The sequence below is a fragment of the Castor canadensis genome, chromosome 10 (genome assembly GCF_047511655.1).
Source record: "Castor canadensis chromosome 10, mCasCan1.hap1v2, whole genome shotgun sequence".
NCBI lineage: Eukaryota > Metazoa > Chordata > Mammalia > Rodentia > Castoridae > Castor > Castor canadensis.
The window spans coordinates 43,162,961-43,307,139 of NC_133395.1; the positions used below are offsets into that span (position 1 = coordinate 43,162,961).

At 34.4% G+C, this 144,179-nt stretch overlaps 1 pseudogene; it reads left to right on the forward strand.

Annotated features, from left to right (window-relative positions):
• The first annotated feature begins 28,480 nt into the window (after positions 1 to 28,480).
• On the forward strand, positions 28,481 to 117,911 carry LOC109681118 (thioredoxin-related transmembrane protein 1 pseudogene; annotated as a pseudogene).
• Positions 117,912 to 144,179: the final 26,268 nt, after the last annotated feature.

Consider the following 144,179-nt stretch of genomic DNA (forward strand, 5'->3'; position numbering starts at 1 on the left):
AACAACACTTAAGTAGAAACAAATAATGCATAGAAACAATGCATGGTAGAAACAATGTAGAAATAATGACTAATGCATAGATATGGTATCTAGAGATAATTCCCACTTAAAAATGACAAATATGATTAAAGAAATAACAAACTCTTGATCTTGGTCAGGATATATATTGTGTCACTTGATACCAAGTACCCTATTGAAGACATATTGAAGAGGCGCCCTTTTGCCAAAGATGGTAATTTGAACATTAAAAAGAATAGCTAACATCAATTTAATCTGATTGCATATGAAATAATTTATTTTTACTATGAGCAGTTAACTAGGTCACTAATACAATAATCTTAAAGTTGGCAAAGTAAATAATTAGAAGTTTATCTTATGTTTCCTGAAATAACTTCATTTCAGGATAACAAAACAGCCCTAGTTGATAGGAGAAATTCTTCTCTGCAGAAGTCATTAGCAATTGTGGGAAGAATTCAAAAATCTTAAGTCTGGAAGCTCTAATAAAATGCTAATTCAAGCAAATTTTCCTAAAGTGAAATAATTTTATAAAATATTTATAGAAAACTTCATAATCCAATAATTAGGCTTAACATTAGTAAGAAAAACACAATTATTTGTGATACAATAAAATATAAAATACTGAACATAGCATGACTCCTATGTTTATAAGCAAAATATTTGAGATAAATTTAAATCAAAACTTTAAAAATAACCTTTAGTTCCTTTTCCCAGAAATACCATCAGTAGAATTTCAAATTAAGTAACAGTACAAAGAAACAAGCAATTTAAATGCTGATTCAAACAAATCAATATATGACTGCGTATTTTGTAACCACCGGAGAAATAACATAAATAGATATCAAAAATGTTATGAAATTATTTTTAATTTCATTGTGGTTGAAGATAATATTGTTATTATGTAACAATACTGCCATTTTTCAGACATAAGCATATAAATAAGAATCAATGGCATGATGAAGAGGATTTCTATAAAACATTTCAACAGCAAAATGTTAACAAACACTACAAAAAAGGGTAACACTAAAGCTCCAAATTGATTCTTCTGGTGTTATTCCTTTGGAGGTTCAGTTTACCATAATCTCTCCTTTGTCATTGTAAAATTTCATAGCTAACAAATAAATAAATGCTGATAGATACACAGGTAGATAAACAGCCAAAAGAATGGAAACAGATTGGTGGAGAGATGGAGGGTCACAGTTCAAAATAAACTCTGGAGAACACAAATAGAAAATAAGATTAATGCCAGGAATCCCTAAGCTTATAGTAAACTCAATTAAAAAAAAAAGAGCAACAGTAAAATGTGGACCAAAGCAAAACAAAAATTTATTAATGCAATACAGTTAGCTCCTTATTGGATATCTTATGATGACAGGTAGTATATTTTACAATACATTTGAGAAGTATAAAGCTGATTTATAATTAATTATTGGTTTGATTAATACTCTTATGTAAAGGAAAAATGTTATAGAATGAATGCTGAAGTATCTCCAGACATCCCCAGCAAACCATAGGGAGATATAAATGTAAATGTAAGCAAGAACTCCATTGGAAGTCTAAGGATGAATTCCTAAGCTTAGAAATTCTAAGCTTAGTTCACAGAAATTGGACAGGAGACAGACGAGTAATAGTGTACCTGTGGCCAGATTCATAACAACACCACAAGTTAAATGATATTTCTGAAATTAAATTGGTATGTAAATGCTTCAAAATAGAGTACCAAGATATCACCCTAGTCTGATATATCTACTGATGATCCCATAGTCCATAGAGGTAGGCTACTTGAAGACCATTTTTATCCAGAAGAGAAGTCAAGGGATATTTTTTTATAGCATTTACACACAAGCTATCAATATAAGAAAGAAAAACATACCAAGAATTAGCAATATAATCAAGGTGCCCTTTAACATACTACAGAAGAAACTGGAGAACAATCAGGCTGAGAAAAGGTAAAGGATGATGAAGTCAAGACTATAATAAATGAGATTTAAAAAGAGTTATAGATAATTGGATCCTGCCAGTCCATGAGGAATGGATTTGATTTTTTATTCTTAGGGAAGCATCTCAGATTTACAGTGGATACAATAGCAAAGACAAGTGGTCCTGTATATTAACTCAAGTGCTTCAGAAATACACAGTGATATTCTTTTTTTAATTGATGTGCTGGGGGTTCATTGTGGCACTTACAAAAGTTCTATTCATATATCAAGTATATCATATTTGAATTCATCCCCTCCATCATTCTACTTTATTTCCCTCCCCCCATTCCTGGAATACCTTCAACAGGTATCATTTTTCCAATTACATATATGTGTACACAGTAATTGCATCATATTCACTCTCCTACACTCTTTCCCCAGCTCTCCCCAACACTGGTATTAAACCCCCAGAGTGGACCTTTTCTTCCCTCCTCTTCTCCAATTTTGTAGGAGAAAAAAATTACATTTTTTGTTAAGATAGCTATACAGGGAATTTCCTTGTTACATTTCCATGTATATAGGTATTATAACTCAAATTCATTCATCTCTACTTTTCTTCTTTCTACCCTAATCTCCTTTCTTAAGGTGATTTCAACAGGTTTAAAAATTCTATATTAATTCTTGTATAAAAAGTACATCAACCATATTCACCTTCTTAACTTCCTTCTTTTACCCTCCCTCTCTCACTCTATCCTTAGATTGACCTGTTTTTCTAATATTGCTGTACTGGTATTAGGTCTATATTCTTAAAGAAGTAAGTAGCTGCAGTTATCATATAGTACTGTTTTTAATCATTCTCAATGTCAGCCTCATTTGACAGTGTACTAGAAATGAAAGAACTGGAAGACAACAGAACCATTGAATCAATACCTTCAATTTCATACCAATTCCAGAATGTTTACATATACATCAAAATGAAATCTTTGATCAAGAAAAAGAATGAAGTTAGACAATAGGTTATGCATTTAAAACAATCTACCAATCTTTTAAAAACGTAAGTTAATTAAATCAAACACTTTTGTATTTTTCAAATACAGCATTTATACTTACATTATAAATATATTACATTACAAATGAATTATATTACCGTATACTTAATCTAAGATTTTCAGCTTTCTATTAACATTTTGACCAGAGCGAAAATCTCAATGTGTAACAGAATTTAATTTGGGAGTCCTGGACCTAAAGGTGTAATTTGGATTTTTTTATTGAATTATTAAATATTATTTACTTATAGTCTATAATTAATATAGAAATTTCTTTTACTAGGAAATCTTATTTTTATGATCAAACAATGACTTTCAAGTGATGAAAGAAAATTAAGAGAAAAAAGAAAGTAAGAGGGGAAGGAAGGAACGAAAGAAGGAAGAAAGGCAGAAAGAAGGAATGAAAGCAAACAACAGAAAATACTACAATTAAGGAAATGAAATTAATGACTTTCAAAATTTTAAAAATAGAAAATTTAAGTCTAAAGGAGTAGCCTCAGGTAAGATTAGATAAAATTAAAAGTTACACATATAACATTTCTTCTAATAGTCATAAAATAAATAAAAATAAGGTAATACCTAGCAGAAATAACCAAAATTTTGTCACTGTAAGGCATTTTTTTAATTTGGAAGAAAATCATTCCATTAATGGGTTGAGTAGTATCGTGAAAGTAGATGACAAAAAATCTAAGATTTGAAGCCAGAAGTTGATTCTTCTTCTGAAATGTGAATGGAAATATTAAGATATCAGATGATTCATAACTTGTTCTCTGAAAGGAGTTACATGAGAAGGAGAATGAAGTAATTGTGTATATAAGATAACATATAATTATAAAATAAATTGTTCTGAAGCAGAAGAAAAAAATTATATCTTATACAGCAAACAAGTGTAAAAATGCTTCTAGGAAGAAGAAAATGTTTATTTACAATGTAAAACGAACCTTGTCAGTAACAACATTACCAAAAGATAAGCTGGGCATAAAAAATTATTGGAGATATATACTACTTGCTCTCTTAAATGAACAGTTGTTTTATTGGAATGATACAGGTTAATAGTAAAACTAATGTCAGTAAAAATAGGTAGGATTAGATATGGAAAAAAGTACTTCACTACTTAATATTTGAATTTCGAGAGAATTCTCCAGAAAATGTCACTAATTTTGCTATGTATTGCCTTTACTACCTAAGCTGTCCACAGGGAATTCCACTCCACACTTCCATTCTTCCCTACCCCTCTAACCCCCAATTTTGTTACCATAAGAGGTTAACTAAGCTATCCCTCATACTTCTGGGGGTAATACATAACTCATAATGGTTGGTAAGAGTGGAAATCAGTTGCATTATGATTCTAGAGATATGGTTTGCAGAATAATGATATGCAGAATACAATGAAGCTGGATAAAGTATCTCCAGATGTCAATAGTTGTCATAAACTTTAGCATCTTATCTTAATCAGCTCAAATAGCTATAAAAGATTACTGTATGCTGGCTTAAACAACACATATTTTATACTTACTGTCATTGAAGCCAAGAGTCTGAGATTAGAGTGCGAACATGGTCAGATGCTTGATCAGGGCTCTTTTCTGGGTTATATCTTCCCAGAGCTTTTCCTTATTTGTGCACAAAATGAGAGGGATCTCCTTTATCTCATTTTTTATGAGTTTATTTCCATCTGATGGTTACTAGCCTCCTAACCTCTATACCTATTCATGTTCTGAAAATCATTCCTTCTAATATCATCCTTTTGGGGATTTGAGGCTTCAACAATTGAGCTGAGGAGGGGTGCAAACATTCTTTCAGTAGCATATTTGATGATGTGATATGATTCTTAATCTTCTTTTCATCTGTCTTTCCAAACTCACCGTGTGACAGAGATATTTGTTCTTTGTTCTTTAGGATTCATTATTTCAAAGACTGTTATAATTACACATTTTGCATGTTGACTCGTCATGAAGATCATAAAATACCCAAGTAGTTGATTCAACTTCTAAAAATGGTGGAACCATTACTTTGATTTAAAGGGTGATGTTTTTGTTTATTTTTGGTAGCTCTGCATCATGATATCACCAGATTCCAGAATGACTAAAATATTACCTGTCATCATATGGAAAAATGATCAGAGAGCTCTTCCCTCCTTCCAATCTTTGGGTCTTATCTCAGTCCATTTTAGTTGATATAATAAAATACCATACACAATATGATGGCTTATGAACAATACAAATTAATTTCTCAAATTTATAGAGACTGGGAAACCCAAGAGTTAAGCACTAGCAGATTGGGTACCTGGAGAGGGCATTTTCTGGTCATTCAGAAGCCTTTTCACTGTATCTTCACAGGACAGAGAAATGAGTTAGTTTTCTGGAGATTCTCTGATAAGAACATTTATTACATTCATGAGGAATCCAATATTATCCTCTAATTTTCTACCCAAACATCATATCACGTTAAACTATCATCACCTTGGAGATTAAGATTTCATCATAAGAATTTTAGAGGAACACAAACTCAAGGTTTCAAGTCAATGAGATCTAAAAATGGGAAGAACAATACCCTTTTGGTTTTTAAGAAAATATTCAGTATCCTGAGGAACAGAACCTTTAGCCTTGTAAACGGTAGACCTCTAACATTTCAATAAAATATAAGGCTGTATTTTATTGCTGATGTAGCATAAAACAGAGGTAAATTACATGGTATCAGCTCTTTTCTTTCTTTCCTTCACTGCAAAAAGACTTTGTTTTCTTGAGAAGCACAGTTATATGGTTTAATAAGGATTAACAGCTACAGGGAACATGAATGAAGCTAATAACAGGAACTTGATGGACAATGCTGAATATATTTAGTATATTTAATTTTGCTGCTTCTATCATTTTGGAAATAGACCAGTGTAATCGATCAGTAATCTACCTTTTCTTCTTCCCCTGAAGGAGAAGCAGGAGAGAAAAAAAATCCACAGAGAGGATGTTTATAACTAAGGACATTACAAACGCTCTGTGTCCTTGGGAATAACTAAGTAGATGTTCAAGGAAAAAAGAGGGTGTGGCAATTATTGCAAAACTCCTTTCACATTCTTTCTGGGAATGCCTTCCTATACCACTGAGATGATGAAGTTTGAAAACTACTTTCCTCAACACTTTTGTACCTGTAGTTTTGAATGCAACCTGACCTTTTACCAATTGGGTACACTTACATAAGATAGGGGAAGAAAAAATAACAAAGAGGTTATTTTCCTACTTATTACAATTTTTTTGCTCTTAGGCAAGGGGTTAGCAACATTAAGTTCCAAGAACCACTGTAAAAATGCCCATTTTCTATCTCCCAGTTCAGTCATTAGCAGTGGGAATAATATTGGCTTCTTATTTATACTTTTTCATTGTTTTATAGTTGCTATGGTAAAGAAGATCTTAAAATTTTCTGTTGGCTTATTAGGTAGTATCTTTCTTGATTGGCAATAATGTGTTAGAGAACTAATTCATGGGATCCTTGCCTAAAACTTGGTCATATTTCTTTTTCAGCAATATTGTAAGAACATAATTTTTTATACTGAAATATCCTCTAACTTAAAACATCTAGAATTGATTGTTTTAATTGCTCTCAACTTAGACTGGTAAGATAAATGATATCAAAAGTGAGTTAAAATGTATGACATTGGCTACTTGTCAGTGGCAGAACCAAAAAGCCCTGCTTTTTTGTCAAACTGTGACAACATGTTTGGTGAAACTATAACTTACATTATTCTAAGTGGCTATCCAGGTTACTCAGAGGTAACAGTACCAGTATATGTGAACCTCAAAATGTAACTGTGTATTGGATATTTTTTATTTTGACCAAATTATAAGAGGGAGATTAACTAAGACTTATTATAACAGGTGGCTATGAAGAAGCAGGCTGAGCAAGTGACAAAAGTAAAAAGATTCTTCTTAAGACCCTCAATATAAACATCAGAAAATAGGAGCGGTCCATAGCCAAATGTCAGACATAAAATGTTATCTTCTCAAGAAAGCTTGTAATATTTAGATGCCCTGAAGTTTGCCACCATTAACTTAAAAAGGAAGAAAGGACTCAGGAAAAAGTTACTAATACTCAAGCACAATTCAGTGCTTTGTCTAGACAATACTCTAGCTGTGCTCACTTGCCCACTGAGCTAAATGAAAGAAAATATTCTCAAAACCAAGTTAGCTCTTAGAGTTTTATATTGCCAAAGAAACCACATGTCTGGCCTGGAAAACATGGTAGTTGTTTAATTGCTAAAGCAGAGCCTGGGCTCTAACCCTGCACCAGATGGCCACTGGTTGTGAAAGCTGTGCACTTCAGTACTCCCAACATGCCTGTAGAAGAGACTAAGCAGGAGGAATTTTCCAGTAGGCAAAGCCAGAGGCTACAGAACACAATAGAAAACAAAGCCAACCTAGAAAGCAAAACCAGTTTTTCCACAAATAGCTTGGTCTACTACAAGCCAAGGATATTTGAAAACTCCTGCCCAAGAATACTTTAAAACTCCCATTGACAAGAAAATATTGGGAGTTTCACTTTCTTTCGTTATTATTATGAAAATTTTGACTGAGTCTATCCTGTTCTTAGAACATGACTGGACACTGGCTATAGTGTATAGAGACATTTCCACTTCAGATTAGAAGTCATTGGACACATTAACTCTTCCAAAAAGCTCTACACAGCATTCAGAAATCTTAGACCTAGATGGAGAAGTGAACAAATCAGACTAGAATTGCTTCATTTCAAAGTGGATGAACTTTGAGCAACAACAAATATATTCATGTATCTTTAGGTGGCAAAAACAGAGCCTGGTCACTGTTATGCTATCTGCAATGGTTTCTATTTAGTAAGTGCCCCTGAATTTCTGATTTGCATATGGTGCCCAAGCTAAGCAGACATGCATTCTCCCATTGAACCTGGAGGTGTCAATGATTTGTTTCTTTTGAGGAGAATATAAACGAAAATTAGTTTTTGACGTTAGTATGAAAACTTATGTGGGAGAGATTCATAGTTTTATTCCTATCCTTTATCAAGACTATAATCACTTTGAATTTTAATATTCTAAATTCAAAACATGTTTTAAAATCCTCTTGTCCCTCCACCCCATTTCTAATATTGCACAGGTAAGAAAATGTGTTTGAATCTATAGTGACTGCAGGTATAAGAGAGGGAGATCAAGTGGACAGGACAATCTTGCAAAAATTTTATTTTCTTTTGTCACAAATATGAGGAATTTGAAGAGAAAAAAAAAACATGCCTTTTAGAAAGCATTTCTACAAAAGGTGAAATCTGGATATCTGTCCCTTAAAATAACCATCTACACTTACTTTTAAATCAAAGTGTTTGCCATATATTCATGTTTCATTTACACAGATATAATCCAGATAATGAGTTATATACATGTAGAAAACTCTTTTATATTTCATTCTCTGTTCCTAATAGATGAAGGATGAAGATATTTTTTATGACACAGTTATGTTTGAGGCAATAAATTATGTATCTTTGAAGTCTGACATTTCATGCAAAAACAAATACATTTTCATGTTTTTAAAAATCTTATCTCTGCAAAATTTGGAAACAAGAAGTCATTTTAAATATATTCTTAAGGGTGTTTGGAATTTTAAGCAAATACAATGAAATATTCATATAGTTTTGATGAAAGATAGGATGAAATTATTGGCATATCTCTGTCACTTAGCAAATTCTCATATAAAAGTATCAAGAATCTAAATCTTGTGTAAAAGTCACTTGTACTCATAGCAGAAACTCTGCAAACCATTAACTGTGCTGTGTAAATATATAAAGCTTAAAATAATTTGTGGTAAAAGGCACAGTATTAATAAATTTCCATATCTTAAAACACTCCACACTGGTAAATTTGTGGAGCCATTTTTAAAATTTCAACCTAATGACAGTTTTATCTGCTCCTTGTTTGTTTTCTGCTTTTCTCTCTATCCCCACACTTAGTATATTTACTGTTTTGTTTCTTCACAACTCAGGCTTTATTTATGTAGATAGCCTAATGGATTTATAAGCACCACAATACTGCTGAAAAGTTAAAATGGGAGAGGTACTGTTTATGAAACCAGGCTCATGAGCATTGCAATTGTATTAAATTTACCTTTTCAATAATAATCCAGCAACTCAAAAATATTCTGACTATAGTATTTTTTAATATACTTTGACATACATAGAAAGAGGTATACTTAGAGGACATGAGTCAATAAGTTTTGTTTGCATTGTGGTCATATGTAATTATATATGTGCTTTCACATATATAATTGAGAATGTACCAAGATTTCTGCACAGTAAGGTGAACAGTCAGCAGCACAAAGACACAAGATGCAGAATAAGAGAAAATATTTCCAAACTATTTATCCAACAAGGGTTTAATATCTAGATTATATAAGAAAAACACTTCAAGAGCAAATGAAATAACAATAATAATTCCATTAAAATATGGACGAATATGAATAGACATTTCTCAAATGAAGATATACAAATGACCAAGAGTAGATGAAAAAGTGCTCACCATTACTATTATTACAAAGGATCAGAGAATTGCAAACCAAAACCACAATGAGAAATCATTTCACCCCAGAATGACTATGATCAGAAAGTCAAAACAGGACTTGTTCTGCCCCCGTTTCTCAAATTTTGTAGAAGAATAATTAATAAAAGAAAAAAAATGACATTTTTGCTTGTTTGAGACAAGATGTTGAACTTAAAGTTTGATACACAGGAGACTCTAAAATGAATGTAAATATTAATTGTTAAACAATGAAAGAAGAAAGTAGGTATGATTTTCAATTAGTGTATGCCCTGGATAAAAGTTTCATCAGAGGTATAAATTCTTTTTGATATATTTTTAAACACAGCAGCAGAGTTTTTAAAAACAATACTTACATAAATAAATCATCAAACACATTAAGTAGAATATATGTTGCCTTTTTGTTAATTATGTTTAGAATTTACATTGTTTTATGAAACGAGGTATCTAAACCACTTTGCCATCTGTTGTCCAGACTGTTAGGCTCCATTTACTTGATTTTGGAAGGAATTGCCTGGGGATGAAATAGCAGGTTCCTTTGGGACAGTGTGTCTTAAATTTTATCAAGGTAGTGTCTTTAACAATGAAGAAATGCAAACTTTCACTTCACGTCTACAGCCTGAAGGAGTCATCCCTTAAGCAAGATCTTTTTCGCAGATTTTCTTATTTTTACCTAAAATTTTACATTTTATATTTTCCTATACAATATGTTTATTCAGTTACAAAAATTAATGTATTTTGATGAAATCAATGTTCACCCAAATTTCTTTATGAAATCTTTCAATTTTTAAAAATTAACTAACTTAAATAAAAAGGAAAATCATATTGACAGAGGAGAATAAAGAAAAATCTGTAGACCCTTATAGGTCACTCTGAATTGTGAATTGAACAATTGTTATTTAGACAAAACATTTCTGTTTTTTGTCTCAAATTAGTACTACCTCAGTAATGTTCCACAAAATGCTAATGTGGTCTTCAGTCACAAAAGAAAATATGATTTGCATGATTCTTGCTTCATGTTATTCTTTTGAAATTGTATAATAAAAGAAATAATGTAGACCAAATGCAGCAAAATATAATCTGCATAGCATGTAAACACAGCATAAAATAGTATTTATCCATTGGAAGCAATGAATTGCACAAGTAGGAATAAGAATAGGTCTATAACGTAACTATGTAATGAAAAACAGTTTCTTTCAAAAACTACATTTAAAAGATCATCATACATCTAAAAATGCACATATTCTTTTCCTGTTTGGTTATACAAATTATAAAATCTCTTCTAACTAAACAATTCTTTTGTAGCATCTGTACCCAACTTGGATTCTGCTTCTTCTATTCTTGAAAAGTTGTATTATTCACCTAACACTTAAAATTCATTATTTTTCAATTGTATTGGCTATGATAAAAATGTACATTAAAGTACATTAAAATAGGCTTAAATATATAACAAATTAAAAATGTGAATCCATTTCTCACTCTAAGTTCATGGATATGCTTTTGGATATTGGCGGGCTGTTAATACCTCATGGTCACGCTTCCTTTGCCTCTTCTCTTCCTTAGGAACACGGTTTTCAAATTTTACTGTGCTTCCAAATTACCTGCAGGGTATTTTAAAAGAAAGATTGCTTTTGTTTCTCATGCCCTCCCTATTCAGAACTTCTTATTCACAAATTCAGAGCCTAGGTAGGGGATTTGATTCTAGAATATTACCAGATACTTTTGATGCTTCTGCACACACTGAGAATCCCTGTTTTAGGGTATTGTCCTTGCCTGTATTCTGCTGAGAGAAAACACAACCATTCCACATGTCCAGTCTCAGAGGTGAAAAATACCTCACAAGGCACTTCTGGGAAACAATTATATCTCATGGAAAAGCAGCTCACAAGCTGTTTGATTGTACCTCTGCCCATCAAAACCAGAATATTTCTTCATAAAGAATATCTATTTTAATGCCACTGTACACTGTAAAGGTTATCCTTCTCTTTCGCAAAAGAAACACACAGCCATCTGATGCAGGTGTTCTATACTACAGGCAAAATGATTCTAAATATTGTGAAGATTATTTGGCATAATGTCAGGTTTACCCCAACACTCAGAGACACAAATCCTTCTTTATAGTCTTCTTAGTAGGAAGTCAGATTATAGAAGACAAGTAGAAAATGGAGTACTGAGTAACATCTATCTCACAGACTATACTGTTTCCAGACTCACCTCATTGACATTAGTCATCGTCCTAATCCCTGAGTGTGTAATTAGTACTGTGACACTTACCAGAAGAAGTAGCCCCTATCTTCACTCCCTGACCTGTGGAGGAAGAGCTATTGTATTGGGGAAGGCCGAATGAAATCTGAAACTCTCCCCTTCCTGCACAAGAACATAACTTTTGCAACAGAGACTTTCACACATTTGTTGAAAAACAATTCATGGCACTTCACTCAGCCCTAATAGACACAAAATATCTACTCAACAAGTGATCCTGCATCAAGAACTGCCATTATAAGATATGTTCTGGCAGAGCAAACAAGTTATTCATTCAAAAAGATGTCAATAGTCATAATATGGGAGTGATATATTCTGAATTGAGCTTCAGAAAAGAACATAGATGAGCTTTCATGAGTAGTTACTTCCTATGCAACTATAGTTTTTAACAAAAGAGCAAAAAACTTCCCAACCCACATCTCTGCTTGCACAGGTATCCCTATATTGTCAGTTATAGGAGGAGTCACCTCAATGTTCATTTATGAATGAGCTCAAGTCAAAAATGAATGACATCATCATTACTATCACAATTCATAGTAACTAAGAATGACAGTGGAAAGAAAATATTTCCCAATGGTTACAACTGCTAATAGTGATTGTCCACCTACTTTTCAGTATATCACAGTGGCTTAAAGCAGATAAATACATTTTACATACGTCTGACCAAAGAAAATCATCTGACCAGGGACCTAGAAAGAAATAAAAAAAGATAAGCCAGAGACAAGCTTCCCTGGATAGAGACACATGGATGAATGCATTCAGAAATTGGCACAAAGTGTTAAGATATTTGTATTTCATGCTGATGTCCAACATAATGTACCGTCATGGAAGACACACTTGGATAACCAAGCAGTCCAGTTGATGTTAAACAAACTTATTCATATGCATTTGGGGTCTGGCATGAGAAGCAAACCAACAGAATCACTGTGGCTATGTTATGAGGGTTAATTACAGCAGGCTTGGAATTAGCTTAGTCTGTTATGCTGAAGTTTGTGCATGACAATGACCCCTAGTCAAAGCATGAAATACACTGATTAATAGTACCGCTTTGAAACTATGGGTTCAAAGAATATCTGGGCCATTTGTTCCTGCTCATCAGAATTATTTATTGATAACAATGAGATTGATGACTTACACCTGGTCTCAGTAAAACCCTGGAGGATTCTGCTGTTAAAACTGGTTATGCAGCAACAATTTTGGGGATGGCCAGTAAATAGTAAGTCTCTAGCCAAGATTTCATTTTGATATCAGTAATTACAAGGTGTTCTATGCATATGTTGGTGTTTCCTGATCCAATCATAAAATGCGTTGATCCATAACCCTTATAGAATGCATAACAATGGGAGTCCATACACTATAATAACAGATTCTTGTCATAAACTGGCCTTTGCCTGTTTGCATCTGCTTATTTTAATTCTCTCACTGATATATTTTATATTATTTTCTATAACAAAATAAAAATTTTTAAGTATTTTTATTTTGTGTCCTGTGAGTCTTCTTTAGCAATCAAATCTTTTGTTACAGTACAGAGACAGTAGTAAAGGGTATAAATGACCAGTAACATCTATTCATACTCATTGAGACCAATTTACTACTACTTTGGAATGACTAGTTAGGCACAGAGACCTATTCAGAAGCCCTGATGTTGGGCCATTCCTCAAGCTATACCAGTAAGCCACCTATTTGGTGATAACTATTCTACATTGGGTCCCCACTTTTCTAGAAGAGCTAAAAGAATAAGCAAATATTGATACATATTGCAGACATGGATTTGGCTTTTCTGCCTTTAGAATCTTAATCAACTTTACTACATAGGGATTTTCAGAAGCCTTTATTTTAGGCATGGATTGTGTATCGGTTTTCTTTTGCTGTATTAAAAACAGCATAAATTTAGCAGACTAAGACACCATCCAATTATTATTTCACAATTTCTATAAATGAGAAGTACAGCTGCATGGTATCTGTAATCTTTGTTTTACAAAGGCTCAAATCTAAGGCATGCTGTGCTCTTTCCTGGAGCTTAGTATATTCTCTGTGCTTACATAGTCTTTGGAAGAATTTACTTTCTTGCAATTGTAGGATGGAGGACTTTGCTAGTTGGGGCCACAATCAACTCTTAGAGACATGCCTCTATATAATATGGCAATTTCTATCTTCAAGACCAACAGGAAAGCAACTTCTGAGTCTTTAAATGTATGACTTATTCTATGTCTGATCTCTAGACTCACTTTTTTAAAGGCTCACCTGATTAAGCAAGAAACATCCATACCAAGTGAATGATATTGCCAATTGTAATAACTCCATATTGATTCTTTGGTTAGTGGAATAGAGCTGTCATAGTGAGGAAGACCAAATGAAAATATAAAATGATTTCTTTCCCCACCAAGGGCATACCTTATTCAGTGAAGATTAATATGCCATGAGATATATCTCAGAAGACTTACCGGCGGTCGTAAGAATGCTATAAGAATGCTGAAATATACATGGCATAGAAATAAAGCAGTGAAAATCTTGACCATCGTGTTGGAATTCTGCTTATTACCAGATACCAGATAACATTTTATGAAGCCAGAAGACTCACTTCATAGCAAAATGACCGTGGCCCATAACCATAACCATGGAATCCATTTGTCACTGTTCATAAATAGCCGTCATAGAGAGCTGGAAACACCTTCTAAAAGCATAGACAAAAAACAATATCCTCTGAAAAAGATGGATTTTTATCTTTCATAATATAGGATATCCTTAAATCAGAAACTTCTCTATAGCTCTGTGTCCCCAATAAAAAGAAGAGATGAGTATAGAAAACCAAAGGTAGATGTTGGAATATGTGACCCCAATGATATACAAAGGCAACTTTCTGCTTCTCATTCTGTGGGGTTGGAAACTTATTTTCTCATGGAATTACTTTGCCACCTTGTGAATTTGTTTTGAATTCTTTAGATGCTTTTCCAAATCTGAATGCTTTATGCACCAGAGGTTGGTATCTTTCTACTCCAAACTGAAATAAATGTTCTCCTGCTATCCTACAGAACTGTCATCTTATGATTTTCTGTCAGTTTTACTGGGGATACATAATGTATTCTGGATTCTCTATTTTTTTGTTTCTTTGCTCTAGAATCTCCTTTGATGAAATACATTTTATAGAACAATCTAAGATATATGTAAAGGGTGAAGTTTGGAATGTCTATAGTTGATAAGTAGTTAAATATTAATACCACTTTGAAAATCCATTCCATAAGAAATTTAAAGCAATATTTTATTATGTTTTAATAACCATGGCTGCTGATGAGAAGTTTGATGTCAGACTATGTCTCATTCCATCCCCTTTTTTTAACCATGAAAAACATACAAGCCATATTCCTTGCTTTGAAACTGTGGTTTTAACAATTATAACACTGACATGTTTTGTATAACATGAAAACCAATTACCTGAAAATGAACATTTAAATGAGTCTATCATTTTGTCTTTATAACATTAACCAGATTATACATTTGTCTGATTATCTAAGGTTAACCACTATCTTCTCAATAATTGGTTAGAATTTATCAGGTGTTTTCCTCTATCATAGAAAAACAAAGTTAGAAAATTTATACTTATTGCTTAACCACTTTGTGCTTTGCTATGACAGCACTGGACAGAAAGAAAAATGATACATTTGTCTCAAATGTGAAATGCCTGTGAAGAGGACACAAAATTATTTATTTGTCCATTGTCATTCAAAGGCTAGTTCTTGAGTAAATAAAACTATTTTTCCCCAAGATTTAAGATTTCAGTAAAAAAAACTCATGTTCATATAGAATGACAAGAAGCATTCATGAGAGCCTGTGTGAAATGTACAAGTTTGGTTTTCCATTGTCTGTTATAAACAATGCTAGTTGCATTTACATGATAATGTTAAGCCTATATCAGATTTTAACATTAGGGAGCTTACAGAGAGATTGACCTTGAACAATTTATATTAGAGAAACTACTATATAGCTATAACACAGACCAGATGGGGTGTGATAATTTTCTACTTTGTAGTCAAAGACTGTGAAAAAGGTTCTAGCACTCGAGAATGATTACATCCATATTTACTTTGCATCTGCTATGCATGTTTAAAAGTAATTCACCAATTTTTTGAAGCTTTAAGATTTTCTAAATTGGTATACACAATTTGACCTACTGTACTTTAAGCAATCATATCGTTAAAGTAACTAGCTTAGCTAATTAAAACAAAGAATTAAACTGGAATAGAGAAATATAAGTTTTAATCTGTCATTAACATTATGTGTAAATTGAAAACGTCTAAACACAAACCAGTAGATGCTCAAAATATTTTTTTTCTTTATTTGCTGCTATGGACCAAATGTTTGTTTCCCTCTTCCAAATTCATATGTTGAAGCTTAATCCCAAATGTGATACTATTAGGAGATGGGGCCTTTGGAGGAAACTGAGACCTTGGGAATAGATCCCCCATTGTGGGACCTATGTTCTTTTAAAAGGACAAGGTGAGTCTAAAAGGATGTCTCTTTACAATAGGATACAGTCAGAGGCAACCATCTATAAACTAGGAAAAGGTTTTCACAAAGAAAGAGCCTTATGATGCTGACATCTTGATCTCAGACTTTCAGCCTTCAGAAACGTGAGAAGTAAATGTTTGATGCTTAAACAACTCAGTCTATGGTGTTCTTTTATAGAAACCCTAACTGAATATGACATTTATTTTAAATTAATAAATAATGCATGTGGTTTTCTTACAATAGTTATACCTAACTGTATTTTTTTAACCTAATTTCCTAAATTGTTGACTGGATTAGCAAGTTGATTTTTAAAGTACTTTTTATATCACAAATTATTCCCTGCATTTTTGAAATATAAAATTTTAAGAAATAGAGAATGAAATAGCACAGACTCATCTGAGATGAAAAAAGGGAAAATCAGCTTAGACTGGACCTGCTATTAGTCAGACTGGGAGGACAAACCATCTGCAAAGTTAAGAGAAAACACATTTTTCCCAAAGTCCTACAACAATTGTAATGCTCCCTTGGCAGTGATTGCTGCTTTTTTACCAGTGATATCCTGCTTGGCTATTCTGAGTACTCAGTAGAATACCCAATTTAGACTGTCCTTATGTTACACCAGCACCCCATCCCTAGTAAATCTCTATTTCTCTGAATCTCTCCCAAGAAATACTCTGCTTCACTAGACTTCAGGATTCCTCAAAATTAACCCAAACCTTAAGAAATCTTTCCAGAGTGTACTCATCCACTCTGGAAAACAATATGGAGACTTCTTAAAAAACTAAACATAGGTCTGCCACATGATCCAGCAATCCCACTCCTAGGGATATACCCAAAGGAACGCAACTCAGGTTAGTACAAAGGGACCTGCGCAGCCATGTTTATTGCAGCACTATTCAAAATAGCCAAGTTATGGAAACAGCCAAGATGCCCCACTGCTGGCAAATGGATTAAGAAAATGTGGTATCTATACACAATGGAATTTTACTCAGCCATAAAGAAAAATGAAATCTTATTACTCACAAGTAAATGGATAGAACTGGTGAACATCATCCTGAGCGAGGTTCGCCAGGCTTAGAATGCCAAAAATCATATGTTTTCCCTCATACATTGACTTTAGACCTAAAACAATTGCAGTAATATTATTGGACATGGGTAACACGCTAAGGGGAGAACACGTACAAGAGGAATAGTGAAAGGTAGGAAACCCAAAACTTGAAAGTGTTTGATGTACCCACTGTAGAGGAGTTAATATAGTAACCTTAAAATGACAAAGGTCAATATTGGAAGGTGTCCAGCAAATAGTGAAGAGGTCAGGAAGCGATGAATCAATTTGAGTTGTAATACAATTGTGCATGGAAGCAATGCTAGGAATCTCTCTGTATAGCTATCCTTACCTCAAACTAGCAAAAACACTATGACTTTCTTACTATTGCTTAAGTTTTCTCTTCAACAAAATTGGAAAAGAGGGCAGAGCAGGTTCTGCCTGGAAGCAGGGGCAGGCGGGGAGAAATGACCCCAAAATGTATGCATATATGAATAAATAAAGAAAGAAGAAACTAAAAAAAAACAAAAAAGAAAGAAAAGGTAAGCCATACATTTGCAAAACACTTATTCAATGAATGAAGACATGGAACTTAGTATTGAGAAAATAAACGATCCAATAAAATAGGTAAATTATTTTTAAAAGATTTTTTTTAACCAAAGATATTTTACCATTATTGGGGCAATGGTAAAATCAGTATTTTTTTATTAGACTATAATGGTTCAGAAGTACATCTTGTATTCTTCAGAGTTTCCACGAAAGATATATTTATGTATATGTGTGTGTATATATATATACACACATATGTGTGTGAGTGTATTTTTATATGTGTATGCATGCATAATTTTGCAAGTCAATCAGAAGAAAATACAGTAAAAAAAAAAAAAGAAACTTTTCTAAGTTGGGTGTATTGACACACAACTGTAATCCCACCTCTGAGGAGGATGAATAGGATCACAAATTCAATGTCATCCTATGCTGTATAGTGAGACCCTGTAACAAAAAATAGGAAAAGGAAGGAAGGAAGGAAGGAAGGAAGGAAGGAAGGAAGGAAGGAAGGAAGGAAGGAAGGAAGGAAGGAAGGAAGAAAGTTCCTTTTTTCCTCTTACAGTATACAGTCCAGATTTTTCCTCTGGAAATATGTGCCATACAGTAAGTCAAAAATATGATTTTCCTAGACTACATGCTGTCCTGATTAATTTTGACTGACTAGGCTTTATCAAGAGTGATTCCTTTAAGAAATCATATAGGCAGAAACAGTTTAGTTGACAGAGTGAATTTTGAAAGAGCAAGTGTAAGATAATCACTCTTTAGAAGATTTTGGATTTAAAAATTGATGCTAGGAGAGAGTACATTTTTTACCCCACAATTTTTAAATATAGGCTGATATAAGTTAGATTCAGACAGACTCAAAGGGAGTGGAGCTTAAAAACCAATTTTGGAACAAGATATATTATTTCAGCAAAAAGTAAAATAATCCCCAAGGCACATAAGGCACTTTTATTTTTATATTGCCATGTAACAATAAACTCTGAAATGTAGCAACTTAAAATATAAACTCTTCCTATCTCTCTTGATCCTCTGGGTTGACTTGCTCAGCTGAGTAGTTTTTGCTCAACATTTCTTGGATGGGGCTACAGTCAGCTGGAGGACAGTAAAGAAGACCTGGAACACTAGGGCCCACTTGGTACTGGGATGCAAGCATTATCTATAAAAGTGGTAGAGCCAGGCTATTTGCCATGCAAATACAAACTCTGTTCTTCACATGACTTTTTCAGTTGGGTAGCTGGACCTTTTACATAGCACTTTTAAATAAAATGAATAAATAAATAAGCCAGATTTTCTTTAAGTTCCAATATGAAATTTATAGAAAATCATTTCTGACCTATATTAATACTGAAAACAAACCATATGGCCAACCAAAATTTGAAGCCAAGAGAACTACATAAGAGCAATAATATAGAAAATATGATTTATTGAGGAAGCGTGTCTGAAGACTGGCCACCCACAGTCTTTCCCCAGAGCCCTAATAATTCCCGGACCTCACATATGTCTAGTATACTCACTGTCAAAGCTTCATTTCTTTAGGTCTTCAGTTTTAAATTTCACCATCTGAGTCAAGCCAGTTGTAGATGAGTAACTTTAGGAGTGGTTCTGAAGATTTGTGAAGAGACAAGTTATCTGCATCCTTCAGACATATTCAACCAACATACAACAGTGAGATGCAATCACACTTGCATACAAAAACAGCAGATGTGTGGAAAAATATACAAACTGCTTCTATCAATAGCAATTCTGAATTTAACAAAGTACATATAAAAATGTCCTGTTCAGGAGGTGAGGGATCTTCCTTGATTATTCCATGGTCCTGTGTGTCTTGGCTTCACCCTTTGATTCTGCTTTAATTTTATGTAAGAAATGGTCTGTGTTTAGAGATAGACCACCTAAGACTTATTGGTTCAACACAAGTTCTTTTTTGTTGTTGTTTTATAATCTCTGATAAACTCAATTTGTTAATAAAACTAATTTGGAATGCTTTTATATTCCACATAATATCATGTGACTATTGTTATCTGTGGGTTTTATAAAACCAGGACATACAATACATCTCACTCACATATCCAGCACCATGTCAAGGATAGCTGTATGGCAAAGCTTGTTCCTTCTTTGTAAAATCTTCAAGATTTAGCCTTCCTTTCTTAATTTTCTTTCTATTATTATTTTTATCATGATTTCAGTCGACAAAGTCATGCTCTCTTAATCAGGGAAAGTGGACTTCTGATATTGTGGCAGAGATGTCTTAAAGAGAAGCTGGTAGGATTTTTAAAGCTCAGGTACCAAGCATGTAGAGTATCACATTCTTTATATTTATATTAATATTAACAATATATTTTTAACATGTACAATATGATGTTTCAAGTATGTATATGTATCCTTAAATCCAGCATTTAAACAAAAACATTATCTCATGTATTTATTACTTTGTAGTGAGCACATACTATCTACTACTATTACATTTCTGAAGAATGTAATTTGTGGAATCGGCTTAAATACCCAGAGAAGGATTAATGAATGAGGAAAATGTGCTATGTCTAAGTATATACTATGGCATACTATTACATACCATTAAGTAAATGAAATCATGTCTTTTGGGACAACATGGATGGACATGTAGACATTTTGTTAAGTGAAATAAGCCAAGTATAGCATATTGCATTGGCTAATGGAATGCATAGGTTCAGACTCAATTCAGAGTAGAAAGGGGCAACACAAGGGTATGAGTTCTGAAATATGTAGTATATTTGAAGACTGGTTACCACAAGCTTCAAGTGCTCTCACATCAAAGCTTCAGTCACTAAGACTTTGACCAATAATTAGGCTATCATATAAGTATTTAAGCTCAGTAAGTTTAACAATTTAATGTGTCAACTTTTTTTAACCAGCATTGTTTTTAGTCTCTTGCTAGTTCTTCTTCCAAATTCAGAATCCTGTCTATAATTATATCACCTTTTTTTCTTGCTGTCCTATTATTTTATTGTGTTCTTACAGTTACTATTGTGTTTTTTTAAACTTGTTCTTCAAACCTACGTTTTGGTCCTGGAGCTCAGAGCACTAAGAGTCACCGGGTTAACATGTCCTTGAACAAACTGGTTGGCATCATATTCAAAAAAAAAAAGTGCATATGGCAAGATTGTCTACAATAGGTGATCTAGCTTAATAATGTCTAGATTGTTGGTAGAAATGCATAAACGATTATGAGATTAGTTAATGTGTTTGTATGTGTGTGTGTGTACATGTACATGTATTTTTGTGGAACAGCAAGTCTAAAGATGTGTAAGGTTTTACAAATTTTATCTTAAATTTAAACCTTTACCTTAAATTACTACTGCTAAAATTCTTTTTCTCAGTATAAATTATATATTGTCTTAGCATGCTTTTTTTCAGGCCTCGTGACAGGAATTTGACTATAAGCATGTTTTACATAGGAGGTTCGAGATATTACCCACAGAATACTAGGAAAGAGAGAAAGCAAAAGAAAGGTAGTTAATAAAAGGTGTGTTATCAGGTCAGTTACTATGGGTTACTGTGAAGCAAACATGTTGGAACTGAGGAAGTCAGTGGTAAACAGAATTATCTGCCCGGGAGGATATGAAATGGAAAGAATTTATGTATCAGCTCTTCTCAGTAGGTCTTTAAGGATTGTGTTAGGGGAAGGGTTGTAGTTAATTTTCTGGTGTTTTTAGCCTGCTAAGTGTAAAGGTAGAGCAGCTTTAGTCTCAGTGAGTTTGAGGAAAGCCTGGAGCTCTGAAATGGCAAGGCAGTGGGACATGGCACCAAGAGCTTCTGCTACAGCACCACCACCACATCCAGACTGTAGGTAATCCTTTCCAATTCCTTCCTCTTTAAGAACTTACAGCAATGGACTGTTATTGTCATATAACTGACCCTAGGCTTTTCATGGTTTGGTTCCAGCATTAAAAAAGTAAAAAAGTAAGTAAAGGGATATTTTTATTGGAAATATCCTTAGAGGGTGTCATCATCACCCAGTTATCATTTTATTATTTATTATATTTTTTTATATTTTAAAAATAATATAATATAATAATAAGTTATTATTTTTTTAATATTTTATTTTATCATTTTTATATGTACTTACATGTGTGTACATTATTTTGGCCACCTCTCTCCCGCCCCCTGCCCCTGGACAGAACTGAATCAATAGCCATTACCATAGAGGTATATTTAATTTTTATAAATAGTGTAAATTTATTTATATTTGGTGATTTTTGTCTTCTTCACTAGGCTTTAATTTTGGTTTTATTTTTGAAAGACTGTTTTTCTATCTTAACTAGATAGTATTGAATTGACTTTCATATTTAGAAACCATTTAATTCTTATTTTTAAAAAGGCATTTAAGAACTTTCCATTGTCTTTAGTAAAATGTATCATCTAAATTCTTGTAGCAGACAAATAAAGCATTTCATGATCCGTTCCTTATCTGTATGTTTACTTTCCTCAATAGTGCCATTATAATTTTCCATTATATCTTGTAGAAGCTTTTCCCAATGTGCTGTAATAATATTGTTTAAATTATGATTTACTTATTTCCAGGAGTTGTCATTGCTCAAAGGTCAAATTGTCGGGGAAGCATTTCCTATTTTTTAGGACAGCTTACAATTTTTCTTACTTTTACTCACTTAAAGGAGTATTTTAAACTTTGTTTACATCATCATTACTACTTAATTGGTATCACTATATGTATGAATCATTTACATATTTCGTTGATAAAAATGATTATTTTTGGGAGCAAGGAGCACTCTTCATTGGTAGAAGTAGAACCATGTAGAACTGAAGCTTATTAGTTTAGAAATCACGTAGATATTTATTTTTACATCTGTCAATATGTGTATCCTTGGGCACATTATTTAGTTTTATTAAGCTTGTTTATTCATCTGTTACAGGTAAATTAGTAATCCATATTTTCATAACATTGTGAGAGCTGAATGAGAGAATAAATGTTAAGTATTTAGATTATAGATGTTAAGTATTTAGATTATAGATGTAAGGTATCTAAATGATGGCATTATTAAACTTTAATTGATAAATACAATTGTATGTAATATTTATCAATATTAATAATAGCAGATGCTTCAGTAGTAGTAGAAATAAAGGCAGCAGTTTCATTAAATTCATTGAGGGAATGAAAGATTAATCAATTAATATCAGTAGTAACAACTCATATGACTACCACTATTTGAATCACAGTGGCATATTGACCTTCAAGACAGAGCACACAGTGTCAGGTTTTATAAGTCTCTCTTTTCTGTGATGTGCTTACTAAAGTGACTCTCAAAAAGACTTGACAGCAGAAAGAAAAACAGTAAATTGAGTATGTAAGTGGCATTTGAACTATTTTCTTGTATGTATTGGTTGGATTCCTCCCCCTTCAGCAGTAATCCCATATGTCCAGGTTTCTCTAGTCTGTCACATTCTGTACACAATGCAAAGACAACTAAAGACTGGGAGCCCTTCCACAAGGAACAGGGACAATGTTGGGAGTTTACCCAGGAAGGTGGGGAGCTGATACAGGATCTTGTGCATTATGTTTGTACTCTTTTATTCTCAGTTTAAAGTGGAAGAAAAATAGCTTGATCTGAATCCTAGTTGTCCTCACTTTCTAAATGGGCCTGGACAATTCAAATGTGTATGCTATAATTTATATATTTCCATTATAGCTTTTTATTTGGAAATAACTTTTTTAAAAAGTATGTAGGAAAAAGTAATTAGAATTGTTATCATTATTTAGTTAAGCTACAACATGAGAATTAACTATTTTGTTCAGTTTGTTTAAAAAAGGATAGTCAAGAAATTATTGCACATCTGTGTCTCTGAAATCTTTCTTTGAATCAAAACCATCCCAACCAATTATTTGTGTTTAAAACATCAATAACATTGGAATATATACTGTTTATATTTATTATATCTTATATAAATATCTGTGTTGAGTAAAGTACATTTCTGATACAAAGGATTGACTTAGAAAGAGTATTTTGAGTGAAGTTTTAGAATTAAAATATTAGGAAAAAACTTAATGTTCTGATTGAAACAATGAAATAATAGTGCCATTGAGCTACAAATATGTCAAACGCTCTGTTATTTTGCCTAAGGCTTTTTGTGTTTACACTTTAACATATAAAACAATGTGATTTTAGTTGTGATTTAATGTTTACATGCCAATGTAGGACTGAATTGAGAAACTAACCATAGTTCACAAATACTTCTCATGACATACTATGAGACAGTTTGTTTCATAAGAATCAATTCTTTGAGGACAAAATCTAAATGTTAACATTTGTCTCTTGAAAAGTTGCCTATATGAGAATTGCTTAGTGAAAACAGAATTAAACTGAGGGTTAGGGCTTCAACTTCCAACATTTTCTCTGTTTTCTGGCTACAATTATTGAGCTTTTCCCTTAGACTTTGCAATGCACTCCTGTAAATGACTGTAAAGTTTGGGTTGAAGGTATGCTTGGATGAACATCAGCTTTATTTCCCTTAGTGTAATCCCAGTCTTCAGTACCACCCAGAATCTACTACATAGGCTAAATTCTGCGGCTCAGCAACTAAGTGGTACAAACCACAGGGAGTGCATAATACCAATTTTCCACAGTCTGCACTGCTTAACCATTTGCTTAAAACTGCGATTCAAAGATGTTGATTTTACTCTATAAAGCTCTAAATAGTTTGGGATCTGGCTCCCTCAGAAATCCCTCTCTTCCTCTGCCATATAATGACATTTGGAACCAGGCAGCAGAGTCCTTAAATTTAAAGCATATGGAACTTTATTTAAAATGCAAAGAACATCGCACATGGTCATGGCCACTCTAGGAATCCCTGTGCTACTATGGGCTAACATAGTGTCATTACATTGCTCTTCTGGGCAACTCTTCTAACAACCTGTAATTAAAATGGTTACATCTAGCAATGATATTTTCTGAACCTTCTGGAAACTCTTTCCTGATAATTTAATATTTTCACTTTCATTTTGCATTTTTTATATTCTATATTGTGATTTTTGCAATTTTGACACAAGATACAATTTAAATATATTATTTAAATTCCTCATCCTTAAAATCTTTCTAAAAACAGCTTAATGGAAGGATTTAGCACATGTAAAGAATATTTTAGGACTTTTTTGATAAGTGATTGCAGTTGTGTTTTAAAAAAATGTTATGACTGAAATGTAAAGAGTCATCAAAACATATCACTGAGGGATGAATAAATTGTGGAATCTTTTGATATATGCCAAGAAACTACATACACACATTTATTATTCTTCTATGAATAATGTATTTTAATTGGAATATAATTGTTTGAAGAAAACTCATAAAATTTGGTAGAAAATAATTTACTTTTTGTTACATGTGAATATTACATTTCAATATATTTTTTAACAAGCAACATTAAATTTAAATAATAACTTTTGTGATTCAAATTTAGTAACTGAAATATTCTCAAAGCAAAGATCTATAAACACTCAACCATAAATTACTCAAATTGCATTGATTGTTTTTTATATTTATAATCCAATCTACATATAAGTAAACTATGTCACTGGAATTCCTATTGTTCTCTATTTAATTTACAAACATGTATGATATGTTTTTGACACTTTGAAACTTAATATAATCTTTAGGCATAAAAGGTTTTGGCATTAATTGAAAAGTATTGATGATTAAACTAAAAATCATGTTTGTGAAGCTGATATTAAATTGCATAATTTTAAGATGGTCCATAATATTTGATACCATAAATGATATAATTGGGAAGGTGTTCTACCTCAATTAAGAACATTTGAGAAGTCTTAAGTTTGAGAAAGTAACTGAAGCTGTGCATTTGCTGGTTGTGGATTCACTGTTTCAGCCATTCCCTTAATCTCACCTGGGTAATATGCGCAAGCATTGTCTGAGTTGGTCTCTGGGTGGAAGTGCTGGCCTCAGCCCTGAGTGTAGCAAAGCAAATCCATTTTCTTTCCCATCATTATAGGCAAGGCCCGGTCACCAGAACTGCAGAGACAGCACCCCGGTAGCAAGCAACGGTCTGATCCTCTATTACTTTTGCTTAACCTTCCTCCTCTCCCACTTTTTTTTTTAATAACAGTTTTTAGTGGATTTTATTATGCTATTTTCATACAAGTATATAATGTACTTTGAACAAATCACATCCTTTCATCCTCACAATTTCCTCTCCTTCCTCCCTCTGCTTACCTCCTCCAAAACAGTACTCCTTTTTTAGTCATGTCATATTGTACTTTTTTTTAGGTCTAGATTCCATGAATAAAAACATACAATATTTTCCTTTCTGGGTTTGGTTTATCTTGTTTAACATGATATAATATCCAGTTCCATCAATTTTCCTGGAAATTACATAATTTCATTTTTCTTTGTGGCTGAATAAGATTGTATATATGTACTACATTTTATTTACCCACTTATTGATTCCAAAGCTTGAGTACTCTGCATAATACCAAAATGCCAAAATAAACATAAGTCTGCAGGTATCTTGACTATGATGACTTTTATTTCTTTGGATATATGCTCAGAAGTGGTATAGCAGGATCATATTGTAGTTTTCTTTTTAGTTTTTGCAACCCTCCATACAATTGCTTTAAGTGGAACTTGGAGGGGGTGGGAGGGGTCAAATGGTGGAGGCAATCAAACAAAGGTACAATGTAAGTGTATTAGGAATTGTCACAGTAAATCCCCCTGTATATTGAATATATGCTAATAAAAAATTTTAAAAAGAAAAGATTAAATGATGAAGTAAACCGAACATACATTTCTCAAAAAAGGAAGTATGACTAGACAATAAATTCAAGGATGCTTTATGGCATCCTTGGCCATAAAGGAAACAAATCAAAATGATACTGAGATTCCATCTCAGCCTAGCTAGAATGATAATCATCAAGAAACAAACAAACTCAACTAGCAAAAACGCTTTGTCTTCCATATTATGCTTGTGTATTTTCTTCAACAAAATTAGTGATAAGGGCAAAACAAGACCTGCCTGGAAGTGAGGGGAAGAAGGGAGAAGAAGGTGGGGGAAGAGGATAGGGGGAGAAATGATGCAAACAATTCTCAAACAATGATGCAAATGAATAAATGAATAATTAAAAAAAAAGAAGAAACAAACAGCAACAAATGCCGGTGACAATGCAGGGAAAAAAGCAACCCTCAAATGTTGTTGGTGTAAATTAGTGCAAGTGCTTTGAAAATAAGTATGGAGGTTCTCAAAAAAGCTACAAAGAAAACTGCTAATCCAATTCTACAATGCCATTCTTAATTCTTAATGTTATTCATGACATAAGGTAGACAATCATGCAGTGAATACTTGCTTTTAATGACTTTTGCAAAAGTTGTTGACTATGCTTCTTTGATAATGATAAGGGTAGAACATAAATATTCCAATCATGTCTTCTCTTGAACTCTTTAGGCAGTATTCTCTGCAGTTCTAGAATGCTGTCCCCAGAGGAGAGTGCAGAAGACAACAGTAACAAGTACAATCCCACTACAAAGGATGACCTCTATTGACTTTAATTTATTCCTTTTCTGTCTGTTTTGAGCCTGTGCCAGAGGGCAGATAAATATCCCTTGACTGACAGGATCACAGCCAACAGTGAGACTTCCTGACATGTGTCTAAAATTTGTAAGAAGGGCCAGTAGCAGTGGGGTATATGAAGTTTAGGAATCCTACCATAATTCCTTCAATTCTTTGGTGCTGTACCAGTGAGGTCTGAATGATGAAGAGCTTAAAGCTCACAAAGGGACTTATACTTAACACTCAAGTCAAGACTTGGTGTTTGATTTTCAGTAATCCTGGCTGTTGTCATCATTCTAAATGTAACATATCCAGTACTGGGGCACCCTGCCTCCTTGGAGGGTAGAGAATCAGAGATCACCTAAAAAGGAAAAAAACATGGTATCCCAGCACTACTAGTCTAAGTATCAGTTATTCCACTAAAAAAGCATTAAAACAATGTTATGATCATACTCTGGACCTCAGAACCTGTCAGAGATGACACTTTCCCAGGCTAAATAGAGAAATATACTAAGCATGTTGTGGTCCAAGGTTGACCACCCCTCAGAGGAACAAAAAGACACTCACTATAATGTAAGCCACAAAGCAAGGTTTATTTCCAGCCAGCTGGGGTCCGGGTATCCACCCGAGGCAGTGGGTTTCAACACAGACCCCGAATACAAAATTCAGGCTGCTTTTATATTTTTTAGACATTAGTCACGGTCACACAGCAATTTTTATGGTTCCTGGGGTCACATATTTCTGATATCACCCACATCTTGGTGGTGGGGCAAGATTACTTGAAGATTATTTATCAGGAATTTGGTAAATACCAGGTGTCTTAACTCATTGACTCACATACCGTTTTAGCAAGATTAACCAGAAACATTCCCTGTTCCCAGAAACCGTCCCACCTCCCTTAGTTCTAGTAAGTGGTGGCTTGGGTCATGTTAGCCATGGCCGGTTTCAGGCTGAGTAGGCTGCAAGCCTCAAAGGTACCCTAATATTTGTACCCTAACATTTGTACTCTAACATTCCCCCCTTTAGTTGTTCATAATGAGGAATCATGCTCATCTGGGCGACGAGCGTCAGCATCCTCAGGGCTAGGTAACTGTTCATATTGCTGCCTCAGGACCATTAGTTGGACTATACTAACTCGATCTTTCACGAAGGTCACTAGCTTATTCAGAATACAAGGACCGAAGGTTAAGATAAGCAGTAGTATGACCAGAGGGCCCACCAGGGTAGAGACCAAGGTAGTGAACCAGTGGGACCTATTGAACCAAGCTTCGGACCAGTTTTCTTGGGCTTCCCTTTCTCGTTTCCTTTTTGCCAGTCCTTCCCTCACTTTAGACATAGACTCCCTAACTACCCCTGAATGGTCAGAATAAAAACAACATTCCTCCCCTAAGGCAGCACATATTACCCCCTGCTGAAGGAGCCATAAGTCTAGGCCCTGTCGGTTCTGAAGCACTACCTCAGATAGAGAGGTAAGGGATTTTTCTAAGTGACTAATGGAGGCTTCTATCCTCTCTATATCCTCGTCTATGGCTGTGCGCAGCGAGGACATCCCTTTATGTTGAGTAGCCAGGGAGGCTATGCCAGTTTCTGCCCCAGCCACCCCTAGGCTAAGTAGGGTAGCAATGGTTAATGCAGAAATAGGCTCTCTCTTCTTTCTCTCACCTGTTCCTGTATTCCAATATGAATATAGGCTCTCCTCAGAATGATAGATGATGTGGGGCAGCACAGCCACTAGGATACAGAATTCTTTAGAGACATTAAACACATTAGTTGATAGGCAAGGGGTGAGCCCGGACTGTGAGCATATCCACTATCCATTGCCTTTTGGAATTACCCACTTAATACCATTGCCCCAGGTGGGGTTGTTTTTTACAACGGCACATAGGTCCTTTTTTCCCACTGGCACCTTTCCTAAGCAGGTTCCTTGGCTGCTCACTTGTTGTATGGTCAGACCTCTCTTACGGTCTCCCCAGGAACATAGAGTGGGGTTTTCACTAGTCAAGATATCGTAGGTGACATTTAGCCCTATTGCCTCATAGAATGGGGGTCTCACATCATAGCACATCCAGCAGAAGGTAGTCATATTAGGGTTGGTGTGGTTCAATGTTAGGAATGCAGCATTTACCAAATTCCAGAGGAGGTCTGTGGATCTGTTCATGAGACTGGGCTTCACCAAGGGAGGGCCAGTGCCTAATGGTCCTGGAGTTTTAATACTAGCCTTTGTGTGAGGCTGGGTAGGGACTGGGGTTGTGCAAGGTCAGAGAGGTGGCTCTACATAGGGTGGCTTGAGTACTTTGTTGGGGCCTACCATTTTGGACGGTGGCCCCATGGGCTCAACTTTTAATCTGATTACTACAGTTGAGCCAGAATGTCCACCATATTTATAAAACACAAGTCCCCACACTTTACCTTGTATCCACCCAGGGGTGTCCTCTTTGCCACTGTCAGTGAAGGTGACCTTGATTCTATCTGTATTTGTGGGCTGGCATTTATGGGTGGGTGACGGAATTCTGCACCCCCAGAATACTCCATTTACAAAGGCAAATTTGACTAGGTCCTGTTTTGATATCCCCCACTTCCGTTCACCATCGTTGGATGTGACACGTGCCCATGACTTACAGAAGGAGTATTGTATCCCCCCACAGTCCTTGTTATTTTGTGGCCGGGGCAAGCATAAAAACCATAACGTCGGGCTGACTCTGGGGCAGTAGACTTGTAGGCAGGATTGATGTCTCTGAAGCAGAATTGAAGCTCCAGCCACCCAGTTCCTATGGGGGCAGTGCGAGTAGTCTCGTTAAGGGTGGTATGAGTCTCCCCATCGGTGAGTATCCAGGTTTGCTTATAGGGCTGGTGAGGGTTGGTTTCTGCGAGGCTCCTGCTCTGGGCATTGAGCAAGATCAGAGTGACCAGCCAACCCATCCGTGGCTGCTCCTGAAGACTCTGCATGTTCCTGGGGTCGCAAAAGCTTCAGCTTCAATGGGTTATCTGGGTGCCGCCATGTGGTCCACTCTCTAGCCTCTTTCTGTTCCTGATGATTGGCTTGACGCACGTGGGAGTGATGGACCCAAGGCCCGACGACGTCAACCTTAAGAGCAGTGGGGGTAACCAGAATTACCAGGTAAGGGCCTTTCCATATTTCTTCCAGAGTGCGGGCTCTGTGCCTCTTTACCCATACCCAATCCCCTGGGACGATGCCATGTTCGGGTTCAATGTGTCCTTTGTCTCATACAAGGTGCGCACTATGGGCCAGATTTCATGTTGGACCTCCTGTAGGGCTTTTAAGCTGTCCAAGTAATTTGGGGCCTTACTGGGGTCTTGGTCCGGTAGGGTTCGGACAATAATGGGGGGCGGAGCCCCGTATAGAATTTCAAAAGGTGTCAATCCATGTACATATGGTGAGTTTCAAACCCGGAAGATGGCATAGGGTAGGAGGGCCACCCAGTCTCCGCCAGTCTTGATGGCTAATTTAGATAAGGTCTCCTTCAGGGTTTGATTCATTCTTTCTACCTGCCCTGAGCTCTGGGGGTTTTATTCACAATGCAGTTTCCAATTAGTCCCCACTGCCCGGGCCAGCCCTTGTAGGACATTACTGATGAAAGCTGGACCGTTATCAGAGCCTAGAGTTTCGGGGATGCCATAACTGGGTATGATTTCCTCCAACAAAACATTAGCTACAACCTGAGCAGTCTCTCATTTTGTAGGAAAAGCCTCCACCCAGCCTGAGAAGGTGTCTATCGGAACCAACAAATACTTATACCCATACCTTCCTGGCTTCACCTCAGTGAAATCCACTTCCCAGCTCCATCCTGGTGCCCTCCCCCATACCCGTGTACCTGTATGTAGGAGTCCCCTTTTGCTGGGTTTCATAGCCTGGCACCCAACACATTGGTCCACAATCTTTTGAAGCTGGGCTGTTTGGTGCCGGAACCGGAGGCGGGCCGACTCAAGGAGGGTGAGTAGTTTCTTCTTGCCTAAATGGTTGGCTCAATGTAAATTGGAGAGGCGAAACAGTCCTAACTTTTCAGGAAAGATCAGCTGCCCTTCAATATAACAATACCAGCCTTGCTGATTGGGCTCCGGGCATCAGTGATCTTGAATCCACTGTTTGTCTTCCAGGGTGTACTCAGGTTGCGGTGGCAAGCATGGAAGCTCGGGCACGGGTAAGGTCAGCGCTAGGGTCATGGAGGCCAAAGCAGCATTTCGGGATGCTATGTCCGCATGCCAGTTCCCCGTAGCTTCTGGAGTCTGGGCAGATTGGTGACCAGGAACATGTACTACCACAACAGCTTGGGGCTTCTGCACCACAGTCAGTAGTCTCTGGATCTCCAGGAGATTACGTACCTCCTTTCCTTCCACTGTAATGAAACCCCTTTCCCGGTAGATGGTGCCATGTACATGGATGGTGCCAAAAGCATAATGGCTGTCGGTATAAACAGTCACTTGTTTTCCCTCAGCCTGCTCGAGTGCCTCTGCCAGCGCAATCAGTTCGGCCTTCTGGGCTGAGGTCCCCGGGGGCAGCGGGGCACTCCAAATTATGTTCCCACCTTGGTCCACCACCACTGCACCCGCCTTTTGCACCCCGAGATGAAACTACTCCCATCTGTATACCATACCAGCTCACTGTTGGGTAGGGTTGAGTCCTGGAGATCGGGGTGCACTTGGGTGATTTCAGCTATAATCTCCTGACAGTCATGTAGAGGGGCTTCCAGGTCCAGATTTGGCAGCAAGGTGGCCGGGTTCAGAGAAACCAGGTTGGAGAAGAGGATTCAGGGAGCATCCAGCAAGAGCCCTTGGTAATGAGTCAGTCGGACGTTGGTCATCCATCTACCTGGAGGGTGCGTTAGGACTCCCTCTACTGAATGGGGGGTTACCACCTTCAGATGTTGCCCAAAAGTGAGCTTATCTGCGTCCTTTACCATTAGGGCAACTGCTGCTATGATCCGCAGGCATGGGGGCCAGCCAGCTGCAACTGGGTCTAACCTTTTGGATAAATAAGCAACTGGCTGCTTCCAGGGCCCTAGGCGCTGCATTAGTACCCCTTTTGCTATCCCCCTTCTTTCATCTACAAAGAGGGTGAAGGGCTTTAGAGGGTCTGGCAGTGCCAGGGCCGGGGCTTTCAAGAAGGCGGTCTTGAGCTCTTCAAAGGCCTTTTGTTGATCTGGCCCCCAGGCCCAAGGGGCCTTGTCCTTAGTTGCCTCGAATAAGGGTTTTGCCAGTTCAGCATACCCCAATATCCACAGCTGGCAGTAGCCCGCCGTCCCCAGAAATTCACGGACTTCTCGAGCTGAGGTGTGGACGGGGAGTCTGAGAATAGTTACTTTCATAGCATTTGTTAACCATCTGGTTCCCTCTTTTAGCTCATACCCCAGGTAGGTGACTGTTTGTCTACAAATTTGATCCTTCTTTGCACTGGCCCAATAGCCCAACTTCCCCAGCTCCTGGAGGAGGTCTCCAGTGGCTTGCCAGCACTCAGCTTCAGATGCAGCTGCCAGAAGCAAGTCATCTACATACTGCAAAAGTGTGACGGAAATGTGGCTCCGGCGATATGAGTCCAGATCCTGATTAAGAGCCTCATTGAACAGAGTAGGGGAGTTTTTGAAACCTTGTGGAAGTCTAGTCCATGTTAGCTGTCTGGGAGTTCCCGTATTTTCATCATGCCATTCGAAGGCAAAAATGTGTTGACTATTAGGTGCCAGGGCTATGCTAAAAAAAGCATCTTTCAAGTCCAAAGTGGTATACCAAACATGGGAGGGGGGCAAATGGCTCAGCCAGGTATAGGCGTTGGGAACTGTGGGGTGGATGTCCTCAACCCTCTTGTTTACTTCCCTTAAATCTTGGACTGGCCTATAGTCTTTTCCCTGGGGTTTCTTAACGGGGAGAAGTGGAGTGTTCCAAGCAGAACATCAGGGCCATAATATTCCGGCCTCCAGGAGACGGTTTATGTGAGGGGCAATCCCCCTCCATGCCTTGGAAGACATGGGATACTGATGGACTTGGATGGGCTGAGCCGAAGCCTTGATCTCTACTATTACCGGGGCTCGATGTTCTGCCAGCCCCACACCTGCTATTTCTGCCCAAGCCTGGGGGTAGGTTTGAATCCAATAAGCCATTTCAGGGGACCACTCAATAGGTTTCAGGGGAGGGTCCCACAAGAAGAACAAGCGATGTTCATCCTCAAGAGACATGGTCAAGACTTGGAGGGGCTGTCCTTGTCCATCTGTCACTTTGATGTCACTTTGATACTGTCCGGTTCAAAGTGAATGTGAGCCCTCACCTTAGTTAGCAGATCACATCCCAGAAGGGGGGCAGGGCACTCAGGAATGACCAGAAAGGAATGGGTCACCTGATGTCGGCCCAAATCCACCTGACGTTTGCTAGTCCATTGATATGCCTTGGATCCAGTGGCTCCCTGCACAAGGCTAATTCTCTGGGACAGTGGCTCAGTAGGTTTATTAGGGACTGAATATTGGGCCCCTGTGTCCACCATGCATCTCACGGGCTTCCCCTCCACATATATGGTTACCCAAGTCTCAGGGAGGGGGTCCGAGTCCCGTGCTCTCTAGTCACTGTCCATTCCAGCTAACAGGACTCGGGTGTCATTATTAGGGCTGCTATTTGGTCCTGGGCAACCCTAGAGTTTGGGACATTCTTTCTTCCAGTGTCCACATTCCTCACAATAGGCACATTGTCCCTGGTCTAGCCTGGGTCAATCTCTTCAGGGACGTGTGGGGCTGGTCCATCCAGAACTTGGTCTGGCCAGACCCTGGACTCCTGCTAGCAATATCTTAGCCGTCTCTTTTTGCTGTTTCTTGTTTTCCTTACTCTGGTGTTCCCTGTCCTCCTTCCAAATCCTTTCTTGTAGTTCCTGATTCTCCTTCCTGATTCTATCCTCTCGTTCTTCCGGGGTTTCTTGGGTGTTAAAAACCCTTTCAGCTACTTTCATTAGATCCCGGGTAGTCATCTCCCCAAGCCCTTCTTGCTTATATAGTTTCTTCCTAATATCAGGGGCAGCCTGATTTATGAAGGACATTATCACAGCTGACTGATTCACCTCCGCTAGTGGGTCTAGGGGGGTATACTGTCTGTATGCATCGTAAAGACGCTCAAGGAACGCAGCTGGGCTTTCATTTTCCCCCTGCATTATTGCTTTTACCTTAGCCAAATTGGTAGGGCAGCGGGCTGCCACCCAGAGGCCTGCCATAAGAGTCTGGCAGTAGACCCTGAGATGCTCCCTACCTTCTGCGGTCCCGTAGTCCCAGTCGGGTCTGTTTAAAGGAAAACGATCATCAATCAGGTTTGGCAGGGTGGTCGGTTGCCCATTGTCCCCGGGGACATTCTTTCTGGCTTCAGTGAGAATCCGCTCCCATTCTTCGGTGGTGAATATGGTCCTAAGGAGCTGCTGACAGTCATCCCATGTGGGACTGTGAGTATGCAAAATGGACTTGAACAGATCAGTCAGGCCTCTAGGGTCCTCAGAAAAAGGAGGATTCTGGGCTTTCCAGTTGTACAGGTCACTAATTGAAAAAGGCCAATACTGATAGGTGCATCCCCCATCGGGACCAGCACCACCCAGGGCCCGGTGGAAGTGGAGGAGGGCTCCTCCTCTGGGGTTTCTTCTCGATGCCTACGGGACCTGAGTCCCCTCGCTGGTCCGGAGACCAGGGCAGGGGGTGCAGGCAGGGAGGCTGATGAGTGGGGAGGCTCAGAGGAGCCAGCTGCCTCTGGCTGGAGTAGCGCAGCAGCGGCATATGGTGGGGGATTTACTTCACAGTCTAAGTCTAACAAGGATGGATGGAGAGTTGGGTCATCCTGCAGAATAGGCTTCTTAGGGGAATTAACGGGAGTGGGGGTGTTCCCTGACACGGCCAGTATTGCCGTGGTAGATTTAAAATGTACTCATTTTGATGTAGTGAGAAGCATTCATGTATTTCAAGATGTTTGCAACATCTTTAATGTGCTATTACATATATGAGTTTTCTGTAAAGTCCCCAGACACAGTTAAATCAACAATGGTTTGTTGCCCACATTTCTAGCTGAAGAAAAAAATACATTTCAGTAAATGATTAGTCAAATATTCTATTTCTAATGCAAGTTTACGAAAAACTGAAATTTCTCTGCAAACCCACAAAGCACTTTGCAATTCCATAGTTAAGAACCTCTGTAGTATTAAGCAAGGGCAATCTAGAGATTTTGACAAAAATACATAAAGTTTCTGTTTTGAAACTAAGAGATGAAACTGACCTGGAAAATATCAAAGTATGCTCTTACAATGAAGTATGTTATAAACTTAGTTTATTAAGTCAGTGTGACAGGTATTCAGCCTGAGGAAAGTTCTGATGTTTTTGTGACTATGTAGGTGGAAGGAAGGTTTAAGGTGGAAGGAAGGTTTAAGGTTTATAGTCTAGGGGGCAGACAATGCCATAAGTGTGGTGAGGATTACAATAATAATGAACTATAAAATCAAAACTATGCAAGGAAGAAATTGAGGATACAAGGTTTCATAGCCCAAGAAAAACTGATTGTAAGAATTGATTCAAGCTCCCAAAGATTGTTGCAGTGGAATTTCTAGAATAAGTGAACTCAAAAGTTAAAAAATGGGCAGACTTGGATGGCTGAAGTTGAGATTTAAGAAAGACTTATATTATTTTTAACTTTACTTTTACTAACATTTTCTGGATTCAGATACCCAATACTATTCATGTTTAAATGCCAACTTAATTTTATAAGTGAATCTTTAAATATTAATTTAAATGTTAACACTTTACCTAATAATCATAGTAATTAACCAATGAGTATATGAACTATTTTGCACACAAATAACCGCATTCCCATAAATATTTAAAGAATAAGGGAATACTTAATTGCTTCCAAGTGTAAAATTCACAGGTAACATGTGGGTATATATTATATTTTATGTGCAGACTACATAAAATATACAAAATCTGCATATACTTAAAAAGTATAAGTACAGTTCAAATCAATGAAGTCTTATTTTATGTGTTTAAATATATCTCTTCATTTTTTATCCTTATACTTTATTTTAGATTTCTATGATTACGTTAAATATTTTCATGAAATTTGCCGGATAAAAATGTTTGCATTTTGCTTAAGTTTCAATGTTTATAATAGATCTAAGAGAAAAATGAAGCAGTGAAGGCAGGGTGAAAGAAGGAAGAGAGAGAGAGAGATGAAAAATGTCTCATATTGGTATCAGAATATGGATTTTCAAAGATCCTTGTTCTGGTCATGAATCTTAATTTTTGCAAGGGATGATAATTTAAGTCTGAGTTCTTTTTCCATTTATAATAAAGTCCTATTTGTTTTTATCATGGGAATGTTGAGTCCTACTTTCATATAGATTTTATTTTTTTAAGTTTGGTAAATTTAAAAGAAACAATGTATTTGAATTTTGTGAGGCTAAGAGTGCCCAACCTATTGTTCCATCATCATGAAATATTCACCTAATTTGTTTTTACTACTGGGAATTTGGGTATATTTAATAATCTCCCTCTAAAATAAGTTGAGTCATATGGAAGTTCTATTTCCAGTGATGATTACCACATTATTATCTCTTTTCTGGTATTTATAATAAATATATTCTTTTATAACACATTTTTATAGTTCCTAGTGATTTAGATATTTGAGTTTCTAATAATTTTTCTTTAGTCTTTTTATTGAAATACAAATACATATGCACATATTTCACACATTCATGTATATCTACTTATATTCAATTCAAGAAATAAAAATACATTTTTAATTTCATACATTTTGTTGAAATTAAGAACAAGTTAAACTTAAGTTATCAACCTCCTTTCTGTTATTTCAACTGCATTTTAACCATCTTAGAATGATGGTAAATTATTTCTCAAGGTCATAGCTATTAAACTATTGCCTTTCATATTCTCAAGTTGTTACAAATAAACATTAAATTTCTACTTTTTAATATAAAATTATCAAAATTGAAGCATATGAGTTCCTTCTATCTGATTTTTTTCAGTTATACCCTCAATAATTTCATAAATCTTCACTTCTTAGAATTAAAGTGTCTTAACCTGTGCAAACACATGGAATTAACTGTTCTTGTTTTTCTTTATAGCTTTCCTTTACTTCCTTTTTCCTAAGCAGACAATTATAATTAAGACCCAAGCATTGTATGCACATATGAATAATAAAACAACAAAAATTAAAAAAACCACAGCAGAGCAGAGCAAGAAAAAAAAAGACAGTACCAGTTAATTATTGTTGAAGTATTACTCTTCTATTAATCATATTCATCATAATTATTTTCTTCTATTTTATGCTTTGTTTGTTAACTTTATTATTGTTCTTTGAACAGAAAGTCTTATTCAGTTTTGTTTATTGAGTGGTTGGGATATTTGCATCATGACTTATACATTAAAGCATACAAATATAGTCTAAATTTCTAACTACTGTATAATTTTCTCATTCATAACTCCACTGTTTAGCTTCAGATTCTTCTCTGTCATTTGCTAATGACTTGTGTGCCTGCCTTCTATCTTTTTGATACCACCCACCATACCTGACTTCATCTTGGTAATTTTACCATTCATTCATGTTAAATGTCAGTAAGCCATAGCCTATTGATCCAATCTAACCAATGGCCTGTCTTTATAAAATTTTTACTCAAACAGTCATATTCATTTGTTTATTCATTGCCTATGCCTCTGTTTGTGCTGCTATGGTAGAGTTAAACATTTATGATAATTGTATGTACAGCCTACAAAACTTAAAATATGTATTATCTGACTTATAACAGAAAAAAGTTTCACAGATCATGCTTTAAAGAAATTCCTGAAAACTATTATGAGGATAGAAATTCTCATTAAAAAAAAACCAGCAATAAAAGTTAAGAATGATAACAATGCATGTGAATATTTATAGAAGAAAAAAGCAAGAAAGCTAAGAAGAATATTCAGAGAAACTAAAAATCTAATGACCACTGGATGTCACTTAAAATATCAGTGAGATACCATTTTTCCCCTATTAGATTAATATGTCAGAAAGCTTGATAGTCAATGATACACTTTTTCATGTGATGTTCTTTATACTCTGCTAGTATGACTATAAACTAACAAGATACTCCAGGGAGGGTTGTCTTTAGTGAATAATATTTGTATCCAAATATTCCATGACTTCCCCAAACAATTTCTAGATAATACTAAAAATATTTTACCTTGATAACAATAAGTAAGAAAATAAACACATTTATACTTTTGCTTGTGATTTCTGGTTGTTGAAACCATCCAGCTATCACTTATATTTTAAAGGAGAAAAATATAGAGGGGAAGTATGAAGTTCTCTCCTTTAGGTAGGAGCAAAACATCATGCATAGATTTAGATTGTGAATTTCATAAACATAATTCTGAATGAAAGAGATTGATATCTATAACATAATACCATTTATATGAATTAAAATTTACATATGCAATAATACATATAATACAATAATACATATTGTATGAAATCTTCATTTTAGACATATTAGAATTGTAGGAGCTGGAAGCAAGGAGGAAATATGTTGGATAAAAGGAAAGAAGGAAGGAAGGAAATAAAAGAAATGAAAAGAAATCATACCTGTACTTTTCACTCATAAAGTTTTATTATTTTAGGAGCCAACAATAGCATCCAGACAATTCTTTACAACTGAACTTGATTTTTTCTATGCTCTATAAGTACCAAATTCACATATCCATAATTCTTGATTAACATTAGGTCTTTTCATTAAAGAAGAAAAGACTAAATTATTTTTCTCATTCTCATGAACTTTGCATGAGACTCATGCATTCTCATGAACTATAAATATAGTTTCTTTTTAATATGTTGGGTTTTTCTTGATTTTAATACCTTGAAAGTTTCTAATCTCTCAAAGAATAAATCTCCTGCCACCTCAATGAAAAGGAGTGGAATAATTTAAAAATGTGTTAAAATATAAAACATTTTCTGATGATAATATATCACTCAACACTATTTTAATGTAGTTTAAAGAATTTTCCTAAAATAGATTTACATACATCTCAACATTATATTAGTAAAAAGATTACATTAAAATTGTATTTAATGTGCTCACTTTATTATTTGAAATTTCTGATAACTTAAGCATGCTATAGTGTTAAATAAGCTATAAGTGTGAAAAATAGTGTAGCATTGAAATCATGACCTCTTTGAGTCTTATCTTGATTTTCATTTTCTTTACCCTGAAGTGCTTTAAAATTTCTGAAAATATCCTAAAACATGAGAGATGTGAACTAATATGTGTGATACTCTGAAAAGATAACATTTTCAACAAGTAGGATTCGGTTCAGGCTTCTGAAAGGCACTGTGAACTAAGTGAAACTCAATGAATGTGTTGTACATGATTAAGAGTTAAGCAGAGTCACTAACTAAACTGACTAATGGGCTACAGAGCTCACATACTCCCAAATGCCATCATGATGAAAAGAAGGCATTTACTTATTAATTTTTCTGCATAGCTCTTACTTTGGTAGCAAGAGATTGGATTCATTGCTTTACAGATTTTCAAACTTGGTGCTATTGGTCTGAAGTGTTATTGCCCTCCTTATCATATGAAAATAATGTAATTTGCATGCTCCAGGCATAACTTCAAATACCTATTTTATCTGTTCTTTTTCAATAGTTGCAATTTCATGAAGACTTCAGATTAGTCCACAATGCATAACAGTATTTTTTGTAGAGTATTCATTAAATATTAAATTGTGCAAGGCACCATTAGGCTGGAAACTCAGAGCAACAAATAAATGTAATCATGAAAGCATGAGGGGGACTTATTTATAAAACACACACAAAAAAATCCATGTAACATGTTCTATTTAAAACCATAAAGTCTAACTCTGAGGAATCATGTATTCTGCAGCTCACATGGTTCTTTTTGTTGTTGTTTGTTTTGTTTGGCAGAGGGTCACCTTTTGTACCCCAAACTGGTCTCCTACTCCCCATTTTTTTTGCCTCAGCTTCCCTAGTGCTGGGAGTACAAATATGGGCAATCAAACACAGTTTCACTTGTTTCTTTTACAGCATCTTTCTTTACACCGTGAATTGAATATAGAAACTGATTTTTTGAATACTCTTGTTTTAAGAAACTAAGATATATTACCTCTACAAGTGCAGAAATTATACATGCATATATAGATATACATATACATATGTATTTTTAGATATGTTACTGACAAGAAAGTAATTGCAGAGATGTGCAAATTTACCAGGTCATTGATGAGTTATAGAGGTGAACGAGAAAGACTGTACTATTTTCTTTTTTATAGACAATGCTGGAAGGTGGAAGGCTTTTGAGATTGTTGAGAATATAAATGATACTGTATTCCTAATGAGGTGTTTGGAATACAAAGTAAATGGATGTGAGGTAGGCATTAGCAATTCTCTAGATTTTATGTATATACAAAGAAGATGACCTGGATTATAAAGTTGATAAAACCTATTTGATATAAATGTGCAAAGAGGAAAATAGAGAATTATAGAGAGAAGTTCTGATAGTCAGTGCAGGTGAGCATTAGAAAGGATAATGGCTTGTTGCTAAAAAAGGAAAAAGAAAAATATATCAATAGTATAAAGTTGTAAAGAAAGGACCACATTACCAGCTAAGAAAATTTAAGTTTCCATTAACTATCTATCCCTTCTTAGCTAAGTCACCTTTGTCTCCTGGCTGAACTTCACTGTATTTCAGTTTCCACACAAATAAAATAAAGAAATGTATCATATATACTTACAAGGTTATTGTTAGGATTGAATGATGTACTCACGGAAGACAAAAATTTATAATTCAAAGTAGTTTAGTGATTATGGGGTTAATTTATCTATAATAAAGAAGAATATGATAGAATAAGAAAACTATAGTTATTCATTACACCTCTATATAGTTAGGTGTACATTTAATAATTTGATGAAATAAAGGAATTAGCATAATAACAGATGTAAGATAATTGGCTTAACCTATTGCTCCAAATGTAGCAGAATTTTGACCAAAGTGCTAATTTTTTAATTTTTTCTTATGCTCATAATAATACCATAGTTAACTATAATACAAAGAGACCTGACAGCTAACTTAAGAAGCTTCAGAATCTAAAAGAACATTTGAGAATTTCATTCATCTTTGCAGAAAGAAAAATAGTATTATAATCAATGGTGAAAGAGAAAGACTATTTAAAAAAAGATATATAATATTTAGCAAAAACATATAAGGTAACATGGACATTTATATTAGGATCACTAAATAGATTAAAAAATGTTTTATTTACTACACATTCATGGCTTTTGCAACATCCCTCCAATAGGTTATAGGTGACAAGTAAATGCAAAAAATTTTATCGCTTTGTTTTCTTATTTTTAACTATTTTACAAGCAATATTTATGATTCTATTTTCTGAGCCTAACAAGACCCGACCAGTCATACACCAAGACACTATAAGCCCAACAATGTACTGGGGACATTTTCTGATACTTGTGTGTTTGCATATTCTAGAAATTCTGTTGTTTTAATCAATTATTAATATATAATATTAATTTCCATAATATATTTGAAATGTATTTGGCAATAGTTTTCATTTTAACAACAAATTGCTTACTTGTATTTCTGATATATTTGGACATGGGCACCTAAGTTCATTTGTAAGAAAACAGTGCCTAAGTAGGTATGTCCACTTAGATTATGTTTTAGCTCCATTTTTAAAGATTATTTATTTTCAGCCTCTTATGCTGCAACAAGAGATAGTGACTTGCCTAGAAATTGTAAAGTTCATTCCTTAAAGAGGGATTTCAAAAATGTAATGTAATAGATTTCTAATTTATTTTTCTACAATTAATCAGATAATCCTATTTCTGTCCTTAAAATTATTTTCATATGTGTTTGAAAATTTTAAATAAATCCTATTTCAAGCTTTGGAAATTTAAACAATGAATGTAATAATTATAACCACATCATTAGGATTCAGTTGAGAAGCTATTATTAACCAAAGTTTAAAACTTCAACCTGCATGTACTGTTTTCTCCTAATTGCAAAAACTATGATTTATTTAAGCAAGTGAATGAAATAACAGTACTGAAAGAAACATGTTCAGGGAAGTAATCAGTTTTTCTGCTAATATTTTTGATATCTTTATTGACTAACTTATAGCTTTTATTCTGTTTTCAGTTTTCTGGTACAATGATATATCAATACATATTCCTAAATTTCAATATAAAAATTGTTCAACCTTGATAAAAGTCAGAAATATATTGTATTACTTCTGAAAGTCCTACTTTATCTCTGTTAGATTCAGAAGTCAAGCCATAAGAAAAGCAGATATCTAAACCATGATTTGTTGTTGTAAAATAACCAAATGTTACTTACTATTAGAGCAACAGATAGTTTTAAAAAGTTGAAATATAAAATCCTTAATTTATTACATCTGTATGAATGGTATGAAGTAATGCATTACGCTCCCCAAAACCATGTCCACACATCATGGCAACACAGACTCATTTGGATTATTTATTACTTTTTAAATAGTCAGTGAATATAGTATATTGACATGTTTTATTTCCTAAGCTACTTTGACATTGTGTGTATTTTTTTCATCAATACACAGTAACCAGAAGTTATTTTCTATAAGAAACAATAACAAATGTAATCGACAAATACTGTTTGCTAGTTGAAACAACATTGTATTATTTTCTAATGGTGAATCAGCTAGCATATCACCACTGTTCAAAGTCCACAAATTGGAAAAAGAAAAAAAAACAGCAGAATACATTTGTTAGAATGAAGATTGGATAATTGTCAGGGCATAAGAAAAGCTTAAGTTCAGTTGTTATAAGCTCCAGAATGGTGAAACTATTTAAGTCTGATGCATTCCGGAGAAAGGTCAGTCAGGCAGCAAAAGCCAATTATTTTCCTATAGTTGGGCTCATATTGATTTTTATACCTGAGGTTGTTTAGTAGATGGCCCATGAATATCTATAGAACTTATTTTCATCTGGTACTTACCTGTACCAGAGCAGATGGGGAAACTAATCTGTCAACATAAAGTGTCTATGAGTATTTCCTCAAAGTGAAAAAAATGGAAATAACTTCCTTCCCAACAGAACTCATTAGAAATTAAATCAAGGAAGACTATATAACTATCATAAAATATCTTTGAAAAGAAACCTTTTCTATATAATCTTGGGATAAGATGTTTTGTTTTATGTTGTGTAGAATATTTCTTCTAGGTCATAAAACGTGTTGAAATGTGACATGAAACCTATACAAGACACCAAATGTTGAAACAAGAGAGAATGATATAGCTAGGTCCATAAAAGTTTTGCATTTACATATAAAAGGAAGCAAAAGCTACTGACAAAATGTACTGATATCTAACCTATAACCTGGAAGGACATTTAAACTTATCATTGGCACCAAAATGTTCTACATTGTTAAATCAGAATTTGGACAATAAATACAAAATCATAGGCAACAAAAGCAATAGTCTTGTAAACCATCTATGCTATTCTAATTTCATAGATAATGGAAATAAAAATGTCGATTTCTACAATTGTTTCAGCTAATGGAAGAACAAGTCTAGAAACAGTTCATTCTGTAATTTTTCGGACAAAGGAGTCTCCCTAGGTTTTTATTTGTGTGTGTATACAAATGTCACTCTGTGCATGCAGGAACTCATGAGTTACAGTGTATATCTATATTCCTCTGAGTATGTGTTGTGTGTGTATGTGAAACAGAAACAAATACATTATGAATAAATAAAGGCCTCAATTTTTAATTGCCTAGCTACTGAGGTGAAGCAGAATACTTTTTCATATATTTTTAGTAGATTTCATTTTCTATCTATAATTTAGATGAAAACATTCCTTGTTGGCAACATAAATGATAATTTTTAAATGTGGATCTTTATGCTAATTAACATTAATAGAGATCGTCATGATTACTTTCACCTTAATGGCTCACTGAATTTAGTATCTGTACAGAATTCCCCTTCTAAATTTTCATAAGAATAGATATAACAAAGTCTAGTGGAAAAAATCAAATTTGTACAGAAAATGAACTTAGTTCTCTGCTTATTAAAAAATTTCCTATGTGCTCATATTTGCAATTTGTGGATTTTATTTTAATTTTTATGTGAAATATTTATACATATTGATAAATTTAAAGAAAGTTTTAAAGTTCTCACATTTATTCCAAGCTCTATGAATAAAATATAAACATTTTTTCAATTTTTTTTGGAGAGTTAAAGAAAGGTTGTTGTTAATTCTTCTTTGATCCTATGGTAGAATTTGACAACAAAGTCCTAAGTCCTGGACTTTTTTGCTGGGAGTTAGTTTCTTGTTATTGATCCAACCTACTTACTCATAATAAATCTATTTCTATTTCTTCACAATTTTTTGGTATATTGTATGTTTTTAGGAATGTATTCATTTCTTGTAGGCTATCCAATTTCTTGGCATATGATCCTTTGTATTTCTGTGGTATCAGTTGCAATGTATTCTCTTTCATTTCAGATTTTGTTTGAGATATCTTTCTTTCCTTAGCCTGGCAAAAGGTTAGTCATTATCTTATTTAAAACACAACTCTTTTTTTTAATCTCATTTTGATTTTTTAAATTTTTATCAGCATATCTTCATTGTATGGGGATGATTTCTTTTGACAATTCTGCACAGCCTTACATTGTACGGTAGTCAGGTTACCCCCTCCATATTCTCCCTGCCACATCCTCCCTGCCCCACTTAAAGAAATTGAAAGAGATTATATATAAAGAAAATAGAACAATAAAACCCAACTATTAATTCATTGATATTTCTGTATTATATTTATTTCTACTTTGATTTTTATTACTATTTTTCTCCTGTTGTTTTTTGGACTTAATATGTTTTTTCCTTTTCTTCTGCTTTGTGGCATAGCACTAAGTTGCATATTTAAGATCTTTTTTAATGTAGCCATTTATTGTTAAAAACTTACCTCCTGGAACTGCTTTTATTATATCCAATATGTTGTGGTATGTTATGTTTCCATTTTCTTTTATATCAAGATATTTTCTAATAGCTACAGTCCAATTCTCTGTGTGTGTTTAGACTCTCCTAGTTCTACTCTTTTTGTTGTTTGTCCACAATAATAATAAAGAGACCAGGTTTACAGGGTACATGTCTATAATCACAAATTTGCTTGTGAAAATCAGAAGGAATATGATTCAAGGCCATGCCACACCAAAATTTAGTGAGATCCCATTTCAATCAGACAGTCAAGCATGGTCGGATGCACAGACAGTAGCATCATGAGCCAAGGGCAGATCTGAATTTAAAAAAGAGACTCTATCTGAAAAATAACTAATATTAAAAACAGCTGGGACTATGACTCAAGTGTTAGAGCACCTGCCAGGGACGCATGAGGCCCTGAGGCCCTGAATTCAACTCCAATATCACCAAAAAAATTGAAAGAATAACAGTAGAATATATTGGGAATGCACTATCTTGAGGTAGAGAAATACTGTCAGAGAAAACTCAGGCCCTTCTACTTTTCCTCCTAACAAAAGTAATTTCTTAAATCAGGATAAACTATCTAGGAATGCCTGAGCTGTGTTACTCTAGCCACTCTAAGCAGGATGTCCTTCAAACCTTTGCCAAAATGTAGCCTCTGAAGTATGTAATTCAGGGAGGGATATACACAGTGGGATATGTGTAGTCAAGACTCCATTCCCTCGGCAATCTTTTTGAGCCTTGAAGAACCAAGTCATTAAGTTGCTTGTGGTTAAGTAATAAACCTGCTTTCAATAACTTCTTGCAAGTTTATTTTTAACTCACACAGACAGGGAACCACTGCATGACAGGCTTAAACAGTAGCCCTGGATGAATGGACTTAAGTGTATGGACTCTTTTTTCTGGTGGTTGAAATAGAGATTATCATTGCAAGTCTCCATTTAGGCGTCATCTCTTGGGATTGACAATTAGCGATCTTCTTTGGAAACCTCCTTTGACTTATTTTGTCTTTGCTTTTGTTGATCAGGAGTGCATTATTTAATTTATATAGTATATATGAATTTTCCAATTTTATTCATGTTATTTTTAGTTTCATATTATTGTGTTCAGAAAATTTACTTGTTATGACTTGTTTTGTAAAAGTTAAGCTGTTTTATGGCCTAACATATGATCTACTAAGGAGTATATTCTATGTACAATTATAAAGAATATGTATATTGTTGTGGTTGAATGGAGTGTCCTTGGTGTACTTGTTACTCCCATTTGACCAATACCATTTTTCCAGCACAATATTTCATTACTGGTTTCTTGTCTTGATTCATCCACTGTTTAAAGTATGGCTTTAAATCTTCTAGTATTATTGTATTGTTGCCAATTTCTTCCTTCAATTTGTCTAATGTTTATTTTATATTTTTAGGAGCATCAATGTTGGAATCATATATATTTATCGTTATATCCTCTTGGCGAAGTGACCCTTTCTCATTGCAAAATGACCGTCCTAATCCCATGTGACAATTTTTTTCTTTCAGTGTATTTTCTAATATTAGAGTATCCGGCAGTTCTTTCTTTTGATTTTCATTTTCATTTGTTTGCATTCTGTTTATATAGGTACATAAAGATAAAGCAAGTCTTTTGAAAGTGGTATATAGTTGGACTTTTGTTTTATTCTTTTATCTACTTAGTCACTGTATCTGGGGAGCAGATAGTATAGAAAGTATGATTTTATTTGCTTCATTCTGATAGAATTTCTTATGAAAGAAATTTACTTTTCTTGATGCACTCCCAATGGATGTGAGTTTTCTCTGTCATAAAGGTGAAAGTTTAGGAAAGATTTAATACAATGGTCATGTGCAGCCCAGAAATTATAAGAAGTCTGGGAAATCTGAATCTGAGTCTCTATATGAGCTGAAGGAATGCTCAGGTGGTTAGAATGCCTGCCTAGTGAGTGGGAAGCCCTGAGTCCAAATCCAAGTTGTCTCCTAACTGTAGGGCTGGTAGAGTAGCTTAACTGTTAGAATGCATGGAGAGGAAGCTTGAGGCCCTGCGTTCAAACCACAGTACAGCCACAAAAATATATTAAGCCTGAGTCTATATGACAATTATCTGAGGAATAATCTTAAGGGAAATGACTTATTTCTCTGAGTTTTACAGGACTTTTGTTTTAAATTCTTATCCTCTCTCATTCTTATCTTCTCTCATCCCACCATGTTCATTAGCACAACTAACATGAACATGTTTTGAATATGTGACTATAGTTTTAGAAAGATTCAGATTTGAAATTATGAGGAAAAATTGCCTCTTTTTTATTAACTTCTTCTGCAATTAAGGAGAAAATTTATGTTCAAGCAACTGCTTTTGTGGAAACCAATACAAGACAAATTTTATAGGTAATTTCATCTCATTTAAAATATGTTATGAACAGTTTTCCATAGTTTTGTTAAGTTCTTTTTAGTTGGCACTGTATTCTCTATAAATATGTCTTTCTTCTAAAATATTCCATGTTTACTGTTTTTAAGGAAATTTAATGAATCAATGTACTCAAAGGTAAAATGTCACATTAAAAAAAGTTAAATGCCAATTACTGTACCATATGCATTAATGATGAAAAATTAAAATGATGTGTCTATTATTAACTTGATCCATGGTAATAAAAAAATAAAGCATGAGGTTGAAATTTTATGATTCTAAATTTCCCACGAATATTTTAGAGAGTTAAAGCTCTGTCCAAGGCAATCAGTTATAAAGACATGCTTTTGTACTCTTTGTGTTTTATCTGCTGATTTCATTTGAATGCTGTTACTAGCTGAGGATTTGTGAAGATGGTGATTTCCTTGGTTGGCTTTTGGAGAACATAGCAGTAACAATGTTAAGTGCCAAATGTTATTTTGAAAGACAAAGAAGAAGTGATTGGGAGAATTTTAGGCAAAAGTAAAGGACTATTATTATTAGGATAGAGTGTGGCCAGAGGCTTGCACTTTGATGGATAGAAACCTGTTTCTGAGAAGAACGACTTATCACTATTCTTTCAATGTTCCCCATATACAGGTTTTCCTGTATGTGACTACAGAAGAAAAACCAACCTCATTCATGATTTGTCATATCCCATTCACACTGAACATTACTCTCCATTCACACTGAACATTACAAGTTAAGATGATTAAAATTTAAACTTTATTTTTAGCTATTATGGAGAAAAAGATCTTTAATGATAACCTACTCAAAAAATAAAATATATGGCCATGAAAATGATGAGCATCATAACACATGTCTGGAAAAAATAGTACATAAAATAATGCTGACTTTAATTTAAACAATTAATTTGTAGATAAAATGTTATCTATTTTACTACAGATATCATTAGATATTGCTAATTTTGTTTACTTTTGGTCTTTTTTTTTTTAAATTTTCCTTTGTTTAGCCAATGGTATGTGAATAGAGCACCAAACCAGATTCTTTTATAAGCCACAATTTGAAACCTCATTTCTTCTATATGTTAAGAATTTTGTGACTTTTGAAGCCCTCACAAAAGAATTTTTATACATATGAAGTATTCTGGTTAGATAATAGTTTAGTTTACTGACATGGATGCTTTTAGCTTGATGTTTGAACAGCATAACAAATAACTTCTTAAAATATTACATTACTTCCATTGATAAAGATATATTTCTCTAAACATTGATATTAAATGTCATTTCCAATTTCTATCATTAGATTATTGAATTGATAAAGTTGCTATTTTAATACATGTACTTTTTAAAAACAATCATTTGATCTAAAATAAATTTGCAGTGATCTATTTTTTCAACAAGACTATGTAATTAATAATCACTCATTGCTTAATAAGAGGAATGTGTTCTGAGAAATGTATCCTTAGGAGATTTCATCATAGTTTGAGCATCAAAGCATATTGACATAAACAAACTTGGCTAAGATTTCACTAGGTGATAGAACATCATGGAACCACTGTGATATACATGTATTTTCTTTTTTTCAATTTTCTTTTTTTGTTGTTGTGCTAGGAGTACATTGTGCCGTTTACCAAAGTTCTTACAATGTATCATAGTTGAATTCACCCCCTCTGTCATTCTCCTTTATCCTTCCTCCCCTAATTCCAGAAATAATTTCAACAGGACTCATTTTTTAATTTTTATACATGAGTATATAATATGTCTACCATATTCACCTCCCTACAGCTTTTCCTCATATCCTCCACTTTCCCACTGGTACCAGCCCCCCAGACAGGACCTACTTTATCTTCCTCTTCTCCACTTTTGGAAAAAAGACATTTTTGTTTATTTAAGATAGTGACACAAGAAGTTTCATTGTGATACTTTCATGTATGTATGTATTATAACCCGAATTGGTTAATCCCCTCTATTTTTCTCCTAAACTTTAGTCTCTTTTTTTTCTGCTTATTTCAACAGATTTAAAATTTCCATATTCATTCTTGTATATAAAGTACATCAACCATATTAACCTGCTTAACTTCCATCCTTTACTTTCCCTCTCCCATTGCTGATCTCCCCTTAATATGACCTGTTTTTCATAGCATTACTTGTATTTTTAGTTTGCTTATATTCCACATATGAAAGAAAACATGTGGTCTTTGGCTTTCTGCACCTGCTAACTTCCCTTAAGATGATGTTCTCCAGTTCTGTCCATTACCTGCAAATGATAAACTTTCATTCTTCTCTATGGCTGAATAAAATTCTATTTCATACATTCACCACATTTTCTTAACCCATTCATCACTTGTAGGGCATCTTTGCAGTTTCCATAGTGTAGCTATTGTGAATAATGCTTCAATAAACATTGGAGTATTGGTGTCTTTATTGTAATCTGACTTACATTCCTTCTTGTATATCCCTAGGAATGGTATTGCTAGATCATATGGCAGTTCTGTTTTTAGTTTTTTGAGGAGTCTCCATACTGTTTTCCATAGTGGTTGTACTAAATTACATTCCCACCAGTAGTGTATGAGTGTTCATTTTTCCCCACATCCTTGTCAACACTTGTTGTTTGTGTTCTGTATGATTGCAATATAGAGCTTTTCATTTCACAGGTAACTGGGTATAAGAGAATTGCTTTGTTTCTCTAATCAGGCATCTAACTGCAGAGTATTTGAAGTATTTGTTTCAATCTTATGTTATCATTATGCTCTACATGACAATGTCATGTAATACTCAATAACAGAATATTTGCTAGGAGTATTGCCCACTTACTAGGAGTTCTTCATGCTTTCTAGGAAATTTTAATAATCCCCTTATGAGCTCTGATCCTGGAAGAGGGGAACATAGTTTTAAAGATGATCATTGGTGTGTTGTAAACTAGTAATGATGCTTATTGAGATTATTCTTATAAAGCATCCTAATTTTTAATTTTATTAATATTTTATAGGTGTTTTCAACTAGCATACATTGCAAATTTTCATGGGACATTTGGCTCATTGGAAGTGAACTGAACTTTATAAGGCAATGTGATATTTGGTTAAATTAACAGGGTTCTTTTATTAGATTTATGCATATTAACAAGGGGATTTATGGATTGTATCATTTGAATTTAATTCATTTTATCTTTCACATGTAAATTAAGAATTTAGAAAAAGTTCACCATTTAAAAATAAGAATACAACAAAAGTTGTGAAGAAAATAGAAGAGCAAACAATTTTACTACAAATAAAATCCTTTGACATAGTAAAAGCAAAACATTAATGAACTCATCTGATTATAAACATATAAACACAAATGACCATATGACCATGAAATTATGGGAACTATAGAGTTGCATAAATTGTCATCAATGATTAAGCTTGCCTAACATTTTTTGTACTTTGAGATAACGGCTAATGATGCTAAGGGAGTTACTTAAGTAGTAATATTTTTGAAATATTCAATATAGTAAACCAATGTAAACTTTTTTACAATAATTAATGCAATATGAAACCCAATCTAGAATTTAAAGAAAACTTCAATAAATATTATTTAAAGTTTAGAGTGTTCTTTCTAAGTTTATACTAAGCACGGGTGGGTGGTGTATGTCACTCATATGTTGAGAAGCTTCTTTTGAGATTTTTGTCAAATGAAAAACAAATAATACCCTTTTTTACTTTAAAAAATTATCTAACTAGTAACTGGACAATTAGCATGGTGGGGAAAATAACATTTGCTTTTCAGCAAATATGTACAATACATCTTTAATACTTTGAAAAGTATTTACAAAATTACACAGCAGGGAACATTTTTCATAGTGTTGGATGTGACTCCTAATGTTTGCAAAAAGCCAAACTGTGGTATTTAAAGAGTTCTCCATCAACAAAAAGTATATGAAACAAATGTACTTTGCAAGTGAGTCATTAATTAAAAGATACATAAAGAAAGAAATATTTTGTAAAAATAAACGATTTCTTTAAAAAATCAATATTTGTGGCAGAGTCACACAGGGATAATTACTGAGTGTGTAAAACACAATACATAAATATGACATACATACAGTTCATTTTTACTGTAGTTGCCTTTATTTATAGGAAAGGTGGAGGAGGGTGGGATAAAGAAGAGAAGGACCAGAGAGAGAGAGAGAGAGAAAAAGAGGAAAAAATAGAGAGAAAAACTTTAAAATATGATAGAGTTTCCATTTCAAATATGTTCCCTAGATATCACATGAGAATTTTCAAATGTAAAGATGTGTAACTCATTTTTTCTTTTATAAATGTGCAGTTGAAGAACATCTTTGTTGGCTATAGGGGCTGTCATTTTTATGTTATATTGCAGATTTTTTTTAAAAACTTACATTTTTCCTATAGATTAAGTTTATTTGTTAAAATATATTTAACATTTTATGTTGAAATAATTTTAGAGTAATTTTAGATTTACAAAGATGAAAATATAGCCCAGAGTTTCCCAACACTTTTATCCTAGTCTCTACTAATACATGAAGCTTGTGTTGCACTAGACAAAATTAAGAAGTTAACATTAATTAGTAATACACTTTTAAATAAACTACAGACTTTCTATTTCTTCAGATTTGCATTGTACTTTCTCTTCCCAAAATCAACCCAGAAGTCCATACTAGCATTTGTTATCATATGTCTTATTCTCCCCTACTTTTTGGCAATTTCTCAGTCTCTGCCTGTTTTTCATGATTTTTTTTATTCATCTATTCGCATGTGCGTATATTGCTTGGATCATTTCTCCCCCCACCCCTGTCTCCACACTCTCCCCCTCTCCCTCCTCGCTTCCAGGCAAAACCTGTTCTGTGCTTTTCTCCAGTTCCATTGAAGAGTATACATAAGCAATAATAAGAAAGACATAGCGTTTTTCCTAGTTGAGATAAGGACAGTTATACAGAGAGATTCCTAGCATTGCTTTCATGTACAAATGTGTTACAACCCAAGTTGATTCATCTCTAACTGATGTTTACACTGGTTCCTGATCCCCTTCTCATGTTGACCTCTGTTGCATTAAGGTTTCTGTATTAGCTCCTCTGGAGTGGGGACATCAAATGCTTTCATGTTTTGGGTTTTCATAATATTGAAGTTTAAAAACCTACTGGTCAGATATTTAGTAGAACAGACCTTGATTTGTACTTGATGGATAGTTTTCCATAATTAGATTGGGGTTAAGGATTTTTCAAAAAATACTACAGAGGATGATTGTAAGCCATCATGAAGAACATGACAGTGACAAGATTAACCTTGAATTGGTAACTTAATAGTTATTCTTCCCTATGTTATAATATTACATCAATATTGTGTGAATATACAAATCAATCTGCTATCTACTTAGGAATAAATTGCTATATTTTGTAATATGTTTGATTATGAATATAGAATTCTAATATTTTTCAAGTAATAAGCCCAATTTTGAATTACAATAGAGATATTTAATAATTTAATTTTATAATAAATTATAAAATTAAATTATTACATTACATCATAGTGATTGCAAATCATAATGATACATTGAATTACATTGAGAGAAGTATAGATTTTTAAGAATCCTCAATGCAGTTATAGAGGATATGACTTGTTAAAGTTTAAACTTCTTGCATCTCTCTGTTCTGTATCCATGTTTGATAGCAGCAAATACTGGCAGTACTACTTGTATCTCAAATAGCTGATATTTAATTCTTGTAATAATTTCAAACTCTTAGGATAGCCTAGCCACAGAAACTTGAAAAGCATGGACAAATTTTCATTATTCTGTTCCATTTCTTGTCTTTATGTAAATAAGAGGAATAAATAGTAAACTAGTGAAATATTAACAATTTTACAATGATACTAGGAAAGGAAACAAATGCTGCTTTAGTTATTCACACCTCAGCACTTGAAAAGACAGAAGGGCAAAGCAAATGATAACCTGGAGCAATGGAGCATAGCTGTAATCCCTGCACTAAGTAGACTGAGGAGGAGGATCCAGAGCTTAAGACCAGCCTGGGCTACATAACAAGACTGTCTCAAAACACAAAACAACCACAAGAATTTTTTTAAGCAGTTTTTTTTTCTTCAAAATGTTTCTTGAATATGCTAGTAAGCTATTGTAGGTTACTTTGGTTTTTCTCCTGCTTCTTGCAAGTAGACTGTTTTTTTCTTTTTTAATTGTTGCTATGGGTAGGGGTACATTGTGGCATTTACAAATATTCTTACAATATATCAAATATACCAGACTTGAATATATCCCATCCATCATTCTCCTTTATCCCCACCCTCCCACCATAGTGGAAGAAATAGTTTCAATGGGTATCATTTTCCCGCAGTTTTGGTCTATATTCACCCTCCCATGTCCTTTCCACACTTCCTCCCCACTCCTACTTCTACCAAGCCCCCAAGACAATACTTGCTCAACCCTTCTGTTCTCCAATTTTGCAAATGAAAAAAAAATAACATTTTTGTTTAAGATAGCTACACAGGGAGTTTTCTTGTGACATTTCCATATATATATATGTAATATATATATATATATGTAATATATATAATATATACATAGATGTATATAATAACCCGAATTGGTTCATCTCCTCTATTTTACTCCTTTCTACCTTAACTCCTTTTTATGGTGGCTTCAGCAGGTTTGAAAATTCTATATTCATTCTTGTAGAGAGATTACACGAACCATATTCACCTCTTAACTTCCTTCTTTATAATCCTTCTCTCATATGTGACCTTCCCTTACCATGATCTGTTATGGAAATAACAAAGATGTCCCACTACTGATGAATGGATTCAGAAAATGTAGTATTTACAAACAATGGAATCTTATTCAGCCAAAAAGAATGAGATTTTGTCACTTGCAGGTAAATGGATAGAACTGGACAACATTATCTTAAGGGAAATTAGCCAGGTTCAGAAGTCAAAAGCCACATGCTTTCTCTCCTATGTGGAATATAGACTTAATACAAATACAACAGTTTTATGAAAAATATGTCCCTTGGTTTTTTTTTGTTGTTGTTGTTCTCTTGTTTTGTTTCATTTTGTTGTTTCATTTGTTTTAGTATCAGTTTTCTTTTTCCTTTCTTTATACAAGCCTTGGACATGCAGGCAAGTGTTCTACCATTGAGCTATATCACTTGCCCCAAATTTTTAATTAACAAATGTTATGGTTTGTATATGAAATATTCTTAAAAAATTCTCACATGTTGAAGGCTTGCTACCTAGTTGTTGGTGCTATTGAGACATGTTTGGATCATGAGCATGCTAACTTCATCAGTGACCTAATACACTGAGTACAGATAAAAGGGCCATAAGGAGGTGGGAGGTTATGATCAAATCAGGGTGAGTAACATTTCCATCTTCTCATATATCTCTGTGTAAAGAAAGTTCATACTCTTTTCTTCTTTTGACTTGTTACTTTTCCCCATAAATATTGAAAGTATCTTGATTCTGTTGTTTTGCTGTTATTAAGAACAAGTTGGCTGCTTCTTTATATTATATTTGTCATATTATGAATTCATATAGAAGTTATATATTACTGGATATGAAATCTATTTCTTATGTGAAACATTTAAAATTTCAAAGCCTTTTTCTCCTATTTGTAAGGAATTAGGATACTGCTGTTTTATCTCTTTCATGAATTTCATGAAAGAATTAAATTGAAGACTACAAATGATAATACTTTTTCAGTAGTTAAGTTATATACAAACAAATATGTATGGCAGTCTGAAATAATGGATGAATAAATAAAAGGTTAAATAAATAAAATGACTGGCTGACTGAATGAAGAAGCAAATTTGGTATATGTCATGGACTATTTTCAAAGGCATCCTAAATGCCTGTCACATTAAGATTTCTAGACCTCTTTGGCTGGCCTAGTAGACTGATTCTAACGGATGTCAAAATGGAGACAGAATTTTTGTTCTTTGTAAATTTTCTACACTCCCTTCCATCTTCCAGTGCCTTACATGAAACTGAAACTTTTCAATGGTCCATCTATCTTCCAACATTTCAAATTTAGTAAAAGATGTGATCTTAACACTAACTTTTTTCATTGCCAATAACACTTATTTTTAGGTATTTTTCTCATTTCTCAACATCAACCTAAATTTTGGGTAAGAGCTCTCTGCTTTCAATTTTTAAATCTGTTTTCATTGTTATTAATTCCTCATTTCTCCTTGTATAACATGCTATCTCTGTCGACTAGTTAAGGTGCATTAAAATAGAATCTTATTTCCCGATGCTTCTCTTGTCATAACTTTATGGATCTAAGGATTTCTAGTGTTAGGAAAGTACATATTGATATTTATATCTATCCATATTTTACATCAATTTATATTTCAAAATTACAAAATTTCCAACTTAAAAGAAGTCTATCTTTGTACGTGTATGTGTATAAACATACTTCATGCTCATTTGAAAACCCTAGCATGGGGAATATAGAACTCCTCCTATTTCTGTCTTTGGTTGTTTTGTGTTCTTCATAAAAATGCACTTATTTTCATGTTCAATCACATATTTCTTCAGATAGCTTGTTACTTATATATTCTGCTTCATCTGTTGCAGTAAAAGGAATTTGATGCTTTTACAAATATCCCTTCACTTATTAAGAGCATGAATGACTTGAAAATGGTGTTCTGTTTTTAAAATTGTTTTATTTACCTTTGGAAAGTAAATTACTTACTAATATATTCCACATCTGGCACAGTATCATAGTTGTTACTGTTTTCTGTGAATGAAGGAAATGATTGGTTTTATCATCTTTGAAAGCAGCTTCTCTAGAATGGCTGTCACACCCTAGAGGCAATCTTCGGAGTAAGCATAATGGACCTAAGTATGCTATATTTGTATTTGAAGATTGCTGTGCTTGCGTTCCACAAGTAGCAAATATGCAATGTAGTCAAAATCAAAATGGAAATTGTTGTATTTTATTATTTTAATGTTTGAATAGTCTTTGAAATTTATTTTTCTTGTTAAATTTATTATTAGAATTAATTGACTATCTGTAAATACCACCTACATCATTCTCAATTTTTCTGTCATTTGGTCAAATGCTTTAAACTCCATAAAACATACATACATCTTTTCCTTGTTGATCTCTCTTTGAGCATATATGCATACATATTATTAAATAATCATAGGGAAATTACATCATTTATAATTTGAATTCTAGTAAGAATAGCATTTAGCTTTTGTGGGAGCTTTGTTACAATATAGATATTGAATTCTCATTTTATTGAATATGCCACAAAATAGTTTACTGGTGCAGCTGTTGGCATAGATACATTTGGAGCAGGTTTAGCTTTGAGAATTTCTTTAAACAACTTGGCATAATTAGTTTTCTTAACAATATCTCATTTCTTCAAGGTTCCTAGACACATTTTGTTATAAACCAAACCTTTTCTGGTTAGCTGGGTAGTATTATACACAATTACTACTATATGAAATAAGCTTGCCTTCCTAAAAAAAATACTGCACATTGGATTTATAAAGAAAACTGTATTTTTAATTAAGAAAAAGACAAAGAACATTTTTAGCAAGGCTTTGGACAGAGTGGAAGGCATATACATTGTTATGTGTTTTGTCTTTTTCATTCAGCTTCCTAGCTTTTACAAGATTATATTATCAGGAAAAAGAGACTCAGCAACTGAAACTATTCTCTGAACTTCATCATTTGTAAGCAGTAGAAGCTACTACTATTTATAAAAAATGTATTATTCTTGTTCATGAATGCAGGAAGGACTTGATTTACCAGCATGTGAATTATAAGCATTTGCAATTCTCTTCTCTCCCAAGCCACCTTGATATATTGGCCTAGCATTCTCTTTGTCCCTACCAAAACTCAGAATGTCCCTACCAAAACTCCCTTCCCAAACTCTCATTGTCTCTATGGGAGCAATTAAGAGACAGAAACAAAATAAGAAAAAACAAACAAAGTGAAAGCTTGAAGTTCTGAAACTCTCTGAATTTAGATTAGGGACATTAAGAATGTTTAAAATAAGGTAAAACTTAAGTATTGAACCCGAGCAATGTCTCTCACAATAAGCTAGAATACAGTAATGCTCACCTTATGTTTCTCAAGTGCTGTAATTTGCTCCTTTACACAATGTTTTTCCATAAGGAAGTATACACACAGAATGAAATGTGTACACTTTTTCTGGGTATTTTGTTCTTCTACATGTTTGTGTTCAGACAAAGGTCACCCTTGCCCTCTGTTCTGCTTTGTATAGAAGTGTGAGGTTTTCTGAGCTGCAATGAAAAGCGTAGTATATGCCACAGGACCATCTTTGACCACAGTGCAGCACTCTGGGTCTTAAAGACATAGTTCTGAGGATGCTCATGAAGTTTGCTAAACTATGCTTTGAGTAATAAACTGTCTTGTTTGAGCCAGTAAGTCTTATTGCCTACTTTGAATATTTACAAGGCAGAAGCTCATCAGAAGCCGTACCATTCTGATGAGGCCAGGATTCTGTCCCATCAACAAATACACATGAACATTCTAAGTGGGAGTATTGTTCTATCATTCATAAATTACTAAAAATTATTTTCATCCAATTTGCTCATTTATTTATTAACTTAGTCATTAATTTTCCTTCCCAAAGGCAATTAATATTTGGAGAAACACTACCAAGAAAGCACACTGAGACCCTGGAAATTTTATTTTTGTTTCAATGTTACAAAGAAGAAATTAGGGTGCATGAGGACACTTTGTGCCTGGGAGTCTAGGGAAGTGATTTGTGAAAAGATAATATATTAGTATATGACCAAGGAAAATATATATTTTACATATTTTAATGTTTTGCCTAAGCATATACATGCATCTATAAAAATGTGAAAATAGCTGCCTTTTTTCCTTTCTCTTATCTTTTATTATATGAGACATTATTCCCAGGACAAAAATGTTCATGTATTTACTGCAAGCACATGTCAAATACAAGTAAAATATATCCCAAATGTAAACTGTGTCATAATTCTTTCAAATAACGACATCCAAATCACTGTTTTCTCTCTCCTGTTCAAGTAAAACAACATCCTAACTACTCTTTCCCTCTTTTTCTCATCTCCTACTGTATATTCATCACCCTTGAGGAAGATTGTTCTTTAGAAACAAAAATGTTAATCTAATCTTATTTCACTGCTGCATAAAGCCATCCAATACTTCCCAATGCAATGAAAGTAATATTCCAACTCCTTTGATACAGAGAAGCTATAAACACTCTGTGTTTATGTGTCAAACCATCATATATATCACATGCATTGACTGGTATGTATGTGTATTGTGTGTGTTATGTCAGTCTTGTGGATTATACAATATGCATTCATTTAAAATGTTAAATCGGGCTGGTGGATTTGCTTAAGCAGTAGAGTACCTGAGTGCTTACCTAGCAAGCATGATCCTGAGTTCAAACCCCAGAACGGCCAAAAACAATTAAAAAATAAAATAAAATGTTAAATTATTCTAGCTGCCATTAAGCATGCTTTCAAAATAATATAACAATTTCACTTCAAATGAATTGTGTGAACACTGTATGAGAGAAGCTCTGCATACTTCCCAACATCAGGTATTTTCTTTTGAATTGTTTACTATTCTGGCATGCCTATAAGAATTTACAACATTTTAACAGAAGGTATATAAAAAATATCAGCTGTAATGAAGCATAATCAAATAAATAATATTCAGTATTTATTGTTTACTGAATCAAGTTTAATGGACTCAAACAATTTGCACATAGGAGAAGCCCAAGACCCAACATGCTTTTACAAATGTTTAATTAGACTCAGAGAATCGTGGAAGAATATGTTGAGATTCTCAGTACTTAATGATCAAAGAGTTCAAGCAGCCCTTTTACTCATTGGAAACACGTTTTAACACATTGCACATACTCTCACATACCATCTGTTTAACTATAACTCCTCCTACCACACACAATCTGGAAGACTTCTCTCCTGGTACAGGTATGTTACTCTATACCATTTGCCACCCCTGTGTGTGAGCGCAGTCTTCATCCTGTTATGTTGACTCCATTCTTGTTTGCATTTGCCTGACTTCAGTTCTGTGGATTCTCTCCTCAACTCAAATACTCTGGCTCACACCTTAAACCTCCATTCTTATTCTGCTTAACACCTTTACTCTGCTTTAGACCATGGCACATCTCCCTCCACTTGAGAGCACAGACATCTGTCTGTGTCTTTCATGTTTTATTATGGCTGCATTTTCACCATGCTCAAATACTCACTTCCTTTAACCATGAAATGTGGATGAGAAATAGTATTATCTTTCACCATTCCTTTTCCTTCCTCCTTCTCTCTTCCCTTTTCCTATTGCAACATTCTTTTTCCTTCTTTTGCCTTCCTTTACCTCCCTTTTCTTTCTCATCCCTTTTTGAATAATTAAGAACAAATGCATTAGGGATACACTATCAGGACAAAATAGTCATCTGTGATCTAAAGTGAGGAGAAGAGATACTGTAGCACAGAGCAGGAAAGCAGGTTCCAGTACAGGAAGGGAGGAGTGTGGTGTGTGGAGTATAACTCATCTGTTCATTGAGGAGGATTTCCACACGAGTGTGTTTGGAACTGAAGGCCAACAAAGGGGAATCAAGGCTTATATGACAGAAGTTACATTCAGAAGGGATAGTACAAAGTATGAATAAGGTATATAAAATTTTGAGGGGAGACAACCAGTAAGAAGTGGGAGTATAATAGGGGAGAGTAATGGTGAGATGAATATGATCAAAGTATTTTATTTGCATATATGAAAATTGAATAATGAAACATGTTAAAAAGCCCAAAAAGGGAGGGAAATAAGAAAGAATAATAGGAGGGGTGAATTTGATCAAAATTCTTCTTATACATTTATGGAATTATCACAATGAAAGTCCTTCTTACAATAATATACACTAACAAAAATAATAAAAAAAGTATGGCTAATTATATATAATGAGATAGCTGTGTTTGATCATAATTATCATATCCATCAGTTCATATAATTACCTTTTGTGTGTGGTAAGTGCACTTAAGATATACTCTCAGCAAATTTCAAGTACATAATACATCATAATTACTAACCCTCACTGTGTTGTACATCTGCTCTCCAGAACGTATTTATCCTTTGTAGCTGAAACATGTAACCAACATCTCCACATCCCCAACTTGTTTATAGTTCACATGTAAGAGATACCATGTGGTACTTTCCTTTATGTCTCTGGCTTATTTAATGAACATACCAAGTTCAACCATGTTTTCATAAACTATAGGGTTTCATTCTATTTTAAGACTGATTACTACTCCATGGTATATGTGTACCACATTTTCTTTATCCATTCATGCATCAGTGGATGTGTAGCTTTTTTTCATAGCTTGATTTTTAAGAATAATGTTGCAATGAACATGAGAGTGCAGATACCTCCTTGAGATGCTGATTTAATTTCCTTTATATATATTCACATACATATATGCACATACCTAGTAGTGGTATATATGCACTATATAACAGGTAGTAGGATTTCTGGATCTTTATGGTAGGTCTATTATTCAATTTTTCTAAGGAACCTCAGAAAGTTGACATTATCGTTCTACAAGTTGTGCATTTATAATGTGAAAATTAGAAAGACAAATGGTTCAAAATCTGAAAATTTTTAGTGCTGATATAATGTCACCCTGACCAAAGAGTAAATCACCCTTCCCTTTGTCCACTTTATCAACACAGTATATACCATCTTCCTATTAGTCATTTAATAGCCATCTCAAATATCAGGTAGAATTTGGTGTATGTGGGCCTTCTAATAATTTTGAAAGAAATTATGGCATATTGGTAATTCTTATAAATACAGTTATTAATATTACTTGAAAACTCAATTTTTACTCATGTAACAGTTGTAATAATGACAACTTTGTGATTTTTTTAAACTGGCATGGTCCTCTGCATACTAGTTTCTGATCAAATTTCCATGGGTCCACTTATTGTTTTGCATTTTATTACGTATCTGTATTGGAAAGTCACTTCATTGTAATTACCACATTACATCTAATTTATAATTTCTAACGTTTATAGAGCAGAATGATGTGTTTATTCTTACAATGAACAAATTGCACATACAATGTGATCTTTTACATAATGAAAATTGTTTTCTAGAAATTCCAAGATAACAGGTTTTTCATGCATATGACAAATTAATTTGAAAAAATGACATCTTACTATCTTGCACAGGTTTACCATGACCTTCTGGTTTTAATTAGTCTTCCTTCCTTAACCACCTGAGTAACTAGGACTACAGGCCTTTAACACCATATCACACATCTGAATACTCACAGATCAAACAGAAAACCTTTATCTTCTTGATTCATTATGAACATAGTAAGATGCAAAAAAATTGAGAAAGAAACATGATACACAGATCTTTACATTGAGATGTGACTCTGCAGTTATGATCAAATACAGTGAGGTTTTAAGACACATTGCAATTTTATTTTTGTATTATGAGTTTTTTAAATCAGGATATATTCATTATTTGGAGGCATTAATAGTGACAATTCTGATTTGTCTTATATTGCACCTTTTTTACAATGCCCCCATTGTCTCCCTCTCATTCTCCTAGCCACTCCACTTAAAGCAACTGCAAGAGATTTTTTAGTTCCTTTTCACATAGGTATATGAAGTCAATCAACTATATACCATCACTTTAATCTCTTCCCTTCACCCTTTCCCTTCCCACTAATACCCCCCAGCATCCACTATGCCTTTTTTATGGTGTTGGCTTTCATTATTATTTGAGTTAATATTCACAGTGTCTCAATGTATGCCCACTGTGGATGTGCTTTTGTGTTTCTGATCCTGGCTAATTTCACTTAACATGATGTCCATTAACAATTAACAATTGCATCCATTTACCTTCAAACCTTGTGGTTGAGTAATACTCCACTGTGTAGATATACTATAATTTCATGATCCATTTATCAGTTGCAGGATATCAGAGCTGTTTCCAGAGCTTGGTTATTGTGAATAGTACTGCAATGAACATCAGAGTACAGGTGTCTCTACTGTATCCTGTTTTATGTTCCTTTGGATAGATGTCCAGGAATGGTACCACTGTATCATATAGCAGTTCTATCTATAGTTTTTTGAGGAGTCTCCATACTGTTTTCCATAGTGGTTGCACTAATTTGTATTTCTAGCAGCAGTGTATTCCTGTTTCATCACGTCTTCACCAGCATTTGTTTTTGTTATTATCTTTGATTATGGCCATTCTAACTGGGTTGAGATGAAACTAAGTGTTTTGATTTGCATCTCTTTTATAACCTGGGAAGTTGAACAACTCTTCATGTATTTACTGGCCATTTGTACCTCTTCCATTCAGAATTCCCTGTTTAATTCATGTGCCCATTTCTTCACTGGGGTGTTAATTCTCTGGGGACTGCGTTTTTTGAGTTCTCTGTAGATTCTGGATATTAGTCCCTTAATGGACAAGTAGCTGGCAAAGATTTTCTACCATTCTGGGGGCTGTCTCTTGAGTCTGGTGACTTTCCTTTGTGGTGCAGAAGCTATTTAGTTTGATGTAGTCCCATTTGCTCATTGTTTCTCTTAGATACTGAACATTTTGAGTTCTGTTTAAGATGTTGTTCCCTATACTTATCTGTTCCAATATATTTCCTACTGCTTCTTGTAGTTGTTTCAAAGTTTTAGGCCTTATATTAAGGTCTTTGATATACTTTGAGTTGGTTTTGGTACAAGGTAAAAGACAGGGATCTAGTGTCAGTCTTCTGCATGTGGATATCCAGTTTTCCCAACAGCATTTTTTGAAGAGAGTGTCTTTTCCTCATCATATGTTTTGGGCTCTTTTTTCAAAGATTAGTTGGATGTAGATCTGTGGATTCATGCTTGGATCTTTTATTCTGATCCATTGGTCTTCCTGTCTATTTCTGTGCTAATACCATGCTGTTTTTATTGTTATGGCTCTGTATTATAGTTTGAAGTCAGGTGTTGTGATGCCTCCAGCATTGGATATTTTGCTCAGAATTGCTTTAGCTATTCGAGGTCTTTTATGTTTCCATATGTATTTCATGATTGTTTTTTCTATTTCTGTGCAGAATGTCATTGGAATTTTGATAGGTGTTTTGTTGAACATGTAGATTACTTTTGGTAGTAATTTTTACAATGTTGATTATAAATGCATGGAAGGTCTTTGCATCTTCTGATGTCTTCATTGATTTCTCTCTTCAATGCTTTATAGATTTCGTTAGAAAAGTCTTTGGTTTCTTTTGTTAAATTTATTCTAAGGTACTTTATTGTTTTGAGGCAGTCATAAATGGGATTGTTTCCCTGATTTCTTTCTCAGTCTGTGCATTAATGGTATATAGAAAAGCTATTGAATTCTGTATGTTAATTTTGTATCCTGCTACTTTGCCTAAAAAAGTCATGATTTCTAGTAGTTATTTGGTAGCATTTTTGGGATCTCTGAGGTATGGATCATGCCCTCTACAAAAAGGGATAGTTTGACTTCTTTCTTCCTTATTCGTACCCCTTTTATTTCTTGTTCTTGTCTTATTGCTCAAGCTAGGAATTCCAAAACTACATTAATAGGAGAGGAGAAAGTGGATAGCTCTGTCTTGTTCCTGACTTTAAGGGGAATGGTTTCAGTTGTCCTCCATTTATGATGATGTTGGCACTGGGTTTTCCATATTTAGCCTTTATTATGCTAAGAAACATTCCTTCTATTCCTATTTTCTTCAGAGCTTTTATCATGAAAGAATGTTAGATTTTGCCAAAGGCTTTTTCTGCATCTGTTGAAAGGATTATGTGGTTTATGTCCTTGCTTTTGTTTATGTGCTATATTACCTTTACAGATTTATGTAGGTTGAACTATCTTTGTATACCTAGAACAAAATTGACTTGGTCATGGTTTATGAGCTTTTTGAGAATTGTTGAATTCTGTTTGCTAGTATTTTGTTGTTAATGTTTGCATCTGTATTCATTAAAGATATTGGTCTACAATCTCTTTTTTGGTTACATCTTTATTGGGTTTCAGAATAAGTATAATGCTGGCTTCATAGAATTAATTTGGTAGTGTTCCTTCCCTTTCTGTTTCCTGGGAAAGGTTGAGGAGTATTGGTGTTAGTTCTTTCCAGGTTTGGTTAAATTCAGCAATGAATCCATCAGGTCCTGGGCTCTTCTTTGTAGAGAATTCTTAATTACTACTTCAATTTTATTGTGTGTAACAGGACTATTTATGTGGTTAATATCTTCTTGGTTGGTTATATGTATCTAGGAATTTATCCATTTCATTTAGATTTTCCAGTTTAATTGAATATAAATTTTCAAAGAACTCTATAATGATTCTCTGGATTTCATGGGTATTTGTAGTTATGTCCCCTTTTTTCATCCCTGATTTTATTAACTTGGGTCTTTTCCCTCTTCTGTTTTCTCATGTTGGCTAAGGGTTTGTCAATGTTGTTTACCTTTTCAAAGAACAAATATTTTGTTTCATTGATTCTCTATATTGTTTTGTGGTTTTGATCTCATTGATCTCAGCCCTAACATTTATCATGTCTCTTCCACAGCATTTGAGGTCTCTCACAGATTCTGGTAGTTTGTATTTACTTTTTCATTGGATTTTAGGAACTTTTTAATTTCTTCCCTTATTATTTGATCAACCATTGTTTTTTTTAGCAATGTATTGCTCAGTCTCCATGTATTGAGTATTTTCTGGGATTTATTTTGTTGTTAATGTCTAATTTTATTCTGTTGTGGTCTGATTTGATGCAGGGGATTATTTTGATTTTCTTGAATTTATTGAGACTTGCTTTGTGTCCTAAAATATGACATATTTTGGAGAAAGTTCCATGAGCTGCATAAAGGAATGGATATTGCCTAGTTATTGGATGAAATACTCTGTAGATATCAATGATGACTATTTGTCCTAATGTTTGGAGTAGCTCTAAAGTTTCTTTGTTGATCTTTTGTCTGAATGATCTATCTATTGGTGACAGTGGGATATTCTGGTCTCCCACTATCACTGTATTAGCATCTATCTGTGCTCTTAGGGCCCTTAGAGATTTTGTAATGTAGACTGGTACCCCTTTGTTTGGTGGATATATGTTAAGGATTGATATCTCCTCCTAATGAATTGTTCCTTTTTTTGATTGATTTTATTCTGAAGATTACTTTGTTAGATATGTGTATAGCTATTCCTGCTTGTTGGTGGGGTCTATTTGCTTGGAAAACTTTTTTCTGCCCTTTGACTCTAAGCCAGTGTTTACTTTCTTCAGTTAGATGAGTCTGTTGTAATCAACGTATTGTTGGGTCTTGTTTATTAATCCAATTTGCTATTCTAGGTCTCTTGATTGGGTCACTGAGGCCATTTACATTCAGTGTTAATATTAACAGGTGCCTGTGGTTTCCAGTCAGTTTTATTTTCCTGTTGTTTAGTGTTACCTATTCTTTCTTACTGGTCTGCTTGTTCAAAACAGTTTATTCTTTCTTGAGTCTACCTGTCTCAGTCTAGTTTCTTTTATATGTAAAATAAAATTCCTTTAAGTATCTTCTGCAGTGTTGGCTTGGTGGTTGCAAATTCCTTTAGTTTTTCCTTATTGTAGAAAGTTTGTTTTTCTTTCAATGAGGAAGGATAGTTTTGCTGGATAGAATAGTATAAGTTAACAGTTGCTTTCTTTCAGGGCCTGCATTATGTCTTTCCATGATCTTTTTGCATTCAGAGTTTGAGTTGACAAATCTGCTAGCATTCTAATGAGTTTGCCTTTATATGTGACTTGTCTTTTCTCTTTTGCAACTTTTAGAATTCTTTCTTCTGTGTGCTGAGTGTTTTGATCATGGTATGTCTGGGGGTCTTTCTCTTTTGGTTCTGATGGTTTGGTGTTCTGTTAGCCTGCACCTGGGCAAGCCTCTCTCTTGAAGTTAGGGAAGTGGTCTGCTATTATTCTATTGACTAGGTTGTCAATGCCTTTAGCTTGTATTTTCTCTCTTCCTATACCCCTCATTCATAAGTTTGGTATTTTCATGGTGTTCTAGATATCTTGCATGTTCCATTCATATTTTCTTAGTATTCTTTCATGATCTTCTACTGTTTAGTCTAATTCCTTTACTTTGTCTTCTGTTCCTAGTACTCTATTTTCAACTTGCTTTACTCTGTTTGCCAAGCTTTTGATTGTGATATTTATTTGGGAATTGAGTTGTTTATTTCAGATTGATTATTTTTCAGGATTTCCATATCTTTATTGATTTCCTCTTTCGTATCCTAGATATTCTTCTTAGTTTCATTCATCTGTTAGTTTGTATTTTTTTGAACTCATTTAATTATTTGTTCATGTTCTCTTTGATGTCAAATACTAAGTTTTGTGTTTCTTCTTTGAAGTCATTCATCAATTTTATGATTGTTTTTTGGAATTCATTATTTGATAGCTTTTCCTCTATGCAGGTGTCTGGATCCTTTATGCTGGAATTGGCTTTTGATGGAGAGCAGTTGTCTTGTTTCATTCTTCATTGAGATTTATGCATCTGGAGTTTTTTTCTCCTGGAGCTCTAGCAGTGTTATTCAGAAAGCACTATGCTGAATGTTACCCTTTACAGGGTTCCTGTGGTGGTGCCGATTACCACTTTCCTCCCCTCAGTGAGGGGGCTGGAGTTCCCTCTATGTGATGGAGGCACTGCACTTGCAGTGGGGAGCACTGGGTGTCTGTGCACTGTGGGGGTAGGCCTCATAGCTCCAGCAGAGTAGTGGATTGTCACTCGGTAGAAGAGCTGGGATTCCAACTCTTGGACAGGAGAGGAAAGGCTCTTCTCAGGGAGGTGCAGTGTGAAGGACTGGGCTTCTGTGTCCCTTGGGGAAACAGGGCTTCTGTTGTCTCCTGCAAAGTAGCAGATTATAGCTTTCCTCCCCTCAGTGGGGAATCTGGAATTTTTGCTCTTTGGCAGGGAATCAAAGGCTCTCTTGCTGTCAGGGACAGCAGGGAATGCTAGGCCTCCATTCTCTGTAGGGAAGGAAACTTCCTGGCTTCATCAGAATAGCAAGGTCTGGAGCCTGGGGTTCACTTGGGTGTGTGATGGCAGGATCTTGGCATGTGTAGCAAGTTGAGGGTACCTGTGGGGCAGCAAGTCTTTAATCATCTAGTGCCCACATGGCAGTCTCCCCTGGGGCCAACTTGCATTAGGACATGGGTTTCCAGGAGCCATGGCAACTGCTGTGGGTGCTAGCCAACAAAGCCTGCAGGCAGTGGGAGTTTAGGGGCCTGATTTCCAACATGAGCTTCAGGGAGTGCAGTTCAATGGCTCTGCTGCTGGGTCAGGAGAACAAAGCTCACAGGCAGAGAGTTCCCCAGAAATCACATTTCCCATTTGGGCTTAAGGGGCACTGTTCTGTGCACTGCTTCTCACTCGGGACAACAAAGCCAGTGTGACAGTGGGTGTTCCAGGGCCAATGTCCTGCACAGACTTCAGGAAGCTCAGTTATGTGGCACTGCCACTGGAGGAAATGAGCCTGCTGGCTTGTGCCTTCTGTTATCCATGGATCAGCAGAAGCCTTGGGACCTGCTTACATGGGGTTCCAGTTTTCCTGGTTTCAGGTTGAAGGTAGCAAGTCACATATTGGGGGAAACTTGTGGCTATGAGTTCCTGCATGTGCTTGGAAGCAGGACTTATTGCTGAGTAATGGAGCCTGGAGCTGTGTGGCAGCTTCAGAGGCAGAGGATTGGGAGTATTGAGCTGCAAGTTGTTCTTCCCATTCTTCCTGTGGTTAGTTGTTTCTCTATTTGTAGATTCAGAAAGGCCTTTGATTTTAGCTGGTTATGGGACCTTCCGGGTACCTTTTCAGGTTCTCTGATCTTCCTTTTTCAGGGTAGTTGGTCAATGCTGGGCTATAAAAACAGTCTGCTATCTTGTCCAGACTCACGACAATGAGTTCTTTTAGAAGGAAAATCAAGATGTTGGACTTCCACTGGCAATCTGACAGGCTTTTGTCTTTTTTCTCTCTTTTTTTGATTCTTTTTCAGTTGATTTCCTTGAGAGGAAATGTGAAGAAGGAGAAAGAAGTGAGCAATGAGGGAAGGAGAAGTGGCAGCTCCATTGGGACAAATCTGAAGTGATTTTATTGCTTGTCTCCAAGTACACAGACATGATTTATGATTTTCAAGTGGTATTCCCTGGAGAATAAATGATCAAAGTGTACTGATGAGAATTTATCTGCCAGGTCTAGGAAGGTCAAAACTGTCTTGATGCTTTTGAAGACAATCTTCGAATGCTGGTTAGACTTGTAGCTAAATAATGAGACAAATCATTGATCTTTAAGTGCAAGACCAGGTAAAAGACAAGTGCCAATGAATGTCAAGGAAAAAAACAGTGGGCATTTGATGTTTAAAAAAATATGGCTCCAAAAATTTCAGAGTCCAGATATGGACTATCATATTCCTGGTGACATAGTTCAAATTTCATTTGTTGTATATATTTTTGATAATGGTGATTTCAATTTAAAGGTGAGGTGGTACACTGCCTAGTTGAGTTTTAATGAATAGTAGTATAAGCATGACAAACCAACATGATGATTGGCTTATAAACATAGTGAGTTTTTAGGGCTACATAGGAATAGTTGACCTTTGCCAAGCAACTTATTTCCCCACATATTTTTCATTGTCACAGAGGAATTTGAAAATGTGAATGAGACTGAACAAGGTTGCAGTTATTATGAACATGACTTTACTATGAATGAGCTCAAGCCACATACTTGAGGAATACTTGCACATATTCTGAGAATTGTATTTTCTTATTTTTTGCCTAGTTTTTAATTCGGCTTGAGGGGCATTATTTTCTTCATTTCTTTATTTTGCATGTAAGAGAAATGGTATTAGTCTACTCTGACTGTTTAACAAAATACTACAATCTTAACAGTGTAAACATTTCTGGGGTTTAGAAGTCCAAGATTAGCCAGGCACTTGTGGCTCACTCCTACAATCCTAACTACACAGGAGGCAGAGATCAGGAGGATCCCAGTTGGTAGCCAGCCCAGGCAAATAGTTCTTGACACCCTATCTCAAAAATCCCAACACATAAAAAAATGGTGTGGTGGTGTGTCTCAAGAGAGGCCCTGAATTCAAACCCCAGTACCATTTTTAAAAAGTTCAAGATGAAGATATTGACAAGGGAACATGATAAGACACCTCTCCTTGGCTTTCACATTACCACTTTCATCCTCAGTCTTCACATGTCCTTTTCTGTACTTAACATGTCCTTAGTGTGTCTTTGTCTTAAAGTCTTCTACCTATAAAGATCCAAGTTGTATGGGATTAAGATTCAGTATACTATCCATGTTTAATTTCCTTTTCAGAGGCCCAACCTTCAAATATAGTCACATTTCAGGCACTGAATTAATTCAGCAAAAGAATCTAGGGGGAGACCTATTTCAGTCAATAACAAGTTGACCTTTTATCTTTGATACAGGCATTTCATAATAATTATCTATTTGATATTCCTATACACCTACTACAAGTATGCCCTTGATATTGGTGGAATTTTTTTTAGCCATAAAACCTAGATAAATATTTGCAAAATTATCTATCTCTACCTACTATGTATCTATTTATCTATCATATGTATAGGAAAACAGGAAAATTTGAAAATATACAGTCAATATTTTTCTTAATTTTTGAAGTTTCTAAATGAAGCAAATATAGATGTGTAGATAATGCAGGTAAGTGTAGATTGTGTAGGTAAAATTAATTTGGAAGATCCTAGATTCCTAGATCACAGCATAATTATTAGAATATTTTTCTTCTAAATGTCGGGAGAAACTAGTTTGACCTATGTGAATTTTTAACATGACTTTGGAAAGATGGGAAAAATATGATTCAGATTAAATTGAGTTTTTGTACCAAATCATATTATAGTTCATAAAAACCTTAAAAGTGTAGGGTAAGTTCATTAATTTTCAAAGAAAACTACAGTAATGTACAAGGTTTAAAATTAATCTGAATTTTCATGATGTTTATAAATTAATTGCAAAAGTGTGAATATTATCAAACTGAGGCTGAAATTTTAACACATGGGAGGGAATATATGATTATAGAAAAATTCTGTCCTGATGGGTACATCAAAAGAATACTGCAATGAAAGAAAATAAGGAGTGATTTCTAAAAGATGATTGTCTGAAAGCAAGAACCTGAGTAATTGAGAAAATAGCACAAGCCCTCCATGACCTTGTCTTTGACTACATCTTCAATATCATTGCATCCCATTGTGCATAGTACTCTATGTGCCAGCAGTAGCCAAATGTTTGCATTTCCCCTGAAATGCATCATTTTGTACTCTGTGTATTTTTCTCTTTCTGTTTTCTTCCACTTGCTTTTGGAGGAGTAAACACAACTGATATTCATTAGTAACTCAGTGTTACCCCTGAAACATTTTCTGTGTGAGTGCTATTTCCCTACATATTTTTTGCCCCTCATTCCTGCATTAAGAGTTTGCTATAAAGTATATTTGTTCACATGTGGTAAGTTTTCTTCACAGGAACTATTTGCAGTTTGTTCTTATGTCTTCAGTGCCTAAAAAAGTGTTTACTTCAGGAAGACATTCAACAGATAACTGTTGACTGAATGGAATGAATATTCTATGAAATTATGCTTTTCATAGATTTGTAAATATTTAAGTAGTGTTAATATATATTATCAGGGTAAGGAGCCTTGCAATGGCAGGAAGTTGCAAATTAATATTTCTTTAAGTCTACTCTAAACTTGAGAGTTCTATGAATCCCAGGTCATACTCAAATGCAATATTAATGACACGTGCATACTTAAGAATAAATTATGTTATATATACTACTGTATTAAAATTTGTACATATGAGGTAACAAGGTAAAATAAAAATTTTTCTACAATTTCTAATTTAAATATTTTAATTCAATGACAGCTCTTTGTGAGCATAAAATGCTTGACACCTTAGAAGGTGCCTTTTATTCAAAAGTATGTTTAATATTTTAAGACATGTGGTTGTATATTTATATTTATTTTTTTTCCCATTCAAAAGACATAAAGTATATTTTACATGAATTATAATTTCAATATATTTACTTCAATTAAGTACATTCTTTGGTTACCTCTTTCACATTATGACTCTTTCATTTAATATTATAATTAAATTAGAATACTTTCAAACATAGATACAACATGGATATGCTAAGATAAATATGCAGAAAGATATAAACAATTTTAATTTCACATTTTTAATCTTTTAATTTAGGCTTGCAAATACACATCATCATTTTACATCTCTATAAGTTTCTTTTTATAATTTTCTATGATAAAAATACTAAAAATAAAAGCAAGTCTCCTCAAACACTTAATGTGTGAATACCTATCATATGATCAGATTATTTTTAAGAAAAGTCAGATTAGGAAATAAAGTCATGCTAATTGGTATTGAAAAATTTAGAAATGATGAAAAGTAATGCCTTCGCCTTTCAAAAAGTTAATTTATATTTTAATCAATTTAACCTTAAAGTAGATTAATCTCACTAATCATTTTTGAAAATATTTGCCATGGAATTAGAGTTTTGAAATATGTAGAACTATACACTTTGTTTGAAATACAACTCTACAGGTTTATAAGCAAGAAACAACACCAAGAAATGGATGTATGCGATTAAAGAGAATTAACAAGCAAGACCTATTTCCATTGCACAAAAAGAAAGACTAGGAAACTAATGGACTCTTTCACTGTTGAATAGAAAGCGTGTCACGTTTTCTAAAACTCTTTGCTACATTGGGTGCAGTAATCTCCATCAAGGGGCAAATTGACTTTCCTTTTACAGACCATTACCAGCCACAATTCAGCCAATGGAACTTGAGAGAAAATACGTGTAGAATTGTCTCTGAATTCTGACTTTGATTTGTGTCTAGATTGTAAAAGATCTGAACAAAAAGTTACAAACTTAATGTTACTTTCTTGCCTATCATTTATCTTTATTTATACTTATAATTTAAAAAATGTCAAACGAGTGAAATAAATTTTGAAAATCATTAATTTGTAAACAAGTGAAGATACAATGCCTTTTTGTGCCAAAATAGCCTTAAAATAGGTTTCTAAAAAGAAGGTTATTATGAAAATAAAGTCCTGGTGTCCAAATATTAATTTTAAAATAATAATTTTTTTCTTAAATATTTAAAATGGTTTAATCTTGAAATAAAAGCTTAATTTAAACTTTAATTTCTGAAGGAAATATGTATTATGATTGGTTTACATTATAATAAAGTAGTAACATATATTTATATTCAACAATTTATACTTAAAAAATGAAAAATTATTAAAAATAACACTTATTACTCTGTCTTATTATACATTGTATACAGAAATAAAGTTATGACACCATACCTTATAAGTATGTGCAAGCATACATATTATAATGAAAATTTGTAATAATGCCAAGTACCAGTGGCCCATGTCTATAATCCCAGCTATTTAGGTGGCTGTGATCTGGAGGATCCAAACTCAAGGCCAGTCTGGGCAAATAGTTTGGTATACCCCATCTTCAAAATAACCATGTCAAAATGGACTGGAGGTGTTACTCAAGCAGATCAAAAGACCTGCTTTGCAAACACAAAGCCCTGAATTCAAACCCAGTCCCACACTGAAAAATTAACATTTGTTTATCTGTGATTCCCAAATTTATGTCATAAACTTGACCTCTCCATTGTAAATAAACATGTGTATTACTTGCTATCATAGTGTGGATGTCCACAGTCTGTTAACATTACATAAATACTGTGATATTTACATATCCATTCTTGCTCCCTCAGTCTTTTCTTTTCTGTGCTTGCTAAAACTTTGAACTTAGGTGTCATTCCTGGTTCTTTTTCATAATGTCAAACCAAAGTTATCAGTCCTCTTAATGATCCAAGCCCCTATTATTTATCTTAATCACTATAAATAACTAAATATTTCCTTGATTACATTTATTTTTACCTTAAAATGCACATTTTCATCAAGGATTTGGATTGGTTAAAAAATAAAAGTTGTTTTGATGCTTTTAAAATTAAAACCACCCTCAAGGTGCCCATTGTTATTAGATTATTCTTTATGCGTATGCATCCTAATTTATCTCAGATTCTAATTCATTGTTTCATTCACACTTCATTTCTTTCTACTTTAATAAGCCAAAATTGTTCTCACATTTTTCATGGAAACATGCTCTTGACACTGCCTGACTTCAGCTGACTCCAGCTAACCATCCATGTTCCATTTCAAGTCTTTCAGAATCAACCCATGTAGGCAATCTTTCCTGACTTGTCACAAATGTCAATCACTCAGTTTAATTAATCACACTTTAATTTCATACATAGCATGTTTTAGGATCTGAAGCTGTCTTGTGTATGCATGTATTTAATTGATTATTCTCTGTCTATTCTTTCTGCAAGGGAGGACTGAAAAGATCAGCATTGCATATTACAAATGCAGAAATATTGGCTGATATATAAAAGACACACTGTGTTTTTTGAGTGGATTGATTTTTAATGAATACTTGCTACATATTTATGTATGATGGGGATAATGAGCAACTGAAATATAAGACTTATTAAAAGACCCTATTAAAATATTTTTAATTAAGTTGACAAAATAACAATGAATTAAAATTAAAATTAAAGTCATATAATAAATAATGTAAATAATTTAGCCACTTAAATTTGATATAATAACTTGGATTTGGATGGAAGTGTTTGAAATTAGATTTGATCAAGAAACAAAAGGGAGAAAGTATAATGTTTTTAGTTAGAAAGTTAAACAGTCAAGAATACTTAGAAAATAAAGTGCATTTTTACTTTTTTGTGGAAGATGACAGCTTTGTGACATCATCCAGCAACAGTCCTCAAAGAATAGCTAATCTCATATCAAACTCCTTCCAGAACTGCTAGGGATATCAATGCTGGTGGCACAGTAGATTTCACTCAATAAATATCCCATGGCATCACTGGTGATGGCAGCAACAGATGTAGACATGGAGACAATGCACCAACTGCTTCACAGAGAACCATAGAGGCAAAAGAAAAGAAAAGCTTTACTACTATTCACAGCTCCATCCTGATTTGGACCTTAGTGGCATGACTGGGGAAAATGCCAGCAAAATCAGGACACAGCATACCAGGCTGATTGAGGAATTGAAGTGTGCCTGAATAGAAAACAACAGACACTCTGCTTTTTCTCTCTTCATTGATTGCAGTCATTATATGTGAGCCACAACACCCACTTTTTAATAATCAAAATCATATGGTAATCATATGCTTTTCCTCCTCTTATTGCTTTCCCCCATTTCTATGGTCTGCATCCACGGGCAGATTAGTTCTCCACTTTTTTCCTCCTTGTCTATTCATGCACCCACAATTTTTGTCACCTACAGTTTTAGAACATAGAGACAGAGCCATATTATTTTTCAATTTTGTTTGCTTTGTCTATTTTTCTTCTTTTCTCTTTTCTTTCTTTCTCCTAAACTGCCTTTTGCAGAATCTGTTCTACTTATTTCTGTCCACTTTCTTATTACTGATTAATAAATCCACAGCTGCCATGTCTCTGAGCCTTATAATACTATATTGTTCAATAGCATTGTCTTCCCTGTCTCCTTCCTTTGCCAACCATATTAACTAAGGTATTCTGAATCCATGAAATATTACCTTTGCTCCATTATTACTCTTAAGGTACTGGAACAATGGCAGTAAATGGTCTTTATTACAGATTGCTGAACCATCATATTGAGTGTTTATCAACTTTGATAGATTCTGCAGGTAAGCTTCCTCTCAGTGAAATACAGGGTTGGACCCATTGTTATGAGCTGTATCGGTGAATATCTGACTACTGAATCAGACACATCCCAAATCAAGTGATAAGCAAATACATGACAAGTCAGCTACAACCCACTCCTACCAAAACATTGTGAAAACTTCAAGTAAAAGGATATAGTAGATTAAAATTTTAAACCAAAAATTGAGTTTCAGATGGGTAAATACAAACCCAGAAACACAAGTCATATAAAAGAACAAGACAAAGCCCCAGGCTACACATAAAAACAAACAAAAAAAGAAAACAAAAAACAAGGCAACATATCTCCTCCAAAAATTAACAATACCATAGTACAGGACTTGAATAATAATGAAGTAAATGAAGTTTCAAACAATGAACTCAAAAGAATAATGATAAAAATGATAAAATAAATTAAAGAAGACAATCACCTGAATGATTTGAAAGTATATATGAATAAACAGAGGAATGAAATAAAAAATATAATGCAGGTTATGAAAGAGGAATTCAGTAAAAATATAGAAAACTTGACAAAAATCAAATTGAAATTCTGGAAATATAAAACTAAATACCTCAAATTAAAAAACTTTGCTGAAAATCTTACTAAAAGAGTTGAACAATTTGTAAACAGAGAATTAATGAGTGAAACAGAGTAGAAAAATTAGATTGCACAAAGATAAAGAAACAACACTAAGAAAAAATGGATATAACAAACAATACCTATAGGACACCATCAAAAGACCTATCAAAATTAAGTCAAGAGGACATAAAACACTTAAACAGACTCACAATAAGTAATAATTTTGAAGAAGCAATAAATAGTCTCCCAACAGAGAAGATCTCTAGATCAGATGTGTTACTGCTTAATTGGAAAAAACATTTAACAAGGAACTAACATCAATCCTCCCCAAATTATTCTATTAAACAAGAATGGAAGAAATGCTACCAAATAATTCTATGAAGCCAATATTACCCTTGATACTTGATACCAAAACCTGATAAAGACACAATAGCAAAGAGAAAATTAGAGACAAAATACTTTTACAAACATAGTTATAAAAATTCTCAATAAAATATTTGCAAACCAAATTCGTAACTGCATTAAAAATACCTTACAATATGATCTAGTTGGTTTCACTTCAGTGAATAACCTGTAGTTCAACATATGCAAATCATTAAATATAATACAACACATAAACAGAAACAAGGACAAAAATACACAGGATCATCTCAAGAGATGTAGAAAAACCCTTTGACAAACTTCAACATCCATTCATTGCTAAAGCTCTGAAGAAACAAGGAATAGAAGGAACATATCTCAAAATAAAGGCTATTTATGATAAACCTATACATCCAACATTGTACTAAAAGGAGCAAAAAGATTCTTCTAAATTCAGGAAAAATGCAAGGGTATGTACTCATTTAACACTTAAATTCAATGCAGTACTTAAATTCCTATCTAAACAATAAGCAAAGAGAAAGATATAGAAGGGTTTCAAGTAGAGAAGGAAGAAATCAAATTACTCTATTTGCAGATGATAAGATCCCATGTTTAAAATACCCTAAAGACTACACCAAAATGCTCCTTAATATAACAAAACACTTTCAACAATGTATCACCTTATAAAATTAATGAACCGAGACCCAGAAGCTCTTCTATATACCAACAACAATGGAGAGTCTGAGAAAGAAAGCAGGAAAAGAATTACACTTGCAATAGCCTAAAAAAATAAACTACCAGGAATAAATTTAACTAAGGCAATAAAAGACATCTAGAACAAAAATAATCAACCCTTGAAGAAAGAAGTTGAAAACATCAGAAGATGGACGGACATCCCATGTTCATAGATTGCCAGAATTATGATTGTGAAAATGAATATACTACTGAAGGCAAACTACAGACTCCATGTAATTTCCATCAAAATTCTAATGTCCTTCATGAAAATGGAAAATTCAACCCAACATTCCATAAAGAAACATAAAAGACCACAAATATCAAAAATAATCCTGAGCAAAATTAGCAATGTGGGAGGTATTTCAATACCACAGTTGAAATTATACTATACAGCCATAGCAAAAAAAAGGATGATACTGGTATAAAAACAGACATGAACACCACTTGATCATCTCAATAGATGCAGAAAAAACATATAACAAGATCCAACACCACTTCATGATAAAAGCTCTAAGAAAAATAGGAATAGAAGGAATGTATCTCAACATTTTAAAGGCTATATATGACAAAACCACAGCCAACATCATAGTTAACAGTGAAAAACTGAAACCATTCCCCCTAAAATCAAGAATGAGACAAGGGTGCCCACTATCCCCACTCTGATTCAACATATTACTAGAAATTCTAGCCAGAGCAATTAGGCAAGAAGAAGAAATAAAAGGAAAACGAATAGGTAAAAAAACGGTCAAAATATTTTTATTTGCAGATGATATGATCCTATACCTTAAAGACCCAAAAAACTCTACCCAAAAACTCTTAGACACCATAAACAGCTACAGTAAGGTGGCAGGATACAAAATGAACCGACAAAAATCATTAGCTTTTCTATGCACAAACAATGAGCAAACTGAGAAGGAATACATGGAAACAATTCCATGCACAATAGCATAAAAAAAAACCACATACCAAGGAGTAAAGTTACTGAAGGATGTGAATGACCTCTACAAGGAGAATTACAAACTCCTGAAGAAAGAGATTAAGGAAGACTACAGAAATGGAAAGATCTCCCGTGCTCATGGATCTGTAAAATCAACATAGTAAAAACGGCTATACACCAAAAGCAATCTACAAGTTTCATGCAATTCCCATCAAAATCCCAATGACTTTCATCACAGACTTTGAAATATCTACCCTAAAATTCATCTGGAAACACAAGGCAAGGCAAACTGATCAAAAAGAGCAATGCTGGAGGTATCACAATACCTGACTTCAAACTATATTATAAAGCAATAGCAATAAAAACAGCATGATACTGGCACAAAACCAGACATGATTAGCACTGGAACAGAATAGAGGACCCAGATATGAATCCACACACTATACAAACCTCATGTTTGACAAAGGTATCAAAAATATATGATGGAGAAAACACAGCCTCTTCAACAAAGGTTGCTGGGAAAAGTGGTAATCAGTCTGCAAGAAACTGAAACTAGATCAATTTCTATCACCCGGTACTAGTATCAACTCAAAATGTATCAAGTACCTAAATATCTGAAACTCTGAAGTTATTACAGGAAGGAGCAGGAAACACTCTGGAACTACTAGGTATAGGCAAAGACTTCCTCAATAGAACCCCCACAACCCAGCAACTAAGAGAAAGGATGAATAAATGGGACTTCATAAAATTAAAAAACTTCCGCACAACAAAAGAAATGGTCCCTAAATGGAAGAGAACACCCACAGAGTGGAAGAAAATATTTGCCAGCTATATATCAGACAAGGCATTGATAACCAGAATATACAGGGAACTTAAGAAACTAAACTCTCCTAAAATCAACAAACCAATTAAGAAATGGGCAAATGAACTAAACAGAACTTTTTCAAAAGAAGAAATTGAAATGGCCAAAAAACACAAGAAAAAATGCTCACCATCTCTGGCCATAAAGGAAATGCAAATCAAAACCATACTAAGATTCCACCTCAACCCTGCTAGAATAGGCATCCTCAAAAACACCACCAAAATAGGTGCTGGTGAGGATGTGAGATAAAAGGAACCCTAATCCACTGCTGGTGGGAATGTAAGCTAGTGCAACCACTCTTGTAAAAAATTTGGATACTTCTTAAAAATCTAAGCATAGACCTGCCATATGTTCCAGCAATCCCATTCTTGGGGATATACCCAAAGGAATGCAACACAGGTTACTCCAGAGGCACTTGCACACCCATGTTTATTGCTGCACTATTTACAATAGCCAAGTTATGGAAACAACCAAGATGTCCCACTACTGATGAATGGATCAAGAAAGCACTTGTACACAATGGAATTTTACTCAGCCATGAAGAAAAATGAAATCTTATCACTTGCAGGTAAATGGATGGAAGTGGAGAACATCATTCTGAGCAAGGTCATCCAGGCTCAGTAGACCAAAAATCGTGTGTTCTCCCTCATATGCGGACTTTAGATCTAGGGCAAACGCAGCAATGTGGTTGGACTTGGATCACAAGACAAGGCGCGAGCACATATGGGAGATATAGGAATAGGTAGAAAAACCAATACATGAAAGCATTTGATGTCCCCACTCTAGAGAAACTAATACAGAAACCTTAAAATGACAGGTTATCATAAGCAGGGGATCAGGAACCAAGGTAAGGATCAGTTAGAGTTAAATCAACATGGGTCATAACATTTGGGTACATGAAAGCAATCATAGGAATCTTTCTGTACAGCTATCCTTAACTTAACTAGCAAAAGCTCTTTTTCTTTCTTATTATGTATATGTGTTTTCTTCAACAAAATAGGTGATAAGGGTAGAACGGCCCCTGCCTGAAAGTGAGGGGGGGAGCGTTTGTATTGTGGGGGATGGGTCAGAGTGGAAAAATGACCCAAACATTGTATACACATGTGAATAAATGAACAACAAAAAAAATAAAATAAAATTAGGTTAAAGGATTGGCTATGGATAATCCTTTCTCAATTGTTCTGTTATATCCATAAAACCACCATTTATTTTTTAAATAACACAAATGGTGTTATTTTCACTCATCCTTCTCCTCTATCAAAAACATTTTAATTTCCATGTACCCTCCAATTTTTTCTATAAAATTCTTTTTTTAGAGCTTAAGTCAGGCAGTTTATTGGTTGAGTCATGACTCCAATCATTTTTATTATGATCATTTTGGACATCGGGTCTCACTTTTTGCACAGGCTAGCCTCAACCATGACCCTTTTATTTCAAACTCCCTGCCTAACAGGGAGAAAAGGATAGTACTAACATGCACAGCTTTTTCCATTTAGGTAGGGTTTAACAAAGTTTTTTTCCTTGTCCAGCATGGAACATAGGAGGCTCTGATCTCAGCCTCCTATGTAGCTTATGCTGACAGGTAAACAGCACTGAGCCTACTTATTGGTTCAAAAGGGGTTTGGGAATTGGGCTAAAACTGCAATCCTCTTGATCTCAGTCTCCAAACAGGTTGAACTATAGGTATAAGCCACTGGTGCCTGGTTTCTTTATTTTTTATTGCATACATTGATACTATAAAGGGGGTTCATTGTGAAATTCCACTGATATGCACAAAGTGGTTTAAAAAAGTCCACTCCCTCATTTTAGGTCTGGATTCCTCATATGAACTAAAGTATACAATACTTGACTTTTTCAGTTTTGCTTATTTCACTAAACATAATGTTACCCAGTTCCATCCATTTTCTGGAAAACAATATAAATTTATTCTTCTTTATGACTGAATAACACTCCACTTTCTGTACACACCATGTTTTCTTTTTTGTTTTTGATATAAATTCTCTTTATTATTTTAGGATTTTTTTATTATTCATTTATTCACAAGTGCATACATTGTTTGGGTCATTTCTCCACCCTGCCGACCTCCCCACCCTACCCTCCCTAACATCCCTCAGTTCCAGGCAGGTCCCGTTCTGCCCTTATCATTGATTTTGTTGAAGAAAACACATATACATAATAAGAAAGAAAAAGAGCTTTTGCTAGTTGAGTAAAGGATAGATGTGCAGAGAAATTCCTATTATTGCTTTCGTTTACCCATATGTTACGACCCATATTGATTCAACTCTAACTGATCTTTACCTTGGTTCCTGATCCCCTGCTCATGATAACCTGTCATTTTAAGGTTTCTGTATTAGTTCCTCTGGAGTGGAGACATCAAATGCTTTCATGTATTGGTTTTTCTACCTATTCCTATATCTCCCATATGTGCTCGCGCCTTGTCTTGTGATCCAAGTCCAACCACATTGCTGCGTTTGCCCTAGATCTAAAGTCCTCATATGAGGGAGAACACACGATTTTTGGTCTACTGAGCCAGGTTGACCTTGCTCAGAATGATGTTCTCCACTTCCATCCATTTACCTGCAAATGATAAGATTTCATTTTTCTTCATGGCTGAGTAAAATTCCATTGTGTACAAGTGCTACATTTTCTTGATCCATTCATCAGTAGTGGGACATCTTGGTTGTTTCCATAACTTGGCTATTGTAAATAGTGCAGCAATAAACATGGGTGTGCAAGTGCCTCTGGAGTAACCTGTGTTGCATTCCTTTGGGTATATCCCCAAGAATGGGATTGCTGGATCATATGGCAGGTCTATGCTTAGATTTTTAAGAAGTATCCAAATTTTTTACAAGAGTGGTTGCACTAGCTTACATTCCCACCAGCAGTGGATTAGGGTTCCTTTTATCTCACATCCTCACCAGCACCTATTTTGGTGGTGTTTTTGAGGATGCCTATTCTAGCAGGGTTGAGGTGGAATCTTAGTATGGTTTTGATTTGCATTTCCTTTATGGCCAGAGATGGTGAGCATTTTTTCTTGTGTTTTTTGGCCATTTCAATTTCTTCTTTTGAAAAAGTTCTGTTTAGTTCATTTGCCCATTTCTTAATTGGTTTGTTGATTTTAGGAGAGTTTAGTTTCTTAAGTTCCCTGTATATACTGGTTATCAGTGCCTTGTCTGATGTATAGCTGGCAAATATTTTCTTCCACTCTGTCGGTGGTCTTTTCAGTTTAGAGACCATTTCTTTTGTTGTGCAGAAGCTTTTTAATTTTATGAAGTCCCATTTATTCATCCTTTCTCTTAATTGTTGGGTTGTGGGGGTTCTATTGAGGAAGTCTTTGCCTATACCTATTAGTTCCAGAGTGTTTCCTGCTCCTTCCTGTAATAACTTCAGCGTTTCAGATATTTAGGTACTTGATACATTTTGAGTTGATACTAGTACCGGGTGATAGAAATTGATCAAGTTTCAGTTTCTTGCAGACTGTGAAAAATGGATTTTTTTCTATAGATTTGAATTTTGGCTATTATATGCAGAAAGATAGCAAAAATAATTCACATTCTTTATCACTCGGCTTCATAAATGTCAAACTTTTATCATGTTTGTTTTCCTTTTTTTCTTATTCTACATAGTTAAAATTTTAGTGTTAGAAAATATCACTTTGTTTTTTCCATAAATAATTTATCTTATGTGTCCCCAACGAAATTCATTTCTAATATAACAAAAAAAGTTACAAAATACTATCTACAAAATCTACAGTTCACATTCATATTTCCATTTTATTAGTAATGTTATAGTACAAAACAATTCTGTATCATGCAATTCATGCAGTAGAGAATAATTTTCTTTTTTGTATGTCTCTCAAAATATAATGCTGCAATGTCTTTCCCTGATTAATTTTATATTAACCCTTTATAACAAGAATGTCACAGAAATAATGTTGTGTTCTTAATGCATTTTATCAGTAGTCACATTATATCAATTTCTTTACATCTTAATATACGTAGTTACCATGAAACCTTGTAAATAAATGTCCTCTGTCAAACTATGACTGTTTTTATTTCCATTGTTATTATTGGTTGAATCAATTACTACCAGACTTGTTATTGCACATTTTTTAAAAGAATTGACATTTATCTAAATTTGTGTGATGGTCTAATCATATGATGAAGACCTTCCCTTCTAATTTACTTATTTACAGCAAATATGTATTCATCAATTCTTATTTATTTCAGTTGTTTATGGTATCATTATTTGTTCAATATTTAAATTGTCCTAAATTTGATCTGTGGGATCCTCATCATATTTTATTTGCCTTCCTCAGCCCTAGAATCAAGTGCTTCTCCAGGGAATCCATGCCATTTCTAGTGGAGGTCAGGTGTATCTGTGACCATTGCCTGTGCTCTGGTTGTGCTTATTGTAACTGGTATTCTATTGCTCTTAGACACTCTAAGTCACTCAAACAAACATGGATGTTAACATAGATGTATATGTGCAAGCATGTGTTTGTGTTCATACACATTTATTAATCTATATTTGTTTCCATATCTCCATTCACATATGTAGATTTTGGCCTTAATCTATAATTGTATTAAAAAACATGATTTCACCAGTGAAGCCCTATGTTTTTATGTAAGCCTGGAATTATCCAGAATTGATGCACCAAATGATTACTCAAATTCAAAATGGAGAGAATATATTCCAAACACAAAGGAAGAAAACGTTTCCCATAACTTCATAGTGAAACTTAATAAAAAGAAAAAAAGAAAGGAAAACATATGATTTTTAAAAGAAATAATAAAAAAGAAAAATGATCTATAAAAATTGTCATTGACTTTCTATCAGTCTGGAAATGTCACAAGGAAACTCCCTGTGTAGCTACCTTAAACAACAACAACAAAAAAAGTCATTTTTTTTTCTTTTACAGTTGGAAAACAAGAAGGTGGAACAGGTCCTGCCTAGAGAGTTTGGTACCAGTGTGAGGAGGTGGGGAAAGGGTGAAAGAGGGTGAATATGCAAATACATGTGTGTACACATATGCATATACATGTATGTACATGTATACATGCATCACACATGTATATAGATGGAAAAATGAGACCTGTTGAAACTATTCCAGGAATGGGAGGAAGGCAGGAAAAAGGAGAATCTTAGTGGGAGTGAAGACAAGTATGATATATTTGATCTATTGTACAACTTTTGTAAATGCCACAATGTATCCCCACCCAGCACAACAAAAAGTAAAAAAAAAAAATATAAAGAAGTAATAATGAAATCTCAGATGTTGGCATGTTATCTTCAAAGTGATCAGGATAAATATGGTCAAAGAAAACTATTCTTGTAAAAAAAAAGTGCAAAATGGAAACACGACAACAAAATTTGAGACCTTAACTGAAGAATTTTCCAATATATATATTTCTTCGAGAAGAAAATCTTTCTGTAACAAATCATGATATGAATTTTAAAGACAAGAAAACTGTTAGAATGTATGTAGATGAGCTCATTGTTTGCTTATAAGGCAAAATTATACACTTATTCCACTATATATTGCCTCAAGAGACCACTCCAAGCTTACACTTAGTTTCTTTTCTGCATGATTCTTCAATTGAGGATGACCATAGACAGATGCTCATCTGCTCCTGAAGTATGTGATAAAAGAATTTTCACCCTCTTCCTTCCTTTGTTGGGATCCTGACATGGGAAGTCTGTAACTCTAGATTAATTCTCCAGCAAAGTTTCTGGACATGCATACATGGTAGTGCAGAGCTCCATAATAACACTCAAGAGATAAATCTCAATGTTCATTCAGTAATCAAACCTCTCCTTGTTAATACTTACTAGTGCCTCCTTATTCAAACCAAATCACACGGCCAACCTGAGTTTTTATGAGAGTCTATTGTTTTGAGGACAGTTAATATACTTGTCTGCCAGAATTGCCTGGCTGTGGTGTAAAAAAGTGGTGCAATTAGATTTATGACAATGAAAATATCTAATAATGGAAAGTATGGTGAAAATTGTTTTATGCTGAGTTCTATGTCCTATATATACAGGATTTCAATAGTTTCCACCAGTAATTTTATGTAGAGCACCACTTCACTGTGCAAAATATTTCAGTCTATTAATAGGCTATTTACTCATTTTCAAAATTATAAATTTCTACTAGAAATATATAGACAAAATTGTAATTCAATGAAGACATTATATGTATAGGTTTTATTCATTTTTGCAGCACAATCACTGTCTTCTTGTATAATTTACATAACTTTTGTCAACTAAATCATTTATCTGTATAATGGAAAACATAATACATGAAACATTACATTTGGACTGTTATTAGTATATTCAGATGTCATACTTATTGTCTGCAATAAATTTGGAAGATATATATTTGGTATTATTGAAAGAAAAATTTAAAAAAATAAGTAGTTTCTTAAGATACAGTATATAACAGTGTATGCTTTTTATAGCTTTTTTCTTAGGATTTCATATATCTTCCCTCCCTTTCACTCACCACACACATGTATATACTAAATGCACCACATATCAGTTAGAATTTTTCTTAACTGAAATTAATATCCAACTTGAAAAATCATAGAGTTGAAACATTGTGGAAGAAAATTAAGTGGTGATCTTTTGGTTAATATATTACCCTGCTCCAGGCTTAGCATGAGAAGACACCTATTAGAATAAGTAAATTAATATTTAATTGTGTATTTTTACTGGGAAAGACTTCATATTTAGGCACTTAATTATTCAAAATGTTTTAAAAATTATCCTTCAAAATTCACATTTACTAACTCTATTTGTGGATTTAACATCATTTAATTATTGTGTTCCAGTACAAATTTGGATGTTATCAGATATTTTTATAGTAACTTGAATTTGTAATAGCATTAACTAAATCACACATTATTTATTCAAAATTTTATGGATTTAAATGTTGTAAATTGTTTACTGTTACTGCTATATTTTGTTTCTTATCACCCTGCCATTTGGCTTAAGTTCTAATAAATATACAAAATTCAAAATAAAAACTTTGCTCAAAGTATTTAAAATTGTTTTTTGGAAAGAAAAAGATAGAGCCAGTTGGTGAGTTTTTCTTGGAATCATTTCCTCATTCATACACACAGTAAATACACTTTGGAAGCAGTTAGATTTTAAAAATATACCATAGTTCTTCTCCAGTGACTTGATTTTAGACAGAAGGGTCATATGAAAAATTAGCGAGAAAAACAAACAAATGTGTTTATATCAACTTATATATGTAATCATGATAATACTTTTATGTAAGTATGGTTATATAACAATGGAATTTGTAAGAAAAATTGTCAGTTCTCAGCACTATTGAAGCTCTTTCAATGCATAGAGTATTTAAAATCTCGTGTTTTTCATTTTATGAAGCCAGTATTACACTTATCCCCAAACCAGGCAAAGACACCTCCAAAAAGGAGAACTATAGGCCAATCTCCTTAATGAACATTGATGCAAAAATCCTCAACAAAATAATGGCAAAACGAATTCAGCAACACATCAAAAAGATTATTCACCATGACCAAGTAGGCTTCATCCCAGGGATGCAGGGCTGGTTCAACATATGAAAATCAATAAACGTAATACACCACACTAACAGAAGCAAAGACAAAAACCACTTGATCATCTCAATAGATGCAGAAAAAGCCTTTGATAAGATCCAACATCATTTCATGATAAAAGCTCTAAGAAAACTAGGAATAGAAGGAAAGTTCCTGAACATTATAAAAGCTATATATGACAAACCTACAGCCAGCATTATACTTAACGGAGAAAAACTAAAACCATTCCCTCTAAAATCAGGAACCAGACAAGGATGCCCACTATCTCCACTCCTATTCAACATAGTACTGGAATTCCTAGCCAGAGCAATTAGGCAAGAAGAAGGAATAAAAGGAATACAAATAGGTAAAGAAACTGTCAAAATATCTCTATTTGCAGACGACATGATCCTATACGTTAAAGACCCAAAAAACTCTACTCAGAAGCTTGTAGACATCATCAATAGCTATAACAAGATAGCAGGATATAAAATCACCATAGAAAAATCATTAGCATTTCTATACACCAACAATGAGCAAACTGAAAAAGAATGTATAAAAACAATTCCATTTACAATAGCCTCAAAAAAAAATCAAATACCTAGGTGTAAACCTAACAAAAGATGGGAAAGACCTCTACAAGGAAAACTATACACTTCTGAAGAAAGAGATTGAGGAAGACTGTAGAAAGTGGAGAGATCTCCCATGCTCATGGATTGGTACAATCAACATAGTAAAAATGTCGATACTCCCAGAAGTAACCTACATGTTTGATGCAATTCCCATCAAAATTCCAATGACATTCATTAAAGAGATTGAAAAATCTACTGTGAAATTTATATAGAAACACAAGAGGCCACGAATAGCCAAGGCAATACTCAGTCAAAAGAACAATGCAGGAGGTATCACGATACCTGACTTCAAACTATATTACAAAGCAATAACAATAAAAACAGCATGGTACTGGCACAAAAACAGACATGAAGACCAGTGGAACAGAATAGAGGACCCAGATATGAAGCCACACAACTATAATAAACTTATTTTTGACAAAGGAGCTAAAAATATATGATGGAGAAATAGCAGCCTCTTCAACAAAAACTGATGGGAAAACTGGTTAGCAGTCTGCAAAAAACTGAAACTAGATCCATGTATATCACCCTACACCAAGATTAACTCAAAATGAATCAAGGATCTTAATATCAGACCCCAAACTCTTAAGTTGATACAAGAAAGAGTAGGAAATACTCTGGAGTTAGTAGGTATAGGTAAGAACTTTCTCAATGAAACCCCAGCAGCATAGCAACTAAGAGATAGCATAGATAAATGGGACCTCATAAAACTAAAAAGCTTCTGTTCATCAAAAGAAATGGTCTCTAAACTGAAGAGAACACCCACAGAGTGGGAGGAAATATTTGCCAACTATACATCAGACAAAGGACTGATAACCAGAATATACAGGGAACTTAAAAAACTAAATTCTCCCAAAACTAATGAACCAATAAAGAAATGGGCATGTGAACTAAACAGAACTTTCTCAAAAGAAGAAATTCAAATGGCCAGAAAACACATGAAAAAATGCTCACCATCTCTAGCAATAAAGGAAATGCAAATTAAAACCACACTAAGATTCCACCTCACCCCTGTTAGAATAGCCATCATCAGCAACACCACCAACAACAGGTGTTGGCGAGGATGCGGGGAAAAAGGAACCCTCTTACACTGCTGGTGGGAATGTAGACTAGTACAACCACTCTGGAAAAAAATTTGGAGGCTACTTAAAAAGCTGGACATCGATCTACCATTTGGTCCAGCAATACCACTCTTGGGGATATACCCAAAAGACTGTTACTCCAGAGGCACCTGCACATCCATGTTTATTGTGGCACTATTCACAATAGCCAAGTTATGGAAACAGCCAAGATGCCCCAGCACTGACGAATGGATTAAGAAAATGTGGTATCTATACACAATGGAATTTTATGCAGCCATGAAGAAGAACGAAATGTTATCATTCGCTGGTAAATGGATGGAATTGGAGAACATCATTCTGAGTGAGGTTAGCCTGGCCCAAAAGACCAAAAATCGTATGTTCTCCCTCATATGTGGACATTAGATCAAAGGCAAACACAACAAGGGGGTTGGACTTTGAGCACATGATAAAAGCGAGAGCACACAAGGGAGGGGTGAGGATAGGTAAGACACCTAAAAAACTAGCTAGCATTTGTTGCCCTTAACGCAGAGAAACTAAAGCAGATACCTTAAAGCAACTGAGGCCAATAGGAAAAGGGGAACAGGTACTAGAGAAAAGGTTAGATCGAAAAGAATTAACCTAGAAGGTAACACCCACGCACAGGAAATCAATGTGAGTCAATGTCCTGTATAGCTATCCTTATCTCAACCAGCAAAAACCCTTGTTCCTTCCTATTATTGCTTATACTCTCTCTACAACAAAATTAGAAACAAGGGCAAAATAGTTTCTGCTGGGTATTGGGGGGGGAGAGGGAGGGGGGGAGGGGGTGGTAAGGGAGGGGGTGGGGGCAAGGGGGAGAAATGAACCAAGCCTTGTATGCACATATGAATAATAAAAGAAAAATGAAAAAAAAAATCTCGTGTCTCCTTTTCTTGTCCTCAAGTACAAATACCTTATGGCATTCAGATTATATGCCCATTAGCATTAGATATATTGGGTAAAGACAGCAAGGTAGGAATCACTTTGTTTCCTCAATAAAAGTAGAAGAGACTGCCCATTTTAATTTTTAAAATGGTGATGTCTCCATGGAGAATTGTAGCACTTTCAAGAATATTTAAAAGATAAAGGTCTAGTTGTCACATGTATAGCACAAGGCTACAGCTCTTGACTTAGCACACTCATGGGTATCTGGCCTTGTTCATTCCATTCTACTTAAAATTTTAAAATGTCAGATCTAGCATGCAAATAGATTAAAATGATTATTTCCATTGATGTTTTACCTACTTCACATCCTTCAGCTTTCTTTCCATCCATATCTACCACAAAAATTTGGATGGAAAGAACAACTGAAAACTAATGCTTTAAGTGACACAGATGGCAAGAAAGTCAAGAGATCTAAGTTCTATGAAAATGATTATTCCCGGCAACATCTTATTTCTTAACTTTTTGTGCTTTCTTGAGGTAGATCCTCTCTCTGGAGTGATTTAGTTCACAAACTTGGCCTCTTTGGCTTGGGCAATAGGGACATTTCCTCCCTAATTCAAATATCCTTTCTAGCCAGAAATGATGTACTCGTCAGTCAGTAACTCCAGAAAATTCTCTGTCATTAAAGGGGTTACATATTCAGGGCTAGCTTCTCCTCTCAGTAGCCCATGAATTACCTATATGATTTGCAGGAGAGGAAGTTCCTCCTACCCAGACACCATATGTCAACCTCTCACTACTATCCTGAATACTTTACAAGCAATTTCTTTGAAATAAGCTTTTTTCTTTATTAACGTTCACATGTTTATCACTGTCCATTACTCTATCCACCATATAAAAAATATTAGTGCCCTGGAGTTGGAACCAGTCATCCTCGGTTCCATATCAAGTCGATAATCCTAAGCAATTTATCAGATCAGTGTCTGAAAAATTGGAATTAACTTACCACATATTTCATATAACCTGAGCCAAATACCAAGATTTCATATTCACAAAACTCCCCTATTAGATCAGTTTCTGAAACAAAACAAGGTAATCTGCTGAGATGCTGGGAACCCAGGCCCTTGTACATTTTGAGCAGGTAATCTAACACACAATAGCATAGCATTCCAAACCTTTTGGAAAAAATAAAGAAAAAATTCATAAAATGCTATGCAGCGTGCACTCTTTTACTCACAATGTTATAGATGAAGACTCTAGGGAATAGAACAATAACAGGTTTCTACAGATAATTGTACTATGTAACAGAATGGGTAGTAATACAGCTTCAGTAATATGCTGAGTAAGAGAATTAGAGGTGCCTCTGGTTGTTAAATACACTTATAATAGGAATGTAGGAGTAACTATGCAAAGGAGGAAAGCTGAATTGGTAAGATTGAAAATAAGTTGATAGAAGAAAAGGAAGTAAAGTCTCTACTAACTGATTATGATTTATTTCTCATATGGAACTAGAATAATACCCAAGGGATCTAAACCAGCCGTACTAGCATCAGATGTAGTGAATGAGGAAAGTTGCCTCTATGTAAAATACATAGAAGCAGAGAGAAGTAATGGACATCACCTAAAGTGAATGCCAATATGGTTTAAGGTCACATGGCTTAATTCAAAACAACCAAGTAGTAGGTGAAGGCAACCTTCATAATATGCTTTAAAAATGTAGGTGAAGGGCTGGCAGAGTAGCTCAAGTGGCAGAGCACCTGCCTGGCAAATGTTAGTCCCTGAGTCCAAACCCTAGCACCACCAAAAGACAAAAATGAAAGTGAAGCTGAACTTAAGCAGAAAAGAATGTGTGCTACAATTAGACAAGCTGGTAAGTGAAAGCAAATCTACTGATAAGTTTACTATAATGAAATAAGGTAAATAAAAGTAAGCATTCTTGAAACAAGATTCATTAATAGAGAGATTTGTGAAATGACCAAATTGTGAATACCACTTATCAGATACTTTTAGTTTTCACAGTAGATTGATTATATTAAGTATAAAGATGTTACAGAAATTTTGATATTATTATTATATAACAATTAATTATAAATAAATGTAAGTTAGGAATCTTCTTAGACCATAAACTACATATATATGAAACAAATCTTGTTACATTAATGCTAATGGCATTTCTAGTAGACCCAAGTACAATGACTTCAATGGCAAATAAGTTATGTCTTATTTGCATATTTTACAAAACCCTCTTTAATTGATCAAAACAAACTTAACAGCAGGATTTTGGTTTCACATTATTGAAAGTGAGTTGTCAAGTGTTTCAGTTGTTGTGGGAAGTTTTAGTGTTTTCTGTGGTGATGATTGTTAAGTGAATTTGAGCAATCTTTTCTCCTCTAAGAACATATACAAAATTTGAACAAAGTATTTAAAATAATTTCATTGATGACAAATTTAAAATTTACTGCACTAAAGGAAGTCCAAGAAAGCACACAATTCAGAAAAATTAAAACATTTTTGAGGTCACTTTCACCTATGGACTTGGTCATCACTTAAAACATTGTGAAGCTAAAGAAAGACTTCTAGGACTAATGACCTACAGGATTAAAGTGGAGTCATTGAAACTTTGGCCAAGCTAAAATGTTCTATCTACCAAATATATCCTTAGTAATGACACTGAATTTAAGCCGTGTTTTGAAAAACAAAAACTGCAACATTTTATTACATATATAGTACTAGACAAAAGAGCACACTAAAGGATGTTCTGCAGACAGAAGATAAAGATCATATGTGGAAGCTGGTAGAGAGGCAAGAAAGAGAAGGATAGGAGTAAAAATGTGTGGAAAAGTTTATCCTTACAATATGAAAATAGCAGTATCTCTTATTTTAAGTAATATTGAACTAAAATACATAAAAATATTTCATTAGGAAGATTTATATTACATGTCCCAAAATCCTGAATTGGATACAAAGATTGTAAAAGTTCAAATTAATATTCTTGACAAACCAGATATGCTTAATGTCATCATAATCATAATGATAAACAATAGAAACATGTTAAAATAAGACATGATTATGAGGCTGATTCCATCTGAAATCCTAGCTAGCTGAAAACCTGAGATAAGGAGGATTGTGTTTGGAGGCCAACCCAGACAAATAGTTTACAAAACCCCATCTCCAAAATGACTAAAACAGAATGGACTGGGGGTGTGACTTAAGTGGTACAGGGCATGCTTTTCCAAGCAGTCCTAGTCTCACAACCCGGCCCCCCAAAAATAATTATTGAAATTGATGGTTTAGATAAATGAACAATCAAAAAAGAACAGTAGGTAATAACAAAGCTCCTTCTATACCTATGTGAAAATGACATAATGAAGCCTTTTCTTTTGTACAATTAATATACACTACTTAAAACAGTCAATTCAAAGACAGCAATGGAGGTGAGTTACTATTTCACAACCTTACTGAAACTGCAATTACATATTGCAAAGAGAGAGAAATACAGAATTGTTGAAAAAATGCTACATGGAGGACTAAACAAGGAACTGAATAAATTGAAGTTGGGGAGAAAGTACAGTAAGAATAATACTAAATATTTAATCCCAGTTGAAACCTTATGTATTTATACCCATTAATTCAGAAGATTATTTGGAATGAGAAGGAGATAAGCAGACCAGAAAATGATGGCGATGAGTCAGTTTGAGAATATAAGAAATTAAAAATGCCTGTAGTTCAAGTGGAGATCACATAAATTGCTAAAAATTATGTTTTCAATAAATATTTTCATATCACTGTATCTGTCTGAATTACAATTCCTAAATTTTTCTTGAGAGTTACCCAATAGTGAAATGTTTTAGAGCATATAGAGATAGGGAGGGATTCTTTGCTATCTGAATCTAGGTGGTTCCTGAATATCACATATGAGGCAGTACATGTCAATATATGATGTTTATTAAGAAGTAAAATAATACAGTAATTAGGTGTGCAATATATAAAATAGGGTTGTGAAAAATATCTGAGGATTTCTGAACTTAATGTGACAACCAACAAAAAAGGAGATTTTAAAAGAAAATGAGAATAAACTCTGTGAGGAATAGATGGTGGCAATGATGGCTCAGAGAGAAAAATAGAATGATCTAATATATCAAATTAACTGCCCATGTGTGAGAAGGTAAGCTCAGGAACCATAGTAGAACTTGAAGTAAAAAATTTAAGGCAACTTGAATAGCTAATACAAAATGTTTGTTATATATGAAGATAAAGTGGTAGTAGGAGTTGAAAATTAATCTTAGATTTTTGGGTGATATGATAACTTAATCACAATCAAAATAAAAATGTAGATGGTTGAGGTTTTCTAGGAGAAATGTGATGAATTTTTCTTAGTATATTCATTTAATCTGAATGTCATATAATTAAAACACAGCATTTGAATGTTTATTCCTGAATTTTGGGAAGATTTGTGATGTGTATACCGAAAACAACTAATGTTTGACTTGGTTTTGTCTTGAATTTTAGTTTGTAATAGTGGTATAATAACTGACCATAAACTGGATTATTGAAGAAAGCAGAAATATACTTTCTCACAGTTTTACAGGCTTGAGTCCAAAATTAAGATGTTGATAGGGTCATCCTACGTCTAAAGGCTTCAAGGTAGGGTCTCTTTTTATGTCTGCTAGCTTCTACTACCCCTCAGGTATTCATTGTCTTGTGGTAGTATAATTTCAATCTTTGCCTGGTCTTCAAATTTTATCTTCCCAAAGTGTCTGCAATTGTTAAATTTTATTCTTCCTATAAGGATATCAGTCATTGTGCACAAAGTGGCCACTCTACTCCACCATGACCTCATCATAACTAATTACATCTGCAAATATCTCATTCCCAAATAAGTACACATTATTAGGCACTGGGAATTAGGATTCAACACATAATTTGAGGAGACACAATTTAACCATAACATCTACATTTTAGACTTTGTGCCAATAGTCAATAGAATTCTCTTCCAGACATGCATTTCCTCTTGATTCACTTGCAGGTTGCTTGAGATTTTCCTTTCTCCTTCTTTGAAAGAGCAGCATATTTTCATTTCTCTAAATCACTTTTCCTGGTTGAAGGACTTGCAGAGAGCCAAATAAATCAATTAAGAAATTTAGCAAAAAATCCCATAATAGATTTTGTCTATTTCTTGAAGCTGAGTTTATAATAACCTTTGACACTACAGTTTTATCTTTCATTAACTATAAATAACAACTTCAGCTCTTAACTCTTAAAGTCCCAGAATTTCTCTTTTCACTTTGATTTCTGCTACATTCTGATAAGTAATTTCTGTATCTTCTCTGTTTCTAGTAGTAGCCATTTCAAACATAGCTTATCACTCAAACCACATGGTCACTTGGTATATAACTTGCTTTCATATTACTGCTTTTGACAGTAATCAACAAATGATTCCATATTTTATAACATTCCCCATTTTTTTCTGGCCTCCAAAGCCAAAGTACATATGTATGTACTTAGGTTTACAATACTGCTTTTCCTGCAATAAAACAAGAAAAAAAAACCCAAATAGTTAAAAGAGGAAAGTTTCATTTTTTGTTTACATGTTGACTAGAGTTAGTTGTGACTCTGCTATATATGTTTTATCTGGTGAAAGATTATCCTCTATCTTGTCCTGCAGTTCTTGCTTGAACCTACATTTTTTGCTTGAACACATAAACTATAATTATTGCTCAATTCATATTTTAAGTCCATTAAGGCATTGCAGAATATCGATGCATGAACACAGCAATAACTTGAAAATGCAGATGACACATAATCCTTTCATAGGATAGTCAGTGAAATCTGAAGAACTATAATGCCACTCCTAGGGATATACCCAAAGGAATGCGACTCAAGTTATTATAAAAGCACCTGCACACCCATGTTTATTGCAACACTATTTACAATAGCCAAGCTATGGGAACAACCAAGATGCCCCACAACTGATGAATGAATCAAGAAAATGTGATATTTATACACAATGGAATTTTACTCAGCCACAAAGAAGAATGAAATTTTATCATTCAAAAATAAATGGATGGAACTACAGAACATCATCTAAAGAAAAATTAGCCAGGCTCAGAAGGCCAAAAATAGCATGCTCTCCCCCACATGTGGATTATCATATGCAAAATAAATATAGTAATATTATTGGACATGGATCACACACTAAGGGGAGAACATGCATGGAAGAAATAGGGAAAGGAAAGGAAACCTAAAACTTGAATGTGGTTGATGTGCTCCCTGTTGAGGCATGAATAAAGTAATCTTAAATTAGCAGAGGCCACTATGGGAAGGGGACAAGAAAGCAGCAAAGAGGTCTGGTAGAAATGAACCAATGTGGGTTGTAATACACAAGTGCATGGAAACAACACCAGGACTCTCTTTGTCTAGCTTTCTTTATCTCAAACTCACAAAAATATTATGTCTTTCTTATTGTCTCCTACATTTTCTCTTCAACAAAATTGGAGAAGAAGAGGGTGGATCAGGTTCAGCATGGAAGCAGAAGTTGGAGGGACTGGGGATGGGATGGGGGGAGGAGGCACAAACAATGTATACACAGACAAGTAAATGTAAAAACAATAAAATAAAAGAAGAAAAAGTTTTTTAAAAGGCTATTTACAAAAAAAAAATGATAATGAAAGCCAGGCACTGGTGGCTTATCCTTGTAATCCTAGTGATTCAGGAGGCAGAGATCAGTAAGATCAAGGTTCAAGGTCATGAACCCCATCAAATATAACCAATATAACAATAGGCTGGTAGAGTGGTTAAAGTGGTAGTCTGCCTGCCTAGCAAGCATGAAGCTCTGAGATGAAACTCCCGTACAACCAAAAAAACAAAAAGAATGAAAATAAACTGGTAGCTAAGCAAATTATTAATTGGATAAGAAATAAGGATAGAGAGATCAGAAAAATAATTGAGTCTTCAAGAAATGAGAAACGAGGGAAACCAAGATGGCACATAGCCAACCCTGGAAAACTGAGTCTCAAAGAATACTTCAGATTTGTGGTAGTAAGGATCAAATAACCTAGCTTTTTCATGAATTAAAATACCGCCAATACACAGGGTGTGCATAATATACAATGATCCACTTTTAAATTAGCTTTTTGTAATACATAACAGCCCTGGAAGCCCAGACACTGAAGACCTAAGCAAAAACATAATGTGGAGAACTGCAGAACTCATTCTGCAAGCATGAATTTCCTGGATCTGCCAAAATTCATGGACATGGAACCTTTGACATTACCTACTTGGGTCATGCTGGGATGACTCCTGATACCACCTAGCGAAATTATAACCCCTACAACTCCACCAAGTGACCTACCACATCATCTGCTCTGGAGGAAACCACACAGCCCAGAGTAACAGGTAGGTAGATTACACCCCTGCTGACAGAATCTGTGGCCTAATAAGTGGAGTGAAAAATCTCACTTCCACCCTGGGATGGGGGTGGGACAGAGTGGTAAACTGTGTGGGGCAGGGAGGGTGTGTGGCCCAGATGCAGTCTGGGGAAGTTAACAACACATTTGACCCTTTAGAGAAACTGGTAGTAAGCTGAAACTGACAACCTTCAAGAGAAAGGCAATTGACTAAAAAGTTCAATTCTAACTTTCAGGTTTGCCCTGTGGGCAGAAGGATTTGGCAACTGCTGACATACCAGCTCCTCTTGGACCATTTCTAAGAACCCACCACCAAAAATCACATTGAACCATATAGCTCATCCCCCAGAAAGAGTCTGGGCTCAAATACCCTGAGCAGATTCCCAAAAACTGTCCAGTAGAAAGGGGAACCATCCATTGCCACATAGCCCAGAGTAACAACCTTAACAAGGGGCAGAATCACAGAGAAAGCCTCTTTAGAAGGGTCAGTACCTGGATTACAAATAAAAAAAAACAGGCCAGAGCATTCATTGACCTGAGAGGAAATTCACTCCTCTGTGTAACAAGAAAGAAATTTGGAGAATATACCTATATATTTTAAGGCTTTTTTATTTTTAATTTTTTTTCTTTCAGTAGTTTATTATTTTTTTATTCAGTAGTACTGGGGGAGTATATTGTGGAATTTTTTAAAGTTCTTACAATACATCAAATATATCATACTTAAATTCACTCCCTCCACCATACTCCTTTACTTCACCTGCCCCCAATTCCTGGAATAGTTTGAACAGGTATCATTCTTCCACTTACATACATGTGTGCACAGTGTTCACATTATATTCACTCTTTTATGCCATTTTCCCACCTCTCCTCACTCCCATTGGTACCAATCCTCCAAATAAAATGACATTTTTGTTTGTTTACTATGGTTACACAGGGAGTTTCATTGTGACATTTCCATGTATATATGTACTATAACTCAAATTGCTTCCTTTCCTCTATTTTTCTCCTTCCTACCTTAGTCCCCTCCTTATGGTGATTTCTATAAGTTTAAAAATTATAGATTCATTCTTGTATAGGAAGTACAGCAAATATATTCACCTTCTTAACTTCTTTGTTTCACCTCCCTCTTTTATTTGTGACCTCCCCTAGTGTGATCTGTTGTTCATAAGTATGGAATTAGTCATGATGCCCCACTACTGATGACTGGATTAAGAAAATGTGCTATTTATATACAATGGAATTTTATTCAGTCACAAAGAAGAATGAAATTTTGTCATTTGCAGGTAAATGAATAGAACGGGAGAACAGAATCTTAAGTGAAGTTGGCCATTCAGAAAGTTAAAAGCTGCATGTTTTATCTCATTTGTGGAATATAGACCTAATATAAATACAAGCAAATGGAGTCTTACTCCATTCCAAAGTAACATGTCCTGGTAGTGTTCTTGAAAGCACTCCCTGGACACCAAGGCTAATACTAAGCTTTGTTGTACATGATTTCACATCCATAAGGGACTATACAGTTTCAGTGGTGCACCTAACCCCACACAGTGTGATGGTGATGTCAGCTGAATCACAAGTACATTCCACCAGGACACAGGTCTTTATGTGGTGCCAGGATAGGTCTGGAGGCTCTGCATGGGCATTGAAGCCAAAGTTATCTGTAATATATTCAACTAAATAATAGCAGAAAATTTCCCAAGTTTCCCAGTCAGGTAAGGGAAACCTTCAGGACTGCAAACAGATGTGATGAAAATAGAACCACTCCAAAAAATATTATAGTTAAAACAATTAGCACAGAGAACAAGAAAAGAATATTGAAAGCTGTAAGAGAGAAAAATCAAAACATAAAGGTAAACCCATAAAAATAACAGCAGATTTCTCAACAGAAAAATAAAAGCAAGAAGGGAATGGAATTTCAGGCCTAGGAGACCTATCCAATAAAGCTATCATTCAAAATTGAAGGAGGTGCTATTCTATTCCACTTGTCTTCATAATCTGTTTTTGTGCCAGTACCATGCTGTTTTTATTGCTACAGCTCTGTAGTATAGTTTGAAGTCGAGTATTGTGATACCTCTGTATCTCCAGTCTTGCTCTATTTGCTCAGTATTGCCTTGGATATTTGTGGTCTTTGTGTTTCCAGATGAACTTTTAAGTTGACTTTTCAACCTATATGATGAATGTCATTGTGATTTTGATGGGAATTCCATTGAACAATTAGATTACTAGTAAATGGTAGTATAGCCACCATTTATTGTACGAACTCTGTCAATCTATGAGCATGGGAGATCTTTCTATCTTCTGTCGTTTTCTTCAACTTCTTTCTTTAATGGTTTGTGTTTTTTCCTTGTAGAGGTCATTCACATCATTTGTTAAGTTTGTCTCTAAGTATTTGACTTTTGAGGCTACTGTAAATGGAATTATTTTACTATATTCTTCTCAATATGCTCGCTGTTGGTGTAAATAAAGGATACTGATTTTTATAAGTTGATTTTGTATACTGCTACATTGCTGAAGCTATTTATGGTGTCTAGGAGATTTTGGTGGAGTTTTTTGGCTTTTAGGTATAAGATCATTTCATTTGCAAATGGAGATAGTTTTATATCTTCTTCCTGTCTTGGAACCAAAAACATGCAATGTAGAAAAGACAGCCTTTTCAACAAATGTTGCTGGGAAAACTGGGTATCTGCATACAGAAAACTGAAACTAGACCCATGTTTATCCCTGTACAAGTGTCAGGTCAAAATGGATTAAAGACCTTAACACAAGACTTGAAACCTTGAAGCATGTACAGAAAAGAGAAGGTAATATACTGGAAGCAATAAGCATAGGTAATGACATCCTCAGTAGAACTCAAGTGTCTCAGCAAATAAGAGAAAGGCTCAACAAAGAGGACTACATGAAATCAAAAAGATTCTGCACAACAACAAAAATATGGTCTCTAAATTGAAGACTCCATCCACAGAATAGGAGAAAATCTTTGCCAGCTATACATCAGACAAGGGACTGAAAACCAAAATATACTCATCGAGAATCGATGACCCAATGAATGAATCAGCAAATGAAATGAACAGAGAATTTTCAAAAGAAGATGTATAAATGACCAAAAAATACATGAAACAATGTTCACCATCCCTGGTCATAAAAGAAATATAAGTAAAAATCATCTTAAGATTCCTCCTTACTTCTTTTAGAATAGCTACCATCAAGAACAGAAATGAAAACAAATTTGACTAGGAAACAGCGGAAATGGAACCCTCATATACTGCTGGTAAGAATGTAAGCTAGTACAACCACTATGGAAAACAGTATGGAGGCTCCTTCAAAAACTAAAAGCAGACCTGTCATAATCCAGCAATACCACTCCTAGGGATATACCTGAAGGATTGTGAGTCAGCTTACAACAAAAGCACCTGCACCCCATATTTATTGCAGCACTATTCACAATAGTTAAGCTATGGAAACAAACAAAATGCCCCATAACTGATGAACAGATAGAGAACATGTGGAATTGTACTCAGCCACAAAGAATGACATTTTGTCATTCACAGGTAACTGGATGGAAATAAAGAACATCATCTTAGGTGAAGTCAGCCAGACTCAGAAGGCCAAAAGTCACATGTTCTCCCTGATTTGCTGAACATAGACCTAACACAAATGTAGCAATGTTGTGAAACACTGGCCATACTAAGTGGAGGTCATACACAAGAGGGATAGGGAAACTAAGAACCTGAATAGGGTTTATATACTCTGTATTCAAGATTGAACACAGAATTCTTATTGACTGAAACTACCACAAGAAAGGGACTAAGGTAGAAGGAAGAAAAATAGAAGAGATAAAGCAGTTGGGGTTATAATATATATGGAATTATCACAAGGAAGCTAAATGTATGTAGCTGAAATTTCATGTTTTTCATTTATCTTTTCTTTTACAAAATTGGTTAATAGAATGGCAGACAAAGTCTTGCCCAGAGGGAATGGCTGGCACCTGTGGGATGGATGAAGTGTTGAGACAAGGAGGTAGGAGGTTAACACAGTGCAAAAAATGTGCACAAATGTATGTAAATGCAAAAATAAAACCTGCTGAAACTACTCCAGGAATCAGGGGAGGGGGGATGAAGGAGAATGGTAGAGGAGATGAATTCATGTATGATGTATATGATACATCGTAAGAACCTGTGTAAATGCTATAACATACCCACATCCATTACAATAATAAAAGGAAAAAAAATGAAGGAAAAATAAAATTCTTCCATGATAACCAGGAGCTAAAACAATACATGACCATCACTACTGAAGATTCTGAAAAGAATCCTACATACAGATGATGAAAAAAAAACGTAGTCATGATAAGATGGGAATTGTTAAACCTCAAGAGAAGAGCAGACAAGTCATCAGAAAGCACCATAGAATTAGTTGCACACACACAAACCCTTATCCAACAAAAGTAAGTAAATGGCAGGAATCACCACACATTTCTCAATATTAACACTGAATGGTAATGGCCAAATGTCCCCATCAAAAGACACTGATTGGGAAACTTTATTATAAAGGAAGATTCAACAATTTGTTGTTTATGAACTGAAACAACATTGCCTTAGAGTGAAAGGTTGGAAGAAGATTCACCAAGTTAATGACTCCTGATAACAAGAAGGAGTAGCAATATTTACATCAGATAAAGTGGACTTCAAACCTAAATTTGTCAGAAGAGACAAAGAAGGTCATTTTATACTAATAAAAGGAGCAATACATCCAGAAGAAAAAAAGAACTATAAAGTTATATACACCCAATGTCTGTGCACTTAACTTCGTTAAACATACTCAACTGAACTTAAAAACACAGATAAATCCCAGTACAGTAGTGGAGGGAAACTTCAATACACCCCTATCACCAATAGATAGGTCAACCAGATAAAAAAATCAACAGAGAAACTCTAGAATTAAATGACACCATAGATTAAATGGACCTGAAAGACATCCACAGAGTACTCTATTTTGCAACATCACAATATACACTCTTCTCAGCAGACCATGAACCTAACCTTTCTCCAAAGTAGACCACATTTGAGATCACAAAGCAAGTCTTAACAAACATAAGGAAATTGAAATAACCCACTGCATCCTGTCTGACAACAACATAATAAAACTGGAACTCAACAACCAAAGAAACAGCAGAAAATACTCAAACACATGGAGACCGAACAACATGTTGCTCTATGACATGTGAATCACCAAGCAAATAAGGAAGAAAATCAAAAAGTTCCCGTAATTTAATGAGAATGAAAGCACGACCTGTCAGAACCTGTGGGAAACAGCAAAGACAGTCCTATAGGAACGTTTGTAGCCATGAATGCAGATATTAAAAACACAGAAAGATCTCAAATAAGTGACCTAATGCTGCATATCAAACTCCAGAAGAACAAGAACAAGCCAAACCCAGACCTAGCAGAAGAGAAATAATAAAAATAACTGTCAAAATCAAGAAGTAATGACAAAAATGATACAAAGAATCAACAAAACAAAAAATCTGTTTCTTTGAAAAGATAAAAAAAATTGAAAAACACCTGTCAAATCTTACTAAAAGTGGTAAGAAAAATATGAAAATTAACAAAATTTGAAAAAAAAAATGGGGAGATAGCTAAAAATGCCAAGGAAGCCCACTGAATCATTAGAAACTTCTTCAAAATCTATATTCAAATAAATTGCAAAATCTGGAAGAAATGGACAAATTTCTAAGCAGATATGACTCTTCAAATTTGAACCAAGAAGATATTAATCACCTAAACAGATTTAAAACGAGGAATGAAATTGAAATAGCAATAAAGAGTGCCACAAAAAACGAAAAGTCCAGGACCTGATGGATTCACTGTAGAATTCTAACAGACTTTTAATGAACAACAAATACTGATACTCCTCAAACATATCCACATAGCAGAAAGGGAAGGAACACTGCCAAACTCATTCTATAGCACCAGTATTACAAACACAGGCCAAACTTTTCAATGAACTCAGATACAAAAATCCTCAATAAAATATTGGCAAACTAAATTCAACAGCATATCATAAAGCTCATACACCATGATGAAGTCAATTTCATCCCAAGGATTCAGGGATGGTTCAACATGCACAAATCATTAAATGTAACAGAAGCAAACACAAAAACCCCATAATCATCTCAACAGTTGCAGAAAAAGCCTTTGACAAAATTCAACATCCTTTCATGAGAAAAACTCTTATTAAACTAGGAATAAAAGAAATATATCTCTATATAATAAATGCTATATATGACAAGCCTACAGCCAACATCCTACTAAATGGAGAAAAACTGAATCCATTTCCTCTAAAGTCAGGACTGAGGCAAGTGTGTCCACTCTTTCCACTCTTATTCAACATATTCTTGGAATTCATAGCAAGAACAATAAAACAGGAAGAAGAAATAAAAGAAATACAAATAGGAAAGGAAGAAGCCAACCTATCCCAATTTGCAGGTGACATGTACTTATGCCTAAAAGACCTGAAAACTCCACGAAAAAACTCCTAGGGATCATAAACACCTTCAGTAAATTAAGAGAATACAAACTCAATTTACAAAACTCTGTACTCTTTCTATAAACCAACAATGAACAGATTGAGAAAGAATGTAGGAAAATAATTGCATTTACATTGGCCTCAAAATATTTGGAAGAATAAATTTAATGAAAGATGTGAAAGACCTTTGGGAAAACTATAAACCATTGAACAAGGAAATAGATGAAAACTACAGAAAATGAAAAGATTCCCCATGCTCATGGATTGGCAGAATTAATATTGTAAAAATGGTTATATTACCAAAAGCAATCTACGCATTCAAAACCCCAATGAAATTCTTCATAGATATTGAACAGTCAACCCTAAGTTAATTTGGAAGCACCAAAGACCACAAATAGCCAAGGCAATATTTAGTAAAATGAACAACACTGGATGTATCACAATACTTGGCTTCAAACTATGCTAGAGTCATAGCAATAAAAATAACATGGTACTGGCACAAAAACAGATATGAAGACTGGTGGAACACAAGTCAAAGGCTCAGATATGAATCCACATAGCTATGCCCAACTGTTTTTTGATAAAGGTGCCAAAAACAGACGATGAGGAAAAGATAACTTCTTCAACAAATGTTGTTGGGAAAACTGGCTATCTGCATGCTGAAAAGTGAAAACAGATCTATGTCTTTTACCCTGTACATGTATCAACTCAAAGTGGATTAAGGACCTTAATTTAAGACCTGAAGCCTTGAATCTAGTGAAGAAAAGAGCAAGAAATACACTGCAACTAATAGGCATGGGCAATGACTTCCTAAATAGAACTTAAATTGCTCAGGAACTTATGATTGACAAATGGGGCTACATGAAATTAAGAAGTTTCTGCAAAAAAATGGTCACAGATTGAAGAGGAAGTTCATAAAAATTACAGAAAGTCTTTGCCAAGTAAACATCTGACAAAGGATTAATAACCAGAATATTCTGGGAGCTTACCAAACTAAACTCACCCCCAAAAACAATGACCCAGTGAAGAAATGTGCAAATGAACTGTACAGAGTATTTTCAAAGGAAGAAGTACAAATGGCTAAAAACACATAAAGAAATGCTCAACATCCCTGACCATAAAGGAACAGGTCCTGCCCAGGAGCTGTGTGTGTGGGGGGGTCAATACCAATGGAAGGGGCGTGGAGGAAAGGGGATAGGAGGTTGAATATGATGCAAGTACTGTGTATACATTCACGTAAATGGAAAAATGTTCTGTTGAAACTATTCCGGGGACCATGTTAAAACTCTACCTTACTCCTGTTAGAATAGTTACTACCATGAAGAACACAAAGAACAAATATTGGAAAGAATGCAGGGATAAAGGAAGCCTCATACACTGTTGGTGGGAATATAAATTAGTATAACCACTATGGAAAACAGTATGGAGGCATCTCAAAAAACTAAAATTATAACTGCCATAAGGTCCAGCGATACCACTCCTAGGGATATTCCCTAAGGAATGTAAGTCAGGTTACTATAAAGGCACCTGCACACACATATTTACTGCAGCAATATTCACAATAGCTAAGCATTGGAAACAGCTAAAATGTCCCACTACTGATGAATGGATTAAGAAAATGTGGTATTTATATACGATGGAATCTTATCTAGCCATAAAGAAGAATGAAATTTTGTCATCTGCAGGTAATTGAATGGAACTAGTGAACATTATCTTAAGAGTAGTTAGCTATGTTCAGAAGGCCAAAAGCCATGTTTTTTCTCATATGTGGAATATAGACTCAATACGAATATAAGCAAAATTATGAAAACAAGTCATGCTGGAGGAGCTCATATGCCAAGGGGAGAGAGGGAGGGTAAAAGAAGTAATTTAAGAAGGTGAATATGTTTGATGTACTTCCTATACAAGAATTAATATAGAATTTTTAAACATGTCAAAATCAACAGAAGCCTAAGACTAAGGAGGTAGAAAGGAGAAAAATAGAGGCAATGAGCCAATTTGGGTTAAAATACATATATACATGGAAATGTCACAAGGAAACTCCCTGTATAGCTATCTTACACACAAAAATGTTATTTTATTTTTCTCCTACAGTGTCAGAGGAGCACAAAACAGGTCCTGCCTGGGTGGTTAGTAGAAGGAAGAGGAGCGAGGAGGTAGGGAAAGGTTATAGGAGGATGATACAGTGGAAATGCTGTACACCCATGCATGTAAATAGAAAAATGACATCTGTGGAAACTATTCCAGGAACGGGGGCAGGAGAATAAAAAAGATTGATGGAGTGGGTGAATTCAAGTATGATATATTGTAAGAACATCTGTAAATGCCAGAATGTATTCCCACCCAGCACAAAGTAAAAAAAAAGAAGAGATATAAAAAAAGGGAAAAAGGAAGACTAATTTAAAGGACAGTGTACTTGATGGTATACATGCATTTGTGAATTTTTTTGTGTTTACATTGTTTTAAAAGGAGAAGAATTATATTGAATGTTTGATCAGAAATTAGAAGAGAAGTATTCATTTTTCTTAGGTAAGACAATAAGGACAGGAGCTAGGGAAGTTGCTTAATTGGAGGGGTGTTCATTTAAGTAAAAAAAAATTAATACTGATCCCACCTAGTTTGTCACAATGTGACCTATCTAGACTTAAAAATATTTTAAAGATCTTGGTTGATCATCATGGGTAACAGAATGAGTAATATTATAAAATGATTTGTACTTGGTACTAGAAAACCAGATTCAAAGCTAAAGAGCTTGAAATTGTAGAAGTGCCAACTGAAACAACACTGTGATCTTATCAATATTGAATAGATAAAATATAATGGTAAGGAAAATACTGGTACTTTTAGAAAGAAATTAAATTATCTATACATTGTGATGTTAAAAACATGTGAATGAAGAATATGTAATTAAAGAGTCATTTTGAAAGAAAAGGAAGTGAAGATTAGAAGTTGTGGGGCTGAATTTAACTAAAATATACTGCAACCACCTCTGTAAGCATCACAGTATACTCCCAGTACAGCAATAATAAAGTAATTTTTTAAAAAATTTTAAAAATTTAGAAGTGGTGATGGTCAATTGGATTGTCAATTTATTGAATAATGAGATGCTTAAAAGATTACAAATGCACACTTCTAGGTTGTCAGTGAAGCTATTTCCTGAGATGATTTGCATCTGTGACAACTAAAGGGAAAAGGCATGTCTCAAACGTGGGTTGCACCATCTAATATAATTTGAGCTCAGATGCATTAAAATTGGGAAAAGGAGAAGACTGGCCAATGTGTGCCAGGTTTGTTCTTCTTGAGCCAATACGTCTACTGATTCCGGCATGAGTCATGACAGCTGACTCCAGTTTCTTCAGCCACATCAATGACTTTAAGAAAGTTCCAGGCTTTCATCCTTGGACTGGGAGAGCATCATTGGTCCCTCTTACTCTGAAAGTTCCATGTTCTTTCACTAAGCAGACACAGGGTTCTCGGGCTTTCCAGTGTGCAGACAGCCATTGTTATATTATACAACCTCCAATCATTTAATCAGTACAACAAATCCCCAAACATTTATATCATATTGATCCTGTTCCTCTAGAGAATCCTAATAATATGGAACTGGTGACTTAGAAAACAAAAGACGCTTTCCTTGAGGTAAAGAAAAGGAGAATAAAAGAGTGTTCAACACTTAAGTAAAAACAGACAACTAAATTTGGGGTCCTTGTAGCTAGAGCAAGAAAAATTCAAATGCCATCAATAAAGAATAATATTACACTGCAACACCCAATTATTACTTCAGCACTTCATTACCAAACCCCTTTATTTTCAATAACACTCACACAAAACTGTACTTCCTACATAGGAAGTATTGTGCAGTTACTTGTTCTGAACAAGTAGGTGTACACTAAGTTCATGATAACATAATTCTTTCATATTTTATTAATTATGTTCAGGATTCCAGAAATGTTTGCATAAATCTCTTATATATCATTCATATGATTATAATTTGTTTGTATGCGTTTGTGTGACTACAGTGCATAAGGCTATCATTTTAAGGCCTATACTGAATTGGAAACTATTTTGATATATTTTTCAGGAATTTATTTAAAATATTAGACAATTACACATTTGTATAGAAACAGTACAGGAAGATAAGAAGTGAAAGGATGTGATTTAATTCTCGAATTAATGATTGAGTAATGTGTTTCAACTTTTTCCTAGATATTTTTGTTATATTTTTTTCTTCAGAGGTACCATAGTTTACTGTGATCCATCTCAAGTGGATAGGTAAAAAGTAGAAGACTAAGAATAGTAAACAAGCCATGCTATATTTTTCTGATAATTGTTCACTAGAGAGCAAGTTCACCTTAATTTTTTAGAAAAATTAAAGACATTTAATCTATTGAAAGTAACAAAAATATCTTCTATTGTTTTTACAAATCTAGTTTTCTGAAAATACTCTGATACAGAGAATTGTTTCACTAAATTAGGGTACATGAAGTTAACTGTTAGGAGGGTACAACTTTCTAACATTATCAATAGGTGAAAAATATCCTCAAATATTAAAATGATAAATATCCCTATGCTTTACTTTTCTCATTATCAAAGTTGTGTTCTGTTTAAAATAAATTTAATTATTTCTTTTTTCAGTATATGTCATTTGAATGTAAGGTTAAGTGTCTGAAATTTCTTGTTAAAATATTCTATTTAAAAGTTTGCCCAATTATAATTTATATAAATGTATACAAACTTAATTTAATAAATTGTATCTCAGCACAAGGACTCTAAATACTTTTATCTTTCAAACTAAATTTGTGGTGTGTAGTACATAAATGTACATTACTGTAGCACATGTTTTAGGGACTACATCAATATTTAATAAAGTACCTAGATAGTCAAATTCAGAATAGTCAAATCCAGAGGTGTGTGAACCACATCATTGGTGTGATGTTAAAAGATATAACTATTAAATTTATAATAGTTATAATAATTTACTAATTAATATTCCATCTAAAATATACAAATTGTGACATCAAATATTCAAACAAGAGAAGTTAGAAAAAAATGGCTAATTTTTACATAGTCAAAGTTAAGTTATTATCAGCTTAAAAAGCTTGTTAAAATTATAAGATAATTGTTATAATTCTCATGGTAACCAACAAAGGAAACTTACCATAAATGTACAAAAAATACAAAGCAAGGAGTTAAAACATTCCACTAGACAAAAATCACTTAACCACAAAGAAAAATATCAAGAGAGAAAGAAAGAATGGGTCTGCAAAGCAACTAGACAACAATAAATAAAATGTAAGGAAGCAGTAGTAAATTTGTATCATCCCATAATCATCATTAATGGAAATGTATTAGATTCTAAATAGAAATCAAAGGTGACTGAATTAATACAAAATATCAACTGTATGCTACCTACAAGACAGTCACCTTATCAGCAACGATGCACATAGACTGAAACTGAAGAGATAGAAAATGTTATTCCATTAAAATTGAAAAAAGGGAGAACAAGTGTAGCTATATTTATATCAGATAAAAGAGATTTTAAGCAATAAAACTGTAAGAGACAAATCATACTACAGTGATGAAAGTGTCGATTCAGCAAGAGAATATAACAGTGTACATAATTACATATGTATACCTACAATCATATATATATATATATATATAAAAGACACATGTAACCTAAATATTTAAAACAAACAGGAGAGTTGCGCTGCCCCCAAATAATGACAATAATAATAATAATAGGCATCTATGTCTCACTTTATCAATGGTAGGATTGTTGAAAACAAAATCAACTCTGAAACATTAGACTCAATACTCTAGATCAAATGATACTAATAGTAATAGACATATTCAGAATATTCCACCCAACAGTAATAAAATGCATGCAATTTTCAAGTATGCACAGAACATATTCCAGAATAGATCATATGTTAGGCCACAAAACACATCTTAACATATTTAAGATTAAAGTCATATCAAGTATCTTTTCTTACCACAACTAAATATCAGTAACAGGAGAAACTCAGAAAATTCACATATGCATGAATTTATACAACAAACTTCTGACCAACAAAAAGTTCTGGATAAATTAAAATGAAAATGTAAAAAATCATGTTACAAAAAAATGAAGAAAACACAGAAAAATATGTGATATACCAAATGCAGCTCTAAAAGAGGAGCTGCTGTCAATGTTTCTTATATCAAAAAGAAGGATCTCTAATAAACAACTTAGTGTTGCACATCAAGAAATTAGAAAAACAGAACAAAGTCCAAAGTTTGTATAAGGAATGAAATACTGTAAGAGCAGACAAATGAAATACAGAGCGCAAAACAAATATGTAATTTGATTTTTGAATAATCAAATGATCAAATACTTAGGTAGACTAAGGAAAGCAAAGGAATTCAATTAACCATAATCAGAAATAAAAGGAGGCATTACAACTAATATTTTCATGATACAAGGATCATGAGACTACTATAAACAAATAAATACTAGTGGACTGGATAACTAACAGAAACATTAAAAACTACCAAGACCAAGTAAAAAGAAATTTCTAAGCAGACCAATAGAGAGTAAAGAGAATGACTCCATAATAATAATAATAATAAAAGTCTGATCAGAGAAATGCACCGTACCACATGGTTTCATGGTGGAATTCAATTAAGCATTTGAAGATAAGCTAATAGCAGTATTCCCAAACTATTTGCAAAAAAGTGACTTATAGTATTTCAAACTGACTTTAGGAGACCAGAATTATACTGACACCAAAGTCAAACCAGAACACAACAAGAAAACAAAATTATAAGTCAATATCCCTGAATAACATGTATGCAAAAATACTAACAAATTAAATTTAACAGAATATTAAAAGCATCACTTAACATGACCAAGTGGGATTTACCCTAAAAAGCAGATTACTCACTATATTTAAATCAGCATAAGTGATGCACCGTATTAATAGAGCAAAAGTTAAAAATTATATAAACATAAAAACACATATAACCATTTCAATAAATGCTGAAAAGCATTCGACAAAATCCAATAGTTTTTATTTTTTTTATTGCTGTGCTGGGTGGGTGTACATTGTGCCATTTACAAAAGTTCTTACAACATATCAAAATGTATCATCCTTCAATTCACCCCCTCTCCCATTCTTCTTTATCCTCCTTCCCCCATGCATGAAAATTTCAACAGGTATCATTTTCATTTACATACTTATGTGCAAAGGATTTGGATTATATCCACCTTCCTATGCTCTTTCCTTAATTCCTCTTCCATCCCACTGGTACCAAAACCCCAGACTAGACCTGTTCTGCCTCCAGTAGTCATTAATGATCAAAAAACTTCAACAAATCAGACATATGAGATTGTCCCAATGTAGTAAAAGTAGGATATAACAGTCCCACAACTAAAACCATACTCTATGAGGAAAAGTTAGAATTTTCTGTTAAGATCCAGAACAAGGCAAGAATGCCAATTTTCATCACTTCTATTCAAAATAGAATTAGTACAAGCAATTATACAAGAAATATAAGTAAAAACTTTTGAAGAAGGATAAGTAAGAGTGATGGAAAAGTTAAATTGCCCCTGTTTACACGTGATATAAGCTTGTTTTTACATGAAACAACTAAATACTTTGTCAGAAAATCTGTCAGAATTAATAAGCTTAGTAAAGTTACAGGATTCAAAAACATAATACAAAAATTGGCCATGTTTACATACACTAAAAACCAACTGTTTGAAAAAATTGAAAATGAGCCATTTACAAAACTACTCAAAAATAAAATATACAAGAACAAATTTAATCAAGAATGTGGAAGTTTCCTACAATAAATACTACAATAAATACATTGATGAAAGAAATAAAGACCTAAGTAAATAGGTATCCCATATTTGTGGATTGGAAGAATTAATATCATTAAAGTATTCATACCTCCAAAGTTGCCATCCTGTAGCAATTTAATTCTTACCAATATACCAATAACTTTTCCAAGTAAATTGAAAAATGATCATAAAATTTGCATGAAACCTCTAAAGGCACTGAATAGCTAAAACAGTACTGAGCATAAAGCAAGTGGCCTCACACTACCCAAACTTCAAAATATAGTAAACAAAAAAAGCACGCCATTTTCATTAAGACAAATATACAAACCAATGAAGAAGAATAGAAAGCCTGGAGTCAATCCACACATTTATGGCAAACATATTTCCAATAAATTGTGAAAAATATACAATGAGGAAAGGAAATTGTTTCCAATAAATAGTATTGGTTAAAATGGAAATTTGCACACAGAAGAGTAAATTAGACCCTTGTCTCATATGTGCTATTTCTAGTCCTTATGTATGCATATACACTAATGAAAACACTATACACATTCATATTTCTGTCTATAAATATATATAATGAAATAATTAGAATTCACCCCATTATTTTCAATTCTTACATAATATCACCCAAATTTATTCTTGCATTTCCATTTTTATTTCTTACTTTCTAAGTAGTGAGAAACTTGTTTTTCTATTTTCTTTTGTTGGTAGAACAAATTATCTTAAACCTAAAGCCAGAAAAAAACACACATTTATTAACTTACTGTTCTAGAACTTAGACATCTGATAGATTTTGTTAGGGTGAAATCAACAAGTCTTTGTTCCTTTTTGGACAGACTGGGAAAGATTTTTGTGGAGTTCTTTGCTGTGCATTTTACTTGTTTTTTAAACTTTTTCCAATTATTAGAGACTTATCTACATTCCTTACCAATGACTCCCTCCCTCCATATTTAAAGATAAGAACAATGGATATTTCTTACTATGCTGTAGTCATGCCAGTGACATTATGATTCTGACACTGTGCTGGCTATTGCCTCACTGTTGCTTATTGATTGACCTTAACTCCATACAAGTTGCTGATTTTCTCCAGTATTTCCCTGTTTGACTCTGAGTTAGTATAGTTTGTTGGTTCCCTTGCCCACTTTTTACTTGATACATAACCTCAAGACAATTAATATGCAGCTTGGCTACCTCCTTGTTCATATAATCTTCTTCTTGAAAAGGCTGCTTCCAACAAATATTTTTCAAGGGAAAGAAGAACACAATGGGTAAATGTTAAGTTTCTATTTCAAAATCTAAAACTCATATGAAAGTAATGCTTACTACATATCATGCTTACTGTTTTATTACTGTTCTTGGAAAGACAATGATATGTTTCTAAATTTTAGTTTGTTTTACTCATAAAATGAAAGGGTTTGTGTTTCTTTTCAAAGTTTTCACAACTAATATTCAAGGATACTGGTATTTGTATTCTTCCAAAAATACTACATACTACTACATACTACAAAACACAATGTAGTACAATGTAGTACAATGTACAGAATCATCTACCTATAAATGTACCTTGAGAGAAAAAAAAAGTTTGTTTCTTACTTCAATAGTGCTTACTATTAACCTATGTAAATTTTGCTTACTGCAACATAATAATTTATTCTGATACCTGTTTGCAATTCAAAAGAATATAGAGGGAATTCAAAACTCCTTATGTTATCTTTCGTTTGTTGCAATTAAATAAATTTCCACGACTTCCATTTAGTTAAAAATATATATTTTATAATGGACATATTAGTTTTACTAGGATTGCCATAACAAAATACCACAAACAGCAAACTTCACTAACTTAATCTCTTATAGCTGTATGGAGGCTAGAATTATTAAAACAAAGTATAAACAGTGTGATGCTTTCTGTAAGAGTTCTAAAGGAGCATCCTTTGTTGCCTCTTCCAGATTTTGGAAGTTCCTAGCAATCCTTATGAATTTTCGCTTGTATTTCAATCATTCTAACTTATGCTTCCATGTTGGATGAAATTCTTCATTGTATCCATTTCTACATGTCCTCTATTCTTTTTATCAGGACAAAGTCTATTTCATTTAAGGCCCACTCTAATCCAGTATATCTGCATCTTAACTACAACAGCAAAGACATTTCTAAATAATGTCATATTCAGAGGTTCTGGGTGGATATACATTTGCAGAAGACAATATTCAGGCTACTACAATGGGAAACAGTATAAACAAAAGCTAGAGACATCGATAAATGGACTGGCTATTGTGTGATGTGAGGAAGTTAGTGTTAGTTTTCTACAGAAAAATACAACTATTCTACTTGAGTAGGAAAATGTTAGTTTTAGGAAATTTGCCTTGATTTATGGGGATGATATTGATTTATTAGTTGGTTTATGTTGTTATCAGCAATATCATCAACTGGTGGCTTAGAAAGAACCTAAATTTATTTCTCAGAGTTACAGAGTGTGGGAAATACAAGGTCAAGGGTGATTTCATGTCTGTTGAGGGTTTGTTTCCTGACTCAGGTATTGTACCTACTTATTAGGTTCTCATATGATAGGAGGTACAAACAATCTTCCTCATTCATAAAGGCACTAATTCTACTTATAAGTACCCCATGCTTATGACTTAATCTCCTCCAAAAGGCCGTGTCTTAACAACATCACCAGTGATTACATATTTAGTAAATTACATACTTGAAAGATAAATACTTATAGAAGGGGAGACAGGTAGAACCAGGATGCTAAAATATGAATGTGTCGGCAGAACAGCAAATAGATCAGTATGGTACAGTTGAGTTAATATTGGGGCATAATGAAGATCTGAATGGTAATTGAGAATCAAATCACACAGAGTGTTTTAAACCGTTGCATAGACTTTGATTTTACTCTGTGAAATAAGGAGACAGATCAGAGTTTTGAGTAAAGGAATGATTTGAACTTATTTATATCATAAATACATTGGCTGCTTTCTTGAGAATAGAGTGTAGAGATACAACAGTAGAAGATAACCTGTTTGAAAGCTAACACTGTGAAGATCATGATGGCTCAAACAGTGATAATGATCAAATGGTGAGATTCTAGGCATATATTTGAAGGCAAAATCAGCATGATTTTCTGACTGATCAGATGTAGTGTGTGAAATGGCAGAATAAATGAGTGACTTGAAGGATGGAACTTGTCAGATAAGATGAGAAAGACTACAGATTGAGCAGGGTGGATATGAAAGGAAATTAATTAAATTTCAGACATATTGATCTCGAAAAAATGAATAGGTAGTTTCTCACATAAACCTGGGGTTTAGGAGGGTCATCTTTATGGTGTAGAAATATTGTCTGAATTTTTTGGTTAATTGATAGTACTTATCATATGAGAGTAGGTGAGATAATTAAATAATTGACTGCAGTTATAAGAATAAAAATATGACTAGAAGCAAAGGCAAACAAGGAAAATGACTAAGATATAATGATCATTAAGTCTGCAGGAAAATCAAGTAGACATGATCTATTAGAAGACTGATTAGGTAATTCATGGGTCATGTTCAAAATAAAAAAGTGAAACTCATGTTAAAATATTTTAAAATTTAACATAGTGACAATGGAGTGTTAAGCCAGTGCAAAACCTTTCTAAAGTTTGTAGTCCTATAAGACCTGGAGATGCTGAAATTATCTTGAATTATCAGGGCCATTGTTGGACCCAATAAATAGCAGATAACACTGAAACAGAAATGAAAAATGGAAATTTGAGACATATTTTTCTTGAAATTTATAACCTGAAGGTATTGGGTTAGGAATTTAAACCAAGGCATACAGATGGACTCCAGAGGCTAGAAAAGAGAAGAAAACAAACTTCCCACCAGAGCTTCCAGAAAGTAATGTAAGCCTTCCAGTAGCTTTCAGATTTTTAATATCTAGAATTGTAAAAACATAGTTGTTTATGCTTTTTTAAGACACTAAGTTGTGTTAAATATTCATAAAATCAAAGAAAATTGAAACTTTTTCTGAAATCATTTTGAGGTAATATTTTTATGTTTAATGGGTTATGTGATATTTTGAAATCAACAATTCTTTTTCAATTTATGAACCAAATATCCCATTTTTACAAATTTTGAAAATATCAACATGGCTTATTTATATATTATTTAAAAGCATATGGCAAACAGAAGTAAAAAACTTGGGCTTGGGGTACGGATTGGAGATTATCGATCAAAAAATCAATTTTAAATATGTGATTTTTCAGGTAGGGAATTATTCAGTTCTCATTTGGAAATATTTCTAGGAGCTCAAGAAATAATTTTATGGATCTTAAAGTTCTAAGAATGAAGTGAGCAAGCAGAATAAGGAATGTGACTTTAGGAGTAGAAAAGTCATAGTAGGTAATCACCATGGCCTAAAACAAAAGATTCTCTCTTTCAGTGAGAGAAGTCTGCAGAATTTTGCAACAATAATGTGTTGCTTAACTTCAGAGAAAAAAATTCAAAATTTTGAACAGTGAAGATAGAGTTTTAAGGATTGATTCAATTGTGAAATGGAGGTAGAAGACCTTTTACAAAGAAAGGGAATAATTATTTTTAGGGGAGAAGTGCACAGAAAGACGTCCGTAAGAAAATAAAGGGCAAACTTGGTACAAATACTGATATGACAAGCTCAAACCCCTTTTCATCCCTAGGAAGAAAAATCACTCTTACTTCACCTATAACGCAAACTCCCTGCCAAGGCATGTGGTCTTGGGCTTATTCTCTGACTTCATTTTTTTCTTACATAGTCCCCCTGCAATTCAATCATATTGGTCTTCTGCAGCACCTAAGGGCTCTATCTTTAAAATCCACCTAATGGCTTTTGTACTTATTCTTTCTACATGAATTTAGGGTAGTCTTCACCAGAGGACAATATAAGGAGTTACATGTGGTCATGATAAACTTTACATCCTGTTACTAAAAATTGGTACACAGGTCTAAAGACAACCCAACACAGCTGATACTCCCTCCATGTGTTCAAGGAGAAAAGTAAATCAGGTCTGGTGAGCACTTCCAACCTCTATCTGACTAACTTTATTTTTACCCGGTAATCTGTTCTTTATAATTTACAACTGTTATTTAACTAAAATGTAAAATCTTCCATTTTTATTTAAAGTTTGAAATTTTAATGCTCTCCACTGATTATAAGATTATTTCTCTCATTATCTATTTAAGTCACCCTCTACTTTCTATGAGATTTAAAATTCAATCATTCAATATATAAACTCCTTAAGTATACCATGGTAATTTACTCCTGTGTTTTTTTTTTTTTTTCTGGTACTGGAACTTAAATTCGTGTCTCATGCTTTCAAGACAGATGCCATACCATTTGAACCATGCCTGCACTTTTTTTTGCTAGTGTTATTTTTTTATGTAAGGTCTAACTTGTATTTTCTGGTGGCCTCAGATCCACTAACTACTAATAAGGCTAACAGGTGCATACCACCACATCCAGCTTATTGATTGAGATGGAGCCTCACTAATTCTTTTGCCTGGACTGGCCTTGAACAACCCTTTCCGTCTCAACTGGAATTACATGTGAGAACCATTGCACTAATCTACCTGTGTTATTCTATGCATGTTGTTTCTTTTCAGAAAGTACCTGCTTTTGTATTACTGAGCCCATTTCAAAGTCCAGCAGAAGTCCTTAGCTTTTGTAATTTTATCTCTGCATCCTTTCTGAAAAACTTTTCTGGTGTTCAACACTAATCCATTGATTTTCTTTATTGCTTCATTTATTGTACTTGATGGAAGCCAAACAACTTATTCAAACTTTATTTTTAGTAACAAAATATGAAATATTTGGAGGTCTTTGACATGCTTTATTTAACAAGACTCTATCACTCAACCCCAAGATCTATCATGCAATTTATTATAAATTATTTGATATAATGGATATAAATGGTTAAAGTATATGGTATCTTTAATAATGGTTATTCTAAGCAAAGTTATTTTGTTTGAATTTGGCTATTGAATAAGCTTGGTAGAAAATATCTTTTCATCAACTAGGAGAATCTGGTGGGAGCTGTTGTGGGGTGATGAGATCCTCCCATGTGCTGAGGGGTGGGCAAGTGTCTGACAAGGTGCCCTCTGGGCATCTGGATTTCCTTGGTGGCTTTGCTACTGCTGTTTTGGGAGGCTACCTGGGTCCACAGTCAGTGGAGTGATGTGCACACCATGACAGATAAGAAATGGACAGACCTGCTGGAGGAGAGTGGATGATAGAATTTTATGTTCCCTCGTGTCCTGCTTCTCAAAATCTTCTACTAGAATGGGAAAGTTTTGCTGAATGAAGGATGATCTTGAAGTTAATGTTGCAAAAGTAGATGTCACAGAGCAGACAGGACTGAGTAGACAGTTTATTATAACTGCTCTTCCTACTATTTATCATTGTAAAGACGGTGAATTTAGGCATTATTAGAGTCTGTGGACTAAGGACTTCATAAACTTTATAAGTGAGAAAGTGTGGAAGGGTATTGAATCTTTTTCACCACAGTTTACTCCAGTTTCTGTTTTATGTGAAGTATGTCAGCACTTTTTTGGTTATATATGTATATCAGGACTTGTCATAACTATTTTATTGAATATCTTGGATTACTAGTTTGGGGTTAATATACAGTTTTCCTTTAGTGACTCTGTTTTCAGGACTGTTATTAGGATTTTGTGTGGTATTTGCTGCAGATTGCCTTTGTCATTCAAAAAGGTGCAAATCATAGCCATGATCTTCAAAACAAAATCATTGCCAGAATTGTCACAACTTTGAAAAAAGTGGAGGAAGAGCAAAAGGACGATGAAGAAGATGCCTCAGAAGAGGAAACATATGTGACAAACCTATAGCCCATGTCATACTTAATGAAAAAGCTGAAACGATTTCCCCTAAAATCAGGAATGAGACAAGGGTTCCCACTCTCCCCACTCCTATTCAACATAGTCCTGGAATTCCTAACCAAAGCAATAGGGCAAAAAAAAGAAATAAAATGAATACAAATTGGTAAAGAAACTATCAAAATATCCCTATTTGCAGACAACATGATCCTGTACCTCAAAGACCCTAAAAACTCCTAGACACCATAAACAACTTCAGCAAGGTGGCAGGATACAAAATTAACTTCCAAAAATCATTAGCTTTTATAAACACTAACAATGAACAAATTGAGAAAGACTATATATAAACAATTTCATTTACAATAGTCTCAAAAAACCAAAAACCTAGGAGTAAACTTAACAAAGGATGTGAGTAACCTCTACAAGGAGAACTACAAACCACAGAAGAAAGAGATGGAGGAAAACTACCAAAGGTGGAGAGATCTTCCATGCTCATGGATTGGTAGAATCAACATAGTAAAAATGGCTATACTACCAAAAGCAATCTACAGGTTTAAAAAAATTCCCATCAAAATCCCAATGGCATTCATCACAGAGATTGAAAAATCTACCCTAAAATTCATTTGGAAACACAAGACACTGTGAATAGCCGAGGCAATACTCAGCCAAAAGAGCAATGCTGGAGGTATCACAATACCAGACTTCAAACTATATTACAAAGCAATAGAAAGAAAACAGCATGGTACTGGCACAAAAACAGATATGCAGACCAGTGGAACACAATAGAGGATCCGGATATGAATCTACACAGCTATGCCCACCTTATTTTTGATAAAGTCACCAAAAACATACGATGGAGAAAAGACAACCTCTTCAACAAAAGTCTCTGGGAAAAGTGGTTATCTGCCAGAAACCACATGAAACTAGATCCATGTTTATCACCCTGCACTAGTAACAACTCAAAATGGATCATGGACCTCAATATAAGATCCAAAACTCTGAAGCAAGTACAGGAAAGAGCAGGGAATATCCTGGAAGCAATAGGTATAAGCAAGGATTCCTTAATAGAACCCCAGCAGTCCAGCAACTAAGAGAAATGATGGGCAAATGGTACTACATGAAATTAAACAGCTTCTGTACAAAAAAGGAAATGGCCTCTAAACTGAAGAGACCACCACAGAGTGGGAGAAAATATTTGCTAGTTACACATCAGACAAAGGACTGATAACCAGAATATACAGGAAGCTCAAAAAACTATACTCTCCCAAAAATCAATGAACCAATAAAGAAATAGGCAACTGAACTAAACAGAACTTTCTCAAAAGAAGAAATTCAAATGCCAAAAACACATGAAAAAATGCTCACCATCTCTGGCCATAAAGGAAATAAATGCATATTAAAACCACACTAAGATTCCTTCTCACTTGTGTTAGAATAGCTATCATCAAAAACACCACCAACAACAAATGTTGGCAAGGATGTAAGGAAAAAGGAACCCTCATACACTGTTGGAGGGAATACAAGCTAGTACAATCACTCTGGAAAACAATATAGAGGCTTAAAAATCTAAACATAGATCTGCCATATGATCCTGGGGATATACCCAAAGGAATGTGACTCAGGTTAGTCCAGAGGCACTTGCACACCCATGTTTATTGCAGCGCTATTCACAATAGCCAAGTTATAGAAGCAGCCAAGATGCCCCACTACTGATGAATGGATTAAGAAAATGTGGTATTTATGCCCAGTGGAATTTTATTCAGCCATGAAGAAGAATTAAATCTTGTCATTCTCAAGTAAATGGATTGAGCTGGAGAAAATCATCTTAAACAAAATTTGCCAGGCTCAGAAGGCCAAAAATCATATGTTCTCCCTCATATGCAGATTTTAGACCTAAAACAAGTGCAGTAATATTATTAGACATGGGTCACATGCTAAGGAGAGAATAAATACAGGAGGAAGGAAACCCAAAAGTTGAAAGTTCTTGATGTGCCCACTGTAGTGGAGCTAATAAAGTTACCTTAGAATGAGAGAGGTCACTATGGGAAGGTGACCAGGAAGTAATGAAGTCTGATAGAGATGAATCAATTCAGGTTGTAATACACTTGTGCATGGAAGCAATGCTAGGAATTTCTCTGTATAGCTATCCTTATCTCAAACTAGCAAAAACACTATGTCTTTCTTATTATAGCTATGTCTTCTCTTCTACAAAATTTGAGAAGAGGGCAGAACAGGTTCTGCCTGTAACCAAGGGTGGTAGGAGGGAGAAGGATGGGGAAAGGGGCAGGAAGGAGAAATGGCCCAAGCAATGTACGCACATATGAATAAATGAATAAAAAAGTTCTATAAAAAAAGAAAAGGAAACAGATAATAAAGAAGGGACAAACAAAGACTGCACAAAATGCCATACTACAATGCTCTGTGAGTCTACCATTGGCCACAGATAAGTCTTTGTTAATTTTTATAAATACTTTAATATTACAATTTTGACAAAAACAAAAGCATTGATTTGTTTTGAAGTGAACTGTGACATGCTTGTATTTTGCAGGCCTCTGTCTAGGTGAACATAGGTTGAACAGTTTTCATTCAGAAAATAAAAGCAATTATAAAAGTTGGAAATTTATGATGTTATGAACATTATGGTTGTTTAAATAATAATTTTAGAAAATCTGGTGCCAAGCAGTAAGACGTGTGTTATGCTTATTAATGATAATCTATTTCAAGTCTGAGATGAAAAATTATATTTCCCAAGATTTGCATTAATGGGTATTTAAGAAGAAAACGTTAGAGAAAAGATTTCTCATTTGATACATTTCTCAGTTTCACTGTGTGAAAAAAAGAACGTTTCCCATAAATGGTAAATTTGCCCCACTGTCTCCAGAAATTTGTGCTTCAGTGATAACTCTGTGGTCTCTTAGAGGCAGAGTTCAAAACTTCCTCATAGTTTTTAGATTATGCAACTAATAAAAACTATTTTGCTTTAATTATAGTTTTCTACACAGGATATAAGAGGACATGTCACTGGTTTAGGAAAGTTTTGTAAATCCATAGTGTTCTCTTGATTCCTGTAAAGGTTGATTGGCCTTTTTGGTTTCTTGTTCGGTATATGGTTTGTGTTTTTTTTGTCATAGGTTACATTTTTTATACTGGATGATAGGAGTAGTATGACTGTTAAATTTGTTATTGGTAGATAGTATATTTGTGTGTGTATTTCAAATTAAAATGTGAGAACCATCCATTCCAGATTTTACATTATTATTGAAACTTGTCTTAAATTTTTCTTTGCCTTTTATTTAAATGTGAGAATGGGTATTCTTGATTTTTTATTTGATATTGAAAAGCTTTGTATGTTGTAGTTTGGAAGTTCAAAGCTTAATTTGATATAAAGTAAAGTTTGCATTCTACTAAGGAAAAAAATCTTCTGTTGTGTTTTCAATGATGTGAGAACATCTTTGTTCTCACACTGAAAGTTCTTAATTGATTTTTCAGTCAGTGTATGCTTGATGTTTTAAAATCGTAGCATTCCAATGTTTTTTAAAAAGTAAATTTAATATTTTTATGGACTGCTAATGTTTTGTGGTATTTCACACATAGACATCAGCAAGATGGAAAAAAGTTTTCACCTTACAGCAAGGGGAGGGTGTGAAGGAAGACTCTATTTGCTTCAACAAAGGGGAAAAATCAAAAATACTCAGAATGAATCATACAACCATTATGTCATAGATGATTTCTTTAATGTCCTGCCCCTTTTTAGGTTTTCTTCTTGTGTAAATCCATTAGACTTTCAGTATCATAATGTACAAGTTTTATTTTAAGAGCCTCTCCCTTAGAACATTAAATATTCTGCCATTTAAAAAACTAGGAGAAACTACTTTTTTAAATATCATAATTTGAAGTAATTCCATAAAACTATGCAAAGTACATTTTAAGCTAAGGAATTTAATGTATTTTAATATTCCAGAAAATTAAATTTCATTCCAAGAATCTATATAAAAACATCATCCATCTCTACCTTTATAAAGATAAATATGCATCTTTTTAATTTATTAAATAGATATAATACATAAACATACATATTTCAATATAATTCTATGTTCATTTACAGTTGGCTTAAGTGATTTTTCTATAAAGATAGACGTCAGCAAAACACATTTTGCAATGGACTTCTTCATAATTAAAGTATTTGAATTAATTATTTAAAATGCAATATGAAAAATAAGAGATCTAGAACATGAAGATAATTTTATTTATTAATTTCATGGAAATATGCTGTCATGACAAAAATTTTCATATAAATTCAATCCTTTCCAAACTGAATATTTCAAATTCACATTTAGGTATTATAAGGCTCTTGTTCTATCTGAGGGTAGTAATTTGAGTGAGTATAGTGGCTATAAGTGGCAAAGTTTCTTCTTGGAATACTCAGTCCCTAAACACATTCTTGAGGGATTTTCAGATTTGAAGATCAGGAGGGGCACAAATGAGGACAGAGTTTATTTTCATTGGCAATGATATTACCATTAATGATTAGGTTTTACTCATTTACAGAAATATTAAGTGTTGCAGTGTTATGAAGGAAAAACTAGATTTTTAAAGGTAGTTCCATATGTTGGAGTTCAATGTTTATTTTTTAAATTTTTTCTTCTAGTTTATATATTCTTTATTTTATATTATTATGTTAGTGTTGTACTGGGGGTACATTGTGACATTTACAAAAGTTCTTATAGTAAATCATAATTGAATTCACACTCTCCATTATCCAACTTTATTCCCCCATCCTCTCATTCTTGAAATAGTTTCAAGAGGTCTCATTTTTTTCATTTTCATACAAGAGTATCTAATAGTTTCACTACATTCACTCTCCCTACACCTTTCCTTATATCCTTTTCCTTTGTGCTGGTACCAACTCCCAGGTAGGACCTGTTCCACATTATAATTCAATATTTGTATTGGAAAATGAATCCCATTAAATTATTTTAAAAGTATGAGACCAAGTTTAAAAAAGAATAATAGATGTGATTTTGGTCAAGATACATTATAAGTATGTATGGAAATATCACAATGACCCCCCTTTTAAAACTATATGCTAAGGAATTAATTGAATTAATTAATTAAAAGAAAATATGGAAACAGTCTCCACTTTTGTGGTTGCTATTCATTTTGGAGATTAGATAATTCATAACTCATCACCATGGAGTATTTGAGTAGGCACATCATTTAGGACAAAGACAAAAGTCATTTAGATTTAATTTAAAAACATTAACCATGTTTATAGTTCTTCATTTCTGGTGTCCTAAAAATTTACCTATTGTAAAATAAATAATTTATATATTTTTAGAAATACATGATAGGTTAATTAAATTCATGTTATTTTGAAGGCACCTAGTAACTTACTATTTTCTTTGATATTTAAAAATTGCTTTCCATTAACTGAAATAGTTTACTAGAAATTAGATTCCTGTGACAACCTGACTTTTCACCTTTTCTTGGTATAGTGGATCACAAAGGGGTTTGGAAACCAACTGGTCATATTAAATTGGCTGCAGATTTACATTTTAATCTGTACACTGATCTAAGTTTAACTATGATCCCATGCTGTTTGTCCCTTAAATTTATTGTGGGACTCTCAGTGTAGTTCCTATAAAATGAACATGATATGGTCTACACACAGATTTCCATAAATAGTATATGGAATCCATTCAAAAACTGTCTTAATGGCTCTACTCATTCTATTGCACAAAAAATCACATAACCTTAACTCCTAATCTTTCTAAAATATTCATGTGAAATTGAGCTCTAAAGATTTGCTATTGTAGTTCTGTGATGTAGTTGAGTGGCACAGACCTTGCCTATCATATGCTAGTTCTGGGTTCAATCCCAGCATTGAAAGAAAAAACCTTGTTATTGTGTTAAATGGCAAAGCATATGGAAAACCGTTAAAAAGAAAAATTTAATTTGTTACATATAGTAGCTTTTGAAATCTATTCCAGAAGCATGAGACTATGATCTCAGAAGGGAAATTTTTCTTGACAACTCTGGTGAGAATGATACTTAATTTGATAAGAATTAATTTATGATGAATGATTAAACGGAAGAGAAATATTCATGATTAATCTAGCCAAACTGCATATTTTTGAAAACTAAAACAATTAAATTTTATGTCATTGTGCAATGTTTAAGAAATTTTAATATCTGATAGCATTCCCAGATGATAATAACACATATCACAAATTTGAATATTTCCATATCTGATACTTTTAGCAAATCATTTTGTGATTGGTGGATGAGAAGCTATAATACTAGTTATAGTTTGTAAAATTGTTAGGTGAACAACCACTCGATACAGTTGAGTTCTTCCATATTATGGCTTTAGTTAGATAAATAGTCTTTTCAATTCCTTGTCTATGTGCTTAATGCTTTTTTGAGAGATTATTGAAAGAAATGGAATGCACTTTCAGAGATTATATATATTTGATTGTATGTTGCCTCAAAGGACTTGTAGGTAAGTGAATAATCTGAACACAATAATACTGTGTTTCTGGCTTTGTTTTTCTAAGAACTACCTCTCAAGCTACCTTGGAGTAAGAAAATATAATACCTACCTGATGTGTTAGAAAAAAAGAATACCAACAAGTATATATTTTCTTGTCAACAATGTTCAGCAGTTCATCTCACAGTGTTCATTTCAATTGTAAAGCAGAGAATGAGTGTTTACTTTCATAAAGGAACTGATGAAGAAAGTACACATTGTACAGTCAGAAAAACACAGATTGTGGGTTGAACAGGTATTATACCTTAGCTCTGGTATAAGATAAATTCATTTAGAAATGAAAGAAACTATCTGGGTGTGATAGATCAAGCCTGTAATCCTACCCAGTAGGGAGGCCCAGATTGGAGGATAATGGTTCCATGACAGTCCAGGCCAAAAAAAAAAAAAAAAAAAACAGTTTATAAGATCCTCATTTCAAAGAAAAAATCTGAGTGTGGTGAGCCACTTCTGTCATCCAAGTGCCTGCAGCATATTATAAAATATGACAGTCCAGGCCAGCCCAGGCAAAAAATAAAAAATAACCAGAGTAAAAATTGATAGAGGTGTGGCTTAAGCAATAAAGCACCTGTCTAACAAACATGAGACCAAGTTGAAATCCTCATACCAAGAAATAATAAAGAGAAAAAGGATGAGAGAAAGAAAGTCCTACATAAAAAACTGTAATATTTAATTCTTCAGTGACAAGGATAACCCTAATTTCCCATGAGTTGGTGAGGGTACATGGAATCAGTCATGTCTATCTACCAACTCTCACCATTGGCTACTATGTAAAACATATGATAATGTCCACCATGTACACATTTTGTCATGGACAGGGATAGATCCTCTCAACCCCTAAGTTAAATACTGGTGTAAAAAGTTCATGCTAGTTAGTTTCTGACTATACTCATTATATCTCATATTGTAATAGAAAACTTTAGTAGTATTTTTTCTTTCTCCTAAGATCATTCTTTTCTACATGACCCAAACATGCCTATGCATCTCATGTTTTAGCTATATTCAGCACCCATTTGAGGAGAGAACTAGCATTACTAATTCCATACTAGATACCCAATAAACATACTCATTGAATCAGAAAATATGTTCATTATACTTTACTTTATGGTTAAGCCCAATAAAATTTTGCATTAAGTAAGAATCTATGCCTGGATAATAACTGTTTGCACATTAAAATTTTGGATTAAACTGAGTCTCTGATGTAAAATAAAAGGCTTACAGAATTCAAACTTCATTTTTAGATTCCCTGAGAGATTGATCAGGATAGCCTTATAAAGTTCCCCCTAGCTTGATTAAACTTTAGATATGATTTTTTTCCCCTGACTCTTGGTCTCTAGACTTCTTTCCTTAGATAATGTACCTTAGGAAAATTTGTAATTTTAAATTCTTTTTAAATTCTTTTTAAATTCTCTGCAGTTTTGTAAGACAGGATTCTTTCTCAAGGATTCAAAAGTCATCTCCTTGGTATGCAATTATCATGGAAGATATTATTCAAATCTCCAGTCTTCATAAGAGGGTAGTAACCTGACTTTCATGGGTGCTGTTATGGTGTGTATATGTCCACCAAATTTATATGTTAAAAATTTAATCCCCAATGCAGTATTGTTAGGAGGTAGGTCCTTTAAGAGATGGTTGCTTATAAAAGCTCATCAGTGGATTAATGTTATTATCATGGGCGTGGATTCATTTTTATGAGAGTGGGTCTTACACAGATGTTTTAGGTTCTCTCTCTTACTCTGTTTTGTCCATGTGATGCCTTCTACAATGCTATACTGCTACAGGAACTGCCCTGATCTTGGATTCCAAAACAGTAGAACTGTGAGAAAATAAATTTCTGTTCCCTAGAAATTACCTAGTCTGTGGTTTTCTGTTATAACATCACAGGGTAAAACTGGGTCAATTAACAAATACAAATGGTTAATTACAGAGAGAAAAATAATTACAAAGTCAATAATAATTAAACATGTGATATAGATGCAATTGATCAACATTCCCACAACATCCTCCTATAATTTTGCAGCACATTTCCCCAGCAAGAACTCTCTCTCTTGAAATTGAGCTGAGATTCATTTCTTGTCTGCCTTCCTTACTACAATAGCCATGAACAAAGTCTTCTTGTCTGTTAACATTGTTCAGCAAATTTTTACTCTGACAATCTGCAAATTAATTTTTTAGCAAAACTTGTCAAAAGTAAAATGAACACATTTCAAAATAAAGTAGTTGGAATTACTAATATTTCTCTTCTAAAATAGTTTTATGTAAAAGAAAACTTTGTAATTTTTAATGTTTTATATGTTATATATACATATATTATATATATACATACCCCTTCATTTCTTTATGAAAATACTAACAGTTGATTTTCAAATCATACTTTTGATGTATGTGGTAATAGCAATTCAAGAACTATGCAACATATATTGTCCAAAGGCAACACCATAGACATAAACAGAATTTGCAATTTTCGTTGAAATCAACTACTTTATTTAATTCTTGATGCTTATACTGTTGATATAAGGAGTAATCAAGACTAAATTTCACTATGGTGTGAAGTTTGTTTATTATTGCTCTGAGAACAACACATTGTATCTGAAAATATCTTTAAAGTAGCTGCTTCCCCTTTTCAGTTTTTCTTTGTCAAAACACATTCCTTGGGGGATTTCAAGATGGCAGCTAGAGGGAGGAAGCAGAGAGCGAGTCTCCTACAGTGAAATCTTGGAGACATGCTGGAGACACACTTTGCAGGCAAAATCACTGGAGAAGAGGCAAAACTTTGACCCCTACACACCTCCAGCCAGCGCAGAGAATCTCCACTTCATGTTAAATGGAGAAACAAGGAGGGCCCCTGGGCCGCCAGTCGCCTGCACCCAGACGGCTTGGGAAGACATGGACAAGGTGAGTTTCACGGTACTGTGGTACTCCCACAGACAAGACTGGGCCAGAGCAGCATAGCCCCCTGGACAGACCAACCTCCACCTAGGGAAAAAAAGAGAAACTGACTAATAAGCAATAAGAACAATAAAGACACACAGGAAAGAGGGTGGGGCACACTGAGCACCAAAGATTGGGGGAAGGGAATCCTTCCTGGGACTGTAAATAAACAAGCCAGGTGGGCCGGAGTGGCTCTGGCAGGAGCAGGGGTGCGCACCCAGCAACCAGGAACGGGAAAGCTTGTGAGAGTGGCAGAGGTAGAAAAACTCCACAGGAGAGGAGGGAAGACCCACTTCCCACATGAACTGTAAACAAACATGGCGGCTGGCAGGAGCAGCAGCACTGCCCAGTAATCAGGAGCAGGAAAGCTTGTAAAAGTGGTTGTGGAAGGAAAACTCCACAGGAGAAGGGGGAAGACCCACTTTCCACATGAACTGTAAATAAACACGCAGGCCTGAGAATATGGGTGTAGTGTCACCTTCCCCAGTGTGCTTGGAAAAAGGAAAGCTTGTAGCAGAGGCTCACGCACAGGAGAACTCTGAGTAAACAAAGCCTGCAGGGCCAGGTGAGTGCTAAGCTCACCCCAGAGATCTGCATAAATAATGCCTCCAGCAACAGCAGGCTGACAGCAGTGGGCAGGCAAGCCACAGCCACAGATACCTTTCTCAGAACTGTCTCCAGACTCTTTTTTTTTTTTCTCTTTTTCTCCCTACCTTTGATGAGAGAACAACTAAATTACACCTGCATGCTGAAAAACTTACGGAAACTGTATTGCATTTGAACTTGGGACACTTGGTGGGGTTTTGTGTGTGTGTGTGTGTGTGTGTGTGTAGTTTTATTCTACTTTATGCATCCCCTTTGATGAGACAACTACAGAACAACATCTGAGGCACCATCTCCAGGATTGGAGACTGAGACGGACACCCAAATTATTAAGACTGAAACTTCATTGCATTTGAACTTGGAGGTTTTTTGGTTTTTTGGTTTTTTTTTAATTTTCTATTTTTCATTTTATTTTATTTTATTTATATATATATTTCTTTCATTTACTTATTTTTTATTTTTAGTCTTATCTTTATTTTTTATTTTCAATTCTCTCTCTGTCTCTCTAATGCCTGCTCAGCTTACTGTCGATTAGCACACTAACGCTCCCTGTTTACACGTTTGAAACTTTCTTGTCTGATTCCTTGTTCTGTTTTCTCCTTCTTGTCTGTTTATTTGTTTTTCCCTTTTCTTTAACTTCTTGCTTTCCATCTCCGCTCACCCTTCCATTCTAAATATCACCATTGTTATTATTACAAACTAGAAAATATTTAATTGCACACAGTACAGGGACAGTAACAACACCAAAGACAATGACGGGAAGACAGGAAAAACAGGGAAACCAGTTTCCCCACAGCAAAAATTAGTACAGGAACCAGAGGGGAATGAAGAAAACAAATACTTAGATCCAGACTCCAGAAAAAAGAAGATAAACTATGCCAAAGAACCCAATGAAGCCCACAAGAATAATTTAAAAGAAGGCATACTATATGTACTCAATGAGAATTTTATAGAGATTATACTGGATATGGTCAACCAAAATGTACAGGAGACACTCAAGAAATTCCAAGACAACAAAAATAGAGAATTTGAAAAAGCAAAAGAAGAAATAAAGGAAACCATAGAAGCACTGTATAATCACCAAAGTGAAACAGAGAACACAATTATTAAACAGATAAATGAACTCAGGACAAAAATAGACAACATTAAAGAGGAAACCACCCAGGATATGGAAAACCTCAGAAAAAAGAATGAAACAGAACTGCAAAACAAAACGGAAGGCCAATCCAGCAGAATAGAACAAACAGAAGACAGAATCTCAGAACTTGAAGATGAAATGGTAATTAAAGGAAAAACCGAAGAACTATTAATTAAACAACTCAAGACCTGTGAAAAGAAAATGCAAGAACTCACTGACTCCATCAAAAGACCAAACTTGAGAATCATGGGCATTGAAGAAGGAGAAGAGGTGCAAGCGAAGGGAATGCGTAATATATTCAACAAAATAATAACGGAAAATTCCCCAAATCTAGAGAAAGATATTCCCATACAAATGCAAGAGGCCTCCAGGACACCAAACAGACCAGATCAAAATAGAACTACTCCATGACATATCATCATTAAAACAACAAGTTCAGAAACTAGGGAAAGAATATTGAAGGCTGTAAGAGAGAAAAAACAAGTAACATACAAAGGTAAACCCATCAAAATCACAGCAGACTTCTCAACAGAAACATTAAAAGCAAGAAGAGCCTGGGGTGAGATCTTCCGGGCACTGAATGAAAATAACTTCAACCCCAGGATACTCTACCCAGCAAAACTATCATTCAAAGTAGATGGAGCAATAGAAGTCTTCCATGGTAAGCAGAAACTAAAACAATATGTGACCACAAAGCCACCACTACAAAAGATTCTTCAAGGGATTCTGCACAAAGAAAGTGAAACCCAACTTAACCATGAAAAGACAGGCAGCACCAAACCACAGGAAAAGAAAAAGCAAGAAAGTAGAGAGTAACCTCAACTTAGGTACACACAATCAAACTTCAAACAACTAAGACAACTAAATGACAGGAATCACCCATACCTATCAGTACTAACACTTAATGTGAACAGACTTAATTCACCCATCAAAAGGCACTGTTTGATGAAATGGATTAAAAAGTAAGATCCAACAATTTGTTGCTTACAGGAGACCCATCTCACTGACAGAAATAAGCATAGGCTTAGGATGAAAGGCTGGAAGAAGATTTACCTAGCCAAAGGTCCCTGAAAACAGGCAGGAGTAGCAATACTTACCTCTGACAAAGTAGACTTCAAACCTACATTGTTCAAACGAGATAAAGAAGGACACCCCATATTAATAAAAGGGGAAATAGACCAAAAGGAAATAATAATCATCAACCTGTATGCACCCAATGTCAATGTACCCAATTTCATCAAACATACCCTGAAAGACCTAAAAGCATATATTAACTCCAACACAGTGGTTGTGGGAGACTTTAACATCCGGTTATCATCAATAGCTAGGTCATCCAAACAAAAAATCAATAAAGAAATCCAAGATCTAAAATATACAATAGATCAAATGGACCTACTTGATGTCTACAGAACATTTCATACAACTTCAACACAATATACATTCTTCTCAGCAGCCCATGGAATCTTCTCCAAAATCAATCATATCCTAGGGCACAAAGCAAGCCTCAGCAAATATAAGAAAATAGAAATTATACCATGCATACTATCTGATCACAATGCAGTAAAACTAGAACTCAACAACAAAAGTAAAGACAAAACCATGCAAAGAGCTGGAAACTAAATAACTCATTACTTAATGAATAATGGATCATCGATGAAATAAAAGAGGAAATTAAAAAGTTCCTGGAAGTGAATGAAAATGAAAACACAACCTACCGGAACCTATGGGACACAGCAAAGGCAGTCCTGAGAGGAAAGTTTATAGCCATGAGTGCATATATTAAAAAGACTGAAAGATCCCAAATCAATGACCTAATGATACATCTCAGACTCCTAGAAAAACAAGAACAAGCAAATCCCACACAAATAGAAGGGAAATAATAAAAATAAGAGCTGAGATCAATGAAATAGAAACCAAAAAAGCCATACAAAGAATTAATGAAATAATCTAATTTTAAAATAACCCAAAGAAATTAACACACAGATCACCAAAAATATATACAGATGACAAAAAAGCATATTACTATCAAAAAGCTAGCTGGAATCCTTTTACTCTACCTAGACAGGAACCCTGAAGAGGCAAAGAAAAGCTCTTACAGTGATGGCATTCTACTGGCTGGACTGGCAGACTCAGAAGCTTATAGCCTCAAACCCTGAGAGCTACAGCCTTATTGTAACAGGCTTTAGAATGCAGAGACTGATATCTTTAAGCACTCATTAAGAGCTTATTTCTTTGGTCATCACTTGGCAGCTAATAATCCTTAGCTTCTATTTGAGGATTGCTGTAGGAGCAGAGAGGTGCAAGCAGTAACATGTGACATCTTGTGGTCTTATAACTCTGATGTGGACCTCAGGTGTTGGAACCTTCATTTCTATAGCAAGAAATGTTATAGCACTTTGGGCCTGTGATGTTGAGGTTTTCAGCCCTTGACAGTTGGTAATGGCATAGAACTCAGGCCTAGCTTGTCTGAGAACGTGGCCTTTAACTCTGTTATTCTTGACATCTTTCAGGAACTCATCAGTGGCCAGGGCTCACAGTTCCTCAACTGTTCACAGCCTTCATTGGCTCAAGCACACCTGTTCCCAGTGTTTCTGTCCTGGCTGCTCTTTGGTACACTTCAGTTGCCCTCTCTTAGCTACCACTACTGTAGCCTCTGCTGCCATCTTCACTGCTACAGTCCTGCTAAGGCTTCAGCTGTCCAGTCTTAATGATACCAGTTTAGCCTGTTTTGTTAATGATAAAGATTAAATGTAGGCAAAAAAAAAAAAAAGAAAAGACCATATTAAAAACCCTTTTCTTTGGCCTAATGTTGTAAAACTAGTGGGAAGCAGAGGAAGATGTCTCTAGCTGACTAACAAAGTGAACTGGGAATAGCCTGCTTATATAGTCAGAAAGAGGTTGTGGTTAGGATGTCTGCACCACTCATGGCACAGTCCTTCATGCAAATAAAGTACCACAGTTGAATCAATCACAGGAGTTCCTCATGCAAATGAAAGATTGTGTTTATAGCAGTCACATGCCTTTTCCTGGGCTACCAGAGGAACTGCTCTCTCTCTGGTCTATATAGAAATGGAAATCTACATGCCACCCAGGATTTTGATGGCAAGAAGTCTGGCCACCAGCTCTTTGAAACAGAAATGGCTAGGACAGTGCCTTCTGATGCTAGAGTTGTGCTTTTGAAGCAGCTATGGTTGTCATGTGGCTGCCTTAAGGTATTGGTGGAGTATCACAGCAGCTAGTATTGGCATGATGGTAATCTGGTTGGCTACTTTGCTCAGTCCTGGACTCAAGATAGGTAGGATACCAGGGAAGCATGTAACAGTTGTCATTTAAGGTGTCAAATTGATCTAGCCTCTAACATCTTAGATTATTTACAGGAAATGTATACATTAAAAGGGGTGCTTAAAATAAAATTGTATCATTAACAGTAGTAGTATTTTACAGTATTCTAGCAATGCTTAATTTTTTCCCCAATACCCCAGTGATTGGTGGGTTCCTTTACTCTCTCTTGTTACCCTTTCAGAGACTTCATCCTTCATAATCTTAAAGATTCATGTGTGAAGATCTAATTCTTCTCTAACTTCTTCAAGCTGAATAGGAGTGTCATCCCTAGAATCTACTGCAGGCATGAAAGTCTCTGGCTGATGGTTTTAAAGTTCTTTCAGTTTAGAGACCATTTGTTTTGTTGTGCAGAAGCTTTTTAATTTTATGAAGTCCTATTTGTCCATCCTTTCTCTTAGTTGCTGGGCTGCTGAGGTTCTACTGAGGAAGTCCTTGCCTATACCTATTCGTTCCAGAGTGTTTCCTCCTCCTTCTTGTACTAACTTCAGAGTTCTGAGTCTTATATTAAGGTCCTTGTATTACTAATACAGGGTAATAGACATGTATCTACATGAGAAGGGGACCAAGAGCCAGTGTAAAGATAAGTTAGAGATGAATCAGCTTAGGTTGTAGCACATTTGTACATGAAAGCAATGCTAGGAATCTCTCTGTATAGCTATCCTTAACTCAACTAGCAAAAATGCTTTGTCTTCCTTATTATGCTTTTGTCTTCTCTTCCACAAAATTAGTGATAGGGGCAGAACAGGTTCTGCCTGGAAGCGAAAGGGGGAGGGGGTTAAAAGTGGGGGAGGGGAGCAAGGGGGAGAAATGACCCAAACAATATACACATGTGAATAAATGAATAATAAAAGGAAAAAGAATTCTTTCAGGACTCAACTCTTTCCCAAGGGTAATGGCTAGAAACTTTTCTTCATCTTCAGGTTGGCATAAAATTGTTGATGCCTGGAAATACAGACATTTTAGGAGATTAAAAATACATAGTCAAACATATTAGGAGTATAATCAACACTAGTTGTTAAACAAGAATGGGGGTCACATTGAAGTATGGATTACTTCATGGCATTTTGTTCTGGGCCCTGGTTATCTTGGTAATCCATTAACAGAAGTATCCCTATCCTGTTCTAACTGTGGGGATATCTATAAGTCAGTGTACTTCTAGAGCCACATCACCAAAAACTTCATGTACTACTGCCTAGTTAGGTCTTGATTTGTGCATTGCAATGTTGTATACATAGTGAAGTTTTTCTCTATGCTCTACACTAAAGTTTCACATTTAAGCTTTTCACTGTGAAGTCTTCTACAAATACTGTTCAATGGCATTTAAACCTGCCACAAGTTTAACATTGGACTGTCTGAGAAGGCATGTTGTGTCTGATCCCTCATGTGAGCCCAACAATAACCTTCTTTAACTACTTTGTAGTGATGCTTTGAAAGACATTATTTTAATGAACAATGATTCTTCAACATTTTGCTTAACTGATATAGAAATAAAACAGCCGCAATATGTCACAGAGATGACTTCTGATCATATTGTTCTTGATAATACCACCCAGAAACCGGTAGAAAAAAATATCAAAATTACCCATAATAATTATAGAGGTATTAACCACCAAGTTTTTCAGTAAATTGGAGAATGTCAGGGAGTCAGAACAAGGACATAATGAGGCATATCCAGCTATTTCCTACCTTATTAATTGGTCTATCTCCATGAGCAGCAAAAGATGTACTTCCCACAGTATGGAGATAGTACAAGATGATAAAGAGCAATGAAAATCATTAACGTGGTCGAAGTTTTCTCTTTTCTTTGCTTAAGACTGTCTATTTGGCATCTTTTATCTGTGAGATTATTTCCTCAGCCTTTTTTTTTTTCGTTTATTCATATGTGCATACAATGTTTGGTTCATTTCTCCCCCCTACCCCCTGTGTCTTCCCTTTCCCCCTGCCCCCTCGCTATTCCCCTCACCCCCTGCACTTCCATGCAGAAACTGTTCTGCCCTTATCTCTAATTTTGTTGAAGAGATAGTATAAACAATAATAAGAAGGACAAAGCATTTTTGCAAGTTGAGATAAGGATAGCTATACAAAGAGATTCCTAGCATTGCTTCCATGTACATATGTGTTACAATCTAAGTTGATTCTTCTCAAACTGACCTTTTCTCTAGTTCCTGATCCCCTTCTCCTGTTGGCCTCTGTTACGTTTAAGTTTCTGCCTTAGTTCCTTTGCATTGAGAACATCAAATACTATCATGTTAAGGGAGCTCCTTTTCTGTGATCTTTATAGTGGATGACAGTCACATCCCAAGGAGCAATATTGCTTTTAAAAGGAGCAATGTTAATTCCTTCTAATTTATGAGGGGTTGGCTGTTAGTAACCTCATTCCTTCCAAGTAGCTGTCTGTGCATTCAGCACCAAAATACATACCCAGAAGGGGTGTAACCATTTAACTGTTTATTGTTCCCTATCTCTAGGACTTTAGCTAGAGTACTAAGCTTAACTTTCTGTGCTTAGATTTGTGCCAGAAAATCATAGGGCACCTTGGGAGCTAATGGGAGCATGTACAGGAGTCTTTACTTAACAATTTTTTGTTATCTCCCTTTCCCAAGATGTTGTTTCTTTTCCGGTTTTTCCTAGGTCCATTGTCTTCCTTCTCCCATTTCTACTAATCCAAAACTAGTCTAGGACCTTGTTACCTTTGGCCCTCTTATAAATTTGTCTCCTTGCCATTTTATATTCCCACAATTTTCCTGTCTGTGTACAAATATTCTTCGTCGGGCTTGGCCTTAAAATTGTATGATATGCTTTTTAGAAGAAAGCTAAAGTCCACAAACCTGGGAAAAGACTGTTTATTTATTGTGGTTGGTGTGTCTTTACTCTCAGGTTTTAAACACAGTAAAGTTTAAATCAAGAGCCATTTCTAGCCAGATTAGAACACAAACATCTAGTTTTATCATAATATTTACTCAGCTTGTCTTTGGTTTGGCAATTCCTTTTCTACTGTGGGCTCCTATTGTGTTTTGACCCATTTATTTTCTTTAAATTAACCTAAGTCTTCCTAACTTCTATGGTTCCATATCAACCATTTCTTTCCCTTTTTAGCCTTCCTTGAGGAGATACTTATAGGAACTTATGAGGGGTCTTTTGTCTCCTTGTCTCCAGGGTCTTTGTATTCCTCCCAGCTGGGAAGTTCAGTGACTCAACAAAGTTGCAGACCCTTCTCTTTTAAAGGGTCCCATTGTCCCCTGGGTAGTGGCTGAACTTAGAGCATGAGAGCAAAGTGTTAGCAGTGTTCTGGCTCTCTTTATTTGTCTTTGCTTTGGCTTCCATGTCTTTGTTGTTGAATAGAGTATCAATTGTTCCAATCTGGAGTTTGTCACTAAGTTTGGTCTTATTTGCTTCATAGGCCAATGTCAATACCTAGATCTTTACTAATTACCATATTTTAAGAAAAACCCAATTTAATTACATAGCAATTTAGTTTTATCAGAAAGCGACATCTAACAGCACTTGTGTACATATTTCTATGGACCTGATTATAAACACCTCTGAGAAGAGCCAATATTGCAGATAAAAAAAGACATAAAATAGTCACAGCAGTTGATTATTGTATATATTTGATGATTTAGCTGTTTCCATTGTATAGACTATTTGAGATACAATTTTTTCTGAAACCATGAGTCTCTTGGTAGATTAAAACTGTAAATAATTTCCCCTTAAATTTCTGCCAATTTAATAATACACACATCCACACACAGCACTGTTGTCTACAAAATTTATCTTCTATAGACCTTCTGAAATTTTTCTTAGATCTTCTAATTTTTGTCTTTTTTTTTCTTCCTTTTAGCCATCCAGCCATGGAATAAAAATCTTACTTTACCAATTCCTTTCTAATCCTCAAGTATTCTCTCTACCTTTTGACCTTCTTAAGAAAAATATCACCCCATTAATCAAACTTCCCCTACTCCCACTTAATGGTTCCTTTGTCCCTTACGTCCTTCCTTTAGGGTTTGAAGCAATATTTATGAAATTACTCTTCTCTGTAGTGAACAATTTTTCCCAGTCCTTTTTCAAACCACAGTTTGAATTTTCTTTTTGTACATTTTTGCATTTGTAGTTGTTCATACTATTTAGAGTTTTAACATATTTGACGGACTCAAATACATTGTATTCTCCACCAGAAATAGACATAATCCTGATTGACCAGCAACCCAAGACAAATATATACTAACAATTCTGAAGACTTCTCTGTTTCATTGTAGCAATAAATTTAGATCAGTTTATTTGTCAGTGATTTATCTAAGACACATGAACCATAAGGTAATAATTTAACAGTAAATTTTGTGTAAGCACCACAGCCAATTTGAACAGAATTGATGGGGGATTTTATCATGTAGCCATATTGTATAACTTTATGGAGAGAAGGCAGTAGGACACAGAGGAAGACAGAAGACAAAGCAACCATGGATAAAATTGAAGCAAAATGGTACACACTGTTACTTTGTGTTTTGTTTTGATTTAGCCATGGAGCAGGTCTTCTCTGTCAGTCCCAAGGGCTTACACTTAAAGGGGTCTATAGTTAAGCAAGGGCACTTAGTTAAGTAAAAGATGCATCAGACATATCTGCCAATATTATGGTTTTATTCCTTCATCATTTGAGCTATATTTCTTTGATAATTTTTATTAGGTTAATTTAGTAGCCTGTAAACAAACATACAAACATGCACATGTAGACATACAATATACACTTGTATGAATATAATAAAGACATGAGACAGAAGTTCATTATTTGTGAGAATGGAGAAATTGCAACAATTTTTCATGCCAGGAAATACATCAGGCCCTGCTGGCATAGATGTCTTCTAGAACTCCTAAATCTGAAGACAATATTTTCCTTGGGTGACCATGCCTAGACTCAGATTTGAGGTAGATTACTGCCTGCCAGGTCTGCCTTGGGACAGTAAGTGCCCTTTCTTACAACAATATGCACATTGCATTTTACTTAGTCTTCATGGCTTTGATTAGGTAGACTTTTGGGGGCATTTTGGGTTATTCTGAGAAGGGAATTGCATTAGGATGCCTATGATCTGTATTTTTTGTATCCTTTGTTTCTTTTTTAGCCTCCGTTATCCATCTAGACAGGCGTTTTTTGGTCTTCCCATTGGATGTCTAGGTCAGGGTTCATAGACCCAGGAAGATTAGCAATTATAGTTACACAAACCTAACAAGAGTGGCTTAGTCTGCGGTCCTGATATAATTTAGTAAAGGTCTGGGTATAGAGGATTACTCACTACCTTTAAAAAAGTTCTTCTAGCTACATAACAATGTTATAACTCAGAAACCCATTGTCTGGCAATACTCTTGTTTTTCTATATCATATTGAGACATAGTTACCGGAGAAGCTAATCTCTTTCCTTGAGTCCCTGGGACTTAAATTAACCCCAGTTAGTGATTAGACACTCAGAGAGTGAATCTTTTGGAATACTAAAGGTTTTCCCATGTGTACATTTTCTATGTAGAAAGAAAAAGAAAGTGTCTTACAAGAGAAAAAGCAACAAAATTGACAGAGATCTTAGTACTTTGTGGGGCTTCTTTGCAAAATATGAAAATATTTGCTCTGGGTACTGAGCCCTTACAGCCACTTACAAAGCAAGTTCCTATAAACATTCACGTACCAATTCAGTCTCTAGCAACCTACCTAAAGCCTACAAAAATTACAGAAACCAAGTCAAAGACTACTATTGTGTTATAACCAATATTCCAAAACAAAGTTTACAAAAACAGAAAAAGGCCACAGAAGACTGAGACTGATACAACTGGTTTGTAGTACCAATGGTGGACTATAAGAGCAAAGCTCATCAAATCTCAGAAATTGTCATGGTGATCACTACCATGGCCTAACCGGCCAACTTTGAGTTGAATAAACTTTGAGACAAGAATAAAATCCCAGAGCCACTTCAGAATCTAATAAAAATCACTACTGTGGCATAATCAAAAAACCCAAATAGCTTCTGAGGTACCTAATCAATTGTCCCAACCAACTTTTCTGGACCAAAGCCATCAAATAATGCACAATTGGTACAATGACTATGCAGTCCAACCAGGTGATCAATAGGTTATTACAAGAGGTGAATCAATGAGAAAAACCAGTGATTACTAGTGCAAAACAAAGGACATATCTTGAGAAAGGAGGATGGTACAGGTGGGGGTAGCCAAAGCACAGTTTGACCAATTGTGGATGACAATGAAGCAAAAGTTGAGACAACACTTGTCACTGATGAAAAAGGACCAAGCCAATCTTAATCAATGACCATTCTCTTCTCTGAGCCACACAAAGAAGGGTCATTGTGGATCACCAAATGTAACCAGCTTTCCAGAACTCTTACAGTGGCCAAGACTGACAATTTCTCATTTTCAGCTTTTCACAGCCCCATTATCTGAATAGCCTCTTCACCCCACTGCATCTGCCCTCATCATTTTCTGAACTCTTCAATTGCCTTCTTGTCATTATCGCCACTGTTGTGGCTGATGCCAGGGCAGCTGCTACTGCCACCTCTGTTGCTGCTACCGCCCCAATTTTTCCCATTGCCTTTACTGCTGTTTTTTAGCTCTGCTGGCCTCTTCTGTCCTCCTCTATTCATGTTACCACTTCAGCCCATTCTGTTAATGATAAAACTACAAGTAGGGGGAAAAGAACACTTCAAGGGAATCCTTTTACTGGAGCCTTATGTTGCAACATGAGAGAGCAATACAAGAGGGTGTCTCCCAGCTGGTTCACAAAGTGAGCTGAACAGCCTGGATATACACCCAGAAAAGGGTGTGGCAAGGTGTCTGCACCAATTCCAACAGTCCTTCATGTGAGAGAGTGTGTTCCCACCAATCATGGCATAGTCTCTCACACAAAGGAAGTACCAAACTCATAGCAATTATAGCAGTCTTCATGCAACTGAATAATTATGCTTGTATCAGTCACACGCCTTCTGCTAGGCCAGCAGGGGCAGAGCTCCCTCTCTGACTTTGAGTGAAAATGGCTGCAGGATCATGTAAAGTTCACCAAGAATATGATGGCAAGAAATCTGGTACATGCTATTTGATACAGTCGTGGCTGGGACAATGCCTTTAGGAGCTGGACTTGTTCTTTGTCAGCAACCCACTATAGTTGGTGGGTAATTTTTTCAATGTTCCAGTGAATTTTTCAAAGCAGTCATTGTAGGCATGAGGACAGTCTAGGTATTTGTTTGGCTGAGGAAATTCAATTAAGAGAGAGATGGGTCTTCCTAATCTCACTAAATATGAAAAGATGCTTTACAGCATGTGTTATGAGGAAAATACAAATTAAATCATTCATGATATACCACAATACATCTATTAGAAGAGCCAAAATCTAAAATACTGACAACAGCAAATATTGGTAAAAAGATGGAGTAAGAGGAATTTATCCATTGCCTGTGATAATGACAAATGGTGTGGTAACTTTGAAAAAACAGTTTTGCTGTTTCTTCCAAATCTAAGCATACTCTTACTATGTGGCCCAGCAATCACAGACCTTGGTGTGATCACAGACTGCAATAGAGTTGAAAATTTACATTCATTCAAAAATGTGTACTTTATAGCAGTTTTATTCATAATTGCCCAAACTTAGAAACAATCAAGATTTCTTTCAGTAGATAAAGAGATACGTAAATTGTAGTGTGTCTAGACAATAAAATATTTTACATCACTAATCTGAAATAAGTTTGTTAACTACTTAAAGCATGGAGAAAACTTAAATGCATATTGTTAAGTGAAAATAAGTCAGTTTGGCAGGCTATAAACTATGTGATTCCATCTAGTGTATATATAATTTTAGAAAAGGTAAAATTATGGCAATAGTAAGTGTATCAGGGGTTGTCAAGGGTTATGGGGAAAGAAAAATAGATGAACAACCAGAATCACTGACTGAGTGAAAATATTCTGTGTGATAGTATGGTGATAGCTGCTTGTCATTATACATATGTCCACACCCAAAGAATGCACAGAACCATAGTGTACCATAATTTAAACTACGTGCTCTGGATGATAGTGATGTGTTTGTGTAAGTTAATTAATTATAACAAATGTACCATTCTTTTGGAAGACACTAATAATGCAGAGATTATACATTAATGTGGCCAGGAATATATGGGAAATCTTTTTACTTTCTTTTTAATTTTTTGAAACTAAAACTGTTATAAAAAATAAATTCTTTTAAAAAGAACTATCATTCTGTATTTATCTAACCAATATTTACAAAAGCCTAACATGCAAAAGGTACAATTATAGATACCAGAAATTTAGAGATAGATTCTGTCTTAAAGTTGCAAGGAACAATCAGCATTGCAATGTATTACATTCCAATAAAAAGAAAGGTAAATATCAGTTCATGGAATAAATGTAAAAATGATTTTTAGAGACATCCCCATGCATGTTAGTAGGCTAAGTAATCACCTGCCTGAACTTGGAAATACAATGCATATCCAAGGCCACAATTTGGAATGTATTAAAGGTCAATTATTTGGCCCTACATTGTCAGAAAAAAAGGAAATATATTTTAATATAGAGATTATTATTTTTAAAATTTTTGAGTTTTCTAGCATATTGTTCATATTCTATATAACCACTCTGGTTTAATAAAGTTTCAAAGAGATTAAAACAATCTCTATGAGAGCTGAATGTGTGCTAACATCCATTTGTAGAACTATATTTTCTTATTATTTAATGAATATAATTAATTCCTCATTTCACAGAGGTTAGGAGACTATTTGGTCATTACTATATCCCCAAACACAAGATTATTTTATTTTCTCCACTCATTTTTAATTGAATCTTTCTGAATTAGAGTCTAAAAGCATTACAGAAGTAGCTACTTTGGAACAATCAGAGCTATGCAATGGGAATAATAAATGGTTGAGTTCAACTCTTGCTTTTCAAGATGTTAAGGAAAAGAAAAATGGTAAAAATATCCCTGCTTCTTCTTGCTTGTAATTTAGATTAACAGATGTAGGAAGAAAAGCATATAAAACTTTTATTATTGACTTATAAGTGTTACCCAGCTATTAACTCAATGTACCAATGAAATAACAATATTGCCAAAGGTGGAAAAGTGTTTGTGATCACTGTTATGCTCACATTTCATACTTCTCTAGGAAACTGGCAATGTGATCAGATATATCTCACCATGAAATCATTTCCATTACAAAAAAAATCATCTGAAAAAGGATCTCTCTTCTACTCCAAGTTTAATATTCAGGTCATTGTTTATCTCTTTGTACCTTGAAGGTTTTGTACCTTTATGTTAATTAGTGCAAATTGTTACCCTCTGGAGTTCTCTTCCACATTAAGTGCATTTTAGTTCTATTTCTGAGCTATAATTCATTTATGGCTAATTAAAATAATGTGATTATGTCTATATATTGACCAATCCAATACTTCTTTATAATTGTTCTCTTTTTTTGGGGTGGGGGGTAACTTCAAATTGCAGTTCAAATTTTGCACTTAAACAATGATTTTGTAAACCATCTTAATAAGTGATCAGGAATCAGTAGAAACTAGAGTATCAAATCTGATAGAAACACTTACATTATCTTATTCTTTCAATTTAGGCCTTATATTTAATCATATGTAGTCAATCTGGATTCTACTCCATTATCCCCATCAATAGTTTCTAAATGACTACTTAAAACAACCAAAGGTACAAGGAAATCATAATTATTTGCTAGACATTTCTCATGGAAATATCGCTAATCTAACCAAGGAGGGAGATTCTGTCCTGGGAACATTTCAGAGTTGCATCTACAGGCCCTGAATTGTCAGGCACTTCCACATGTGAAGGTATGACATACAGAATATGTACTCACCTAACCATCCTTTCACCCATCAGATAGAAAAGCAAAAGAGAAAGATTTTCCTTTGTCACCAGAAAATTGAAACACCTGAATAAGTCTGAAACTACTTTTCATCTTTCCTCAAATCTTGTCAGAATATCTTTTTGCTAAGAGTTGATCTCTTTAAGGCAAAACTGCTTCGAGTGAATTTATCTCTAGTCACTTTGAACACATCTATATCTCACAGTCTGGCTTCTCTGTTGATTCTGACCATAGCTTTTTTTTTCCTTTTTTTATTGTTGTCTAACTTTATTACAATGTATCAAATGTATCATACTTGAATTCCCCTCATTCATTTCTCTCTTCCCTCCCCCTCCTCTGATTTCTGGAACAGTTTCAACAGGTATCATTTTTGCATTTATATACATGTATATACATTGTTAGCACCATATTCATCCTCCTTCCTTTTCCCAGCCACCTCCCCCCTCACTATCCCTCACATCAACAGAGAATTTAGCAACTGTGTTTGCTAACTCATGGTACACTTCCTGGCCCAGATTACCACCTACAACTGACTTCTATTACCTCTGGGTAGGGTGTGTCCTGTACCGGATACCTAATATGCACCCTGCTACCTATTAGCCCTTAGTAAAAAGCCAGTGTTTATTATTAGCAAACACTTTATGTTCTTTATGTACATATTACCTACAGACTGTTTTTCTCACCTTGCTCTCTTGAAACTGATACCATCAGTTAACAGAAAGACAAACTGAGTGGAAATTGAAGAGTTTTCATGAGGTTCTCTGAACTCATCTATCCTAATCTGATAGCAACCGAATCTATTGACCTTCAAGTGTTAGATACATGTCTTGGATATCTTTTCTTAAAAATTAAATCTGTCTTCAGTTTTAAATCTGCACTATTCTACCACTACTTATTAAAAATCTTTATTTTAACAGATTATTTGGAGTCTGACTTCTTTTAAGTTTATTCATTTAATAATATTTACAAAATAGTGTACAATCCTTTTGTGAAAAGTTACAATATTTCAATCTCCCTCAGATTCTATTTTAAAAATTATTTTAGTAGAAGAGAATACTAATCCCACCTTGATTTAAGAAGACCTATTATATATTTCCAAGCCTTTGTTAAAAAAATTTTTAAGCATATGTAGCCAGAATGTGGCTAAATGCTCCTGTAAGTTAGACTTACTAAGCACATTTTATGCAGCAATTGTATTTTCAATATCCTTCTTTGCTTTAAAATATTTTTTTCATTTTTATTTTCATGTCTTGTTTTCTATCATTAGCTTGTTACAATGGAAAGTCAATGAAGTAAATATGCTTGAGTAAGTGGTGTTCTTCTGTGTATGAGGGTTATTATAGGTATAGTTAAAATGTATTCTTCATTTTAAATTAATGATGATTCTAATTAGACTTACAGTGAATATTAGTTACATCATCCCCATTGTCTCTCCTCCTTCATCCCTTCCCTTCACTTTCCCACTTAAAGTAATTACAAGAGGTTTCTTTGTTCTATTTCATATAAGTATATGAAGTCCATTAACCATATACCCTCACCTTAATCTTCTTCATTCACTCTTCCCCCTCCCAATAGTACCCCCCAACACACACCTATTTTACAGTCCTCTCTTTCATTATCAATATCTAAGTTGATGTTCAAAGGGGTTTCTCAATTTATGCCCATTATGGATGTACTTTATTTTGGTCAATTTAACCCCTTCCATAAAATTTAAAATTACTTTCTTTAATTTTAAAAGTCTTAATTTCAAAAGAACTGCATTTAGATAATTTTAAAGCAACAAATGCCATTCTTTCTTTTTCACTGAATCAAAAAGTATCAATTTTTTAGGAACTTAAAAC